At 34.5% G+C, this 144,179-nt stretch overlaps 4 protein-coding genes, 2 long non-coding RNA genes and 1 pseudogene across 9 annotated transcripts; 6 read left to right on the top strand and 1 right to left on the bottom strand.

Annotated features, from left to right (window-relative positions):
• Positions 1–17,614: 17,614 nt before the first annotated feature.
• On the top strand, positions 17,615–18,166 carry LOC150036368 (uncharacterized; annotated as a pseudogene).
• A 19,526-nt stretch (positions 18,167–37,692) lies between these two features.
• LOC120077487 (Peroxisomal membrane 22 kDa (Mpv17/PMP22) family protein) lies at positions 37,693–39,980 on the top strand. The gene is made up of 5 exons (XM_039031385.2): positions 37,693–38,122; positions 38,516–38,662; positions 38,777–38,909; positions 38,997–39,036; positions 39,512–39,980. Exons 1-5 carry the CDS (start codon positions 37,844–37,846, stop codon positions 39,597–39,599), a joined length of 687 nt encoding a protein of 228 aa, XP_038887313.1. The 5' UTR covers positions 37,693–37,843; the 3' UTR covers positions 39,600–39,980.
• A 1,102-nt stretch (positions 39,981–41,082) lies between these two features.
• On the top strand, positions 41,083–71,921 carry LOC120078189 (uncharacterized). 2 transcript variants are annotated; one of them, XR_016529689.1, is made up of 5 exons: positions 41,083–42,012; positions 59,248–59,661; positions 60,140–69,930; positions 70,082–70,149; positions 70,803–71,921. It is a non-coding gene; the product is annotated as an uncharacterized LOC120078189 (long non-coding RNA). The 2 variants fall into 2 exon arrangements; XR_016529690.1 differs by lacking the exons at positions 59,248–59,661; positions 60,140–69,930; positions 70,082–70,149; positions 70,803–71,921 and adding an exon at positions 43,540–44,449.
• On the bottom strand, positions 48,109–73,522 carry LOC150036367 (uncharacterized). The gene is made up of 3 exons (XR_016529688.1): positions 73,249–73,522; positions 48,454–48,629; positions 48,109–48,353 (listed from the first exon to the last, which is right to left on the bottom strand). It is a non-coding gene; the product is annotated as an uncharacterized LOC150036367 (long non-coding RNA).
• Positions 73,523–79,913: 6,391 nt separating this feature from the next.
• Positions 79,914–86,136, top strand: CPZ (Metallo-hydrolase/oxidoreductase superfamily protein). 2 transcript variants are annotated; one of them, XM_039032918.2, is made up of 9 exons: positions 79,914–80,472; positions 80,952–81,114; positions 81,212–81,282; positions 81,887–81,982; positions 82,072–82,185; positions 83,972–84,040; positions 84,289–84,363; positions 84,962–85,316; positions 85,411–86,136. In XM_039032918.2, the coding sequence occupies exons 1-8, from the start codon at positions 80,104–80,106 to the stop codon at positions 85,046–85,048; spliced, it is 1,044 nt and encodes a 347-aa protein (XP_038888846.1). In that variant the 5' UTR covers positions 79,914–80,103; the 3' UTR covers positions 85,049–85,316; positions 85,411–86,136. The 2 variants fall into 2 exon arrangements, with proteins under 2 accessions (XP_038888846.1, XP_090169939.1); XM_090313813.1 differs by lacking the exon at positions 85,411–86,136 and having other exon boundaries at positions 79,922–80,472; positions 80,921–81,114; positions 84,962–85,157.
• Positions 86,137–94,787: 8,651 nt separating this feature from the next.
• On the top strand, positions 94,788–98,505 carry IBR5 (indole-3-butyric acid response 5). Of its 2 annotated transcripts, XM_039032675.2 has the most exons (6): positions 94,788–95,449; positions 95,553–95,950; positions 96,786–96,885; positions 97,151–97,208; positions 97,380–97,486; positions 97,918–98,505. In XM_039032675.2, the coding sequence occupies exons 2-6, from the start codon at positions 95,714–95,716 to the stop codon at positions 98,232–98,234; spliced, it is 819 nt and encodes a 272-aa protein (XP_038888603.1). In that variant the 5' UTR covers positions 94,788–95,449; positions 95,553–95,713; the 3' UTR covers positions 98,235–98,505. The 2 variants fall into 2 exon arrangements, with proteins under 2 accessions (XP_038888603.1, XP_038888602.1); XM_039032674.2 differs by having other exon boundaries at positions 94,965–95,950.
• A 9,980-nt stretch (positions 98,506–108,485) lies between these two features.
• LOC120077634 (GDSL esterase/lipase At2g42990-like) lies at positions 108,486–112,210 on the top strand. Its single transcript, XM_039031583.2, has 3 exons — positions 108,486–109,005; positions 109,154–109,643; positions 111,944–112,210. The coding sequence occupies exons 1-3, from the start codon at positions 108,616–108,618 to the stop codon at positions 112,135–112,137; spliced, it is 1,074 nt and encodes a 357-aa protein (XP_038887511.1). The 5' UTR covers positions 108,486–108,615; the 3' UTR covers positions 112,138–112,210.
• Positions 112,211–144,179: the final 31,969 nt, after the last annotated feature.

Here is a 144,179-nt window from a genome sequence, read left to right as displayed (position 1 = left end):
AGGCACAACGAACCCAGCTAAAGCTGAAGTATGGCTGGATGTGATTGAAAAGTGCTTTAATGTTATGAGTTGTCCAGAAGACAGAAAGGTTGGGCTAGCCACGTTCCTACTACAAAAAGGAGTGGAGAAGTGGTGGAAAGTGATCTTCGCTACTCTTGCATTATTAGTCGCTGATAAACTGATTGGCGAGAATTACGCTAGTTGGAAGAATATCCTTAACACAATTCTTATCATCAATGACTTAAGGTTCGTCCTTATGGAGAAGTGTCCTCTATTCCACCTCCCAACGACGCTCGAAACATTCGAGACGCGTATGAGCACTGGACACGAACGAACGAAAAGGTCCGAGCGTACATCTTGACCAGCCTTAATGACGTTTTGGCCAAGAAGCATGAGCCTATGATCACTACATGTGAGATCACGGAGCCCCTGAGGGGAATGTTCAGATGGCCGTCCGTGTAGCTCAGTCATGACGCTCTTAGTACATCTTCAACTCACGGATTAAGGAGGGAACATCTCTTCGAGAACATGTTCTGAACATGATGGTTCACTTCAACGTGGCTGAGATGAACTAGTTGAGCATCGATGAGGCCAGCAAAGTTAGCATTATTCTGGAGTCATTACCAAAAAGCTTCCATCATTTTGTAAACAATGTTGTTTTGAATAGGGTTGATTACAACCTTATAACTCTACTCAATGAGTTGCAAACTTTCCAATATTTGCTGAAAAGTAAGGAGAAGAAGGTTGGGGAGGTAAATGTGGCCTCATTTTCCAAGAAGTTCCACAAAGGTTCGACCTCTGAAACTAAGTCTGCACCTTCTTCTTCCGGCACCAGCAAGTGGAAGAAGAAGAAGGGTCATAAGGGGAAGGTGCCTGCTAACCCAACACTTGCTACTCCACGAGGTAGGCAACTAGTGCAGGTTGACAAGAAAAGCGTTTCCACTGCAATCAGGATAGGCATTGGAAGCGGAACTACCCACGTGATTTGGCTGAGAAGAAGAAGGCCAAACAAGGTAAATACGATTTACTAGTTTTGGAAACTTATTTAGTGGAGAATGATGATTCTGCCTGGATTATTGACTTTATTGATGATTCTGCCTGGATTATTGACTCTAGGGCCACTAACCATGTTTGTTCTTCATTTTAGAAAATTAGTTCCTAGCGGCAACTTGGTGTTGGTGAGATGACGATGCGAGTTGGAACCGGGGACGTCGTCTTAGCTGTGGCAATGGGAGGTCTTCGGTTGACTTTACATAATAGGTTTATCATTTTGAATGATGTTTATGTAGTTCCCGAGTTAAAGATGAACTTAATTTTTGTAAAGTCTTTGCTTGAATGTAATTATACACTTAATTTTTCAGTTAATAAAGTGTTTATTTTGAAAAATGGTGTTGATATATGTTCGGCTCAACTGGAAAAAAATTTGTATATGCTAAGACCGTTAGCAAAAAATTTCCTCTATAACATAGAGATATTTAAAACTGCCGTAACTCAAAATAAACAACTTAAAATTTCTCCTAAAGAAAATACCCAACTTTGGCTCCTACATTTATGGCACATTAATCTCAATAGGATTGAGAGATTGGTGAAGAATGGACTTCTAACTGAGTTAGAAGAAAATCTTTACCTATGTGCGAGTCCTACCTTGAAGGAAAAATGACTAAAAGACCTTTTTACTGGAAATCGTTATAGGGCCAGAGAGCCTCTAGAACTAGTGCATTCAAACTTTTGTGATCCGATGAATGTATAAGTTAGAGGAGGCTATGAATACTTCATCATTTTTGTTGATGATTATTCAAGGTATGGATATGTTTATTTAATGCAACATAAGTCTGAGTCATTTGAAAAGTTCAAAGAGTTCAAGGGTGAAGTTGAAAATGCATTAAGTAAAACGATTAAAACACTTCGATCTGATCGAGATGGAGAGTTTTTGGATTCTGAGTTCCAGAACTATTTGATAGAACACGAAATAGTTTTTCAACTCTCAGCACCTGGTACACATCAGTAGAATGGTATATCAAATAGGAGAAATCGAACCCTGTTAGACATAGTTCGATCGTTGATGAGTTACGCTTTCTTACCTGACTTGTTTTGGAGTTTTGCAATAGAGACTGCAGCTTACATCCTCAACTGTGTTCCCTCTAAGAGTATTGCCAGAACAACTTTGGAGTTGTGGAATGGTCGGAGAGCTAGTTTATGTTATTTCCCCATCTGGGGTTGCCCAACATATGTGCTTGAGGCTAATCCTAAGAAATTGGAACTGCATTTGAGGTTGTGCCTACTTGTAGGCTACCTCAAATGGACATGAGGGAGTTATTTTTATGATCCTAAGGAAAATAAAGTGTTTGTATCGATAAACACTACTTTTCTTAAGCAGGATCATATAAGGAGTACAGACCTAGAAGCAAAATCATGTTGAATGAGCTTTTCAAAGAAGCTATTGAATCTTTAACAAGAGTTGTTGAAGAGCCTACTATCTCAACAAGAGTTGTTGATGTAGGTTCATCTAGTAGGTTAAATCCACCTCAAGTGTTGATGGAACCTCGATGTAGTGAGAGGGTTACGAACCCACCTGTTCACTATATGGGTTTAGCTAAAATCCTAGCTATGGTAGCTGATAGCGAAGTTGAGGATCTGTTGTCTTATAAGAAGGCAATGAAGGATGTTGACCGAGATGAATGGGTCAAAGCCATGGATCTCGAAATGGAGTCTATACACTTCAATTCAGTTTGGGATCTTGAAGATCAACCTGATGGAGTTAAATCTATAGGTTGTAAATGGATCTACAAGAGGAAACGAGGTGCTGATGGGAAGGTGCAAACCCTCAAGGCTAGAGTTGTGGCAAAGGGTTAAACCCAAGTAGAGGGAGTCGACTATGAGGAGACTTTCTCGCCTATTGCCATGTTGAAGTCTCTCCCCATCCTCAAGTCCATTGCCTCATATTATTACTATGAGATATGACAAATGGATGTCAAGACTGCTTTTCTAAATGACAATCTTGAGGAGACCATTTATATGGAGCAACTCAAAGGATTCATAGCCCAAGTCAAGAGCAAAAGGTTTGCAAGCTGAATCGGTCCATTTATAGACTGAAACAGGTATCTCGATCTTAGAACATAAGGTTTAATACTGTGATCAAATCTTACGGCTTTGACCAAAACGTTGATGAGCCTTGTGTCTACAAAAAAATCATTAACAATTCAGTAGTTTTCCTAGTGTTTCCATGAGCAGCGGAAGGATCTTTCCAAATATCATTCGTATATGAACTTTACAATTACAATCACAAACGAAAACATGCGATTATGCATACAATAGAAATTACAGCATGCTTTACTACAGATCAAAGGAAGAATCAACAAACCTCTATAGACTCATCTTCTAGTTCTTTGACCACAAACGCTTGATCATAGCAACACAGTAACACACGAACGTTCGTCCAACACAACCGCTATACTGCACGAACACCACACACTCGAACTAAGCGATCGCTAAGGTCACAAACACCCCAAACACCATGAACGACCTTCATAGAACATCGACAGTGTCGAAGTGAGTATGACACCACTAAGAAGGTTACCTTGGTATTTTCGGTGTGAGAATCCAGAGGGTGGGCTCTTTGTGTACTTGGTTTGAGGCAGAAAACTGGAGGAATCAAAATCGTGTAAATGATTGAGCAAGTGGGAGATGGAACAACCTATTGTATACATCAATGCCCAATCGTTTAGGAAAAGCTATGTGATCGTTAACTCATCGCTTAGTTGAGTGTCTATCGTGTAAGAAAACTCCACGATCAGTTAGCTAACTCTAAGCTATCGCATAGTAAATCTTATTTACTTGACAACTTCCCGTGAGTAATTTTTGAGAATGGAAAACTAAAAATCAACATTACTCAACATTACTAAAATTAGGAAAACATTTTTCCTATTTATCTCACGGTTACCATGAAACTACCAATAACCTCCCATTCAATTGGTTATTAGAGAAAAAGAGATAACTATCCAATAATTAATATTATTATAAATATAAATGATAACTAACTTACCATAATATATTTATGATCTATAGTTGTAATATTTTATCTCATGAAACATACAAACCATAACTCTTTTCTTTTCCATGGAATTTAATGTAAATCTCATCTACATTAATCCTCCATTTGATGTATCTCATACATCATACTGATCATATCATATATAATCGAATTACCTCTTGTTAATTTGAACATTTCAAATCAGCACCAAGAACTGATCCTCAGCTTGATTCCATTGAGCTACTAAGGGGACCTTATGGACCTGTAGCTCGAAACTCCAACGATACGTGAATAACTGACTAAACTATTTAGTCACGGGATCCACCATCCGTTAACTGCCAGGTAGTCTATTAAAGACCAACAACAGAACTCTTCTTACTACAGATATATTATGTGTCCATCTTAACCGATCAACAATGCGTAAACCCTTCAAAGATTGCTCGTAAGTATAACTTGGCAAATAACCGTTATGCTCCTGTAGTTACATCTAACTCCTTATGTACCACCGAATCCTCTAATGAACATAAGTCATAATCCTACTATAACTGAATCCTCTCTTCCAAAGAGAAGCTGTGGCCACTATGTTCAAGCCTCGGAATCAGCCCTCAAGAGAGCAATCTATCTATTTACCCCCTGCTTCGGAGAAGGAGTGAATTCCATGTTATGTAAGTGAGTTTCCAGCTTCCAGATTAGACAAATCCCCAAAAAGGTAGGCATGTTGAGTTGGCAATCTGGTCACTTTCACCCATACTAATCAAAGAACCGCCCTCAAAGACAGGACTTCCCAAAACACTCAGGATTGAGGTCGTGTTAGCTATGGTCGTTTAGGTGAGATGTAAGTCTCCAGTATCAACGACGCTATATATAGAGTGTAGTCATCTCATGGTCTGGTTTTATACAAACTATTTGTATAGGACACCCTCGCTGCATGTCTCCACATGAATGATAAGGATCTATCATCTGTAGTAGTTTACAACACTTGCAAACCTCTACAAAGCGGACCGTATCCATAGTGTCACTAGGATCAGGTATCCCACCTTAATCCTTATACTACAAACCTATCTAGGTTATCACTTAAGGCATGATCTACTTGTATATCTCATATACATGCTTAAGTTTACATAAGATAACCATAGAGCTTTATTTATTGGATATGAGTAAATATCATAATGAAATAACAGTTATTTTATTCATAAAACAATGTGTATAATTACAAACAACGAGACTCCGGGAGAATTAGGACACCAATCCCAACAATATATAGACGATATCCTACTCAATGGGAATGATGTAGGCTTACTGACTTCAGTTAAGAACTAGCTAGAGACCCAATTCCAAATGAAAGATTTAGAAAAGGCTCAGTTTGTTCTTGGGATTCAAATCTTTCGGGATCGAAAGAACATAATGCTAGCACTGTCTCAGGCATTGTACATTGACAAGATGTTGATCAAGTACTTGATGCAAAACTCCAAAAGGGGTCTTTTGCCTTTCAGGCACGAAGTTACATTGTCTAAGTAATAATGACCTAAGACACCTTAAGAGGTTGAGGAAATGGGACGGGTCCCCTATGGATCTGCTATAGTGAATTTGATGTATGTGATGTTATGTACTAGACCTGACATTTGCTACGCCATGGGGATAGCCGGTAGATATCAGTCTACTCAAGGACATGGTCACTGAATAACCATAAAAAACATCCTCAAGTATCTTTGGAGAACGAGGGACTACATGCTTGTGTATGGTTCTAAGTATTTGATCCTTATAGGATACACAAACTCTAATTTTCAAACTGATAAAGATTCTCAGATATCCACTTCAGGATCAGTGTTCACTCTTAACAGAGGGGTTGTAGTTTGGCGAAGTACCAAGCAGGGGTGCATCGCGGACTACACCATGGAGGTCGAGTATGTAGTGGCTTGTGAAGCTGCTAAGGAGGCCTTTTGTCTCGAAAATTCCTGACTGATCTGGAAGTTATTCCAGACATGTCTAGGCCCATCACCCTTTATTGTGATAATAGTGATGTTGTGGTGAATTTCCATGAGTCTCGAAGTCATAAGCGCGGCAAGCACATTGAGTGAAAATACCATCTCATCCGAGAGATTGTGCATCGAGGGGACATGATTGTCACGAAGATAGCTTTGGAGCATAAGGTTGCTTATCCGTTTATGAAGGCCCTCACGGCTACATTGTTTGAGGGTCACCTGCAGAGTATGGGTCTATGGGACAAAACACGGCTGGACTAGGGCAAGTGGGAGATCTTGTACTGGGCGTGTTTGTGCCCTAGTTTATTATTTTATGTACTTGTAATTTGATTATCTTGTACACCCCTTTAGCTTTAGGACAAGTGGGAGATTGTTGGGGTTCATGCCCTAAATCTCGTAGAGTTTTATAGTTTGTAAACATTTGTATGAACAAACATTTTTTTATTTATAATATATGATATTTTATTTCACATTGTCTATGAAATATTTGATATTTTAGTTGCATTAAACACAAATCAATAAACTAAGATCTATGGTTATCGTTGTAACTTAAACATGTATGTGGAGACATATAAGTATGGATCGTATTTTAAGTGATAACCTAAATGGTTTGTAATATATGGATAAGGTTGGATACTTTATCCTAGTGACACTACAAGTATGGCCCGCTTTGTAGGTGTTACAAATATTGTAAAGTGCTACAAATGATCTGATCCTGATTATTCATGTACTAGACATGCGAGTGAGGATATTCTATACAAAAGAGTTTGTATAAGACCGGACTACGAAATGTTTAGTCTCGTTATATAACACCGTTCATAATTGAGACTTTCATTTCACTAGGATAACCATAGGTAACATGACCTTAATCCTGAGTGAGTAGTGAACTCCTGCCTATGAGGGCGGTCCTTTGATTTGCATGGATGAGAGTGGCCAGATCGCCGACTCAACAAGCCTACCATTTTGGGGATTTGTCTGATTGGGGAGCTGAGAACTCAGGTACACAAGATGAAATTCACTCATTCCCCAAAGTGGGGGTAAATAGATAAATTGTTCCCTTAAGGACTGATTCCGGGTCTTGAACAATGTGGCGTCACACCCTCTCTTGGTCCGAGAGGGGTTTAGAAATAGTGGGACTATGATCTATTGTTCATTAGAGGAATCAGTGGTACTTAAGGAGTTAGATGTAACTACAAGGGAAAAACGGTAAATTGGCCCAACTGTACTTGTGAGCGATTTATGAAGGGTCATCATACTATTGATTGGTTATATCCAATAGACACAGAAATATATCTGTAATTTGAAGAGTGCAAGTGTCGGTCTATAATAGAGTGCCCGACAGTTAACGGATTGTGGATAATGTGATTAAAGAGTTTAGTAAGTTATTCACGTATCGTTGGAGCTTCAAGCTACAGGTCCATAAGGTCCCATTGGTAGCTCAATGGATTCAAATTGAGAATCAGTTTTTGGGTTAATCTGAAATGTCCAAATTAATAAGAAGGAATTTGGTTATATATGATATAATTAAATTAATTAAATTATATATGATATAATTGATATAATGTATTTGATACATTATTGTTTGATTGGAGGAACTAATATTTGAATATGATTCAAATATAAATTCTATGAATAAGATTCATAGTTATTAAATTTAATATAAATATGATTTATATTAAATGCCATAAAATAAAGAAAAAGAACTATGGTTTATATATTGTATATCATGCAATATTAAAACTATAGGTTATAAATATAATATGATAAGTTAGTTATCATATTTATTTATATTTATTAATTATTTGATAATTAAAAAAATTCTCAATAACCACCCTTAGTGGTAGTTGCACGGTTTTATGGCAATTTTAGGATAAAATAAAATTTGATTTCAAACTTTCTCACATCTCACATTACTAGCAATCAAGTTACTACACGATAGCATCGAGAGACTATACGATAGATTTCTTATTTACACAATTGAGTATCTAGTCTATGCGATAGACTTAATCTTCTACACGATATTGTTCTCGTTTACTCGATCGTTCTCCTCATCCACACTAAACCTTCCCTCAAACCAAAATTAGCAAAAGCCCACTACTCCTGGATTCTCACACCGAGAATACCAAGGTAATCTTGTGGTTGTGTCCAGTTTGTTCGAGGATCGTGTTTCTACTTCTTGCTGTTCGAGGGAGATCGTCTTGCTCACTGCATTCGTGTTGTTCGAGAGTTGGTGATTGATCAAGGGATAACTTGAAGAATGGTTCTTCAAAGGTATTATCTCTTTATGCTTTGTATTTAATTCAAAGCATGTTGTAATTTAGTTTATAATGCATAATCTATTCTGTATGACTGTAAATGCATGAGTTCTTTTACAATAGATTTTGGACGATCTGCTTCCGCTCATAGGTCCTCTGTATTTAGAGTTCCTTCAAACGGATGGCGAATAATTTAATTAAAGGAGTTTAATTAATTATTCACGTACCATTGGAGCTTCAAGCTACAGGTATATGAGGTCCATCGGTAGCTCAACGGAAATTAATGAAAATCAATTTATGGATTAATTTGAATTGTACAAATTGATTGAGGGATTTAATTATATGTGATATAATTAATTTAATCTAATTATATATGATATAATTACTATAATGTATTTGATACATTATAATATAAAGTTTATTTGAGAGGAAATAAATATTTGAGTATGATTTAAATATTAATTATGTGAATTGAATTTATATAATTAAATTTGATATAAATGGGATTTATATTAAATTTTGTTGTTGAGAGAATTAAACTATAGGTTATATTGTATTAGATATAATATTAAATGATAGCTTATATGTTATATGAATATAGTTTAACATATATTATATGATAAAGTTTTTTTTTATTTTATTTTTTAAAATAATTTTAGAGAGGGAGTTATAACTCCCTCCCCATTTTTCTCTCTACAACATAATAGTGGGAGGGATTGAACGATTTTTTCATCTTCTTCCTCTTTGTGTTTTACAAAAGGGTTCTGTAATTTTTACAATCTCTCCCAACTACTCAAATCTTCTCCTCCTCTCTACTCTCTCAAATTCTCTCATCCAAAATAGCCAAAGCCTACATCTCTACAGTGGTAACATCACGATGGTGTTCCCTTTTGGTTCGAGAGTTTTACAATTGACAATTGATCTTTACAAGTAAGAGTTTTCTAAACCCATTTTTATTCTTCTGTAATTTTTCTTTAGCATGTTTTTTTTAATTAAATGTATAATTTTTTCTGTTTGCTTGCTGTAAAATTATTGTGCTGTAAATTTGAGTTCTTGGGTCTGATCTCGTTTCCGCTCAAGGATCTTTATGGTTCCTTTATTTGGATGATTTTTAGCTTGGAGAAAGTTACTATATGAGTGATATTTCGCGTTGATAACAAGGGATAATATGCTTTGGGGCTTAGTTAATAGATTCCAAGCTTGTATGGCTAATTTTACTAATTATTAAGAAAACCCTCTCTGCTTTTTTAATCGTATGTCCTATTCTTCTTTTTTGTTTAATATATGTCCTCTTCTTTAATGATGACATAATATAATAATAATTTTTTATATGCTTTTATAGTTTTTTTTTTATTCCATACACATAGTCTTCCTCACATATTGAAGATGTGGAAAAGAAGACATTGCTTTTAAGATTCAAGAAATTTGTTAAAGCTTCAAGAAATTTAGAGATCGATAAAGTGATAAAGAAGATAATGATTGATTATTTTATGTTTTTGTAGTTTTTTTCACTTTTTAATTTTTGTAAATGCACACCAATGAGTCGATTTATAATAATTTATTATTTTTACATGCTTTTATACTTTATTATTTCTCTGTTTAAATTTGTTGAAAATATACACAACAATTCATCTATATATAATTTTGAAATAAATATAATAGAAATAAGAGTTTTAAGTATAATTCTTTAATTCAACTTATACATATACATTTTATTTTCAACGTTATGAAACACGTGCAACACACATAATTTCGGTTAGTACTAATTAAATGAATAATAATTCTTCAAATATAAACCATAATATTCCATCCTATTTTTCAAACCACCTATGTAGGGAATGGGCTAACCACACAACTGCTCCAAATCCTTCATCAATTTGTGGTTGCCCTCAACATCAACTTTTCGCTCCAACTCCTTCAAAGCTTTTGGAGCAGCTTTTCTTAGTTCTTCAGTACTCGTAGTCGTAGTCAGAGTCGGAGTTGGAGCTTTCTTCTTCCACAAGAAATCCTTTCGGGCAGCTTCTCTCCATTCTTCCATCGTTGTCGGAGTATACTTTTGAATATACTCTTCAACATATCATTATTTTTAAACTCAATCGCTAACGACGAAATAGTTTTCATTGCTGATAACCATGTTTTCTTCGTCGGCGTCGGTTTTCCTTCTTCGATTTCTTTATCATTGCCTTATTTGCCACATGCTTCATTCTCTTAATAATAGTTCTTAAAAATTCCAATAAAAAGGAGAATGTGATTAAAAGTGAAGAGTTGGGTTTTCGGTTTTCCTAAGAAATTTTGAAAATCTTGTAATTTGATTTCCGTGTGAAGCTTAGACTGTAATCATCTGTCTACGTTTTGATAAAGTAAAAAAAGAAAAAGTATATATAAGTTCTCTTGAGAGATTTGGAGTTGCCACCACTCATTTTTGGGGTGTGATTGGACATCCTTTTAAAATAAAAGCGGTCAACAAAACCATCGGAAGTTGGATGGATGTACGGAAGATGTTAGGACCCCTACAACATCCGCGAGAAACATTTACCACATTTTATTTTAAAATTATCCTATTATTCTTTGGTCTTTAAAAAGAAAATATTTTTGAGTTTTTTTCTTTTGAATGTCCCGATGATATAAATTCAACTTCATAGCAATATATGAACTAATAATTACGAGTGGCTTGAGGTTATTAGAAAAATCTTGGAACATATGTTGAATTTCAAGATAACTTCCTAACTCAAGAAAACTCGAAAATCAATGTTTTCTAATATTTTGTCATCAAAATTTTTGTAAGAAATTTGATGTATTTCTTGGATTATTAACCAAAAAGAGAACATTACTAAATTTCCTAAACCAAACGTTTGTTAAAATAAATCAATCGTGGAGAGTTTCATGTATTTCTAGAACCTTAATGAAGTCCAAAAAGAGAACAGTACTCTTAACTCCAAATTTAGAAATTCATTTAGATACAAACTTTCTAGTTTAAAACTTAAAACATAAATTTGAGTTAAGAAAAAAGAAGAGTTCTTATTTCAAAAATTCATTTTCAAAAAAGTAGGCAACTTCGGTGGTTGTCTCCATGTTAGGAGTAAATTGGAAAAAGGGAAAACCAAAATGCAGCCGGAAGATGAAGAATCTCCTCCAACAAATTGCATGGGAGTGCCTCCTCCACTACATTTGTGACATGTGGCCACTAATATTTATTCTTTTGATTATTTAATTCATTATGTAAATATTGAAATCCACTTCTAAAGTTGTAATACCGCTGTATAAAAGGGCTGCTTAGCCATTGGTTAATATACAAGAAAATAAAACCTATTCAGCAAAAGCTTTTCAGAAAAGGCAAAAGGCTGTTCATCTTCTTTCTCGTTTTTGTCTTCTTACTTGGTATCAGAGCTATTTATGGCCATTGCATTGTTCACCGTGACCCCAGTCTCTCCTTCCTTTAGTTCTCCTCCATTAAATCAGTTATTGAATCAGGTCACTACCTCCTATGGAGAAATTTGGCGTTGCGTATTTTGCGAAGCTATCGACTGAGGGGTCATCTCACCGGCGAAGATCCGTGTCCATCCAAGTTCGCCATGACAGTTGATCAACCGACAACAACCATTCCGGTTAGAGATGAAGCCGGTCTTGGAGGACAGTACTTAGGCATTGCCTCTTTAACTCCTCATCAAGGATTAGCCACAGCATCCAGTACATCCTCTGTCCTTTAGAAAAATCCACTTTATTAATCATGGACCGCAGTTGATCAACTGTTGTTGGGATGGCTGTATAACTCTATGACTGCAAAAGTAGCTATGCAAGTGATGGGATATGAAAATTCCAAAGACCACACCTGCTATTCATGAGTTATTTGGTCTGCAGTCAAGAGCGGAGGAAGGTTGCCTTCGTTAAGTGTTTCAACAGACTCGCAAAGGGTCAATGAAGATGTCTAAATACATAAGAGTGATGAAAACTCACTCAGACAATCTTGGACTCGCTGGAAGTTCAGTACCCACACGAGCATTGGTGTCACAAGTTCTATTGGGACTTGATGAGGAATTCAACCTGGTTGTTGCAACCATCCAAGGACGCCCTAAGATTTCCTGGACAGATATGCAAACTGAACTGTTGGCCTTTGAAAAGAGGTTAGATTATCAAAACACTCAGAAAAATACTGTGTCGTTTAACAACTCTCCTTCCGTTAACATTGCAAGTAATTTGAGCCAAAGAAACTGAAATGCCAATGGTCAACGTGGGAATAATGCACAAAATGGTAGACAAACAAACAACAACAATCAAAGGGTTGGGGGTGGACGAAACCAAGGCAGAGGATGTTGGAACAACAGTGGTTACAATCGACCTACCTGCCAAGTCTGCAATAGGTATGGCCACATTGCTTATATTTGCCTCCACAGGTATGACAGAGAGTTTGTAACTCCTACAAATCAGAACAAAGGTGGAAATCAAGCCTCGCAAAACACTAGAAACAAGAATACCTCATATGCATTCACTGCATCTCAGAACACACCAGCAACTCCTCAAATGGTTGCTGATCCAAATTAGTATATAACAGTGGGACTACCAACCATGTCACTAGTAACTACAAGAATATGATTCAGTCCACTGACTATAGAGGTAAGGAAAAAGTTATAGTTGGGAATGGAAATAGGTTGAATATATCTCATATTGGTAAAACTAGTTTAAAAATGAAAAATGGACAGCTTATCTTAGAAAATGTTTTGTGTGCCTAAAATAGCCAAGAATTTAGTTAGTGTTTCCAAACTAGCTAAAGACAATGATGTGTTTTTGGAATTTCATGTTGATAAATGTATTGTAAAGGACTTGCGTTCGGGCAAAGTGGTGCTGAAGGGGGATCTTGAAGATGGACTCTATAGGCTAAATACAAAGGAAATAGTTACTGGTAGTGCTTCAATTGTTGATGAGAGATTGAAGTTGGCTAATAACAATAACATAGTAGTATGTTCAGCCTACTATTTACCTACTGTTTTTACTAATAGAAAGGTGTCCAAGGATGTTTGGCACAAAAGACTTGGACATCCATCTTCTATAGCCCTAGACTTGTTAGTCCAAAAATGTAATCTACCAGTAATCTTGAATGCAAATATTGAATTTTGTGAATCTTGCAAGTTTGGTAAATCACATGCTCTTCCCTTCTCTATTTCTGATTCTCGAGCTATGGCACCATTTGAACTAATTCACTCTGGCTTATAGGACCCAACACCGGTATTATCCAATAATGGTTTTCGTTATTATGTTAATTTTGTTGATGACTTCGGTCATTTTCTGTGGATATATCCTCTTAGACAAAAAAAAGTGATGTAATAAAAGCATTTAATCATTTTCACAACACAATTAAAACTCAGTTTGGAGCCAATATTCAGTATTTACAATCTGATAATGGTGGGAAGTCTAAACCTGTTCAGCAACTATGTGACAAGTTAGGGATTAAAGTGAGACTTTCGTGTCCTTCCACATCGGAACAAAATGGAAGAGCAGAACGAAAACATCGACAAGTGGTTGAAATGGGACTGACCTTACTAGCTCAAGTAGGAATGCCTATTAAGTATTGGTGGGAGGCCTTCTAATAGCTTGTAGAAATACAAGTTATTTATACATCCTTATCTAGATATTGCAGCAAAAAAAGAATAGATATGCGCCAATTGTATGAAAATTAGCTTAGAAATATAATAATTTTGAATTATCACAATTAACACCCACTAACATCATTAAGATGGAAGAAGAGGCTATTTCTACTCTGTTTTGCAGGAAACCAAGTCACCGCTTATGATTAAGGCTCAAGAAAAACTGACCAACGTATCTCTGACACATTGCACCCATTAATCAACAATGAAAAGACGATTAACGCAATGACGGTACAATGCAACAGTCGATCTAGAGCTGACTTTCAACCGCATGCGGTAATAAAAACAACACCGCATGCGAACACCCGATCGAAAGATGCAGTTGAGCAACGTAAATGCGGAGGATTGTGCCACGTGTACGTCTAACGGTTTTACAGATTTGACGGTCTGATTGCATAACAGAAAGAATAATATCTCTCTATCTTCGGAATTTCCATAACAACAAGTGAGGACCACAAGGCCGAAGTCAAATATCTTCACCTATAAATACCCCATAGAATTCACAAAAAAGGATGTTACTAGGGCTAATTGTTGCTATTATATTGAGAAAAAGGCTGAGCTGAGTGTTAAATTGAATAAATCTGGGAAGAATAAGAGACAAGGTCGAGAGGTGATTCTTAGTGTTAATCTGCCAGATCCCCGCTGCGAAGCTCTATACTCAGATCTCAGCTACTGGTTGAGCAAGCCTGAGAGGGAAGCTCATCCTTCCACGCGATCAATCCATTCCGACAAGCAAATCTCCATCCAAATCGGTGCCGAGTCGTTGGTGCTTGTTTGTATTTGTTTCTATCTCTTTTCATCATTATATCTCATCTTTTTTATCTCTTCATTCACACACCATGTATCAGACGCTAAATAGATATATTGAATGTCTCGATCGTTTTCATTACCACTTCTCTGTCTATTTCCATTCCTTCGTTTATCGTTTTCTTTATGAAGTGTTCTTAATCCCCGGGTAGTCAATATGAATTAAATGAGTACTTAATTTGTGTTAGAGAGATAATTGCGTTTAGCTAAGGAATGCTAGACGGCATCTTCACCTATGAGAGTAGAAGTGAAGATGTCATTCTGATCTATCGAGAGAAGGTCAGAAGAATGTGTTAACTATAGCGAGTAGTACTTCCAGGAATGGAAGTAACCTTGCGTTCATACGTTCTTCTCTGTTTCACCACAGACATGTGGGAACGCGGCTGATCACTGAAAGGTGTACGCTAAGGGAAAAACGGAATCGTACTTATAATTTTAGCGTAATTAAGGAACTTGCGATGTTTATATTAGTTATCTTTCTCCTCCTACTTCATACATAAGACTTGCCATCGCATCACATGATCTGTGTATAATCTTCACAGCCAGCCTTGCCCTCAGTATTTTATATCATGCCACCTATATCTTGTGCCATCTTAGCTTAGGTTATTGCATTTTATTTTATTATAACATTTTTACTGCTTTCCTTTACTTCATCGCAACTTTATATACTTGTACACAAATACTTTTATTAAATTGAAAAACATGGTCGCATGTATCATAAACATAACGCAATAACCTCAAACAGTCCCTGTGTTCAACCTCTGATCACACCGAGAAACTTTCGGTAGAATTATACTTGGTTTCAATGCAAGGAAACTTGTGACAACGCACAGCATACTACAAGAGCATCCATTAATAACGCATATCTAGAAGTGGTAATGCATGAATTGAGTCCATTAATGCATGTATCATTAATAAGGAACTAATTTTACCATTACAAGTTTATGGCGTCGTTGCCGGGGACTGGTTAACAGTTTATTGTTTGAGTGTGTTTGTGGTATTTTGCAGGACAGATCTCTTTATATTGACTGTTCAACGTGGAGAGCAGTCTGACGGCTTATGAATGCGGGAGTGATCTGGTAATTCTAAGTGGACCTAGAGATTAAGTGTATTATTCATGCAAGAGTTCATCAGGGCCAAATTAATTGGTGAAGAAGCATGGTTGATGAGAATGTGGCACCTGCAGGAGACTAAAAGGAAAATTTACTAGTGCAAGATCCAGTTTTTCTTGCTGTTGACCATAACATCCCTATGAGGGAATATGCGGCACTAGATTTTTATAACTTCTCACCAGGAATTTCAAGACCCATGGTTGAGGGGAATATAAGCTTTGGGATAAAACCTATCATGATGAAAGTGATTCAGAATGTGGGTAAATTGGGAGGATTACAAGGAGAAGACCTACACGCTCATTTGACGAATTTTGTAGACATATGCAGCACATTCTCCATGCCTGGTGTAATTCAAGAAGGGCTTAAATTATATTTGTTCCCGTACACATTGCGGGATGAGACAAAGAGGTGGGCTTAAGCATTAAAGCCAGTTGAGATTAATGGTTGGGAGCAGTTGGTTGATAGGTTCATGAATAGATTCTTTCCTCCAGCATTCAACGCAAGGAGACGGAGGGATGTTTTGAATTTTGAACAAAAGGATTATGAAACCTTGAGTACCGCCTGGGTACGATTCTGACAGTTAATGAAAAGCTGTCCGCATATCGGGATTCCTAATAGTATTTTGATGGAAACCTTTTATAATGGCTTAGACTAATCAACACAAGCAGTTGTCGATGCCTCTGCAAAAGGAGGATTGATGAACAAGTCATATACGGAGGCAAAGAACATATTGGATCGCATCTCGCGGCATTTTGATGAGTGGATTGATACTGGGCTTGAGGTAACAGGTCTGGAGCAAGAAAGAGTAGAAAGTACCGATGTGTCAACCGATACAATGAGTGCATTAGTCGATCAGATGACCACAATGACCTCAATTCTCCAGACAATGACTAACCAATAGAGAACTCTCTCTCAAGAATCAGTGCAAGTTAATGCGTTGACGCACGTGGCCCCAATGAATTGCGTCCAATGCGGAGATGGACATTCAGTAGAGTTCTGCCCATGGAATCAACAACCCGTGTATGCCGTCTACGATGAATCATTTGGCAACATCTACAACCCTGGTTGGTGGGATCACCCAACTATGGGTTGGGACGGGAATCACAATCAGGAGAGCCATAGTTTCTATCAGTATAGTTATCAAGGGGATCGAGGCAACCCTCCGGTCTTCATTAATCCGGACTACAGCCCAAGTAATGCCCAAGGTATACCACCCTATGACCAACCGTTCCTATATGATACCTCTTGCACCACCCGTCTCTGGAGACATCATTAAAACATTATATTGAAAAGAGCGAGGCAATGAGACAATCGCAAGCTGACACCCTTAAAGAATTAAAAGAACGGATAGATCAGCTTACGAGGAAATTAAAGAAGAAAGCGCCTGGTACGAAGCATAGCAGTTCAAAAGCACAGGGTGACATTGAGGAATGGCAAAACAACAACCCCTATGTCATCAGTACCAAATGCAACAACAACACCAATCGATTTGACTGTTGATGATGACTAGTCAGTTAATATTGGAAAAAGTACCAGTTCAGAAGTAAGTTCATCTACAAAAGATGAAGCTCCTCAAGACATGAATGCTAAATTAACGCAACCTCCAGGTAATGAAGCGCAACAAGCACTGGACCACAGCAAGCAGCCAAGTGAACAGGAAATACGGTGGGATCTTCCACCTTTCCCATCCAGGCTGAAGTAGAAAGATGATAGCAAGCAATTCTAGAGGTTTCTAGACGTTCTCCGGTAGCTACACATTAACATTCCCTTGATAGAAGCACTAGAGCAAATGCCGAGTTATGTAAAATTTCTCAAGGATATTCTTGCAAATAAAAGGAAGATTAGGGAAAATGAAACAGTTGCGTTAACAAATGAGTGTAGTGCGCTGTTCCAAAATAATCTCCCCACTAAAATGAAGGATCCTGGGAGTTTCACATTACCCTGCATGATAGGAGGGAAGATGGTCGAGAACGCGCTGTGTGATTTAGGGGCAAGCATAAATCTAATGCCCCTGTCAATTTTTAAGAAGCTGGATATCGGCAATGCAAGACCAACCACTATCACAATACAGTTGGCCGATAGATCGATAAAGCTTCCTGAAGGCAAGATAGAGGATGTTCTTGTGCAAGTGGACAAGTTTATCTTCCCGACAGACTTTGTCATATTGGATTACGAAGCGGATAGAGAAATCCCTATCATTTTGGGTCGCCCATTCCTCGCGACAGGGCGAGCACTGATCGATATGTAAAAAGGAGAATTGACCATCAGGGTCGACGATCAGGAAGTAAAATTCAACATATTCAATGCGTTGAAATACCCAAGTGATGTGGAAAATTGCTAATACATTGAGGAACTGCGAGAAGAGCCTTGGCATGAACCCCTGAAGGAGCTGAAGGAAGAAGAATTGGAAATCGGCGCAATGTTGGAGAAAGATTGCGCCGCAATTCATATTGAATCAAATTTGAACTGATCAAGTTATTTGAACAGACATCACAACGCATTAAGCCATCTCTGGAAGAACCACCTGTGCTAGAGTTAAAGTTGTTGCCCGTGCACCTTAAGTATGCCTACTGAAGAAGTAACAATACATTACCGGTTATCATTTTCGCATTGCTAAGTAAGGAAAAAGAAGATGCGCTCATACAGATCCTAAAGAGTAACGCAAAGGCATTAGGATGGACCTTGGCAGACATTCGAGGAATCAGTCCTTCATATTGTATGCACAAGATTCGTCTGGAAGAAAGAAAGACTGGATCAGTAGAAAGGCAACGCCGCTTGAACCCTGCCATGAGGGAGGTCGTGAAGAAGGAAATAGTGAAATGGCTGGACGCAGGTGTCATCTACCCGATATCTGATAGCAGCTGGGTAAGCCCAGTGTAGTGTGTTGGATGACAGTCATCACTAATGACAAGAATGAATTAATTCCCACAAGAACGACTATGGGGTGGAGAATTTGTATGGATTATCGCAAGCTGAATTTGGCCACTAAAAAGGACCATTTCCCACTCTCGTTTATTGATAAGATGTTAGACAGAATTGCGGGGAATGAATCCTTCTGTATTCTTGACAGCTATTCAGGGTACAACCAGATAGCAATTGCGCCAGAGGATCAAGACAAGACAACCTTCACGTGCCCATTTGGTACGTTTGCATTCCGACGCATGCCATTTGGACTCTACAATGCGTTAGGCACTTTTCAACGATGCATGATGGCAATATTCTTAGATTACTTGGAGGATTCAATCGAGGTATTCATGATTGATTTCTCAGTTTTCGGCAATAATTATGACTCCTGTCTATCTAACCTTGAAAAAGTCTTGAAGAGATGCGTGGCAACAAATCTTGTTTTGAACTGGGAAAAATGCCACTTTATGGTGGAAGAAGGAATAGTTTTGGGTCACAAAATCTCTAAGGCCGAATTGGAAGTTGATCAGGCAAAGATTGACGCAATTTCCAAGTTACCCCCACCAGTGAACGTAAAAACACTTAGGAGCTTTCTGGGACACACTGGGTTTTATAGAAGATTTATTCGCAACTTCTCCCAGATCGCAAGGCCCCTAAGTGCACTACTAGAGGCTGACCGGGAATACAATTTTGATGATGCATACACCAAAGCATTCAACACATTGAAAGATGCACTCATCTCCACACCTATTTTGATTGCGCCAGATTGGATGCACCCATTTGCGTTGATGTGCGATGCTAGCAGATATGCTGTAGGTGCAGTTTTGAGTCAGCGCAAGGACAAGGTATTGCATCCTATTTATTATGCAAGTAAAACATTGAATGATGCGCAGGAGAACTACACAACCACAGAGAAGGAAATGCTCGCAGTGTTATTTTCACTGGAGAAGTTTCGACAATACTTAATCGGAACAAACGTTGTGGTGTATACGGATCACTCTGCGATCAAGTACTTGATGACAAAGAAGGATGCAAAACCAAGGCTTATACGGTGGGTGTTGCTGCTGCAAGAGTTTGACCTAGAGATCAAAGACCGGAAGGGCACTGAAAACCAAGTCGCGGATCATTTATCAAGATTGGAGAATTGCAAGGTTCAAAGGACAGAAAAAGATATTGAGGAAAGATTCCCCGATGAGCTACTGATGGCAGTAGACATTAATGTTCCCTGGTATGTGGACATAGTAAACTTCATCGTTTGCGATCAAATACCAGATAACTATACTTACCAACAGAAGAAAAAGCTAAGACATGATACCAAATTTTATTTTTGGGACGATCCATTCCTATATCGACTCGGACCTGGTCATATATTACGTCGATGCGTTCCTGAACGCGAAGTCAAGCACATTTTAGAGCTTTGTCATGAGTCCCCAAATGGAGGACATTTTGGGGGGCAGCGGACCACAGCAAAGGTCCTACAGTGTGGCTACTTCTAGCCAACATTTTTTAAGGATGCCCTCACCCATGTTGTGCAATATGACAGATGTCAGATAACGGGGAATATGTCTAAAAGAAATGAAATGCCACTAACGTCAATCTTAGAGATTGAATTATTTGATGTTTGGGGAATTGACTTCATGGGCCCGTTTCCCCATCAGAAGGTCATCACTATATTCTGGTCACGGTTGACTATGTATCAAAATGGGTTGAGGCCATCGCATACGCCAAGAATGATGTGGCCACAGTGGCAAAGTTTCTGAAGAAGAACATTTTTGCTCAATATAGGACGCCACGGGCCTTTATCAGCAATGAGGGTTCCCACTTTATCAACCGCATAATTTCCAACCTGTTGACTAAATTCAAAGTCAGCCATCGAGTTGCGATTGCATATCACCCACAGACTAATGGGCAGGCAAAAATTTCTAACAGAGAGATCAAAACGATCTTGGAGAAGGTAGTCAGTAATTCCAGGAAGGATTGGTCACCCAAGCTTGATAAAGTATTGTGGGCATACAGGACTGCCTATAAGACACCAATTGGCATGTCCTCATATGCCCTGGTCTTTGGAAAAGCTTGTCATCTGCCGCTCGAGTTGGAACATAAGGCAATATGGGAATGTAAAAAGCTGAAGTTTGATTTAGCAAGTGTGGGGAAAGTCTGGAAGCTACATTTGAATCAACATGTTAAATGGCGACGGGACGCCTACGAAAATGCCAAGATCTATAAGGAGAAAACCAATAAATGGCATGACAACCGCATAAACGACCGGACATTCACTAAATATCAACATGTATTATTATTTAACGCTCGTTTGCGGTTGTTCCCAGGAAAATTAAAGTCCTGCTGGTCTGGGCCATTCCGAATCAAGACAATCTTTCCTCACGGCGCAGTAGAACTAACAACTTTAGATGGAAACAGCGCGTTTAAAGTCAATGGTCAACGCATTAAGCCTTACTATGGAGGCGATTGAACAACGCATGGACACCATTGACTTGGGCAAGCAGGATTAAACCGCTTGCGGGGGAAGCGATTGTGGTAATTCTGAAACATCTGACAATCAGCATCCCTATCTATGTTTACATGCTTTCTCTCCAGTTTTCTTTTATCGCCTTCTAAATTCCCCTAGTTACTGCTCATTGGAATTAGTCTTTAATTCTTTCTGCGTTTCCTTTCAATATACTTTCATATGCATTTCTGTTCCTTAGATTTAATAGCGCCATTCATAAATTTTTGTGAATGATTGGATGAATCATTAAACACCGCAAAGTCCTTTTCGACTTGTGTTTTAGATGAATTGAAAAGAACAAGAAATACTGATATGAAATGCGATGATGGGTACATTATGAGTTAACAAGAGACACCTTGCATCCATTACACCCAAATACATTGCGTTGAGGGGTGTGTTGCGTGTGTATGTATCCTTTGCCCTTCTTTAGCTAAATGCACTATGTTGAGGTATCCTCCAAAAATGTGTTAGTTAAGGGGTGTGTTGTGGGGGTGCATGCGTTGTAGCCCATCCTCAACAAAAATTTATTTGCGTTATTAGGAACACGATGTTAATTTTTAGCGTGCACCTATCTGAATCAAATTTAAAAAGTTAATGAAATTCTTTGATTTTTGTACTGGCACAAAATTTTGTATTGCATTAATTTGTAATTATTTGTATACTTTGTTAATATTCAATACAATGAGTACATATTCACTCACTTTTTGACTGTGCCTTTCTTCTTATCATCCTTTGTCAATATTTGCAATGTTTTGAATCTTTTACTTTTCTGTTCTTCATTGCGTTGCTATGATGTAATATATGTTTATACTTAGAAACATTTTCCATACTTTGTAAATTCTGACTAACACTTAGTTAATTCTTAGTTTAGCAGTATTTTTCCTCTTTATTTTTCAAAGTTCTGCTCAAACCTTCTCTTTGGAATTTTTCTTCTAAGTGTTTGTCTAGTCTATCTAAACAACGAAATGAGGACCTTGCTCATCTTTAAATTTGGGGGTGGGGAAGGTCTGAGCAGATAAGATCAAGAATATGCAGTATTTAAGAAAATGCATTCATTCTCTGTTTTTTTTAAAAAAAAAAAAAACTTTTTATGCAAAACTCCAATGTCAACGCAAAGGAAAAAATGTTCCCAACCTGATAAGAGTCTAGTTGTGAAAGGAGCCTACTCGTAGTTGGTTGTTCGTATGACACCCGTAGGAGCAAACCAAAACGAAGGTGGGTTTCCAAGATCAACGCAGTATAAAAGAAAAAGAAGGGAAAAAAATGCAAGAGACAACTCCTCTAAATATCATGAGTTAAAGTTGAGATTGGCACACAACCGTAGTTGGATGTTGGCATGACACCCATGGGGACAGGCCAAAACAAAAAGTGTAACCATGACCGACTGTCTCTGACGCAAAAGTTTTGACCACTGTATGTAGATATATCAAGTGTTTTGACAAGAAGAGATAAACATTCTAGTTTGAAAAAAAAAAAAACTAGAAAAGCAACTTTGAGCAGAATTTTATTATATAGAAGAATAAAGTAGGGCTTGTTAAGAATTAGCAAGGATAGGAAGAAATTGCGATGTCAAGGAATGTGCCTAAGTGTAACATTTGAAGCAACCAATTAACGCAGAAATATAGGATAGGAATTGAGCTTTATTGCCTTAGTAGAAGATATGCTTGAGGACAAGTATATATCTAAATTTGGGGGTGTGATAACTTGTAGAAATACAAGTTATTTATACTGCCTTATCTAGATATTGCGGCCAAAAGAGAATAGATATGCACCAATTGTATGAAAATTAGCTTAGAAATACAATAATTCTGAATTATCACAATTAACACCCACTAACATCATTAAGATGGAAGAAGAGAAGATTTCTACTCTGTTTTGCAGGAAACCAAGTCACCGCTTGCAATTAAGGCTCAAGACAAACTGACCAACGCATCTATGACACATTGCGCCCATCAATCAACAATGAAAAGATGATTAATGCAATGACGGTGCAATGCGACAGTCGATCCAGGGCTAACTTTCAACCGCATGCGGTAATAAAAACAACACCGCACGCGAACACCCGATCGAAAGATGCAGCTGAGCAACGCAAATGCGGAGGATTGTGCCACGTGTACGCCTAACGGTTGTGCAGATTTGACGGTCTGATTGCATAACAAAAGGAATAATATCCCTTTATCTTTGGAATTTCCATAATAACAAGTGGGGACCACAAGGCCGGAGTCAAAGATCTTCACCTATAAATACCCCATAGAATTCACAGAAAAGGATGTTACTTGATATGGGGCTAATTGCTGCTATTATATTGAGAAAAAGGCTGAGTTAAGTGTTAAACCGAAGAAATCCGGGAAGAAGAAGAGACAAGGCCGAAAGGTGAGTCTCAGTGTTAATCTGCTAGATCCCCGCCGCGAAGCTCTATACTCAGATCCCAGCTACCGGTTGAGCAAGCCTGAGAGGGAAGCTCATCCTTCCACACGATCCACCTATTCCGGCAAGCAAATCTCCATCCAAATCGGTGTCGAGTCGTTGGCGCTTGTTTGTATTTGTTTCTCTCTCTTTTCATCATTATATCTTATCTTCTTTATCTCTTCATTCACACATCATGTATCAGTCGCTAAATAAATATATTGAATGTCTCGATCGTTTTCATTACCACTTCTCTGTCTATTTCCGTTCCTCCGTTTATCATTTTCTTCATGAAGTTTTCTTAATCCCCGAGTAGTCATTATGAATTAAACGAGTACTTAATCTATGTTAGAGAGATAATTGCGTTTAGCTAAGGCATGCTAGATGGCATCTTCACCTGTGAGAATAGAAGTGAAGATGTCATTCTGATCTATCGAGAAAAGGTCAGAAGAATGCATTAACTACAACGAGTAGTACTTCCAGGAATGGAAGTAACATTACGTTCATTACGTTCGTCTCTGTTTCACCACAGACATGTGGGAACGCGGCTAATCACTGAAAGTTGTATGCTAAGGGAAAAATGGAACCGTACTGATAACTTTAGCGCAATTAAGGAACTTGCGATGTTTATATTAGTTATCTTCCTCCTCCTACTTCATACATAAGACTTGCCATCGCATCACATGATCTGTGTATAATCTTCACAGCCAGCCTTGCCCTCAGTATTTTATATCATGCCACCTATATCTTGTGCCATCTTAGCTTAGGTTATTGCATTTTATTTTATTATAACATTTTTACTGCTTTCCTTTACTTCATCGCAACTTTATATACTTGTACACAAATACTTTTATTAAATTGAAAAACATGGCCGCATGTATCATAAACATAACACAATAACCTCAAACAGTCCCTGTGTTCGACCTCGGATCACACCGAGAAACTTGTGGTGGAATTATACTTGGTTCCAACGCAAGGAAACTTGTGACAACGCACAGCATACTACAAGAGCATCCATTAATAACGCATATCTAGAAGTGGTAATGCATGAATTGAGTCCATTAACGCATGTTTCATTAATAAGGAACTAATTTTACCGTTACACCTTCATTACAGCAACTACCTTGATCAACAATCTACCATCAAAAGCAATGAAAATAACATCCCATTTGAAGCTCTTTTCAACAGGAAAGTAGACATCTCACTAATAAAAATATTTGGTTGTGCTTGCTTTCCATATTTAAGATTTTACAATACTCACAAGCTAAATTTTTGGTCTACTAAATGTGTTTTTATTGGTTTCAATCTAGCTTACAAGGGATTCAAATGGCTCAACCCAAATGGGCATATATATATTTCCAAACATGTGCAGTTCAATGAAACTGAATTCCCCTTTAAAGATGAGTTTCCAAAGTTCAATGACTCAACACTCTCTAGAGAAATGTCAGCCCAAGAAATTTCACCTAACCATCAAATTCCTTCCCATCATCCCACGCAGATACCTGAATATGTCCCTCTATATCATCCACTACCCGCGACTGTCCAAAGCCCATCCTCAACCACTCCCCACCAAGTCCAAGCAGTCCACCCCCACACATCATCTGAATCAATCGACATCTCCCTAAACTCCCCTGCCTACTCATCAAACTCACCCATTTCCCCACCTCGTGATCCCTACTCTCCTTGCTCCTTTAGTACATCTGAGCATCGTCAAACATCAGCATAGTCTCCTCACAATAATTCCTTCCCTACTCCACCAACGGCACGACCACCTCAACTTCCCTCTTATCCCATGATTACTCAAGCAAAGGTTGGCATCTTCAAACCAAAACTCTTCACATCTAAAACCACAATTGACTGGTCCCTTACTGAACCAACTCGCCTCACTGATGCACTAGCCCTCCGATTTGGAGGCAAGTAATGGATGCTGAAATTTCAACCCTATAGAGAAATAATACATGGACACTAGTTCTTAAACAACAATCCATGAATATAATAGGCTGTAAGTGGCTCTATCATATCAAAAGGAATTGAATTGTTGAAAGACACAGAGCCCAGTTGGTAGCTAAAGGCTTTCATCAGACATCTGAAGTTGATTTTTCTAAGACATTCAGTCCGGTAGTAAAGCCTTCTACAATTTGTATTGTACTTTCCTTAGTCGTGTCTCAAAAATGGTCTTTGTGACAACTCGACTTCAACAATGCCTTTCTTAATGGAGTCCTTGATGAGGATGTTTATATGTCCCAGCCTCTTGGCTATGTATGTTTGCAAGCTCCACAAAGCCATCTATGGCCTTAAACAAGCACCACAAGCATGGAACACCACGCTAAAGGCAACTTTACTTGATTGAGGCTTCCAAAATAGTAAGTCTAACTCATCCCTCTTTATCTATCGCAAAGGTGATGTTATCATATTGATGCTCGTTTATGTGGATGATGTCATACTTACTAGAAACAACACCTCTATGATGAGTTGACTAGTAATTAAACTAGACAGCACCTTTTCACTAAAAGACATGGGAGTTCTGAGTTACTTTTTGGGCATTCAAGTCAATCACCTACCCTTTGGTTTTCTGCTAACCCAAACAAAGTGCATTGAAGATATTTAATCCAAACTCAACATGGAGGATCTCAAGCCAATGGTGTCTCCGTGTACTCTCGGCAAAAATTACTCATTAAATAGTGGTAAAGTGTTAGAAGATCCCTTCATTTACCAAAGCACAATTGGAGCTCTTCAATATCTCACTCACACCCCACTAGACATTGCCTATATAGTCAATCACGTAAGTCAATTCCTGAAGCAACCAACTGATGAGCACTGGAGTGTTGTCAAAAGAGTACTTTGTTATCTCTCAGGTACTAAGCACTTTGGTCTACTTATGCAACCAAGTGATGGGTTGTCTATTACTGCATATTCAGATGTTGATTGGGCCTCCAACATAGATGATCGTCGTTCCATTGCAGCATACTATATTTTCGTGGGAAATTCACTTGTATCGTGGTCTTCAAAAAAGCAAAGTGTTATAGCTCGCTCAAGTATAAAATCTGAATATCAAGCCTTAGCTTATGCAACGGCTGAGATCATATGGATACGACAACTTCTGTCTAAGTTGGGCCTTCCACAAACTACCACTCCGGCCCTCTGGTGTGACAATATAAGTGTCGAAACCCTTACCTCCAATCCTATCTTTCATGCTCGGACAAAGAACATAAAAATTGATGTGCATTTTGTTCGTGATCAAGTGATAAATGGTCACCTATCAGTTCGATACATACACTCTATTGACCAAGTTGCCAACTGCCTAACCAAGCCACTCACTCACTCTCACTTTCACTTGCTACGATCCAAACTTGGGGTCATTGAACTCCCATCTCGTTTGAGGGGGGAAGTAAGGAGTAAATTGGAAAAAGGAAAAACCAAAATGCAGCCTGAAGGTGAAGAATCTCCTCCAACAAATTGCAATAGACCGTTGGGAGTGCCTCCACTACATTTGTGACATGTGACCACTAATATTTATTCTTTTGATTATTTAATTCATTATGTAAATATTGAAATCCCCTCCTCGGGTTGTAATACTGCTGTATAAAAAGGCTGCTTAGCCATTGGTTAATATACAAGAAAATAAAACCTATTCAGCAGAAGTTTTTCAGAAAAGGTAAAAGGCTTTTCATCTTCTTTCTCGTTTTTGTCTTCTTACTCTCCAGGCTCAGTGGTCGTCGCTGCTTCGTTGGAGCTATTGTCGTGGTTAATGGCAAAATGGGGTTGTGTATATGGGGTTGATCTTGCCGGAATAGAATGGTTGGCGCTGAAAGTTGTAAATCTTCCATTCATCGGTGGATATTTGTTGGTCGGAACTTTTACTTTGACAATTAAACTTCCTCCAAGCTTTTTCTAATTCTCACTTCACCTCGTATGTTGGTAGCATTTTCCCTTTTCATTCTTCTATCCAGTTTCCTCCCCGTTCGCTTCTACCTTCGACTGCTCTTTTTATAGGAGAAAATCACTTGGTTAAGAAGTTACAAAGAGTGGTCTAAAACTAGGGGACGATGCTGAGATTGTGGGTGAAAGTGTAGAGTGTGTGAGAAAAATAGGCTGAGGAAAAAAATAGAGTTCGTTGGAAAAAAAAAAAAAAAGGAATATATATATATATAGATTTTTCTTTTTCTTTTTCTTTTTTTTTCCCTCCACTATCCCCTCATTAATTAGTAAAACAATAAATACTAAAATTATGAGAATGATAAAATAAAATTTGTTTAAATAAAATTGAGCTGGAGTAAATACAGTTTCTACAATTTTAATTAATTAAGTTATTTCACTATTTTTCAATATCACTTCCACTTCTGAATTTCTTATTTTGTTATCTATTTTTTATTAACATTTTCAAACACCAAGCCAAAATTTGAAAATTAAAAATAAATATATTTTTAAAACTTTATTTTATTTTTTAAATTTGACTAATAATTCAAACTTTTTTACTTTAAGAAAGATGTAAACCATAGTAATAAATTGCAAGAAAATATGCTTAATTTTCAAAAACGAAAAATAAAAAGTGAAATAGTTATCAAATAGACCCTCAACTTTACAATTTTGGGTGAATTTTATATCAAATTTATACTAAATATGTCTTACTATTCAATGGACACACATTATAATTTTCTGTGGTGTTCAAATGACTTAACAACTCGAACAATCAAAACTACTTAACCCAAATTGTAAGGGTTGAGTTGAGTTGGGTTAGTTTTAATTTTGAGTTGAGTTGATTGAATTTTTTTATGTTTTTTGGAGTTGAGTTGGATTTTGGTTACATTTTTAAAATTTTGGATTGACCAAACTCAACCCAAATTTCTAATACTATATACATATATATTATAACTTAGAAATATTATAACTCATATATATTTTTATGGTGTTTATTTGAAGTCTGTAATAAATATTAGGATTTTGATATTTAATATTTGAGTTTTATGAAATTTTAATTATTAATATATGTTATAATTTAAGTATTTTAAGTTGATAAAAAATGTAATAAAAAAGAAAAGAAAAAAAAAAACCTGACAACTCAACCCAACCAACCTTTAATTTGTGTTGGATTGGAGACCCTATTCGAGTAGCCAACACCCGATCAACCTGAATTTTTGGATTAGTCCAAAAAATCTCCCTAATCCAACCCATGTACATTCCCAAATAAGCTTAGCTTAACAATAATTAGTACGATATTCCTTCTATGCATGTAGTTGTATTAATAATAATAATTATTATTATTTTTCAACAATTTTTAGAATGAATTTATTTGAGAATATACAAGTTGTGTATTCTTTTTATTTCATCGGATTTAATCCAATGCAATTCAAAAAAAAAAAAAAAAGTTGTATATTAATTAAAATCCAAGTTTGAAAAGTGACTTGGTAAGAGTTTAAAATTTAGTTTGAAAAAGGAAAGAGTGAGAGGAATAATATGATCATATAGTTATGCCACATAACAAGTTAGGTAGTATAAAATATGAACAAAGTTCAAATATCTAATCTCAATCAATTACCATAAATTAATTATTAAGCAAGTTTTTTTTTATAAAAAAAATACCAACGTTAACAAAAAAAATGATTGGAGTTTTTTTTTTTTTTTTTTTGCTTTTAAAGGAAAAAAAGATAAAAAGTTAAATGCTTGAATCAAAGTAAAACAATAAAAAAAAAAAAAAGAAGTAAGAAATAACAATAGAAAAGAGATTAAAAAAACCGTCATAATAATATTCAAACTTTTTTTTTGGAAGAGGTATTGTAATTAAAGTGCAGATAGAAATCGAACTACAAACCACGAGATTGATAGTATGAACATTATGCTAGTTAAACTATACTCTTATTAGCAATAATATTCAAACTTAACAACTCTAAACTTGATAAATTTATTTGAGAATATACACTTTGTGTATTCTGTTTATTCATCTATTTTTGTAAACAATTTATTTATCGATTTAATCTATTGCAATTCAAAAATAAAATTTATAATTATTTTTATCTTAATTAAATTCCAAATTCGAAAATAACTTGATGAGATTTTAAAATTCCGTTTGAAAAAGGAAAGGAGAGAGAGGAATAATACAACCATCTACTCAATAACAATCAGAAACATCCTTACATACAATACACGTGTTAATGATTGAACCTAAGTTTTTATCATGCCTTTTAAACAATAAATATATATATATATATATATAAAAGGTAAATATCAATTTATATCCCTAGATTTTGGGGATTGTATCAATTTTGAAATCCTAAACTAAGAATTTTATCAATTTAAACCTTAAACTTTGAGGTTGTATCAATTTAAACCGTGAACTTTGGGATTTATATCAATTTGAACCTCAAACTAATAATTATATCAATTTAAACCATGAAAATAAGTGTATCCAAATAAAATATAATAGAGGGTTGAAGTTAATACAATTATGAAAGTTCGGGATTTAAATTATACCCTTATACAAGTTCCAGATTTAAATTGATACACTTATAAAAATTTAGGGTTTAAATTGATACAATTATTAATTTGGGGTTTAACTTGATACAATCTCCAAAGTTCAGTATTTAAATGGACACAATTGTTAATTTAGGGTTTAAATTAATACAATACAAAAATTCAGGATATAAATTGACATTTGCCCAAAATTTTTCTTCCTTTTTAACGAAATAGGATTAGAAAGATGGCGCCAATTTAAATGTTGGTGAAATATTATAGCATTGGCTTTTTGGCTCTTGACTTCAAATTAATTAATTAATTAATATTTTAGTGATAAAAAACCTAAATTAGTTTATTAAAAATTTGGGTGTTTTGAAGTGTCTGTTGCTTAGAGCTCGAAACAACGATTACATCGCAATTTGAATTGCCTAAATCGGAGCTCAAACAAAAAAGATATAGGTGAAACAAGCTTAACAAAAAAAAACCCCGAGCGGATGATGTGACATATTTTTTATCAAAGTGGACCAATTAAAAGGTGCCATTTGGAGCATGGGAAGAATGACACATGGCGGGCTTTTAATTTTTGGATTAATTTTAAAATAAAAATGAAGTTAAAAAGAAATCAAATTAATATTATTTTATGTTTGTGTCTAATGGCCAATTTTTAACACATGGTGGACATTAGCTTTTTATTGGTTTTTAAAAGAAATTATTTTAAAATATATAAATTATAATATTATATTTTTTTTTTTGTATGTGTCTAATGGTTAGTTAAGTTTAAATCTCCACTATTCAATTTTCTTTTACCAATATTTAATCGCCCAAATTGAATGTGATTTTCACCAACTTCTCTCTTTTTAAACACTTTATTTTCTCCAAATTTCAATAACAATTTTACATTTCCTCCAAACTCAAAGCCACCAATGTTATTCTCCCTCTAAGCTTCAATTTTCTTCTTTTCATCTAATTTTTTAGAGAGATATCTTATTGTGAGGATTAATTTGTTGTGAGTTAAAAATTGTAAATCCACTATTGTAGAGAGTTTGTCAAATGTGCTCTTTATTTTTACTAACACTTTATAATGGTTGTTCTTGATTCCGGAAAAAGAGTCATTGTAACGGTTTGATCCTCAACCATGGAAAGGATCAGGTTTGTTCTTATGCCCAAAAAAAGAACGTTGTAACCGTTCAACTCTAAGCCGTGTAAAGAGTCAAAAGACTTCTAGTGAAGTACTCAAGAGGAGTTTGGAAAGTAGATGTAAGCCGGTTATGCCAAACCATTATAAAATTCCTGGAGTTAATTTCTCTATTCCTCTCCTACTTTAGTTTTGCTATTAATTTGTTGTTATATTTCATTGCATGAAATTAATTGCAATATTTATTCCTTAAATTAATTGCTTAATGTTTATTTAGGCTGGTTGAATTGATCTCTCATACCAATCTTTTTATTGAAATCAAATTGAGTGAAGTGTTAGTTTTAATTATTTTGCTATTTTTGGCTGAATTTATTGTTTAATTTATTTGTTAGCGAAAATTTTGTTAATTTATTTAATTGAACCCACATTAATAGAAAGTTTTAAATTAGTTTGATTAAACCATATTCATCCCCTCTAAGGTTATCATACGATCCTACAATTGGTATCATAGTTTGTTTGTAACAAAAATATTTTTCATAAATCATTTCAGTTTGATACCCATTGCTTGAGTTTTTCACTCTTACACTTGGTATCAGAGCGGGTAGCTCTTTTATGTAAATTATTTTTCAAGTATTATTTTGTTACATAAAGCATCTTATTAATATTTTGAGAAACTATTTGAAAATTAACTTAATTGCTAGAGCTATGACAACCTTAGATCATTGTGTTGATAGACCTCCATTCTTTGATGATAATAGAAATTATGATGTTTGGAGAAATGGAATGAAAACTTTTATGTTTACTATGGATTTTAACATTGTATATATTTGTAAACATGATTTGTCAAAATTGCAATTGAATAATGAGTTGCTTACTTTTAATTCCAAAGCTATAAATATCATATATTGTGCATTAGATAGAAAAATATGTGATACAATTTTGTATTTTGATTATGCATATGACATTTGGAACTTCCTTGATAATATGTACAGTGTACAAAATTCTCCTTGAACTACAAATGATTTATTTCATGTGAAGGAGAATTATAATTTTCAAAGTCAATAAAATATCTGAGAAGTGAAAAAGGAAAAATGTGATGGAGCTCTCTTGTGCTTAACGACTCATTCCGATGGTCAAAGTGATAAATATGAGGTAGTTTAAAAACCTCCAACGTATGATGAATTATATGATGCTTTTGAAGATATGCAACACGATTTAGATCAAATTGGCTTTAAATATTTGAAATTCTCAAAGAAGCATAAGATATTGATTATTGAGAATAAAAATTTGATTGTTAAAAATGAAAGCTTGAAAAATGGAGCTAATAATGTATTGCATAATAAGATTTATTGTGATGAGAAAAATGATTTGAATGATAAAATCAAGTTTCTTGAGAAAGAGAATGATGAGCACAAATTTTTGTCATGTGGTTGGAAAATTGAAGTGAATAATTTGAAACATAAAATTGAGGAAATTGAATCTTTCTCTTCGAAATTAAATAATGAAATTGCTAGTTTGAAGGAATAGAATTAATGAGTTGGAAACTAGTAATACTTCTCTAGAAAATGATATTTTTTCTCTTGTTGATAAAATTAAATTTATTGAATATGATGTTGATGAGAAAAACAATCTTTTGCAAATGCTTAAGAGAAAGAATTGCTAACTATTAAAGAGCTTGAACTTGCAAAATAGTCTATTAAGAAATTGACTATTGTTATACAAAATTTGGATAAGATTATTGACTTAGGTAAACTGTGTAATGACAAAAAGGGAGTTGAATGAACATTGTGCATCTAGTTCTAAAAAGCCCAAGATATTTTACCTAATGTGCCTAAATTTGTTAAATTTAAATTTGTGCCAAAATAAGAGAAAGTTAAACCTATTCACGAAAAATCAAAATGTATTCATAATGTGAAATTTGTGAATAAACATGAAAAACTAAACCTATATTTGAAAAATCAAAATTTATGCCTAAACATGTTCATGAAAAATCTAAATGCATGTATAATGATAAATTTGGTTCCAATCATAGAAATGTTAGAAACATAACGTGAAATCAAACTTTGTGTCTAAATGCGAAAAATACTAGAAATATGCATGTGAAATCAAACTTTGTGCCTACATGTCATTATTGTGGAGTTAAAAAGTCATATTAGACAAATTGTTTCAAATTGAAAAATGCTCCTAAAAAGAATTTCTTTAAGAAAAAAATTGTGAAAAATCAATTAGTTAAAAAGAAATTCTTACCTAATGTTATTTATTATTCATGTCTCAAAGTTGGACATAAATTTTATACTTGTTATTTGCCAAAAATGAATCCTAATAATGTTGGAACTAATCCTAAATGGGTCCCAAAATCTTTGCTTACTAACAATGAATGGCCCAAGAAATGGGTACCAAAATCTTTTGGTTGAGCTTTCTTTGTAGGTATGATTCAAGAAACAATTGTTGCTTAAACTTTAAATGAAGATTTAATTTAAATTGGAGCATCTAGTATGACTTGCTTGAATCCAAGAAAGGAAATAACTTATTTTCGTAACTCTTAATTTTTAAATTATTGAGATAATTATTCTTTCGGTATCTAAATGGAAATTATATCTCTAGAATGGTTTTGAAAGATTAGAATTTGACCGCTTGTGAATTAATATTTGACATTTATCTATCGACTAACATTTATTTATTTTCTAACATGACTTTGCTATTACTTGGTATCATTGCTTGTTTTTCAACAATTGAGGCTTATTTTCTAAAATTTGATATTTTGGTATCTCAATTGCTTTAATTTTACGTGAATGATTTTATCTTCTTGATTTTTGTTGATTTCTTATTAAAAGGAGAATCCTTGATTTTAGGGGAGTTATACACATTTATATCTTTTATATATGAATTTCATGTATGAATGAAATTGATTCTCATATTACTTTATTGTTGTGTGACTCTCTTATTCTTATTGACGTTTATCCTTTTAGAGAGAGTTATTGTATTTCCAGTAAAGTTATGTTTTGAAAATTTATTTGATATTTCTACCCTCAAATTGAATTATATGCTAATGTCTTTTTGTTCCTTATTAAGGAAGAGTGTCCTATTGATTTCAAAAGGGGGAGAAATTTGTGAAATTAGTCTTGAATAGAATTAGCCTAAACTTGGTTTATTCTTTATGATGCCTCTAAAATTTACAATGTTGTTGCTTGTTATATTTCTTTTAGAAGGGTTGTAGACAGGAGAAGAAATGCAAATTATGTGTTCATGTTTTATAGAAAACTTTCATGTTATTGTTTTTTTCTTATTTCCAAAAGGAGGAGAGGTAATAAGAAAAATGAAAGTATGTTGTTATTGAATATTTCTTTGTGTTCAAGTGAATTGAAATTATATGTTTGTTAATTATACATCAAGAACATATTTCATATCATACACCTATTTGAATTTCATTTTTCTTTACTTGTTTGTCATCCTAAAAAAGGGAGATGGTTGGTTTTTTGGTCCTTAACCTCAAATTAATTAATTAATTAATATTTTGATGATAATAAACCTGAATTAGTTTATTAACAATTTAAGTGTTTTGAATTATATGTTGCTTAGAGCTCGAAACAATGATTCCATCCCAATTTGAATAGTTTAAATCGGAGCTCAAACGAAGGAGATATAGGTGAAATAAGCTTAATGAAAAAAATCTCCACGTGACATATTTTTTTCATCAAAGTAGACCAATTGAAAGGTGCCACATGGAGCATATGAGGAATGATACATGGTGAACTCTTGATTTTTTTATTGCTTTTAAAATGAAAATGAATTTAAAAAGAATTTGAATTAATATTATTTTATGTTTGTCCCTCTGTTAGAGGTGTTCCAGAAATGTCTGCGATCGAGTAAATATAATGGTTATAATTGAAGACATAGTGGACATTTGCTTTTTATTGGTTTTTGAAAGAAATTATTTTAAAAGATATATATTATTATATTATTATTTGTATGTGTCTAACTATTAGTTGAGTTTAAATCTCCACTATTCAATTTTTTTTTTTACCAACATCCGATGACCAAAATTAAATCTAATTTTCACCAAATTCCCGCTCTTTTTAAATACTTCATCTTCTCCAAATTTCAAAAATAATTTTACACTTCCTCCATAACTCAAAACCACCATTGTTATTCTCTCTCTAAGCTTCAATTTCCTTCTTTTCAAAAATAATTTTACAAATTTTATAGTAGTTTGATACAACTGGCCAAAAATTTTATAGTGGTTTGATACTTGAGAGAAAAATCTTATGAATTGTGAGGATTAATTTGTTATGAGCTAAAATTTGTAAATCCGCTCGTGTAGAGAGTTTGTCAAGTGTGCTCTTTATTTTTACAAACATTTTGTAAGGGCTGCTCTTGATCTCGAAGAAAGAGTCATTGTAACGGTTTGATCCTCAACCGTAGAAAGGATCAGGTTTGTTTTTGCGCCTGAAAAAAGAACTTAGTGGTTCTACTCTAAGTCATGGAAAGAGTCAAAGACTTAAAATATCCAAGAGGAGCTTGAGAAGTGGACGTAGGCCAGTCGTATCAAACCACTATAAAATTTTTAGCCAGTTGTATCAAACCACTATAAAATTTTCGGTGTTAGTCTATTCCTCTCCTACTTTAATTTTGTAATTAATTTTTTGTTATATTTCATTGCATGAAATTGCGATATTTGTTCCTTAAATTAATTGCTTAATGTTTATTTAGGTTATTGAATTGATCTTTATATATCTCATACCAATCTTTTTATTAAAATCAAATTGGGTGCTTAAAAGTGTTAGTTTTAATTACTTGCTCTTTTGAGTTGAATTTATTTGCATGAATTTATTGTTTAAATAATTTATTAGCAAAAAGTTTGTTAAATTGTTTAATTGGACCCACATTAGTAGAAAGTTTTAAATTAGTTTTATTAAACTCAATTCACCTTTTTCTAGAGTTGTCATACCGATTCTAGAGAGCCTTGCTTGGTGAACATGCTGAAGATTATAATCCAATCTACAAATGGATATGAATGTTTAAAAATTCCTTAATTTCTTTAGGAAAGCCGAAAAATTACCCCTCTATATATATTTCAATCACAGAGTTCAATGTCCATTTCCATTCTTTTCTTTGAGTTTTGAAGAATTATTATTGAGAGAATGACGGAGCCTGTGCCAGTAAAGAAGGTGAATGGTTCTCAACTACCATCTAACCACCGAAGGTGAATTCAATGATTGAAAAATTGAAGAAGGAAAAACCAACGTCGGCAACGAAATCTATTCTATCATCAGCGATTGAGTTTGAAAATAATGATCGAGTGAGTATGTTGAAGGGTAGATTTGCGGGTACCATCTTGAATGCACATCAACAACTTTCTCTAACTAAAAGACTAAGAAGAGGATAACCTACATTGTGGAGAAACTTCTGAGATTAGAGGTCACCCAGAAACTTCTGAGATTAGAGGTCACCCAAAAGGCTTTGCGGAGGAACAAGAAACCTCAGACTCAAACTCCGACTACGATTGCAACTACAAGTATCAAATAACTGAGAAAAGCTGCTTGAAAAGCTTTGGAGGAGTTGAAGCTGAGTGTTGATGTTGACGACAGTCACAAATCAATGAAGGATTTTGGAGTGACTGTGTGGTTGGCCCATTCCCTCTATTGGTGGTTTCAAGAATAGGATGGAATATTACGGTTTATATTTAAAGAATTATTAGTCATTTAAGTACTATTGGTTAGTTTTTAGATTTTGGGTTGTGTATGATATTATTAGATTGGTACATATTTTTTCAAGTTTAAAAAATCTAATAATATGGAATGAGGATAGGATGATGAATGCACTAAGATTGTGCCAACCTAATCGAGAATTCGAGTGCATCTACTTTTTTTTTTTTTTTTTTTTGTCACAAATCATAATAATTTCTATTTACTCTGTCCAACTCATTCTCAAAGCCTCTATTTTACTATGTACACACATATTTCATTATTGGTTAGTAACTTAAGTCACCTCATTCCCGACTATTGTAGGTAGATTTGTACTAGATGAAATAATCGACTTAATGACAAAACTCAAGCCAAAAAAATCACACCCCACGACCCAATTAAGCATAGAAAGATATGAGTTTGGGTCAAGGCCCAAATTACTAATTCAGCTATATTGAAAAATATTTTTAGTAGTTTTTCCATTTAAAACAATTTTTCTAAGAAAAACTGCTTTGATTATTTCCAAGAACCAATTCTAAGAGTAACAATTAAATTTGATAGTCAATTAGATCAATCAAGATATGTTAACTTATTTAAAAATCATAAATGTTTATTTATTAATTTAAATTAATTTAGTAATTTTTTTATTTTTATAATAGTTTAGAAAGATATATCGAAATTAATATTATAGGAATATTTTCGTAAAATTAAGATTTCAATATTTTCACGACATTTTCATGAGTATTGTTCCGAATATTGGCCTTGGCCTGTAGAATTAGAAGGGTACACACTTTAATCGATGAAAGCTGCGCTCAGTACACAAAAAACACATGTATTGCCGCTGCAGAAGAAAGCAGCCACAGCCACGCGCTTTATCTGTGGCGGTTAAATAATTTGCTTATAATCACATTTTTGCCTCTTTCTCTTTCCGGCATGGACGTATTGGGCGGAGGCAATGGCGGCCTCTGGGGCTGGAACTTCCTCCTCCCGGATTCCAAAACTTCTCGAAACAAGAGGAGAAGATTCGACCCCAAATGCTCTAATTCCTTGCAGGCAACTGGTGGATCTGGTTTCCGTTTACCTCTAAAGCAGTACTTGACGGCCGGCTGTCTCACTCTCTCCGGCGATACCATTGCTCAGTTCATTAGCCGATGGCGTGAAGGAATCGCTTTGAATTCCACTTCTCTTTCTGATTCTGATTCTGCCCACAAGGTGCCTTCCGTCTCTTTGATTCTGGAATTCAATTAATTGTTTTTTTTCAGTAATTTTGAAATTCGAATTGTTCTATATTCGGAGACTCAGGGCATGGCTGTTTCTTTGTTCGTATTTCATATAGTTTTCTGGGCCATCACTGTCAATTTTACCTGTTTGAACTTGAACGGGCCAATTCTCTTGGACTGAACTGTAGAAGTAGAACCGTTGCTATAAAATGTGTTTATTTTTCATTCTATCTACAGTAGATAATTTTATTAGGGCATTGCTCTGTGCATGCTGCTTCTTCCGCTTTTGGCCTAAAATGCGTCTGTTTAAAAGTTAAAACCCCATTGATGCATTGCTGATGTGATCTTTAACTAATACTTTTTTGGATCAAAACTCTTTTTTCAGATGAACATATTTTCAGAACATGATTGGATTCGGTCTTTGCGAATGGCTTCTTATGGATTTCTACTTTATGGTCCGGGATCTTTTGCATGGTACGGCTATCTTGATCACGTTTTGCCTAAGAAATCGGTGGAGAACCTTATTCTTAAGGTACAACTAGTTGTGAGTTTGGTGTTAATAATTCTTAGCTCTTACCGGCCGAAGTTGAGCATCAATCATATATGACAGTTCTATGAACCTTTTTCTTAATTGATTTTTCTTCAGGTTATCTTGAACCAAATTGTTCTTGGTCCAGCCGTTATTGGTGTTGTATTTGCATGGAACAGTCTCTGGCTAGGAAAAATCTCCCAGCTTCCTGATATGTATCGGAAGGATGCTCTTCCTACATTGTCATATGGTAAATATTAAATAACGTCTTTGACCACGGCCTTTCCTTGCCTCAAGGACACAAGTGTAATGAAATTACTTTTTGATATCTTTGCAGGGGTTAGGTTCTGGATTCCTGTCAGCATATTGAATTTTTGGTAATTGTTCATATTTAGTTACCCCCCTTGTGGGTTCCTTCCAATTACTCAATCTACCTTTTTTCTTTAAAATAAAAATGGCCAACCTTTCATGAGGTTGAATGAAAGAACAATTGAAGAACATTTGAAGCCGCTTAAGTTGTATTTGGGAACAGGACCTTTTTGTCAATTACAGTCCTGAATTTTGTTGATATAGTTAACCTGTAGTTAATGAGTCAAAACACTTGTAACACAATATCATCTTTTACTCCACGATGTTTCTATATCTTTGAACCACAAAATTTTGTATCTGATCTCTTTCCGACGGGACCGATGAACCTGGTATATGTTTTATCCTCATGAAGAGTAGAAACTTAAGGATTTGAGAGTTTCTCCGTTTATAAGTCTGGCAACTGCATATTTGTGTTCTGAATTAGGGACTAGTGACTAAGGACTTTATCCTGAATTTGACTGAACCATTTGTGGCATCTTACAGGGTTGTGCCTCTCCAAGGCCGGGTGGCATTCATGTCCGTGGCCTCTATATTTTGGAACTTCTATTTGTCTTCAACCATGAGTAAGTGATTTCAGTCTTGAAAATTTCTTAAGATCCATGTGCAAGACTGCACTTGGGAGATTTTAGAATAAGTTGAGCCGTTTATCATCTGTAGTTCTATTTATGTACTGAATTCTCAGTATATAGAGAATAGCTTCGGTAGATCAGAAACAGATTTGATGGCAATTTCTATCATTTGCAACTGCTTTTGCATTTACTGGATTGTGCTTCAGATCTACTCAAAATAATTTTGTTTTCTAAGTGTAAACGTAATTGCTTTGCTCTTGCTGAAGAGCATTGCTTTTTTCCCTCCCTTCTGTACCCCCTTCTTCCACCCCTTACATTGTAGCCATCCTCATTATCTATAGTGGTTGGATATTAGTTTGATGTAATATTATTTTGTTTGTGAAGTTCTGTGTTAGTTCTCCAATTGGATGGCATTTTCTATCTATCAGCTTCAAAACTAAGGTTTTGCCTTAGAACTAACATCTGACATCTTAACAGAGTTAAAAGATCAACCACTGACATCCTACCAAAGTTTTTGTTGTTTCATATTAGAACTGATTTATGTTTTACATACTGGCCAACATTTTTGTCTTGTATTTGTATTGTTCTTGCCGTCATTAGATTTTTGTCATAGTATACATTCAAAGTGGTGGGAAGGAAGCGACAAGAAAACTGATGCCAATTAATTAATTCAATGGAACTAATGCAATATGCATTACTTTTCCCAGAGAAAACCTTCTTGTATATGGAATGGTTTTTTATTTTTTTTATTCTTTATTTTTCCTTCTCTTTTAATATGAAGAATGATCGAGGGAGACCATTAGTTAGAGAGCACAATCATTTGAATAGAGAGAATGCTGATGACATGATAAAGTATGAGAAACATAAGTTATTTAATATGAGTTTAATCTCAGCACAGCTCAATTGCAAAACCCGTAATTAAGGAAAAATGTTTTTTTTTCTTTTTTTGTGTGGGCACGCGCAAAGGAATAAAGGAAGCATGAATAAAACATGGATAATTAAGGGAAGATGTTAGAAGTTGAAATACTTATGTCTCATTTGGTAATGGTTTGCTTTTTTAATTTTAAAAACTATGCGTATTTTTTCCTAAAAAAATGTTATAGAAAAATTTTAATAACAAGAACAATTTTTTATAAGTATTTTTTTTAAGATTTCAAAACTTGATTGAGTTTTTGAAAAAAGGGGTAGAAAGGAAGTAACAAAGCATGTAGAATGAGTGTTAGCTTCATTTTAAAAAATTGAAATCAAATGTTTTCCAAATAAGGAAGAACATTTTGTTAGGCAGAAAAAAAGGGTTATTTAGTAGATTCATTAGCAGTTTAAGTTGAGTTGGTTTAAGGTTAAATTAATATTTCTTTTTTGACATAAACAAAAACACCAAACTTAAGAGAGAATAGCAGAATTTAAAGAAGGTTTGGGAAGCCCATTTGCAAGCCCATCGACCGTCACCTGTAATTTTTCCCTCTCATATGTTGCACAAAGATCCTGCTGTAATTTTTCCCTCGGAGGATCTTCCATCCAAATCTCAGAATGTTGTTGAAGTAGGATTTAGCTCATTGGTTGTCGTCGACGGTGGACAAAAGAGCAATTACGGAAAAGATGAAATTGAGCAAGAATTTCACCTAGAATCATTTCAACTTCTGATCCCTCGTTCTTTCTTTTATCTTCCATCCAAATCTTAGAATGTTGTTGAAGCAGGATTTAGCTCATTTGATTGCCGCTGACAATGGGCAAAAGAGCAACTACGGAAAATATGAGATTGAGCAAGAATTTCCCCAATAATCATCCCTACTTCTGATCCCTCGTTCTTTCTTTTATCTTCCATCCAAATCTTAGAATATTGTTGAAGTAGGACTTGGCTTATTTGATTGCCGTCGACAGTGGGCAAAAGAGCAACTATGGAAAAGATGAGATTGAGCAAGAATTTCACCTATAATCATCCCAACTTCTGATTCCTCGTTCTTTCTTTATCTTCATCCAAATCTTAGAATGTTGTTGAAGTAGGACTTAGGTCATTTGATTGTCATCGACAGTGAGCAAAAGAGCAACTACGGAAAAGATGAGATTGAGCAAAAATTTCACCTATAATCATCCCTACGTCTAATCCCTCGTTCTTTCTTTTATCTTCCATCCAAATCTTATAGTGTTGTTGAAACAAGACTTAGCTCATTTGATTGTCATCGACAGTGGGCAAAAGAGCAACTATGAAAAAGATGAGATTGAGCAAGAATTTCACCTATAATCATCCTTACTTCTGATTCCTCGTTCTTTCTTTTGCAAAGTAGACAAGCAATACACAAGGAGTGAGTTTCAACAGCCAACGGAAGAAAACCATCTTGTTCTGCAACAATCAAGCCTTCATGAATCGCCAGAGCCTCCAAGAAATCAACATTTGACAAGAAATTACAGAAATTGGTAAATTTGAGCATAATTTCACCTTTTTAATTCTTGAAAATAGCTGAAAATGCACATTCTCTGCTTTGAAAATTAGTTGCAACATCCATATTCATTTTAATTGTTCCAAATTTTGGGGGAATCCATCTCTGAGCTCTAGGAACAGATGAAACTACTGTATCGCTCCTTTGACAATTAAGAGTTCGAAAATGACTAATATAATCAAGAACCCACCCCCAACTGTCATCGAAATTACCCACCCCAGAATCTGTGCGATACATCACCTCTTTTTTTTAATTTTCTTACTCCATAATCGCCAACACATAACAATAAAACTCTTCATCTCTTCAGCCGGCAAAGTGGTAGAAAACTAGAATAGTAAATCATCAAAGTGCCTCATCTCCTTGGGCCAAGAATACAACAGAAAGGCGTTCTTTGCCAATGTTGTTTAACTTCTTTACTGAACCATAAAGCATGAAATCCCGTCCACATCGCAGACGAGTCTCAGAAACTGGCACCCCTCTCTCAGTAAGCTTAGAAGTTGTAGGCAAGAGATTGTGAAACGCTTGCCAACAAAAAATCTTAATTTTGTTAGGGATATTGCAATCCTAGAGAAACTTTCACCATTCCTTAGATTGTTGATTACCTGAATCCTCAACCTCTCCCACTTCACTACTAGCGAGATACTACTTCGAACTGAATAGCAACCATTCTTCTCATAATGCCATATAGTTTTATCAGGAGTTCTTGTCCTCAGAAGGGGAATGCTCGAATTCAGCATCATCAAGATGACAAAACTCATTGATCCGATCAACATCCCAACCAACATTGTCTTTCATCAAATCTACAACATAAGTTACTCCATCATGCTTCAAAGGCCAAATCAGTTGATAAGAAGAAGGTCCAGGAATCCATTTATCACCCACAATCTTAATCTCACGGCCATCTCCAATTCTCCATCTCACACCCTTTTGAAATAATTCCTTCCCCCACATCAAACTCTTCCAAACAAAGGATGCATTGGATCACACTGTCGCCTCCAATAAATTGGATTGTGAAAAATATTTTCCTTTTAAAACCAATGCAAGAAGAGTTTGGGTTGTCAATCATTCTCCAACATTGCTTTGCAAGAAGAGCTTGATTAAACATTTCAAGATCACGAAAAACAAGTCCTCCTCTAAACTTTGACACACACAACTTTCCCCAACGAGGCCAATGAATTTTCTTTTAGCCATTCACACATTCCACCAAAATCAAGCCATTAAACGATTACAATCAGCCACAAGCGTTATGACCTTACTTGAACAGGATCTGTTCTATAGGTTGTACATCTATATCCTTGAGTTCTAAGAAGACAATCAGCCACAAGCGTTTTAAGAAGCTTAAAACAACCCATTACATATGTCGGAATAGCTTGTGCCACTGCTTTGATAATAACTTCTTGCTCTCCTAAAGAAAGAAATCGATCCTTCCATTTATGAAGGACCTGTCAGATCTGATCTTTAATGGAAGCAAAAGTCTTACACTTTCCTCTATCCAATTTCACAGGTAAACCCAAATATTTGACATGATGTTCCACCTCACTAACCTACAAAAGGTGAAGAATATATTCTCTCACCTGAGAAGAAGTATTAGGGCTGAAGCTGAGTGCTGACTTAGTACAATTGATTTCTTGTCCTGTGATGACCGAATAGCAAAAGAGAGTTGAAGCTATGTGCTCAGCCCCTTTAGATGCATGAAAAAAGAGTTGATTTTCATCTGCAAAAAAATAAATGCGACATAGAAGGACTTCGAGGAGATATTTTCAACCCACAAATATTTTTATGATGTTCCAAACAAAATAACATCCGAGACAAATCTTCTGCATGAAGAAGGAACAAAAAAGGAGAAAGAGGATCGCTCCGATGCTAACCACGTGAAGGCTTCACCTCACCCTTTCTGATTCCACTAATAATAAAAGTGAAAGAAACGGTTGAGACACAACGCATAATAAGATCAACAAACCCATGATTGAAGCCAATAGCTGTATGAAACCCCTCGAGAAAGAACCATTCATCTCTATCATATGCCTTCCTCATATCCAACTTTAAAGCTGTCCATCTGTTGGAATGCCTTGAATTTATTTGTTGGCGCTTCAAACAACCAAGTGTGAGGGTCTCGCTGACCGGTCAACGAGCCAGGATCCAAGGGTCGATGCCTTGGTGGGTGCCCCCGAAACCTATTCAGAATTCCTATTTAGAATATTTATTTTTTTGTAGTTATTTACGATTATGACCTTAGGGTTTAGAGTAGTGCGCTATATAAACTCTCTAACTTTAGAGGCACTGTTTGTGTATTCAGAAAACATTCTCTCTAATAATACTGTTCTCCCTTTACCCCCGTAGACGTAGCTAACACATTGTTAGTAAACCACGTATATCTGTATGTCAATTCTTTTACGTTCTTTTATATTCTTTAATTCCTTGCTTCCCACTCTTTTTCAGTTTGATTAAATGCAAACACTCAAAACCCATTATAGCATTATTAGTAAAATCCTGCTTAGCACAAACACATTTTGATTTGGGCTAATAATTGATTGAATCACTTTTTTCAACCCGTTAGCAATAGCTTTGGAGATAAAACTTATAAATCACATTGCATAGGCTAATAGGACGAAAATCAGAAACCCTTTTGGGAATTGGAGCATTTAGGGATAAGGACGATAATAGTTTTTTTTTAAATTTCATTAAGTGATGCACCCTCATTTAGTACCCCCAAAGAAAACCTATTAACATCCTTACCAATAATCTGCCAAGATCTTGTTAGGCCTAAGCCACAATTTTATTTATCAACAACGGGGGAAGTATGCAAAAGTTTCCCACTCTCTCCAAAGTTCTCAATAGAGACCAAATACAAGAAAATATTGTGAAAAGATAATTCCCTCCCACCTTTCATTCTCTATTTATAACAAACATTCCCCCCTCTAACCAACAATATTCTCGGGCCCACATTCTAACTAACTACCTCCCACATTTCCCTTTTTCTTACACCTACGTGTATATACTTTATCCCTAGAGGTCTATCATAATCCACTCGTCAAAGAGCTACCTTGTCCTCAAGTGGAAATCCAGGAATTGAGATTGAATGAAGTCAACTAATTCCCATGTTGCATCTTCGGGCAAACTATTAGCCCAGTGAATCAAAACCTCCCGTTTACTCTCCTCAGTCAGAGACTATTGCAAGCCCAAGACTGCCTCTAGTATAATGGTGATGGATAGGTCGGGAGTCAATGCTGATGGTATCGAAAACACGGTAAGTTGGACCCCGCTGCCTTTTTCAGCACGGATACATGAAAAACGGGGTGAATTCCAGCATTTGGAGGTAATGCTAATTAGTAGGCCACCGATTCGGTCCGCACAATAATCTGGAATGGGCCTACAAAATGTGGAGCCAACTTCAGGTGTGTGTGCTTACTGATGGATGAATTGCAGTATGGTCGAAGCTTAAGATAAATCCAATCGTTTACTTCAAATTGCACGTCCCGTCACTTGTTGTTTCCTGATTTACATCCTCTATTGTGCTTTCAGAAGAGCTTGTTTACTTCAAATTGCACGTCCCATCGCTTGTTATTTCTTGATTTACATCCTCTGTTGTGCTTTCAGAAAAGTTTCTTCTAACTTTTGAAACATAACATCCCTTTCATGTAGTAGACGATCAATTTCGTGTACCATGCTAGATCCCTTTTCATATGGCAGTAAGGGTGGAGGGAGGCAGCCGTAGACCACTTCAAAAGGAGTAGTTTGTGTTGAGGAATGATGAGTCGTATTGTAACTAAATTATGCCCATGGTAACCATTTAACCCACTGATTTAGAATCCCCATCGTAAAGCTACGCAAGTATGTTTCAATACTTTGGTTTACTACCTCCGTTTGAACATCCATTTGGGATTGATAAGCGGTACTCCTTCATAATTGTGTTCCTAAAGAACACATAAGTTCCTCCAAAATAATCTTGTGAATATTTTATCGCAATCCGACAAAATACTTAATGGATAACCATGTAAGTGTACAATTTCCTGCAAAAAACAGCAGCAACAGAAATAGCATTAAAGGGATGTTTCAGCGAATTAAAATGAGCATACTTGGAGAGGCGATCCACCACCACTAAAATCATGTCAAAGCCTTCGGATTTTGGTAGGCTCTCTATGAAATCCATACTTATATCCTCCCAAATTTGGTCAGGAATAGGAAGAGCTTGAAGCAAACCCCCTGGTGATAGAGTCAAGTATTTTGCTTGTTGACAAACAGCACAATCGGCAACAAATGCTCGCATGCACACCTTCATTCCGATCCAATACACTTCACGGGACAGTCGTTGATATGTTTTTAACGCTCCTTGATGGCCTCCCACTGGGCTATTATGGAATTCAGCCAATAATAACGGGACTATTGGGGAGTCTGCCGGCAGAACCAATGGACCACAGTATTGTCAACAATTCCCCATTAATAGCATAACCCTCTGGTGCAAGTTGCTCATTAATTAAAGCTTGTATAATACCATTCAAAATCTCATCTCCCCGAACTTAGTTCACAAACACCGAAGTGTTAATTCCACCCACCACGCTTAAAAAGCCAAATTCCAACACTGGTGGTAGTCTACTTAAAGCATCAGCAGCAGAATTTTCCATTCCCTTCTTGTACTCAATACTAAAATCATAACCCATTAGTTTTGTAATCCACGGTTGATATTCCCCTGCAATTACCCGCTATTCCAACAAAAACTTGAGACTATGTTGATCAGTTCGAACGATAAAACGTCGACCCAATAAATAAGCTCCCCATTCCTAAATAGCAAATACTATTGCTATAATTCTTGTTCGTACACTGCCTTATAACGGTGGGTTGGAGGCAAGGCCCGACTGAAGAATGTGAGTGGTTGCCTATTTTGCATCAACACCGAACCTCTCCTACTCCGGATGCATCTGTTCCAACCTCAAATGGTTGGGGAAAATCGAGTATACCCAACACCGAAGCTGATACCATTATTGATTTCAGCCCTTGAAAGGTTTCCTCCGCCTCCGTATTCCATGTAAAGCCCCCTTTCTTCGGCAGTTGTGTCAATGGTAGGGCAATGGATCCATAATTAGCAATGAACTTTCGAGAGTAGCCAATAAGGCCCATAAATTTGTGCAACTCCTTTACCTTTAGGATCGTAAAAGTAACCACCTTTCATTCCTTTAAGGCAATCTAAAAAAAGACACAATTTTGAATGAGGTTCTAATTTCTTAGGATTTTCCTCAAGCACGTATGTTGGACAACCCCAGATCTGAATGGCATAAACTACCTCTATGACCATTCTATAACTCCAAAGGTGTTCCAGTAACATTTTTGGATGGAACACAGTTCAAAATGTAGGCTATAATTTGTATTGCATAACCCCAAAATAAGTCCGATAAGAAAGCATAACTCATCATAGACCGAACCATGCCCAACAGGGTTCGATTTCTCATTTCTGATACACCATTTTATTGAGGTGTACCAGGTGCTGAGAGTTGGGATACATTTCCATGTTCTACCAAATAGTCCTGGAATTTTAGATCCATATACTCTACACCTTGGTTAGATCGAAATATCTTTATTGTTTTATTTAATACATTTTCAACTTCAGCTTTGTACTCCTTGAACTTTACAAGGACTTTAGACTTATGTTGCATTAAATAAACATACCTATATGTAGAATAATCATTCGTGAAAGTGATGAAATATTCAAACTCTTCTCTTGTCTTAACATTCATCATATCACAGAGGTCTGAATGTACAAGCTCTAAGGGCTCTTTGGCTTTGTGACCTTTTCTAGTAAAATACTTTTTTTTGTCATTTTGCCTTCAAGGCACGACTCACATACAGGTAAAGAATCTTCTTCTAACTCGCTTTGAAGTCCATTCTTAACCAGTCTCTCAATCCTATCGAGATTTATGTGTCTTAATCTTAGGTGCCAAAGATGGACATTTTCATTAGAAGAAATTTTTTGTCTTTTATTCTAAGTTACCACAGTTTTAAACTGTTCAGTATTTAGGAGGGTCTTTGTTGCTAACAGTCTTAACACATATAAATTATCTTCCAACTTAGCAAAACAAAGTTCTATACCATTCTTAAAAATAGACGCTTTATTTAAAGAAAATTGTACATAATAAATTTGATCGATTAAACACTTTACCGAAATTAAGTTCATTTTCAAGTTGGGAACTACAAATACATTTTCAAGTAAAATATAATTTTTCTGTAAAGTCGGAGTCCTCTCATTGCCCTCGCAGAGATGACATGTCCAGTTCTTACATGCATTGTCATCTCAACAGGTGCTAGCTGCCACCAGGAATCAATTCCCTGAAATGAAGAACAAACGTGGTTAGTGGCGTTCAAATTATCCAGACCAAATCATCATTCTCCACTAAACAAGTCTTCAATACAAGTAAATCACATTTACCTTACTTTGTCTTCTTCTTTTCTGTCAAGTATTTAGGACAATTCCTTCTCTAATGTCCCTCTTGGTTGCAATGGAAACAAATTCCTTTTACGGTCTTGGTCTTTTTGGCCTTTTGGGCAGCAGCTGGTGGGTTAGCCTTCCACTTTCCACCTTTCTTCTTCTTCCATATTTTGGTGCTAGAAAAGGAAGACACAAACTTAGTTTCAAAGGTCGAACCTCTATAGAACTTCTTTGAGGACGAGGTAACATTTGCTTCACTCTTCTGTTCCTTGACTTTCATCAAGGATTGGAAAGTTTGTAGCTCATTGAGCAAGGTGGTCAGGTTATAGTCAATCATATTCATGACAACATTGCTAAGGAATGTAGGAAACTTTTAGGTGAAGTTTCCAGGATGAAGCTAACCTCAGATCAATGATTTGAGCGATACGTCCCAAGTTGTTTTTTTCAAGCATGGAAACTTCAGGACCAGAAGTCATAGGATTTATTCTTATAATAAAATGAAATATGTCGAAATTTTTTTGTTTAGAAAAATATATAGTTTCAATCTACTCTACTCTTTCAGATCAAGACAAAGATTAATACAATAATTGTACCTACATTAATTCACACACCTTAAGATTTAATTAGGAATTGATTATACATTTTTTTTTCCCAGGGTGAAAAGATAGAATGGGTGTGGGGTAATAATTCCATATTGATCCGAACCAATCCATATGCTCCCATTTTTAATAAGATTCCGGCTAGAAGCATACAAATACTATAATGTGCCTCTCCGTGGGTAACTGGTAACCATGTATATAAGGGTATAATCGATGATTTGACAGAAAAAGCAATAAGAAATCCGATATAGAATAGTATTTCCAGTGCCATAGGATACGATTGATTAGCTGATGTTTCAAAATTTAAAGTTGGTTCATTAGAACCATATAAACCGATACCTAGAGCTAAGGTCCAAAATATGGAAGAAACCGGTGTTTTCACGACTTTATCACCCAGTTAATTCTGTTCCACTTAATCTCTATTTCATGGCCACATATTTTTTCGGCTAAGGAATGGGAAACCTTTCTCTTGATCAGAGATTTCTCTATGAACAATATGAATCGGAGTTTGAAGAAGGGAAAAGAGAAGTAGTCCTCGACCCGCAACAGATAGAGAAGGATTTATTCAATCACATAGTTTGGGCTCCTAGAATATGGCGCCCTTGGGGCTTTCTATTTGATTGTATCGAAAGGCCTAATGAATTGGGATTTTCCTATTGGGCTAGGTAATTTCGAGACAAGCGGATCATTTATGATGAAGAGGATGAGCTTCAAGAGAATGATTCGAAGTTCTTGCAGAGTGGAACCGTGCAGTACCAGACACGAGATAGATCTTCCAAAGAACAAGGCTTTTTTCGAATAAGCCCTCATTTGGGATCCTGCAGATCTACTCTTTTTCCTATTCAAAGATCAGCCTTTTGTCTCTGTGTTTTCACATCGAGAATTCTTTGCAGATGAAGAGATGTCAAAGGGGCATGGCACTTTGAATTCGATATGAGAATTTTTTTCTTGTTTTTTTTCCTAAACCATTAGGTTATGTATCGAAAGAGTAGTATGAGATAAAAAGCATTTTTGATTTAAGCACAATCCAGAAAACACAAAATTTGCTCTGACCACACCTTCGTAACTTCAAATACCCGGATTCGTTATAGTCCGTCCTGTGATACTCCAACCACTGACCTCATCAATGATAAACTCGTTCATCTTAGTCACTTTAAAGTGGATCATCATGTTTAGAACGTGTTATCGAATAGAGACCCCCTCTGGCATGCGGGCATTGAAGATGAATTTGAGCACATAGTGCCTGAGTTGAGTGGATGCTTGTCTAAATATTCCCTGCAGGGACTCCATGATCTTACAGGCAGTGAGCATGGGCTCATGCTTCTTGGCCAAGACCTTGGAGAGGTTTGCCAAGATGTAAGCTTAGACTTTTTCATTTTTCCATACCCAACGTTCGTATGCCTCCTGAACATTTCAAGTGGCATTTGAAGCGGGGACTTGAGGACACTCCTCGACAAGGACAAATCTTAGGTCATCAATGATCAGAACTGTATTAATTGTGTTTCTTCAGGTGATGTAATTATGCTGGTTAATTTTTCGACGACAAGCATGTTAAGAGTTGCGAAAGTCATATTTGTAAAGTTTGCCGAAACATGCAATTTATTTACATTAGTATCTCATGCATTACCCATTTAGGAAAAACCAATCAAATTTAGCAAAATAATTTAATGCACCCTATGTGACATCTATTTTGCAATGATGTTTTAGTGAGGCAGGGTAAAAGCCACCGTAGGATAAACAGGTACCCTTTCACTGAGATAAGACAATCTCAACCAATAATTACAATAGACTTTCTTCTCATAATTATTAGTAACCATTGTTCGGTCCAAAAATTGTTAACTAGTTTAACACTTTCTCATAAGTGTAATCCTTTATTTGAAATTCTAGAATTTCGCCCCAATGAGTCAACCATAAGGAAAAACCAACTGGGGCAAAAACTAAAGCAACCCTATCCATTTCTGGAGTTTGAGTAAAGATTCATGCAAATGTCATTCGTAGGGGAACATAAACAAAGGTGTCTTATGGCCAAACATGAAAATTTACTACAAACTAATGACAGAGACTGTGAGATGTGTTGACACACGTCTCACTCCTACTTACTATAAACACTCTCTCCACACCTTGGTATTGACCTATACAAACACCACTCGTAGGGGGACACAAGCAAAAGTGCCTCGAGGCCGAGTATAGGTATCACGGTGTGCACTTTGAGGGAGAAACATGATAGGAACAGTAAAGTATCATATACACATTTTCTTCCCACGGAGTGTTTTACATAGGGTTAATTTAACTTAAAAAAATACGACTACTTATTTTATTAAGTGTTTGTTTAAATTTGCCCAATAATAACATTTACTTTTGATAGTTAAACAACTTTGATTATTGTTTATTAAACATTTTAATAAATTTTAATCAACAATTGCATGCTTGTAGCAAATCTACCTATTTCACCTTCCAGGTCAGTTCCCAGGTAGGGATGTTCTATTGATTAGTATGGGTGAGAGTGACCAGATTGCCAACTCAACATGCCTACCTTTTTGACTTGTCTGATCTGGGAGCTGGGAACTCAATCCACAATATGGAATTCACTCCTTTTCCGAAGCAGGGATAAGTAGAGAGATTGCTCCCTTAAGGGCTGATTCCGGGGCTTGAACATAGTGGCCACAGCTTCTCTTTGGAAGAGAAGACTAAGTCATAGTATGACTATGATTTATGTTCATTAGAGGGATCAATGGTACTTAAGGAGACAGATGTAACTACAGGAGCATAACGGTTATTGGCCCAGCTATACTTACGAGCGATCTGTGAAGGGTTGTCGTATTGCTCATTGGTTAAGATGGACACATAATATATATGTAGTGAGGATAGTTCAGCTATCGGTCTTTAGTTGAGTGCCTGACAGTTAACGGATGGTGGATCCCGTGACTAAAGAGTTTAGTCAGTTATTCACGTACCGTTGGAGCTTTGGATCTACAGGTCCATGAGGTCCCCTTGGTAGCTTGGTTTCATGTTGAAGGATCAAGTTCTTGGTGTTGATTTGAAATGTTCAAATTGACAAGAGGTATTTTGATTATATGTGATATAATCGGTATGATGTATGAGATACATCTAGTAGAGGATTGATGTAAATGAGATTTACATTAGGTACCATAGAATAGAAAAAGAACTATGGTTTATATGTTTCATGAGATGAAATATTAAAACTATATGTTATAAATATAATATGATAAGTTGGTTATCATTTATATTTATAATAATATTAATTATTAGATAATCAATATTTTTTTTATTAAAATAACTAAAGTAGTGGGTGGTTATTGATCATAGTAACCATGAGTTTAAAAGGAAATCAGTTTCCTATTTTGAAAAAGAGGTTTTTACAAAGTTTGAAAAGTTTTTGAGTTTTCTCTCCGGCGAAAAGAAACTCACGGAAGTCGTCAAGTAAATACAGATTTACTAAACGACGGCTGGGCTAGGTAAATGATCGTGTAGGTGCTAGCTAAACGGTCGTACAGTGTCTACTAAACGATCGCATAGCTTTGCTAGACGATTGCTGACCCATGCTAAACGGCCGTATAGAACGACCAAGCTAAAAGATAGAGCTAAATGATTGCATAGCTTTAGTTAGATGATCACATAGCTTTATCTAAACGATTGGGCATCGACCTATACGATAGGTCTCCGACTTCTCCCACTTGCCCAGTCGTGTACACGATCTATATTTCCTCCATTCGTCTACCTCACACCAAGTCATAACAGAGCCCACCCTCTGAATTCTCACACCGAGAATACCAAGGTCGCCTTGTTGGTGGTGTCAGACTCAACTCGACACCGTCGAGGTTTTTCGGAGGCCGTTCGGGATGCTGCGGAGGCCGTTCGCTGTTGCAGAGGACATTGTAACTGAGGAGATCGTTAAGGACGAGCGCGAAGTGTTCGTGCTATGTTCATGCGGTGTTGCGATCATGTAGATCGGGCGCTTGTGGTTACTGTGATCGATCAGAGTCGCGCATCGGAGTGTGGAGACGTTTTTGTATATGTGCGTAGAGTTCTCTTTATGCATTTGTTGTTCATGCTATAATTTCTCTGTATATTTGCATAACCACTTGTATTGAAGTCGACTGTAAATGTATTATTGATTCATGATTGTAATTTGGAATAGTCTTGCTTCCGCTACTCACGGAAATTGGGATTCTGATTTCCCTCAATTGGTATCAGAGTCAGGTTCTCTGATATTCCAAATTACAGATCGGAATCGAATAATTTTTACAGTCGCGGTAGGTTTCTGCATTTGTAGTTAACCGTTTTCTGCATTTGTGGATATATTTGATGAATGTTTCAGGCTTAAATTGCCTTTTTGTTAAAACTTTCGTTATTACAAAGTGTTAATTGTAAGGGCTCCTGCGTTTTTGGGCGAAATTAACTTTGCAATCTAGTTTACAATTCGAAAAGTTCGAGTTTGTCGAGTCGTTTGTGATGAAGCTTTGGCGCATGGCGATGCTGTTCTCAACGAAGAAGAAGATCAAGCGTTGATCGGATCTTGTAGCCTCAAGTAAACGATCATTATGATTTAACTAAGCGATCGTTTAGATTTTTCGTTCTAGATGATCATGTAGTATTTTCTAAACGATCGTTTAGCTAATGTTAAGCGATGGGGTAAATCGTTTACTATATTGCATATCGTTAGTTGTGCGATCTATGCGATCGCGCAGGCGCTGGAGGTAGACGATCGTAGTGGGAGGATGCGATGCTCGCCATTTAGTAGAAGGCGCGCGCTAGACGATCGTGTAGTTAGCAAGCTTCATTGCTTAGTTACTACCTATGTGATCGCACGTATGCGATACGGAGACGCTAGCTAAGCGATCGCTTAGGTGATGGTGTTTCACGGCATCGTAGTCGCTTAGACGATCACAGAAGGCGGGCGTCGTGCGGAGCGCGCTAAGCGACCGTGTACTTCAGGCTTCATCGCTTAGTAAATGTACACGGTCGTGTTGTAATGGCTAAACGATCGTTTGGATTTTTCTAGACGATCGTATAGTAATGCTAAACGATCGTTTAACTTTGGGAGTGCTGGTAAGCGATAGAACGAAGGGTTTGTTTTATCGTGTAGACGATCGCGGGGTGTTTTGTACACGATGGATGGTTGAAGAAGTGATGCTTTGCCGAGCGGTTCAAGGCCCGGTTCGCCTGTTTGAACCGGAGACTCCTTGTCTTTGTAATAGTTGCTTTCCTTTTTGTGTTTTAAGGAAATTTAACCTAGTTCATCAACTTTTATTGCTTATACATGTGATGTATGGTTCTTATATGTCAAAGTGTTTGTCATATAGTTAAAAACCCACCTTAGGTTGTGCAATTACTCATGCATCATGTATTATAAATGTTATAATATTGCATGAAGAAATTACTTGAAAGCATGCACATGCATCATGAAATATAAGAGTTATATTTTGCATGCATTGAGCATTATCATGCATCATCCTTTTATTATAAATGTTATAGTCTAAGGGTGAATGGAAGCATGTCTTGCTTGTTTCATTGCGGTTTTGTATTAGTGTTATATAAAAGAAGTAGCAATGAATGATGCATTGAGCATGACATTTAGGTAGTTTATAAGCGTTATGAATGTCTTGCATGTGTTAGCTTCGCGTTGTGGTTGTTTCTGTTTATAAGTGTTATAAAGAAATTAGACCTAAAATCAATAATTTAGAGTTGCATGCGAACTTGGGGTGAACTCAAGTTTTTTAAAAGGGTTTTAAAATTGGATTGAGATAGACCTAAGTTCAAGTGGTTCTAAAAAGTTTAGTAACCTAGATTAATTTTTTAAAATCGATTTAATAGGATTAAATTGGTTGGAATAAAAGATTAAATTTGTTGTAAACCTACCTATAAGGGACCTTTTGTCTAAAGTGGGTTCTGGCTAGGTTGGGGTTCTTAAGTTGATGGAAACGTAACTGATAACGGGTAGAAATGCACATTATTACAGTGCTAAGTTATTAAACAATGAAGGTTTGTGTTGATAAAATATGCTAGATTACATCCAAAAAGCAATAAGTTTATAACATTGCGGTCGTATGCGTCCATCGCATAGAAACAGTTAACTTTTGTATTTTTATGTAGAATATGCGTTGATGCAAGGCGGAAAGCGCGATCACAAGAAATCAACGGACGAGCGCAGTGTTACTGCAAGACTTTGCGGTGATTTATACTCGCAAACATCTGCTCAAGAGGGATTGTCGCATAGAGCCGGTGCAACTTGGTGGGTGATAACTTGTTCTACAAGTTATTTATACTGCTTTATTTAGATATTACGGCCAAAAGAAAGGAAAGTTGTGTCAATTGTATGGAAATTAGCTAAGAAATGCGAGAATTATAAATTGTCGTCAATGCACCCACTGACACCATTGCGATGGTAGAAAAGAATATTTCAAGTCTGTTTTACAGGAAATCGGATTAAGTTGACAAGCCGCTAACGATAATAAGTACACTCAGCTTTTCAGTGACAAATATTTGGCATATCAGTCAGAGAATTAAAGTCATCCCATCTGTGCAATCATAAGAGAGAAGCCGCCTTTCACCCTGAAGCTCTATAAATATCGAAGGCAACCTTTAGCAAAGGGGTTCAGCTAGTTCAACAAGTTTGAATACTTAGAGAATTTTCCCTTAGAATAACCTTGTTCTTAGTTTTTCTTTTATTTTAAGGTAGAGCAAGAAAAGGGAAGAGACGTCGAAAGATCGTTCAGGGCAACTCAAGAGAGAACCCGGAGGTGTGGAAAAGCAGAGAGCGGGCCGACTCTCGTGAGAGCGAGACTATCTTTTGATCAGAGTAGAAAAGATAGTGTAAAAGCCTTGGGAAGCAAGAGATTGGTACCAGACTCTTTATTCTCATTTTGCATTGTTATTTTGTATTTCAACTCTGTATCTATACAATAGAATTTCTTTATCTACATCTGTTCACTCTCTTCAAAGCACACATGAGTAGCTAAACTTATTGAATGGGTTGAGAAGAACTAAACTAACATGACTTAGGATCTTCATCGCATGCAATTATCTTGTTTTATGTTGTGCCCAACACCCCTTTAGAGCTACTCGAGAGAGAGTCTAAAGAAAAAATCTAAGACTTGAGAGAGTTAGGTTAGAATCTAGACTCGAAAGAGCAAGATTAGATCTGCATAAGCAAGAGATAGGGACTTAGAGATAAGCTCTGTTTGTCAACCTGCATCGCATGTACCTTAGAGATAGGTATGATATTATGTGGTTGCCTTATTTGTGTGTGTGTCATTTTGTCATCGCATAAATAAGAATAGAGGCTTATGTGTAGGTCCTATAGACTCATCGCATATATCGCATGCATTCTAGTATTAGCAGTCATAGCATTTCCATCGAGAGATGGTTTGCTATTGTATGTGTGTTGCATGATCGCATAACATGAACGCATCTTAGGAAGTGTTAGCCGAACCCCTTCTCAACCCGTTCACCGCATACTCATCGAATCTTCCGTATTATCAACTCTTTTCGAAACTCCGCCGCATTCATTTATTTTATTACCTCAAACCACACCACCAAACAATTATTTGAGTTACCGGTTACCGCAAAGTCTTTTGAAAAATTATCACCGCATACCGTTTTCCCAAGTCTCTGAGTTCGACCCTGGACTTACTAGAAAACTCAATGGAGTTTATACTTAGATTCTGCTGAGGAAGCTTGTTGCTCAACGCATTTCCATTACGGCATTTCATTCCATAATTTCACCTTATAAAATAACGCATCAAGTTTTTGGTGTCGTTGCCAGAGACTTCGGCAAATCAGTGTGCTAACAGTATTTTTTATGATTTCTTTGTAGCTCTCAATCTCTGGTGAATTACGACCCAGAGATTGAGAGGACATTCAGACGGAGACTAAGAAACAGTCGCTAACCACAACAACCAGATAAAGACGATATGGCGGAGCAGCCTAGAAACCGAGCACCAAACGAAAACAACGTCATGGCGAATCCAATTCTACTGGTAAACGATCGTAATAGGCCCATTAGGAACTATGCATCACCAAACTTCTACGATTTCTCTCCAGGAATCATGAGGCCTGCCCTCGATGGAAGCCGATTCGAAATGAAACCAGTGATGCTGCAGATAATCCAGACTGCAGGACAGTTTGGAGGAAGGTATGCCAAGGATCCACACGCCCATCTCCGTAGCTTTATAGAAATCTACAACACTTTTGTGTTCCTGAACATCTCTGTCGAAGAAGTTCGACTAACTTTGTTTCCATTTTCTCTGTGTGATCAGGCACGAAAATGGGCGTATTCCCTCGAGCCGAGAGAGATCACTTCCTGGGAACAGGTCGTAGAGAAGTTTATGAAGAAATATTTCCCACCTACTGAGAATGCTAGACGAAGGAAACTAATAACCAATTTTGAACAAGACATGAACGAATCGCTCAGCGATGCCTGGGTGAGGTTTAAGAGGCTGGTCAGGGACTGTCCACACAACGGATTGCCAGACTGCCTGCAAATGGAAATCTTTTATCACGGTTTAAATCCCGCTTCGCAGACCGCTGCCAATACGGCAGCCGCTGGTGGTTTGCTAGACAAAATATATGATGAGGCTAAGAACATCCTAGATCACATCTCTAAAAATCACGAGGACTGAAGGGAGAGCGATCAGAGATTGAGAATAAAGGATAACGACGCAAGCAATGGTGCTATTGCTTCACTTCAGAGTCAGATGATTGCAATGATGAACCTAATTCAAGGAATCACAATCAACAGCCCAACGCCACATAGTGGGCAAGTAAATGCAATTAATCAAACCACCGCAAGGTGTGCGACTTGCAGTGAAGGACATGCAATGGAAGAATGCCCGCAGAATCCACAGTCTATTTACTTCATGAAAAATAATTCCTACTCTGATACATACAACCCCGGGTGGAGAAACCACCCAAATTTCGCGTGGAAAACTCAACAACAAAGCTTTCAACCTGTGGCGCAAAAAGGAGGGCCACCCAGATTTTTTTCGCGAAATGACGGTCAGATGAGCAATCATGCCAGTAGTTCGCAACCATCGCAATCTTCGTCCTTAAAGAGCTTGTTGAAGTAGTACATTGAGAAGAACGAATTAGTGCTTCAGAATCAAGCAACATCCATTCAAAATCTCGAAATTAAACTAGGACAAATTGTAGGCGAGCTGAAAAATAGACCGCAAGGAGTGTTGCCGAGCTCAACTAAGTTTCCTCGCAATACTGGGGGTATCGGGAAGGAATAATACTTAGCAGTCTCCTTGCTAAGCAACAAAATGACTACGAAAGTAGGGGAGGAGCCCATCGCGACCAACTTGAATGCAGTGACAACCGAGGACCCGTTGACTTATAACTCGGAAAAGCCTGAGAAGATGAACCCTGAAGTTGCGTCCACCCTCAAGCCTCTAGATCATGAGACAGAAGAAGTCCAACCACCAGCATCCCTGCAAGGATTGAAAGAAAAACAAAATGATGAAGAAAAGATTGCAACAGTGGCAATAACGCAAAATGCTATGATCCCACCAAAAATGTGCGACCCAGGAATCTTCACGATACCGTGCTCCATTGGAGGGGTCTACAGTGGCCAAGCACTATGTGATCTTGGGGCGAACATAAACATAATGCCGCTATCAATCTTCAAAGGATTAAGTATTGGCACACTCACGCCCACGACAGAGACTCTCCTACTTGCGGACAGATCCCGAATACATCCTGAATGAGAGCTGAAAAATGCCGCAATCTCAATTGATAAATTCATCTTGCTGGCATACTTCCTCGTTTTGGATTATTAAGCGGACGAAGATGCGCCCATCATATTGGGACGACCATTCCTTTCGACTAGTCGCGCTCAAATTGACGTGCGCAAGGGGGAGACTGTAATTAACATTCATGGGGAAAAGCTCCGGATTAAGGCATTCAAGATCCCAGAGGACAAAAAAAAGAAGAAAAAGTCGTTGTGGATGTGAAAAGCCCAGCTTGGAATAAGCAGTCCCTGAATTAATATATGACTCAACCTCATCAGGGATGCAATCCTTTTTAATATCATTTTTCCTGCATCAATACTTCATGAACTTTCATCATCTTATCGCATTTCTACTTCTGTTACCTCTAAAAAAAAGGGCAAGAAAAATTTTGTAATTTTTTTTATCATTTGACCCTCTCGATGTTTTCTTTACAAACGATTAAGGTACACAATTGCGGTGGCGCTGTACGAAGATGAAACTATTTTATTTCATCACCACAATCCAAAAGAAGATCGCCGCAAAACAGGATGCATCAACAAACAATGCGGGCAACAACGCAAATTTGGGGGTTGTATTCTTCCTTGACTTTATTCCAAATTCTGCACTATCGCATCACATTTTAATTTTGAAAGTTTTATCACCGCATCCTCTTTGATTACACAATCATTTAACATTGATAAATTTAGTAAGTCACTGCATGCTGTCTCTTGGCCAATTATGATTTCAATGATGAAACACATGCTTCTATTTTTTCGTATACACTAGTCTGAGAAAGAGTGCCTTGCTCGTAGTTGGATGTCCGCATGACACAGGTGGGGAAGGCCAAAATGAAGGCGAGGCACTTAGATCAACGCAAGGTAAAAAAAAAAAATAATGTAAAAAATATGCAAAGATAAAAATCATTTGATACTCCGGTGAAAAAGTTTTTTTTTTTTAAAATAAATCATGCGATGTCCTAGAATCTAATAAAGTTCTTTTGAAGGTTAAACTTGCGGTTCCTAGTTCTTAGAAACATTTTCAGAAGAGACTTAAAAAAATACAAAGAAATTATGGTGTATAGGATTTGAATGGAGTATCCTTGAGAAATCTAGGAAAAGTGATTGTGGTCGACTTTCTAAAGGAAATTTTTAGCTTATGCTTAAGGACAAACATTATTTAAATTTGGGGGTGTGATAACGGGCAGAAATGCACGTTATTACAGTGCTAAGTTATTAAACAATGAAGGTTTGCAGTGATAAAATATGCTAGATTGTGTCCAAAAAGCATTAAGTTTATAACATAGCGGTCGCATGCGTCTATCGTATAGAAACAGTTAACTTTTGTATTTTTATGCAGAATATGCGTTGACGCAAGGCGGAAAGCGCGATCACAAGAAATCAACGGACGAGCATAGCGTTACCGCAAGGCTTTGCGGTGATTTATGCTCGCAAACATCTGCTCAAGAGGGATTGCCGCATAGAGCCGGCGCAACTTGGTAGGCGCATATGGGTGAAAGGCATAATTAATCACGATGGAACAGAAAGCTGATGATGGTCAAATCCGAATTAAGTTGACAAGCCGCTAACGATAACAAATACACTCAGCTTTTTGGTGACAAATATTCGGCGCATCAATCAGAGAATCAAAGCCATCCCATCTGTGCTTTCATAAGAGAGAAGTCGCCTTTCATCCCGAAGCTCTATAAATATCGAAGGCAACCTTCAGAAAAGGGGTTCAGCTAGTTCAACAAGTTCGAACACTTAGAGAATTTTCCCTTAGAATAGCCTTGTTTTTAGTTTTCTTTTATTTTAAGGTGGAGCGAGAGAAGGGAAGAGACGCCGGAAGATTGCTCAGGGCAACTCGAGATAGAACCCGGAGACGTGAAAAAGCAGAGAGCGGGCCAACTCTCGCGAGAGCAAAACTATCTTTTGATCAGAGTAGAAAAGACAGTGTAAAAGCCTTAGGAAGCAAGAGATTGCTACCAGGCTCTTTATTCTCATCTTGCATTATTATTTTGTATTTCAACTCTATATCTATACAATGGAATTTCTTTATCTACAACTGTTCACTCTCTTGAAAGCACGCATGTGTAGCTAAACTTATCGAATGGGTTGAGAAGAACTAAGCTAACATGACCTAGGATCTTCATCGCATGCGATTATCTTGTTTTATACTGTGCTCAATACCCCTTTAGGGCTACTCAGAGAGAGTCTAAAGAAAGAACCTAAAACTTGAGAGAGCTAGGTTAGAATCTAGACTCGAGAGAGCAAGATTAGATCTGCATAAGCAAGAGATAGAGACTTAGAGATAAGCTCTGTTTGTCAACCTGCATCGCATGTACCCTAGAGATAGGTATGATATTATGTGGTTGCCTTATTTGTGTGTGTGTCATTTTGTCATCGCATAAATAAGAATAGAGGCTTATGTGTAGGTCTTATAGACTCATTGCATATATCGCATGCGTTTTAGTATTAGAAGTCATAGCATTTGCGTCGAGAGATGGTTTGCTATTGTATGTGTGTTGCATGATCGCATAACATGAACGCATCCTAGGAAGTGTTAACCGAACCCTTTCTCAACTCGTTCACTGCATACTCATCGCATCTTCCGTATTATTAACTCTTTTTGAAACTCTGCAGCATTCGTTTATTTTATTACCGCAAATAACACCACCAAACAATTATTTGAGTTACCGGTTACCGCAAAGTCTTTTAGAAAATTATCATCGCATACCGTTTTCCCAAGTCTCTGAGTTCGACCATGGACTTACTAGGAAACTCAGTGGAGTTTATACTTGGATTCCGCTGAGAAAGCTTGTTGCTCAACGCATTTTCATCACCGCATTTCATTCCATAATTTCACCTCATAAAATAACACATCAGTAACACCCCTACTTGGAAACCTACCTGGAAAGGTGAATTAGATAGATTTTCAACAAGTATGCGATGTTTTTGTCAAAGACTCCATTAAAGAGTTTAATGGATGATGATAAAAAATTGTTCAACTATCCAAAGTAAAAGTTACTCTTGGGAAAACCTAAAAGTCACCTAACTAAAATCCCTAGCCGTGTTTTTTTAAGTAAACAAAACCCTAGGTTATAAAATACTAGTGGGAAAAGGAGGCGTATCAGATATGTCTATGATTCCATTCACGTTTCTCCCTGTATGTTCACATCGTGAGATTCATGCTTAGCCTCGAGATTCCCCAGGATGCATTCCCCTTCGGATGGTGTTTGCATGAGTCAATATCAAGATGGACGGAGAGAGTATTTATAGTAAGTGGGTGAATGGTGTGTGCTAACACGTCCTATGGTCTCTGTCATTGGTTCACACCGTGAGATCATTTTGTACGCCCTCGTGTCACCTTCGATGCGGTCCCCTTCGGATGGGTTTTGTGTAGTTGGTCAATATCAAGGTGAACTCCAGAAATGGATAGGGTTGCTTTAGGTTTTATCCTAATCGGATTTTTTCCTTTTGGGATGAACCTCTAGGGCTTAAAATGGCGGGTTACACTTACGGGAGATTATTAAGTAAGTTAATGATCTCTTGGCCAAATCAATGATGGCTTGTCGTTATAAGGACAAGAGTTGTTCTGGTATTAATAACTAGTTGAGAACTTCTCAATTCAGAGGAGGGATAACTGACCTCCTTTCGGTGGCTTTTGTTCTAAACCTTTGAAGCATCATTGCGAAACTAGATGTCACACGGGGTTCATGTTAGTTTTCCTAAAACCTTATTGGATGTTGTTTTGTTTTACAACGGGTATTTGCTTAAAACCTAAGGTAGGTCAATGTGTTTTTCTTTTCTACAACTCGTTAGTATTTCCGTTTAAAACTTTTAAAAATGACTGATTTATTACAGTGGAAAGAATCGTGTGAAACAAATTTCGTGGCAAACGACCTCTATCACACTACTCTCCAAAAAAGGAGATAAGACAGTAAATTTGATTTATTGATCTTAGAGACATGTCTGGTAGAGAATGATGATTTTGCCTAGATCTTAGATTCAGGTGCTACCAATCATGTCAGTTCCTCTTACTAAGGATTTAGTTCCTGGCAAACGTTGCCACAGGGAGAGATGACTCTTCGAGTCGATAATGGTGAGGTTGTTTCAGCTGTTGTTGTAGGCAGGTTGAAATTATTTGTTGACAAGAAACGTTATCTGTTACTGGATAATGTTTTTGTAGTTCCTCATATTAAGAGGAACTTAATCTCGGTTTCTTGTCTCATTGAACAAGGTTATACCGTCTTCTTTTCTGAGAATAAAGTGTTTATTTTCAAGAATGGAATGGAGATTGGTTATGGTTTAATGAAAAATAACTTATATGTACTAAGGCCGTTAGTCATAAAAGCCTTGTTTAATACTGAAATGTTCAGTACGGCAACAACAACTAAAAGACCAAACGTTTCTCCAAAGGAAAATACCCATCTTTGGCATCTAAGGTTAGGTCACATCAACCTCAATAGGATTGAGAAGTTGGTGAAAAGTGGACTTCTAAAGAGTTTAGAAGAAAACTCCTTGCCAGTATGTGAATCATGCCTCGAAGGCAAGATGACCAAACGACCTTTTACTGGAAAAGGTTACAGAGCCAAGGAAGCCTTAGAGTTTGTACATTCAGACCTATATGGTCTGATGAATTTTAGAGTTCGAGGTGGGTATGAATATTTCATCTCTTTCATAGATGATTATTCAAGGTTTGGGTATCTCTTCCTAAGGCAACGTAAGTCTGAAGCTCTTAATAAGTTCAAGGAGTATAAGGCTGAAGTTGAAAACTTGTTTGGTAAGAAGATAAAAACACTACGATCTGATCGTGGTGGATAATATATGGACCTCCAATTCCAGAACTATATGATAGAACATAGGATTACGTCCCAACTCTTGGCCCCAGGTACACTCAGCAGAATGGTGTATCAAAAAGGAGAAACAGGACCTTGTTGGACATGGTTCGGTCTATGATGAGTTATGCTCATCTTCCAGACTCGTTTTGGGGTTATGTAGCACAAACTACATGTTATATCCTGAACAACATTTCCTCAAAAAGTGTTTCTGAAACACCTATTGAGTTATGGAGGGGCCGGCCCTATTTCAGAATTTGGGGTTGTCCAACACATGTGTTGGTGACTAATCCAAAGAAGTTGGAACCGCGTTCGAAGGTTTGCCTCTTTGTAGGCTACCCCAAGGAAACAAGAGGATGATACTTCTATGATCCAAGTGAGAACAAAGTGTTTGTTTCCACTAATGTTATCTTCTTGGAAGAAGATCACATGAGGGATCATAAGCCACGAAGTAAGCTCGTTTTACGTAAGATCTCAAGTGAGACTGAGACTGCTGAGGGTTTATCAAGAGTTGTTTAACAGGCCGACAGATCAACAAGAGTTGTTGAGGTCGAAACGTCTAGTCAACCAGCTAAAGAGTTGAGACTGTCTCGACGTAGTGGGAGGGTTATAAACCCACCGGATCGCTACATGGGTTTGACTGAAGCTCAAAATGTCATTACGAATGATGGGGTCGATGATCCGTTGTCTTTTAAGAAAACAATGGAGGATATTGACAAATATAATTGGGTTAAGGCCATGAACCAGGAAATAGAGTCTATGTACTTTAATAACGTCTGGGAGCTTGTTGATCCACCTGATAGGGTAAGACTTATTGGGTGTAAGTGGATCTATAAGCGAAAGAAAGGTGTAGATGGAAAAGTGCAAACCTTTAAGGCTAGGCTCGTGGCAAAGGGTTATACCCAGGTTGAGGGAGTTGACTATGAGGAAACTTTCTCACCTATTGCCATGCTTAAGTCTATCCGTATTCTCCTGTCCATAGCTACATTTTATGATTATGAAATATGGCAAATGGATGTAAAGACTGCCTTTCTGAATGGTAATCTTGAGGAGACCATCTATATGACTCAACCAGAAGGGTTCGTAGTTTCAGATCAAGAGCAAAGAGTTTACAAGCTTAATAGGTTCATTTATGGGCTGAAACAAGCATCTCGATCTTGGAACATCAAATTTGACACTACTGTCAAGTCGTTTGGCTTTGACCAGAACGTTGATGAGCCTTGTGTTTACAAGAAGATCATCAACAGCTCAGTAGCTTTCCTGGTACTGTATGTGGATGATATCCTACTCATTGGGAATGATGTAGGATATCTGACTGACATTAAGAGTTGGCTAGCTACTGATAACTTGTAGAAATACAAGTTATTTATACTGTTTTATTTAGATATTGCGGCCAAAAGAAAGAAAAGTTGCGTCAATAGTATGGAAATTGGCTAAGAAATGCGAGAATTATAAATTGTCATCAATACACCCACTGATGCCATTGCGATGGTAGAAAAGAATGTTTCAAGTCTGTTTTGCAGGAAATCAAGTCACTGCATGCATTCATGGCTCAAAGATGAACTGAACAATGCATCTACGTTGCATTGTGCCCATCAATCAATAATGAAGAGATGATCAACGTAATGACGGCGCATGCGACAATCGATTAAGAGCTTTGTGATCAACGCAACTTCAACCGTATGCGGTAATAAAAAAACAACATCGCATGCGGGCAAATGATCGAAGATGTAAAGAGCAACGCAATTGCGGAGGATTTAGACGCGTGTACACCTGTCAGTTGTGCATTTCTGACGGGATTGATTGCGTAACAGAAGAAATATTTACTCCACCATTTCAGGAACTGCCTTAACAATAAAGTGGGGACCACAATGCAAAGAGTCAAAGCTTTGCCTATAAATAGCTTCTACAATTCCATTGAAAAATATACTTGATACGGGAGAATTGATGCTTGTATATACTCAATACAAGGAGACTTGAATACTGATATGAGAGAGAGACTGGTCTGAGTGCCTGATCAGAGTAGATCCGGGATAATCAAGAGAGACAAGGCCGAGAGATGAGTCTCCGGGCAAAGAATCCTTTCAATCCCCGCCGTTGAAGCTCTATACGAAGGTCACTTCTACCAGACGAGCAAGCCTGAGAGGGAAACTCTTCTCTTCATCCATTCCACACGCCGGAAAGCAAAACCTCCATCCAGATATGTGTCAAGACATTGACACTCCTCTGTATTTGTTTCTATCTCGTTTTCATCACTTGTACTCATCTTTTTTACTCTATCATTCACACCATGTATCAGACGCTTAATCTTAGTATTAATTGTTATGATCATTTCCATCATCATCTCTCTGCCTATTGCCATTCATCCATGATTCACTTTCTCCATGGTGTTTTCTTAATTCCCTGGGTAATTAATAAGAATTAAGCAAGTAAATTAATCTGTGTTAAGGAAATAATTTTGTCTAGCTAAAGCATGCTAGACGGCATCTTCACCTGTGAGAGCAGAAGTGAAGATGCCATTCCGCCTATCGAGAGAAAGTTGGAAGAATGTGTTAACTAAAGCAAGAAGTACTTCCAGAGATGGAAGCAACCTTGCGTTCATCACGTTCATCCCTGTTTCACCATAGAGATATGGGAACGCGGCCGATCACCGAGAGGTGTACGCCAAGGGAAAGCGGAACCTTAGTTTCATCTTTAACACAGTTAACAAACTTGCGATATTTTTACTAATTATTCTTTCTATTTCTGATTCATACATAAAGACTTGCCATCGTATACCACGATCCTTTGTATAACTTCACAGTCAGTCTCGAACTCAGTATCATGTATCATGAATCTTGTATCTTATATCATAATAGTTTAGGACTTTACTTTTATCGCACTTTTATTTTATCAACACAATTTATGTTTATCGCAATTTAAATTCATGTACAAACCAAATATTTTATTAATTGTAAAACCAGTCGTATATATCACGAAAGTAACACATTAACGAAAACAATCCTTGTGTTCGATCTCAGATTACTCTAAGAAACTTGCGTTAGAATTGTACTTGGTTTCAGCGCATGGAAACTTGTGACAACACATTAGTCCATAGCATTCTACAAGCATATAGTTGACAGCGCATATATTTAGAAGTAGTAATGCATAACACAGCGTCAACACTCCATTTCCATCTTTACGACATCAAGTTTATGGCAACATGAGCTTATTGTTCAATCATCCATATTCATATTTGTTTGCATGTTGTAAGTAATATGACACGTTTCCAACGTTACAACTGCCCAGTTCCAAATGAAAGATTTTGGTGAGGCACAGTATGTTCTAGGGATCCAGATCATTTGGGATCGCAAGAACAAACGGTTAGCCCTGTCTCAGGCATCGTACATTGATCAAATGTTGATCAGGTACAGGATGCAAGATTCCAAGAGGGGTTTGTTACCTTTCAGGCATGGAATCGTTCTGTCTAAGGATCAATGTCCTAAGACACCTCAAGAGGTTGAGGAGATGAGACGGATTCCCTATGCTTCTGCTGTAGGAAGCTTGATGTATGCAATGTTGTGTACCAGACCCAACATTTGCTATGCAGTAGGGATTGTCAGTCGGTATCAGTCCAATCCAGGATTTGATCACTGGACCGCGGTCAAGACGATCCTCAAGTATCTTCGGAGAACGAAAGACTACATGCTTGTGTATGGAGATAAGGATCTAATCCTTACAGGATACACGAACTCTGATTTTCAGACCGATTGATATTAAAGTAAATTGACATCGGGGTCAGTGTTTACTCTGAATGGAAAGGCTGTAGTTTGGCGAAGCATCACGCAAGGATGCATCGCGGACTCCACTATGGAAGCCGAGTACGTAGCGGCTTGTGAAGCAGCTAAAGAGGCTGTTTGGCTGAGGAAGTTTCTTACAGATTTGGAAGTTGTTCCAAATATGGATTTGCCTATCACTCTTTATTGTGATAACAGTGGGGCTGTGGCAAATTCGAAGGAGCCTCGAAGTCATCGTTGAGGTAAGCACATAGAACGAAAATATCACCTGATCAGGGACATTGTGCATTGCGATGATGTGATAGTCGAGCAGATCACATTGGAGCACAACGTTGCTGATTCCTTTACAAAGGCCCTCACGGCTAAAGTGTTCACGGTCACCTGGAGAGTCTGGGTCTGCGGGACATGTGGCATCTTGTCTAGGGCAAGTAGGAGATGATACTGGGGTATGCCCTAGTTTATTATATATTGTACATTTTATATTATATTGTACATTAGTCTCTGGAGTCATTAGGACAAGTGGAAGATTGTTGGGATTGGTGTCCTAATTCTCCCGGAGTCTTGTTGTTTTGTAAAGATACACATTGTTCAATAAATAAAATAAGTGTTATTTAATTCTGAAATTTACTCATATCCAATAAACAAAGCTCATTGGTTATCTTATGTGAACTTAAGCATGTATATGTGATATACAAGTGGATCATGCCTTAAGTGATAACCTAAATCGATCTGTAGTATAAGGATTAAGGTGGGATACCTGATCCTTGTGACACTACGGATACGACCCGCTTTGTAGAGGTTTGCAAATGTTGTAAACTACTACAGATGGTTGATCCTAATCATTTATGTGGAGACGTGGAGCAGGGCGACCTATACAAAGAGTTTGTATAAGATCTGGACCACGAGATGACTAGACTCTATATATAACGTCGTTGATACTAGAGACTTACTTCTCACCTAAACGATCATAGGTGACACAAACTCAATCTTGAGTGTTTTGTGAATTCCTGCCTTTGAGGGCAATCCTTTGATTAGTATGGATGAGAGTGGTCAGATTGTCAACTCAACATGCCTACCTTTTTGGGAACTTTTCTGATCTAGAAGGTGGGAACTCAATCCACAATATGAAATTCACTTCTTTCCCGAAGCAGGGATAAGTAGAAAGATTGCTCCCTTAGGGGTTGATTCCGGGGCTTGAACATAGTGGCCACAACTTCTCTTTGGAAGAGAAGACTAAGTCATAGTAGGACTATGATTTATGTTCATTAGAGGGATCCATGGTACTTAAGGAGACAGATGTAACTACAGGGGCATAACGGTTATTGGCCCAGCTATACTTACGAGCGATCTGTGAAGGGTTGTCGCGCTGCTCATTGGTTAAGATGGACACATAGTATATCTATAGTGAGGATAGTTCAGCTGTCGGTCTTTAGTGGAGTGCCTAGTAGTTAACTGATGGTGGATCCCGTGACTAAAGAGTTTAGTTAGTTATTCACGTACCGTTGGAGCTTCAGATCTACAGGTCCATGAGGTCCCCTTGGTAGCTTAGATTCATGTTGAAGGATCAAGTTTTTGGTATTGATTTGAAAGGTTCAAATTGACAAGAGGTATTTTGATTAAATGTGATATAATCGGTATGATGTATGAGATACATCTAGTGGAGGATTGATGTAAATGAGATTTACATTAGGTACCATTGAATAGAAAAAGAACTATGGTTTATATGTTTCATGAGATGAAATATTAAAACTATAGGTTATAAATATAGTATGATAAGTTGGTTATCATTTATATTTATAATAATATTAATTATTAGATAATTAATATTTTTTCTTTTAAAATAACCAAAGTAGTGGGTGTTTATTGATCATGGTAACCGTGAGTTTAAAAGGAAATCGGTTTCCTATTTTGAAAAAGAGGTTTTTACAAAGTTTGAAAATTTTTTGAATTTTCTCTCCGGCGAAAAGAAACTCACGAAAGTCATCAAGTAAATACAGATTTACTAAATGACGGCTGGGCTAGGTAAACGATCATGCAGGTGCTAGCTAAACGATCGTGCAGTGTCTACTAAACGATCGTATAGCTTTGGTAGATGATTGCTGGCCCAAGCTAAACGATCGTGTAGAATCGATCGAGCTAAACGATCGCATAGCTTTATCTAAACGATTGGGCATCGACCTATACGATAGGTCTCTGACTTCCCCCACTTGTCCAGTCGTGTACACGATCTGTATTTCCTTCATTCGTCTACCTCACACCAAGTCTGAACAGAGCCCACCCTCTGGATTCTCACACTGAGAATACTAAGGTCGCCTTATTGGTGGTGTCAGACTCAACTCGACACCGTCGAGGTTTTTCGGAGGTCGTTCGTGGTGTTGCGGAGGCCGTTCGCTGTTGCGGAGGAGATCATGATCGAGAAGATCGTTGAGGACGAATGCGAAATGTTCGTGCGGTGTTGCGGTCATGTAGATCGGGTGCTCGTGGTTACTGTGATCGATCAGAGTCGCGCATCAGAACATGAAGACGTTTCTGTATATGTGCGTAGTGTTCTCTTTATGCATTTTTTGTTCATGTTGTAATTTCTCTGTATATTTGCATAACCACTTATATTGATGTCGACTGTAAATGTATTGTTGATTCATGATTGTAATTTGGAATAGTCTTTCTTCTGTTGCTCACGAAAATTAGGATTCCGATTTCCTTCAACAACTCACTCAAGATTTAGGTTATGTCACCTATGGTCATCCTGGTGAAATGTAAGTCTCTACTATTAATAGTGTTATATAATGAAACTATTCATTTCGTGGTCCAGTCTTATACAAACCATTTTCATATAGAACACTCCTACTCACATGTCTTTACATGAATGATCAGGATCAGATAATTTCTAGATTTCTACAACAATTGTAACATCTATAAAGTGGGTTGTGTTCGTAGTGTCACCAAGATAAGGTACCCAACCTTATCCATCTACTACAGACCATTTAAGTTATCACTTAAACATGATCCACTTATATGTCTCCACATACATGTTTAAGCTACAGAAGATAACCTTCAATGTTTATTTATTGGTTTTAGGGGTTAATGCTACTAAATGTCAAATAAAATACCTCAGATTTTAATAAATAAATGAACTATTTGTACAATACAATTACAAACTACAGGACTCACGAGATTTAGGGCATAAACCCCAACAACGATGTGATCTTGAATCGTTCATGTAGAGACATGCAAGTAGGGACATCCTATGCAAAATATGTTTGCATGAGACCGGACCATGAGATAGCCACTTTTCTTTATAATATTGTTTACTGTTAAGATTGACTGTTTCATTTCGATGACTTAAGGTAACTTGATCTTAATTCTAAACTAACTATGAACTCCTATTTTTTTGGAATTATTCTTTAAGCTGCATGGGTGAGAGTGACTTAACATCGTCGCTCAATAAGTCACCAAATCCCACCATCCCGTTCTATGGCCAGAGAATAGTCGAGAAGACCCTCGTGGTGGTTCACAGTTGATTCATTGAGAAGATTGGAACATAATTGGTGGTCAATTTGGAGCTACAAAGGTTGTAACTCAAACCCTAATTTCAAAGTTATTTGCACGCATGTTTTATCGTTAAAATTAATGAAATTTAGAGTACTTAAGATCTAAATTGTTTCCACATGCATATACATGGTGGACATTCTATACGCGCGTGTCGCTGCCATCGTCCGTCCGATCGGTCGAGTGTGACGAGGCGCGTGTGTGTGATTATTGTTTATTACAAATAATTATTATTTTAATTTATTTTATTTTTACTTTAAATAAAAGAAAAGGTCCTTCAGTCGTTCCAGTGTTTCATGGTCCGTGGAACTTCTTGCGTCTCACGTGCGGTCCTCGTGCATGTTCCATGGTTGTGCACACTTCTCTTCCGTTAGTTTCACGCCGCAGTTTGTCCTCGAGGCCTATAAATGGTGCGAGTTTTTCATCAGTTTTTCACAATAGTTTTTCATAGAATCCTTCTTCTCTCTCGATTTCTCTTCTTGCTTCACGTTTTTAGTTTTCCGAGCATATCAGTTCTGAAGGGTGTGAGTTTTTTTCGATCGATTATCGTGCAACTTCGATCGAGATTTTTTTTCTAGGTTGTTTTATCCTAGGGACAACGTGGAAATTCTGTAGAACTGCTTGTACATTTGGGTAGAGTCGTGAAACATCTTAAAGAGAGCGAGATTCACGACTCAACCTGCAACGAGTTTCTTTTTTGCAGGTTCTATTTTTTCCTAACGACCGTCATTCGTGATCTTTCGTTGCTATCATCTTCTATCCATCGGAGGATAGCCTTTCAAACACTCTGGTTTTTGTTTTACGGTTTTACATAAAACATTGTGCATTTGATAAATTTCTTCACAGAGCCAGGTTTAGAATTCAGTGGTAATGTTTTTCATCACAGAATTTGTAAGTTTTTGTTTGTGTTCGGCAGCCTGAGTATTCTGTTCTTCAACTTTGTTTTTCACTGTTTGATCTATGGTTTGAAATATTTTTTGATTGGCTGATTTGTACGATTGGTCGGACTGATTTGTACTATTGGTTTGGCTGATTTGTATCTTGGTTGGGTTATTTTGTATCTGTTATGGGCTGATGCTGATTTGAATTTTTGTTAGACAGAATTGTTAATTCTGTTTGGGTTGATCTGAAATTTTTCGTTGGACTGGTTTGTGACCGTTGTCGGAGCTGATCTAAAATTTATATTTTTTGGTTGGTCTATATTTTTCTGTTTGTTGTTAAATCCCAGTTGCAAAATTCGAATTAGATAAATTTGATGGTAAGCCTTTGGAAAAATAATCTTAAGGCTTTTTTGGTACAGCAGAAAGTGAGTAAAATTTTAGAAAACCAGAAACAAGGCCTGCAAATTTAACCAAAGAAAAACTAGTTGAGATGGAAGAAACAACTTATAGCACAATGATCCTTTATTTAACTGATAATGTGCTTTGATAGGTTAATGATATTGAAGATCCAAAAGAATTATTGACTAAGTTGGAATTACTTTATTTAAGTAAATCTTTTCTAAACAAGATTTATTTGAAAGAGAGGTTCTTTGGATTTAGGATGCAATCATCAAAATCCTTAGAAGAAAACTTAGATGAGTTCGACAAGATATGTATATATCTATCAAATACAGGGGTAAAACTAGATAATGAAGATTAGGCTGTTATTCTCCTAAATTCATTACCTGAAAGCTACAAAGAAATTAAGGTTGCAATAAAGTATGGCAGACATTCATTGACTTTAGAAATTGTCTTAAATGCTTTGAGATCTAAAGAATTTGAAATTGAAAATGAAAAAAAAAAGGGAAAAAAAGAAAAAGAAAAAGATGCTGAAGCTTTAGCGGTTAGAGAAGATCTGAATCTAAAGGAAAAACACTAAACGTATATCTAAATCTAAGGGTAAAGAGAAGAGAAAATGTTATTATTGCCATAAGGAAGGGCACTTGATTAAAATTGCTTCAAATTAAAGAACAAGAAAAGGGAAGATGAGAAAAATGAAGAACAAACTGCTGCAAATGTGCATGAATGGTATCGGTATGATTCGGTAGGAGTGTTAACTATGTCTGGGAATGCAATTAGGAATGAGTGAGTACTTGATTCTAGATGTTTCTACCATATGAAACCTCATAGACATTACTTTCGAGATTTTGAGAAACTTGAAGGTGCGTGAAAGAAACCAGTGACGGTTCTACAACAGAAGCTGGGATCGATCCTAATTTTTTCGATTCACAGAATTCCGGTTACATAACAGAACAGAGATATTATGCATTAAAGATCTAAATTTTACAGCATGCTTAGAAGGAGAGAAAAGGGAAGAAGATATACATAGCCTTGTAGCCACACTTCTTCATGTATTCTCTCTTGATCACGATCACGATCCTCTTTGATCTCCAATTGAAAGACACTACTACAAACGGAACCTTTTTTATTCTTTGGAGTCGAGAATTGGCAGGTTGTGGGCTCTACCCTAGATTTAGAAAAGGGAGGAAGAGAGATTGAGAGAGAGGAGGAGAAGAATTTCTTCTCTGTAATTTTCTGTAGAGAGAATTGTTCTCTCATAAATTTTAGGAAGAAGATGAATGGTCAACTGACTCACACACCCCATCTGTATTAAACTTGAGAGAAATTAGAATTAAATTAAAAATAAATAATAAATTAAATCAAATTAAATAATATATATATATATATATATAATACAATATATGTTATATCAAATATAACACATAACCTATAGTTTTATATTGTATCAAATACAACATAACTTATAATTTTATTTTCTCTCAACAATGCATGACATTTAATATAAATCACATTTATACTAAATTTAATTATATGAATCTCATCCATATAATTAATATTTGAATCACACCCAAATATTTAATTCCTCTAAACTATTTATGATATTTAACATAAATCATATTTATATTAAATTTAATTATATGAATCTCATTCACATAATTAGTATTTGAATCATATTCAAATTCCTTTCAAAATATTTTATACTATAATGTATCACATATATAATTAATTTAATTAATTGTATCATATATAATAATTTTCACAATTTATTTCAAATTAAATCCCTATTGAGCTATAGAGGGACCTTATGGACCTGTAGATATATTTTTGTGTCCATTGGATATAACCAATTAACAGTGCAATGAGCCTTAACAAATTGCTCGTAAGTAAAGTTGGGCCAAAATTATCGTTTTGCCCCTATAGTTACATCTAACCCTTAAGTACCACTGATTCCTCTAAGTCATGGTTCATCTATGGCCAAGTCCCTCTCAGGCCAAGAAAGGGTGACCACATTTTTCAAGCCTCGGAATCAGCATTTAAGGGAGAAATTTATCTACTTGCCCCGACATCAGAGGATGAGTGAATTCTGTCTTGTGTAACTGTGTTCCCAGCTCCCCAATCAAACGAGTCCCCAAAATGGTAGGGATATTGAGTTAGCAATCTGGCCACTCTCACCCATACAAATCAAAGGACCGCCTTTATGAGCAGGAGTTTACAACTCACTCAGGATTTAGATTTAGGTCATCCTAGTGAAATATAAGTCTCTATTATTAACGACGTTATATAATAAGACTAACCATTTCATGGTCTACTCTTATATGAACTTTTTGTATAGAATACCCCTCTCACATATCTCCACATGAATAATCAAGATCAGATCATTTGTAGCACTTTACAACATTTGTAACATTTACAAAGTGGGTTGTGTCTATAGTGTCATCAGAATAAGGTACCCAGTCTTATCCATCTACTTCAGACCATTTAGGTTATTATTTAAACAATTCATTTGTATGTCTCTACCTACTTGTTTAAATTACATAAGATAACCTAGGATCTTTAGTTTATTAGATTGAGTGTATGCTCATAAAACAACAATTATTTTATTAATAACAATTTGTTTATACAATGTTTACAAACTACGAGAATACAAGAGATTTAGGATATTAATCCCAATAGTGGAAAGGTTTTGTTAGACAATAATCAATATTGTCTTGTAAAAGGTAAAGAATCTGTCAGGTTGAAACTCTATGATGGAATGGAGAAGTTCCTATCTAATGTACGATATATTCCTCATTTAAAGAAAAAATTGATTTCTCTTGGATAGCTTGATAAAGAAAGTTTTAATGGCAAGTTGGAGGGAGATGTACTTAAGATTTATAAAGGTTTGCTTATAGAAATGAAAGGTACACTTAGAAACGACTTGTATATTTTGAATGGAACCTCAGCAGAAACTCATTGTGCAAATGTTCTTTTAGTACAAGGTGATAAAGAAACTATCCTTTGGCTTGAGTGAATTATATAAACAAGGGATTTTTTTTTTTTTTTTTTTTTTTTTTTTTTTTTTAAACTCAAGCTTTAAGAATTACCTTTATGTGAGCATTGTACTCTTGAAAAATCTACGAGGATGAAATTTTTAAAAAGCATAGAGTTATCCAAAGGGATACTAGATTATGTCCACTTGGACTTGTTGGGACCAACAAAGGTTACTACCATTGGAGGAGCAAAATACTTTATGAGTATTGTGGATGATTTCTCAAGGAGGTTGTGGGTGTTTACTTTGAAGAACAAGGATAATGCATTTGAAACCTTTAGATATTGTAAAATTCTAGTTAAAAATCAAACTAGGAGAAAAATTAAGGTTTTGAGAACTTATAACAGTCTAGAGTATGTGAATGCCAGTTTCATAAATTTGTGTAAAGAATCTGGCATTAAGCATCATCACACAGTTCTTTACACACCACAAAAGAACGGTCTTGCATAACATTTTAATATGATTCTGCTTGAGAGGGTGAGATGTATGCTTGCAAATGCAAAGCTTCCTAAAATGTTTTGGGGCGAAGCTATTTCAACAACAACATATCTCATAAATAGGAGTCCTTCAGTTGCTTTGGATATGAAAGCTCCTCAAGAAGTTTGGTCAGGAATGCCTCCAAATCTCAATTATTTGAAGGTGTTTGGTTATGCAGCATGTGCACATATTAGATAAGACCCGTTAGAGCCACATGAAAGAAATGTATCTTCCTTGGTTATCGTCTGATGTAAAAGGTGATAAACTATGGCTTCTAGAACCAGGTGAGGGACGATGTATTATCAGTAGAAATGTAAAATTTGATGAATTAGATATGTCTTGGGAGTTGTCAGGTGGTGTGAGTTTTAAGAAATCTATTGACAATGTGTTTTCAAACTCTTTTGAGATTGAGTTGGAAAACACACACATTGTTGGATCTTCAAGAGAGCGATCTGTTTCCAATCATGAAGCTATATAGGGATTGATGATCAATTGTTTGGCGAACAATCTATTGAACAACCTAAGTCTGTGAGTACTGAAAATGATCAATCAAAATCTAGTTTGACTAATTACCAGTTAGTCAGAGATAGACAGGGAAGAGTTGTTAGACCACCAGTGAGATATGATGAAGCAAGTTGTGTAATAGAATAGGAGAAGGAATCGACTCATGCCTTAAATTGTGATGAAATCTCGTTAAATCATGAACCTTCCAATTTTTATGAAGCAGTACAGTCTGAAGACAGTGATAAATGGTTAGTGGCTACGAACGAAGAAATGGTCTCATTGATGAAAAATGAGGCTTGGGTACTGACAGAAAAACCATCAGATCATAAACTTGTAGATTGCAAATGATTGTATAAAGTAAAACTTCGTATTAGTAGTGAAAATAAACCTAGTTTTAAAGCTAGGGTGGTTGGAAGGGGTTTTACTCAAGAATATGAAGTTGATTATAATGAGGTTTATTCTCCTATTATAAGACATTTTTCAATATTTGTGTTTTGTTGTCTTTAGTTGCTCATTTTAATCTTGAGTTGGAGGAAATGGATGTGACAAGTGCATTTTTGCACTATATGTCTCAACCACTTGGTTTCACTGAAAAAAGGAACATAAAATTTAGTTTGTAGATTGAAAAAGTCAATTTATGGACTTAAACGATCTCCAAGACAATGGTATAAAAGGTTAGACACTTTTACTGTTAAATGTGAATTTAGTAGAAGTAAATATTATAGTTGTGTTTATGTTAAACATGTTTCAAAAGATGTATATGTGTTTTTGTTGTTATATGTGGATGATATGCTTTTGGCTTCTCATGTATATTATGAAACTGTTGAATTGAAGGCTGAGTTATGCAGAGAATTTGATATGAAAAACTTAAGTCCAACTAGAAAAATTCTAGTTAAGGAAATTGTTAGGGACAGAGTGGTTAACAAACTCATAATTACATAGTAGGGTCATCTTGACAGTGTGTTAAGAGGTTTAATCTTGATGTTGCAAAGCTAGTGACTGTTCCATTAGCCTTTCATTTAAAATTGTCAAAGATTCAATCTTCAAAGATAGTTACAGAACTTTCAGTTATGGCAAAGGTACATTACTCTAATGCTGTTGGATGTTTGATGTATGGAATGACATGTACTCGACCTGATTTGTCTTATGCTATGAGTGTTATTAGCTGTTTTATGAGTTGTCCAGATAAAAGCTATTGGGAAGCTATAAAATAGGTAATCAAGTATGTTAAAGGTATTAAGAACTATGGTTTAACGTATACAACTGGTGATTCTGATGTTCCACGTTTAGAAGGTTTTGCTAATGCTGACTTTGCTTCAGATTTAAATAAGAGAAGATCTACAAGTGGTTTTGTGTTTAAAGTGTTTGGCAATACAATTAGTTGAAGATCATCTCTCCTCCATGGTGGCTTTATCTACTATAAAGTTAGAATATATTGCTTTATGTGAATCTGTTAAAGAAGCAATTTGGTTGAAAGGGTTAATATCTTATATGTTGGGAGAGATAGTAGAACCTACTATTCATTGTGATAGTTAGAGTGATCTTGCACTTTCGAAAAATCCTTTAACCATGGTCGAACCAATCATGTTAATGTGAAGTTTCATTTCTTGAAAGATGAAGTAAATAAGGAGACAATGAAGCTTGAAAAGATTGCATATGAAAATAATCTTGTACAAAGTCTTTATCAGACATAAAATTTAAACTTTTCTGTGACCTATTTAAAGTAGGTGTTGGCTAACGTTGCTTGTTTGTGATTGAAGTGCAAGATGAGTTTAAGATTGCATTGGCTTCGTTATATGGAGATATACTTGATTCAAGAGGGTGATTTGTTGACTTTGTGTTTTTTGACTCAAGCATATTCTCACAGGATTTTTGTATGTTGAAGTTGTGAATTGGTTTCATACGTTTTTAAGCTGAAATCTATGTTGTGCCTATTATTGATAAAAGCCCAAAAAATTTGTACAACTTTAAACTCTCCATATTGTAGCCCACACATTGAAATTTGTGCATCATATATTTCTTTTGAGAGTGCTGCTGAGTTTGTTGTTCTCATCTTCTTCTACCTTTTGAGTTGTATTTTATTTTTGAAGTTCGAGATTGAAGTTAATACAAGATTATTCATCTTGCACAGTAGATCTAGACTTTATTGATCGAACCACTATAAATTTTTGTGTTCTTCTCTCTACTCTTTTCTACTTTGATTTAGTTTATGAAATGATATACATATGTGTATAACGGCGGTTTTTGGTATACTATTTTACATATAAACAGTGTGCATTTGATGAAAATTTTGACAACAATTTCCTGCAATTTTACATGCATACATATGTGAGTGTGATGGTGCAACTCATGCTAGTAATTTTAAGCATAAAGTATGCTAAATTAAGAGATATAAAGAATGAAATTGCAAGAATTACATTATTAATCATTGTTTCAAATTTTTATACCAATTTATTTTTTCAAGAGTTAAAAGAAGGAAAACAGTTGAGAACAACTAAACAAGCTGATGAGATGAGTGCAACGTTGTATATATTAACTTGAGCAAGTGTTATTGAAAATGTTCTATATCAATTGTTTTTTTTAATGTTATATATATAAAACAAATAATTAATTGTAATAAAATGCGGACGTGATTTTCACTATATTGAATAGAATTAAAAATATCTAAATAACTAACGATCAAATTTAAAATCATCTAAATTATTTTTTTATGAATAATCTTTTCTACAATAGTCTTATCGAAAACTCATGGACATGTTTGGTCTAGAGAATTAGTTATGAAACTAACTAAGATTTATTAGCTCCTTACAATGTATACAGATAACTAAACAATTTCATAACTAAATAACTTCTCAAACTGTCTTATATAATTATTTAAAATTGGTTGAACATTTGATACATTTTATAGGTTAAAAAATACCGTTGAACTTTTCTATTTGTTTCGTCAACATTGGTATACTTTATAAAATGGACATAATACTTCCAACCTTTTCCAAAAATTTTAAAAATATCCTTGAAGTATTTTTAAATGAAAATTGGGATGTGAACGTTTGTAAAATGAAAATATAGATGATGATCATTTGACGTCGATCGCTGCCAATATGATATTATAAAATTCTAATAATAATTTTGAAATGATTATAAAAGTTAATATTGAACATCCATCATTGTTACAATTTAGCCTTATATTACCTTGTCATTGAGAGAGAAGATAGAAGGAAAAATTTGGGCCAATGACCTAATATCTAGGTTCATAATGCCAAATGACCCAATGTTTTAAAAAACTGTCAATTGACCTTTTGTTGACGTTATCACGGTATGAGATTATAAGAATTGCCCCTAATAACTATCTCGCTCTCGCTACTTGGATCTCGCTCTCGCAGTCGGTCTATCTTCCCTCGTGATGTGATTGTTTGTCACTGTACAATTGATTTGACAATTTTCACGAGAAATTTAGGTCAATGACGTAATATCTAGGCCCATCTATAATGCCAAATGACTCGATTTTTTAACAAACTGTCAATTGACTTTCTGCTGATATTATCACGGTATGAGATTACAAAAATTGTCTTGATAACTGTACTGTCGATCTATCTTCCATCGTGATGTGATTATTTATTACTATACAATTTGATTTAACAATTTCCACGAAATTTATATACAACTTAAAATCGTGCCCAAATTTCCCGGATACAAGTTTCGCGCTTTAACCCATCATCCCAGCCAGCTGCAGACACATATCCACTTTCTTTGCTCTTCCGTTTTCGTTTCCTCTGGGAGACCAATTAAACCTCCCTTAAACCCCGTTTCTTCCTCCAAGGCCCTCGTCGTTCACAATCTTATGCAATTCCCTTCTAGCCCATTAGAAGATGCAAATTTCTATGGCCGTTTCGCCTCTCAAAGCTCCTCAAATTTTTCCATTTCATCAACCCATTTTACGGACACCGAAACCGCAAGGAATTACTCTCCAAAGTCATGTGAATCCTGTAAATTCCTTCAGAGATTCGGGTCTTTTATCTACAATCGGCGTCGAAGAGGAGTACCGGAGAGCACGGTCACAGGTCAATCGAAAAGGGGTCGATTTAGAAGGGTATTCAATCGAGGGAATTTCAGTTGGTGGGCAAGAAACTTGTGTAATCATTCCGGAATTCAAGTGTGCATTTGATATTGGGAGGTGTCCATCTCGAGCCATTCAGCAAAACTTTGTATTCATCACTCACGCCCATCTCGATCACATTGTAAGCTTCCTTAGCTGAACTACCGAATCTTATCCACTTCTATTATCATTGATGTAACTTCATTAAACGTTTTTTAAGTTACTATTCACTATGCATTAATCACTACGCAGTTAAGTATGTGCTGTTTATAATCTCTAAATTAAGCTGACGAGGGAATTAAGAATTAGATTTCTTCAAGAATTGTGAACCCTTTCTTTATCCAATGACCAAATCTATCTTTACAGATACTTTTTAGGTTGGGGTTTTAGCATTATCAGCTAATTAGTAAAAATTAATGACATACCTACTAACTAGGAATAGATAGCTAAGATAAAAATTGAGAAGGGACTGCTGTAGTGGTTACAGATTAAACTTCTTAAATTCATTGGATTACTGAATTAGCTTATGATAGTCGTTTCTTTTTTCTTTTCTTAAAGTTAAGTGACTAATCAGCACCAATTTATGTTAGTGATGGTGGTCTTCAACTTGTTCTGGTTCAGGGTGGGCTACCAATGTATGTAGCTAGTCGTGGTTTATATAGTTTAAGTCCTCCCACAGTATTTGTGCCTGCTTGTATTAAAGAAGATGTGGAAAAACTACTTGAGATTCACAGGACTATGGGCCAGGTGGAGTTGGACGTTGACCTGGTTGCTCTAGATGTAGGTAGGTTCCTTATTTTAGCTTAGTTGTTCCTTATTTTGACTGAAGTGTGCATCTTCGTTCGTCTCTAGTGAAAATAATGATGTGTAATTGAATCCAGGAGAAACATATGAAATGCGTAATAACCTCGTCTGCAGAGCATTCAAAACTCAGCATGTGATACCAAGCCAGGTATGATCTCCCTGTCTCTCTTTCTTCTTATACTAGAGGGGAAAGTGTTTCTTTGGAATACTCTAACATTTAAGGATATTTCTCCTATTTACATATTACGCCATATTGTCTATTTTATACATGTAGATTGGGACTTCAAAGATTCTAGAGTACTTGAGAGTTGAGATCTATTCAACTTTTCATTTACAGGAAAGGAAAATTCATAGGGTTCTTGTAGCGAAAAGGTTCTTCATGTATGGGAATCAATTATTAATGGTGGAGTGGTTTGAGAAATCTTATTTCTATAGTTGATTGTGATTGTGATTACCTTCTTTAGGAAGAATACTTGGGTAGCAAATCCTAGTGCATGCATATTTTTGGCTTTAGAATTGTAGCAAGGACCCTGTTTGCATTACCATATTCTTTTGACTCAAGGTAGCTGTATTTTTGTTGAGGCCAGTATGTGAGTAATGATCGATGACCAACTTTTAGAATTTTATATTTTATCTGGTTACAGTAATTAGCTGGGTTCATGTTTGATAATGAAAGCTTTTTATTTTTTGAGGTTCAAGTATCTCTCATCTAATTGTATAAGTATAACATGTGACTAATTAATTTTATGCAGGGTTATGTCATTTATTCGGTTAGAAAAAAATTGAAGAAGCAATACATGCATCTTAAGGGGAAACAGATTGAGAAGCTAAAGAAATCTGGAGTTGAGGCATGTTATGCACCAATAGTTGGTACTTGGTATCATTATTTAATCTATCTACATTTGGCACTGGTTTGATTTTGTAATTTTTGTTTTAGATTACAGACACCATAATGTCTCCGGAGGTGGCCTTCACAGGTGATACAACGACAGATTTTATGCTTGATCCCCATAATGCCGATGCATTGAGGGCGAAAATTCTTATAACTGAGGTATAGGCTGTGGACTCTGGTTCAGCTTGTTTACAATTCTAAATTATCATCAATACTCCGTAATAATTTCCAATAAGAAAATGACTTGTTCCAGCAATTTCCATGTGTGTAAAATGTTTGCTCTGGTTCTATCATTTTTTTTTTCTTTTTTCAAAATATGTTTGGGGGTTCTCATCATGATCTGACTATTTGTTAGAACAACATGATAGTAACCCAATAGTAAGGAGATCGTGATTGTATTAAAAACTTGAAGAACAAGAAACTTTTATAAAATTATCTTAAGTAATTTAAGGAACCTTGACCTTGATGCACACCGCTCTCAAAGCAAACCTTAGCCCAAAATAAGCACAAAATTACCTAACTTCCCTTGCCACCTTCTTTCTCTTTATGCAACTAATGGTCCCTATGTACACAATATCATCCCTCAATGATGATAACACCTGTTGCTGTTATAAGTCTTACTGTTAAATATACTTTGTTCTCAAGGACGGTTTAATCCATAGGCTAAATAATTCTTCTTTTTCCTTTATCCTTTATCCTTTGTCCTTTGTCCACAGAGGAGGAAGATTTGAACAGTCTACTTTTGTTGATTCCCACGTTTGCAGGGAAGCTCTTCTCTTTGCTGTACTATTAGACACTCAGACCTGCCCAACTGTGCTAATCAACCCCTCTGCTGCTGAAAATAATCCTCATTTTGCCTCCAAAAAAAAAAATCTTGGAAACGTGCACAGAATTTGTGTTTAGGCGCTTGGTTCTCAAAAATTTTGCAACAACTTTGCTGTTGGTTTCCAACCTTCCTCTTGACAAATACATACTTGCTGTTAGCATCTGTGTTGCGTTTCAACTGTTTCTATCCATTTTGACCCCTATCCTTCCTTCAGCATTATGAGTGAGAACTGGTGTTCCACTTCCTTCAATTGACTTCATCCCAAAGTAATTAGTTGGCTGATTTGTCTTGCAATACTAGTCCTCAAACATTTTTGTTTGTTAGATATAGATAGGGAAAACCCGTCCATCCGTTTTACTAACTCTAGGAGAAAATTACATGGTCTGAGCTATAGGCTAACTATGTGATGTTTGAATTTGCAATGAGTCAAAAGAATGCACTGGCCATGTGTGTGAAATGGGACGCCTTTTTGTAATCATTAGTATTAAAGATGGAAAGGGAAGGAAGGAAAATTAGCTAGTTACTTAGTTTGGTGTAAGGAGGGTTACGGGCCTTCAAAAGTATATGAACTATTCTTTCCTCAATCAATATAATAGGCATATCACAACGTGTCTATATCATTGTTCTACCTTTTCGAAGTATCACATTGAATTTTCCTATTCCTAGCTCATAGTTAGAAGGACTTTGATATTTTTCATTGATTCTCCAGTAGTTTGGATAACGTTAAATTCGACCATATCATGCTTCAATGTACTCCTCCATGACCAAGTTTTTTCTGTAATCAGTTTGGCAGAAAAGAACCGCAAATTGTACTGGGAAGTATCAGAACAAGAAAACTTCAAATAGCATGGTCAATGACTGACAGAAAATCTTGACCTCCCCCCCTCCCCCACCACAAAAAAGAAAAGAAGATAATAATAATAATAATAAATAAATAAATAAATAAATAACAATGACTATTAGTGCTATCACAATTATTAATGGGCTTCAAATGCTCACGTAGGATATTTCACGTCCAAAAAGAAAAAGAAGGCAAGGGCACTAACGTAGGTGTTGTTTTCTTGCTTTGGACTGCTTTGAAAAAAAAAATTATCCTACTAATAAATCCTTTTTAAACAGGCAACTTTTCTGGATGAAGCAGTTAGCATAGAACATGCACGACAACATGGTCATACTCACATATTTGAGGTATTTGAAGCATTGGTTGTCACCTTTTATGTGATGAATTGTCCTTTTTGTTGGTTACATTATTGACCATTTATTGTCCTTTATGAAATTTGTTTTCATTTTTATGATGAGGAATATAAATCCTTCCCAATTCTTGTTCTAATGTCTGTTCAATGGATCGTCTTTTAAGTTTTGTTCTTGTATCTTCATCCTTTGGTCGAATGATCATTAGAGATACAATTATTGACTATGATTTTGCAAAATTGCAGATCATTGAAAATGCACAGTGGATTCGAAATAAGGCTATTCTTCTTACTCATTTTTCATCCCGATACCATATAGAGGTGAAATTTATTTTAATGAAGTTCATTTTGTGCTGCATTCATGATGATAAGTCTCTAATGTGTATTAGTTCACACCACAAGGATTCTTGTATGCACTCTCTGTTAGGCATGCCCACGCTCGCTCTCAAAACGAAACATAATTGAGCTTCTATTAGGTCTTTGGAGAACCACACCCCAAAAGCTAGCTATTGGGGTGGGAGAGCCAAGCCACTTAAATAACATATTGGTCATCTCATTCTAACCAATGTGGGACCTAGGCATCCATACTACATTGGTTCCTAACAACTTCTACCATTTAAGCTTGCAATAAGTCATAGTTGGAACCTAAGAGCACAAACGCAGGCATACGATATGGATACGACAAGACACGGACATGGTGACCTGTCTTTTTCTGAAAAAAGTAGGACACGACACGCAGGGGACCCATTAATTTTTATTTGTGTGTAGTTTGACATATTATCAGATTTTAGTACTTTTAGAAGTAGATTCAAGATAATCCAATATTACTTTTAATCTTTGATCTGGCCATCTGGGTCCTAATAGTAATATTGTCATATGTCAGCAAATCACAGACGAGTAAATGCTTTTTGAATTGCAGGACATCCGTAAAGCAGTATCAAAGCTGCAGTCAAAGGTAACGGCGAAAGTGGTTCCTCTCACTGAAGGTTTCAAGTCGGTGTATTAGTGTAGGATATGGATCGATGGTTACAAAGTGTAATTATTTAGCATCAAATCAGAGAAATTGGAACATAGGTAGCTATTTCTCTGTAAATTTATTCATGTTTTCTTTGGCATTAGGCCCTTAGCAACAACTTTACAACCTCATTAATAACCATAGTGACACATGTTTGAAGCTATAATTCATATAGAGGTGCATGCTGGAACCAAAAAAGTCCACAATTCGGCTCAGTCGATTTAAGCTATACATTTTGGTTAGCTTGATTGCATATAAGGTAAGGCACAAATTTTATTTGACCGATTGGATCTGAAGAGACTTTGTCCATTTCTGAAAGTTCAGTTTTGGTCGGTTTTGTTGGTTATGATCAGGTTTTTATCATGCAGCAGTACTTGCGACTTTCGGCATCAGTTTTTTCTTAAATGACAGGTCAGGTTTAACCAAAAGACCCACTTGATAGTTCATAATAGAATAGTCATGACCATTGCCTTCCCCTGGACCTCTGTGTTCTCTCTCTAGTTGAACTATTACTATCAGCAAAATGAATTATCCAGTTAGGAGGTGAAAGCCAGAGATGGGATCAAATAAAAGAAAGAGACAGTTTAAGGACTAAAACAAAGACCAGACGAGGCAGTTGAAGTTTTTGCCTTGGTACACTGATATAGTTAGCCTGGACCTCTCTTCCTTTATTTTCCCTATAACCTTAAAGCACCTCCAAACCACAACACATGCAAATTAATGCACCTTCAAGACAAACAAGTACACACAGTCCCACTCTCTAGTCTCCATCCTCATCTAAATTAAGATATCTTTCTTTGCTGTCGGGTCCTTGGGTGAAGGAATAAATTGCTCGGGACAATCGTGCATGAACCTTTTGCTCTGTTCGTTGCTCATCGTACCGGAGATGAAGAGAAAGTTCTGGTTTTGACCTATTTAGTCTTAACGTTTAGCTAGCTTACATCATTCTAGTTTAGTACAGTACCTATTGCATATCATAGGAGGGATTTGGAAACATCACTGTCACAAGAATGAGTGGTGTATTTTCTTGTTTTTATGAGTTCGCATTATTTTGATCAATAGCATTTGGTTTGAATCGATGATTTTAATGCTCTAACATATTATAGATATCGAGACTTATTTAGGAATTAGGATTGGTAAAATGGTAAGAAAACAAACTATTGAAAATAAAGGATAAAGAGTAGGAGAAGAAAGAAGAACACGATTTACGTGGAAAATCCTAACACAGGGAAAAAAAACCACAATAGAAAAGTTTTATTAATTTTTGTCATACAAACACCACTCAAGCCTAAGAAATAAATAGATCTGACAGACACCTAAAAATAATAGGTACACGTAAGAAGACTAAAATGCCCCTAGGGCAAATACTTCTTATTTCAACACTCTCCTTCAAGTTTGGGCATAAATATCAATCAGACCCAACTTGCTAATACAAGTGTCGAAGCTCTGTCTCAGTAGCCCTTTGGTAAGAATGTCAACAACCTGTTGACTCGAAAGTAGGTAGGGAATACAAATCCTACCATTGTCCAGTTTCTTTTTAATAAAATGTCTGTCAATCTCTACATGTTTGGTTCTATCATGTTGCACGGATTGTTTGTAATAAAGATAGTTGCCTTATTGTCACAATCAAGTTTCATGGGACCCTGATTGTCCTGGTGAAGGTCAGACAAGACTTTCTTCAACCATATCTCTTCGCATATTCCCAGACTCATAGCCTTGTATTTTGCCTCAGCGCTACTCCGAGCTACCACACCCTGTTTCTTACTCTGCCAGGTAACAAGATTCCCCCCACACAAAGGTACAATATCCTGAGGTCGATTTTCTATCTGTAACGGATCCTGCCTAATCTGAGTTAGTATAAGTTTCAATGCATCTATTGTCATGTTTTGTGAACATTAATCCCTTTCCAGGAGTCAACTTCAAATATGTCGGAATCCGAGTAATAGCCCTTATATGTTCCTTGTATGGAGTCTGCATGAATTGACTGACCATGCTAATAGCATAGGATATGTCTGGTCTAGTATGAGATAAGTAGATCAATTTTCCTACGAGACGTTGGTACCTCTCTTTACTCACAGGAACTCCTTCAACAGAATCTCCTAGTTTAGTATTGACTTCAACAGGAGTATCAACAGGTTTACTTCCCATCATCCCTATTTCCTTCAACAAGTCTAGAGTGTATTTTCGTTGAGACACGGATATTCCGTGCTTCGACCTTGCTACCTCCATACCAAGAAAATACCTCAAACTGCCAAGGTCCTTGATCTCGAATTCACTTGCCATTCTCTGCTTTAATCTATCAATTTCTGCAATATCGTCTCCTAACAAAACTATATCATCAACATATACAATTAAAACAACAATTTTTCCAGATTCGGATCTCTTTGTGAACAGAGGATGATCAGAATGTCCCTGAACGAACCCCTGGGACTTAACAAAGGTAGTGAATCTGTCAAACCACGCTCTCAGAGATTGTTTTAAGTTGTATAAGGACCTTTTGAGTTTACAGACCCTATTGCCAAATCTTGCTTCAAACCCAGGAGGTGGGCTCATATACACCTCTTCTTCTAACTCATCATTCAGGAAAGCGTTCTTTGCATCAAGTTGATGGAGGAGCCAGTCTCTGTTAATAGCAACTGAGAGAAGGACTCGAATAGTGTTCAACTTTGCTACTGGAGAGAAAGTTTCCGAGTAATCAATCCCATATGTCTGGGTGAACCCTTTAGCAACCAGCCTGGCCTTGTACCTATCGAGAATCCCATCAAATTTATACTTGACAGTGAACACCCATTTGCACCCAACTGTCTTGTGGTCCTTGTGAAGAGTAATAAGTTCCCATGTCTTATTTGTTTCGAGAGATTTCATTTTTTCCATGACAGCAACTCTCCAATCAGGAACTTCCATGACAACATGCACACTGGTCGGTATCATCATAGTATCCAAACTAGTGTTAAAGGCTTTAAACCCATGTGACAAGTTACCTTAAGACAGAAAGTTATGCATGGGGTATTTGGTACATGATCTAGTCCCTTTTCGTAGGGCAATTTGTATATCAAGGGAGGCATCATAATCTCCTGTTCTTCCAGATTCCTCAACAGTACAGGGATGGTGATCATACTTGCTCATTTGTGCCAAGACCTCATTCTCCTGAGTTCCTTCTAGTGCCTCATTACAACTTGTAGGTTTGTCCTCATCTGGCATTCTTCTGTTAATTTCACCATTTGTCGTTATATCACCTTCAACACACTCATTCTCATTTCCAGAAGTATCATTCGAAACAGGGAATGCTTGAACCTGATCAAGTTTCGGTTCCGACACTTGGGCAGCTCTCGGTGCATCAACAGGGACCACTATTTCCTTTCTAAGATGGTATGTTATCTAGGGTACTTGCTTCGTAGGAAGGACCAGGTCAGGCATAGGAAGGACAGGATCTGTATCAAAAGTAGGAAGGACTGGGTCAGACACAGGAGTGACGGGGTTTGTAGGAGTAGGAGGGACTGGGTCAGGCACAAGAGGGATGGGGTTTGCATCAAGAGTAGGTTCGAAGTTTATAGGGATAGAGTAGGAAGATGAGTTAAGCTCTTCACTAGAGTTCCCCTGAAGAGGACTAACGGGAAAAAAAGGTTGATTCTCAAGGAACGTAACATCCATAGTGACAAAATACTTCCTTGAGGATGGATCGAAACACTTATAGCCCCGTTGGTGAAATGGATACCCCACAAAGACACACTTCAAAGCACGATGGACGAACTTTGTTTAGTGAGGGCCATGGCTATGAACAAAGGCAGTGCACCTGAACACACGAAGAGTGACATCGGGGAAGAGATGCGTAGACATAAAAAATTCTTTAAAGCACTCGAGGGGTGTTTGGAACTTAAGAACCCGGGATGGCATAAGATTGATAAAGTGAGCTGAAATAAGAATGACATCTCCCCAAAGATACGAGGGAAGAGATGCCGGAAGCATAAGCGACTGAGTGACTTCTATAAGGTGACGATTTTTGTGTTTGGCTACTCCGTTTTATTGAAGTGTATAGCACACGAGTTTTGATGGACAACCCCTTTTGAATTCAAGAACTCACGAAGAGTGTTATTAAAAAATTTCGCCCATTATCACTCCGAAGGATAACAATCTTAGTATTGAACTGGGTCTTGACTGTAGTGTAGAACTGTTGGAAAATAGAGGGAACTTCGGACTTATCGACAAGTAGAAATATCCATGTGAGACGGGTGTGGTCGTCAATGAAGGTGAAAAACCACCACTTGCCGGATAAGGTAGTAATGTTCGATGGACCCCAAACGTCACTATGAACCAAATTGAAAGGTCGGGATGGTTTATAAGGTTGAGAGGGAAAGGGCACCCTAGGCTGTTTAGCACGTATACAAACATCACAAGACAAAGAAGAAATATCCACATTAGAAAATAAATGGGGAAACAAATGTTTCATATATTGAAAGTTCGGACGACCGAGGCAAAAATGCCATAACAGATGGTCTTTTTCAGAAATTGTAAATGATGATAATAGACTAGTCCTAGAAAGGCTACTAGAGGTAGTATCTTCAGAGATGAAATAGAGGCCCTTATTATGTCGGGCGGTGCCAATCGTCATCCCCGAGCTCAAGTCCTGAAATGAAACATCGTCAGGTGAAAAGATAACTCTGCAGTTCAAATCCCTGGTTATTTTACTTATAGACAACAAATTATAAGAAACTTTGGGTACGTGCAGGACAGTTTGTAAAACCAACCCTGGAAAAGGAGACAGATGACCTTTTCCAACAACTGGAGCGAAGGACTCATCTGCAATTCGAATCCTCTCATTTTTAGCACACGGAGAGTACGAGAGGAACCGATCAGATGAGCCAGTAAGATGATTAGTCGCTCCTGAATCTAGTATCCAAGTATCTTGTCCCTCAATAAAGAGACCAAGAGATTGAGTGGTACCTGATTGAGCAACTGTACTGATTCCAGTTGTACCTGGGTCATTCAGTTTGGCCACTTGAGATGGAAAGGCATCATCAATAGTTTCACTCACGAGGGCTTGACCAGATTTTGAATTGTCATTTGAAGATTGGCGTCTGCCATTCGGGGGCCGACCATGTAATTTCCAGCACTGGTCCTTCGTGTGCTGTAATTTCTTACAATGCTCACAAACCGGGGGCGATTTTCCACTCTGCTTGTCATTCTTCGATCCGGATGATTTTACCCCAAATGCCGCAGAGTCCACAGCTGTAATCACATAACCGTTCATAGCACTTGTCCTGTCTTCCTCCAATCGAACTTCATAACAGACCTCCAAAAGTGACGGTATCGACTTTTGCCCTAGTATCCGACTCAGAATCGTGTCAAATTTTGAGTATAATCCTGCAAGGAAGTCATAAACCCGATCAACATCTTCTATCTTTGAGTATTGAATTCCATCATGCGAGCAATTCCAAACAACTTCCCGACACAAATCCATCTCCTGCCATAATAAAGACATCTTCTTGAAGTATGAAGTCACATCCATGGTCCCTTATCTATATTTATGGACCTATTTACGCAGGGTGTATAGTTATGATGCGTTTTGTATTTTTGAATATAACCTTTGGACTACATCCCAAATGTCTCGTGTCGGTTTTCCAATATAAGATTCCATACTGTTTTATCAACACTGATCATAATAACGAATCTTCTCCCTTTCAGACACATTCTTGGGGATCCCCAGGGTTCAGTCTCGGTATTTCACCAGTCAAATATCCGAACTTATGACGTCCTTCGAGGATCATTCAAACAGATTGGGACCAGAAAAAATAATTTTGGCCATTTAGCTTTTCCCCTGCAGGATTTCCCATAGTTCCAGATAAAATATTTGCAGTAGGTAAACTAGGAAACACAGTTACCGAATTTTCCGCATACAATTGTAAACTAGAGGAATCCTGGCCGTTCAACTTTGCCCCGATGTCTGCCATCCATTGTTGGAGACTTGCCAATTCTTGTTGAAGTTCCCCATGGAGTGTAGGAACCGGGTATGTCTGCCCATAAATGACTGAAGCAGAATTTTCCCTTACTGGGTCACTTATCCGGATTTGAGGTTTGATTGGATACCCATGATGAGATTGCATCATGGCCGAAGCTGCCATTCCAGATCTAATCGGCACTGGGTATGGTCCGAATCGTTCGTTGCTACTGCCAGACGAGGCTGCTGGGATCGGTGCTGGTATTGGTGCTGGGATCGACGCTAGGTGCTGCCAGACGGAGCCGCTACTTCCAGACGGGGCCGTTGGGATCGACAAGGCTGTCGGACAACGCTGTTGGGCACTGTCCAGACCGTCGATAGACCTTCGTGAGGTTGGGTTGGACGGCGAACGGCTGGGTTTGGTTGCTCGGCACTATCTGGGCAAAACGTCGTCGATGGCAGGTTCTATGGAATTCTCATCCATTTGATTGGGTTGGTCCTCAATAGTTGCCCATGTAGCTCGAGATTTAGAACCGAACGGAGATATCGATCAACAGTCGCTTGAATTGCCACGAGGCTGGTTGCTTCTGTCACGATCCCATCACCAATTGCCGCGAGGCTGGTTGCTTCTGTCACGATCCCATCACCTACCAAGGTTGAAGATTGAATTTCTTCCATCGGAGCTAGGGTTTCATCACCATGCTCTAATACCATATTGAAAATAAAGGATAAAGAGTAGAAGAAGAAAGGAGAACACGATTTACGTAAAAAACCCTAGTACAAGGAGAAAAAATCACGATAGAAAAGTTTTATTAATTTTTGTCATACAAACACCATCCAAGCCTAAAAAATAAATAGATCTGATAGACACCTAAAAATAGTAGGAATGCGTAAAAAGACTAAAACGTCATTGAGAAAAATACTTCTTATTTCAACACAAACTTTAACGCATGGTGAGATCCCGCTCGTAAAGTCGAAGAACTTGAATGAAAGCCAGGTTGAGCACATAAAAAATCTGAAGGCAATAGCTTCGGCTTTATTTACAGTTTGATTGATGTAAAAGCTTCCTAAACCCCTCTTTGATGGAGATCACTTTTGCTTTTATTGGCTTTATGTTGTAAAGAAAACTGTTAAAACTATTCCAGGAGTGTTTCTTAAGTAGTAAAAAGGGGTCAATCAATTATATGTTATAGTGCATGTTGGGAAGTTATTTTGAAATTGTTAAAATTACTTTTGTCATATACAATACCACATAAAAATATGTTTTTAATCACTGAAATATGATTTAGTATTTAATTTTACATTTCTAAATATAATTTTCAAATCATCAAAATTGGTTTTGAATGATTAATAACATGTTTTAGAGTGATTTTTAAAAGAGCAACGGCTACATCTAACCATCATGCTCCCTTCCTCTTTATCCTACAAATAAAAAAAAATTAAAAATATATAATTTAAAAAAAATGTCACGTGGTATATTTTAATTGGATAACAGTCGAATCGTACAAAAGATACAAGTGAGTATGACCGTTTCATAATTGCTCTCAAACATGTCTATAATTTTATCCCCCAATTTTACATAAATGAACAGCCAAGCCAAGTAAGAACAATGACCCAACGCGTAGAAATTACGTTTGAAAAAAAAAAACACAAAACAAAAAAGGAAAAAACAAAGAAATTCTCTGCTACTGGACATGTGGGGCCCAGTGACGTGGAACAACATGATTGGTTACTTATTACTCATAAAGTTGGATAAGCCTCACAGCTATCTTAAGAAAAAGAAACGATTTTTTTGGGGGGTAATTACACAAATCTCAGGTTCTGTTTGATTGTAACTTCCAATATTTGGCAAAATATTATTTCATCCCTTATATTTTAAAATTGACATTTTAATCCCTAAAATTCAGAAACGATGTATATCAACATTTCAATTCAGCAAAGGCTACTAAAAAATATTATATTTTTACCTCTTATTTTAAAATTATCACATCATTCGAGTTTGCTCAACATATAATTCACTATATCAATACTTTGTTAGGTCAACTAATAGTGAAATGAGTCTAGAGATAATCTAAAACTATTTTTCAAACTTTAGAGATTAAAAATATTTATTTTGAAATTCCATAGTTATCTTACATTTAGAATAATAGTTGCCAATGGTATTGGTAAATATAGTTGCAATATGAAATAATTTTTTAGTACAATATGAAATAAATTGGTCTTTCATAAATTTTAACTTAATTTTTTTTTTTTAAAAAAAGTAGGTTATAATATTTATTAAATAAATACTAAATTGTTGTGATTTAAATGTAATGACTAAATAGCCATACTGCTAAAATTTGCATATAATTTACCATTTTGTAAGGAATTATTAAGATGTCTTTCAACTTAAATTTATATTTTGTAAACTCTATATTATTGGCTAAATGTGAGAGAATTAGTTGCAATAGAGGTACTATATTCTAAAATTGGTTATTAGACTAGTTATATGAAAAATTAAAATATAAATTTTGGAATTTTGGTTATGTGAGAAATATATTGTTAAATAACTGCTAAAATGAGTTTAGACTTACAGAATAAAACTTGGGCCAACCAACTGCATAAATAGTCAAATTAAAATGTGCATTTTGAAATATGACCATCAGACTTTTTGTTTGGATAAATGGCCAAATAATTTTTTCAAAATTTTTAATACGATTTATCAAATGTCAAAAGTACCTCTAACACCAATATTCAACACAAAATATGTAGAATCATAACGAATAAAAAATTATATAATAAAAATAAAATAATCAACTAAATTAAGAAATCAATATTTTAATGAACCAACATTTGGAAAAGAAAATCCGAAAAACATCTCCTAAAATAAAGCAAAAAATAGTTATTGAAAATCTAAAATTTGTCTAAAAAAAAGTATATACATCTCATTTTGTATGAAAAAAAAAGGATATATTTGGAGAATTAGGACCTAATTTACAAAGTATCCACTAAGCAACAAAAAAGAAAAGAAAAAAAAGAACAAACCCTAATAATCTATTTTCCATAATTATAAAGAGGTATTTGTGTTTTGATCCTCTCCTCCTAGTGTTTTATATTCCTAAGTTCTTTACTTTATATAAATGAAATCACCTAACACTTAAAACATTAGAGTAAGTAATTCTAAAATCTTATTCGACTAATATGATAGCTAGAATTTTTCCTTCTATCTTTGTCACATCAATATCTTATACTAAAACTAGCTAAACATTTTAAATATTTGTTAGACCGAGTCATGTAAATACCTTGTAACAATTAAATATAAAACAACTCAACTCTATGTATTCTTTACTCATTCAGACTATGCCCCACAAATACCTTAGAGTAAATAACTAAATTCTCCATACAAATATATTGTTTTGAATCCAGTTGATTAATCTTTTGCTAAATTTAGCAATATGTTATACTAAAAAGAGCTAACGACTAATCATTATCGTCATATAAATACCATATACTAAAAAAATAACCAAACTCTTTGTCAAGCTCATAAATATATAACTCAAACATAAATATTAATTTTGGTAAGGCATCTTATGCAAATATGATGTACTAAAAACAAGCTAAAACCTTTTTTATACTCAAAAAAGACAAAACAAATAGAAATTTTCATAATAAAATTCAAAGTTGTATTTTAAGAGGAATGTCCAAAGGAAAAGTAAATAGGGAGATGGGCCTTTCACATCAACATTTTTTTTTTTTATCATAAATCATACTGTTAACAAAATGGCTATTTTTCTAATTGAATGTCCTATTTTGTCCATCTATGCAATTTCTCATCAAACTTTTACTGTCAACCTGAATTCGACTCTCTCACCCCACATGTTGTTAAATATATATAAAACTAATATCTGTTTCTACTAATTTTATGAAAAAGTAAGATATAAAATTTGGTTTTGTGATTTTCAATATATATTTATATTTATATATTGGTCATGTGAGAAATATATTGAATATATAACTGATATCTGTTTCTACTAATTTTTCTGAAGTGGGAATCAGTATTCAAAAGGTAGTTAAGATTATCTTGGTAAATCAATCTTCAGAATTATAAATTATATTTCAGATCAACATTAATGAAATCAGTTGAAATCTTTTGAATAATGTTATGAAGGTTATAAATCTTATGAAGCAGTGAAAAATTACAAGAGGAAAATAAAAAAAAAATTAAAAAAAAAGTTTGCTTTTTTTGCTTTTTTTTTTTTTTAAATTTTTGTATGAAGTTTATCACATGTCCAACCCAACGCATCTGGGGAATCTTGAAGAAAACCCTGCGTTTTGTGATGTCATCCGTCTGTATCTGGCGATTCAATATATAGTAGCTGTTGATCCCTTTGCGTTTTCGTTGTCAGAAGCAGAACTCACCACACCCAAATTCAAAAACTCTTCCTCACGCAATCAATCTAATTCAAAGAAGCTTCGTGGTAACGCCTTTCTGTATCTGCTGCCTGCAGAAGTGCTTTTTGTTTGTTTTTCCCCTCTCATAACAACCCATCTTTTGAAACCCCTAATTTTGTCTCTATCTAGGTGGGAATTCATATGGATTTTGGCTTAATTCCCCTTCTTGTTTAGTCCGATTCTGATTCTATTCTAATTTGGGGGCTTTTTGTTTCATCGTCCGTGGTGCTTTCTTGGTGATTTAGAAAGTTTTTCTCATCTGGGTCACAGCTCAATCGCGGTTTTAGGCTATGAGGAAGAGGGAAAGAGAGAACCCTTGTGGGGTTTGTGGCCATTACCACAAATATGAAGAAGGGGAAGTTTGTGGGATTTGTGGTCATCGGGTTCCAGCTACATCGGAGAAAACTTCGTTGCAAGTTAGTGCGTTTCCTTCTGAGATCTTGCCGGAGTTTCTTTATTTGGGAAGTTATGATAACGCTTCACGCTCTGAACTTTTGAAGACTCAAGGAATCTCCCGCGTTCTTAACGTACGTTTCAGTTCTTCATTCTCTGTGTCATTAGATTTTATTCCCCTCCTTTTTGGATCAAGTACATAGAATTGATTGAAACTTTAGGTTGCTACTGGTTTTTGCCTTTTCTTTTTCTAGGTGATGGATTTAAGCCTTTTAGATTGTTCTGTTATCTGAATGTTTTATAACTATTCTATTTCAATTCTGATATGCATCAGCGACAATCATCTTGTAGTTGCTTGTTATGGTCTTGTCCAATTGGATCTCAATGGGGCAGTTGACCATTGAAATTAAAATTTTTGTAGGACTGTTGTCTGCAAAGTTGGGTTCTGGTTCATTTTTATTCTTCTCTGTTTCAGCCTCATGGTGTAGATTATCTAGTTCGGTATGGATTTTGTGGGGATGGAATAGTTCCTGTCGGAAATTGTTTGATGGGCACAACTTTTTTGGACTGGGGTGGTGATAGTTTGCATTGGATAAAGTTTAACGGTGCGATGGATGACTTACTTTTATGTATATATGTTGAAATATAGGATTGCTCACCTTCGGTACACCTTGAATCAAATGGAGGGGGTGAGTTATTTTGCTGATCGATTATGCATTATCTATACCGAATGCAATGATGTCAAGTTGTCGGCTTCCATGGATATAAAACAAGTTTGATCAGGCTGATGATTATACTAAAAAGAAGTTTCATTGTAGAATACATATCACGGTTATCTCTTTTGGATGTCATAGAAGTCGTGGTTGTTACTTATACCGACTGTTATATGTTATCACTTGCCTCTGAAATATATTAGGTGCTCTGAAAATACCCGTCTGACATTTGGTTTTCTCCTCTCTATGTTTGCAGACTGTGCCTGCTTGTCAAAATCTCTACAAGAACTCCTTCACTTATCACTGCCTCCAATATGATAAGACTTTACCTTTCGATGATGCTGTTGAATTTCTAGGTGCCCTTTATTTATATTCTCCAAAATGTTGTATCTGCTAATTCATTTGTTAGGTTAGTCCATGTGTTGCACCGTTCTTCATTCAAACATGACTTAAAAAAAGCCCGATGCAGAATAGTCTTCCGATGGCTGTCTTGTAGGCTATTACTTTAATCCAGTATTAGATTACACTGAACAAATGACTTGGTTATGAACATGTCATTAGCTTTCTATCATTCACTTATTCCAGAAGTCTAACTTGCCCGGTGTTGCTTATGATTTACAGAGTTATGTGAAAGAGACAAAGCTCGGGTTCTGGTGCACTGCATGTCAGGAAAAAATAGGTTTGAACTATTCACATTTGTTATCCTCTTCCCTATTCGTAGATAAAGCTGGAACTCTGCAATTTATATGTGCCTATGTCGACGTGGGATCAAAGAACAAAAATGGTCATATGAAAGAAGTTTAGTTCTGCATAACTATCCTCTCTAATAGGTTACACTTATGTATTACAGGTCTCCAGCTATTGTTATAGCATTCTTGATGAAATGTAAAGGTTGGAGACTTGCTCAGAGTTATCAGTGGGTGAAAGAGCGGAGACCATCCGTAGACTTAACTGAATGTATGTATATCACACATTATACTGAAGTTCCTTTTTCTGATTTTTGAATAAGAAAATATCTGTCATTCAGTTCTCCCTAAATCTCCGAATTATTTGGTCTAATGTGCGTTTCTTGGTTCACGAGCTGCCATAAGGCATGTCTTTACACCTACTAGTAACCGTAAATTGCTCATTTGTTATTTATTTATTATTTTTTTTAACCAAATAGTATAACCATTTCTTAAGTTTTATTCATCACATGGGCCTGCACTGTATCTGCTTGCTCTTTAATGAAGCTCTATGCAATATCCATGTTTTGGTCATATAACCTGTTTGTTCTGATTGTTTTCCATTTCATTCAGCTTCGATCTCCAACGTTTTCTATTCTTTCTTTGGAATGTTTTCATCCGCAAATAGTAGTCTTGATTAACATTTTTGGTCTGTGAAAATAGCTATCTATCAGCAGCTGCAAGAGTATGAGCAGAAGGTTTTTGGATTATCTGAAAACGCCCTCCCAACCCTGCCAATCTTCCCTCCTGTTGGTCCGCCTTCTTTTAGCTTTGGCTTCCCAAAGACTGGCGACCCAGTTCCTACAACTCCATTCAACAGCATTGGTGCAACATCGATCTTTTCCCGCCTGCCCATAGACGTACCTTCCCACGAGTTTACATTCGGTGCTGGCCAAACTCAAAACAGTTTCTCCGCTAGTCCTTTTGGTGCTAATCCACGGAACTCAACCAGCAACAACATCCAAATGGACAATGCTTAAAAACTCTCAAGTCAGCCATCTTAATAGTTTCTTCAAGATCCATCCATAGTTTTTTTTTTCTTTCAACTGCAAACAAGTTTGTCAGTTGTGATGAGTCTTGCTGAATTTGAGGGGTGAAGAAAGTGGCAAACTTTGGGTTTGTATGATTAATGGGTGTGGTTTTACATTACTCTTTGGGTTTGTACCTCAAATGCAGTGAGATATTGTTGACTCATCACTAATCTTATACAATGTCATAAATATCAGCAGCCCTCTCTACTCTTTCTCTCTCTCTCTTAAGTCTTACCCTTTTAGATTAGTGTTCTGTGGTTGTCTTTGTGCTATGATGGGTTTGTTTCAGTGTTATTTTTTTGACTCAGAACTGTTAGAATTTGCTTTATCAGAATGTCCAAACAAGAGCTTCTTTTTTGCAACTTGAAGTTCAGTTCTGTTCTCTGTTATCCTTTTCTGAGAATGTTCTGCCTATTACTGCTACTACTACTTTCATTTTCCCTTCACGTGTCATCTTTTTCCTCTAAAGCTTTTGCACGCTTCTCTTATCTTGTTTGGTCATGTTTGGACTCTTAATTTCTTGGTTTAAATATTACTTTGGTTCTATATTTTTGACTTTGGTTCATTTTGAGTTCAATACTTTTAACTTTGGTTCATTTCTCTCAAAATGTCCATCATTTTTATACTTTTAAAAAGTAATCATTTTTGTCTTTTCATTTTTTATGGACCAAAATAGATATTTTTGAAAGTTTAAGAACTAAATCAAACAAAAGTTGAAAGCAAAGAATTAAAATGAACATTTTGAAAGTATAAGAATTAAATAAACCAAATTTAAGAGTATAATTGCAACAATGAATATTTCCACCCCATTTTACCGGCAAACTTAATTTCTGTTACCTTGTGGTAACTATTTCGTTTTTTTGTTTTTGGTTTTTGAAAATTAATTTTCTTTCCTCCACATTTCTTATAATAATTTACATCTTTTTTAAGTTTAATGGTTGAATTCTTAGCCAAATTTCAAAAATAAAAACAATTTAAAGTTATCAAAATTTGATTTGGTTTTTTATGGAGATGGAAGTAGTATCCGACTTCATTTTAAAAAACAAAAACAAAAATTAAAATAGTTACAAAATGGACTTAAAATTTCCATTTTTATCACAAGTTTTTAAAATTTCTACTGAAAAAAAGGAACCTTTTCTCTCTTTATTAGCATGGTGAAATGATTTTTGGTGCAATCTTTTATCTCATTTTGCTTTTGGCAATGATTTTTTTCTTTTCATGAAGGTGTACTTGTGTGGTAATTTCATTTTCTTTTTCAAATTTAATTTAAACAAATGGCTATGGTTGACTAGTTTAAAAGCTATATATGTTGTTACCCCTTCTTTTTATAAGCAAAATCTTATTTATGTTCTTTAAATGTTGAATTAGTTAGACTTTGTTTAAAACATAACAAATTAGACGAAAATGTCCAGAAGAAAATGTTCATTTAAAAAAGTACTTGATGCCTTTGTCCTAATTTTGTATTTCGGTTTAAATACTATTTTGGTTGTGTTTCATCCATCTTTCTTCTTATACTCTCAAAATGTTGTCGTGGTTTCTATTCATTCAAATTTGATTCATTTTAATTCATATACTTCCAAATTATAAATTTTGACATGTTTCCAAAATTTTAACTTATTTTATAACCCATAGAAATTATTTAATACAAACTCATTGGTACATGATAAGAAATTTAGTGAATGTAAATGTCATACCAATTTTTTTTTTTTTTTATCAAAAAACCATGAGATAAAATTGAAATTAAATAGGTTAAAATAATAACTTAAATAAAAGATTAAAATAATATTTAATCCTAGTAATTATCTTTCAAATGAAAAAATAAAGGGGGAATAGAAACAAATTTGTTGCTTTAGACCATGAAGAAAGAAATAGAAAATATTAATGTAAGTTGGGATCAAATTATTGTGATATGACCTCTTATTTTGTGTATAAGATTAATATGAAATGACAATAAATTCATATTCCATATGAAATGTTTTTTGAAAACGACTGCAACAATGATGTAGTTGTCAATTCCTATAATGTTTTGAGAAATTTTCATGTTGAATTTATTAAAAGATCAATTGAATGAACCATCCTAACCACAAATAAATCACATCATAAGATTGAAATAACAATTTGTGAATCAATGGAAGGTATTCATAGATCACTGAATAATGTTTTTGTTAAGCGTATATCTTCAACTAAACTGTTGAGGTTCCAATGTTTATTTACCAGCTAAAAAGATTATTATAGTTTAATGAAATTTCTTAAATTTTTTAAAATTGTTAAAAGGATGTACTCATAAATCATTTGTATGTTTTGAATTTTTTTCCTCTTAAATCAACTATAAGTTTCAATGATTTTAATATCAATATCAAAATTTTAATTTTACTAAATATATCAATAAAATATCGATAACAACAAATATAATATTTATGTAAGAAAAAAAGATTATTTATCATATAATAATTAAGTTGTTTTACTCCTATCGTGTTCCGTCTCTAGAGGTTGGAGTTCAATCCTCCGCAAATTTATGTTTTACTCTCAAACTTAGTTAATGGATATTATTATTATTATTATTTCTATTCATATTGGACTCATATCATTCTTTATATTTTACGAGCATTCATCAAAGATATTAGATATTGGAGATATGAATGTTGAACCCTTGATTTACAGATACATAAGTTCATTATTACGTAAACGATCAAATTAAACTTAATTAGCTCTCATCATTTGCAACGACTACAAAAGAGTTATACATCTGCCCCAAAAAAAATGTTTCATCCATGTTGACGAAAAATGTCAAAGTATCAATTTTACAAAACTGTTTAATAAAATGAATAGAAAAGATTACGGGAAAGACTAGAGAAATAAAAAATAAAAAAATATATATTGTAATTAATAAATAAATATTTTATACTTTATAAACTATATAAAATATCTATTATTTATATTATATTTACATTAGTTTGATCCGGCAGTTTATTCCATATTTATGATTTTTTTACCATACGAAAATATCAACACGTCACAAGAAGAGAGGGAAGAAAAGAGAGATTTTTTTTTTTTTTTTTTCCTTTTTAAAGATATATTGTAATGTTTGTAAATGATGATTTAATGAGGTTGAAAGAGTAGATATCATTCATTATCATCATGTAATTAATCACAAGTTCCAACCTTTCAACTAATAATAAAACCATACATAGGATAAATTTTTATGAAAAATATTAAAGGAAGCCAAAATAAACAAATCACATGATTATGGAAATAATTAATAAAGATCAAAAAGTAGAGAGTAAATTAAGAATGGAAAAAAGGAAAATCAATGCCCCAAAACGACGATTCTATCAGAAATCTGTTCTTCAGGTGAAATGGTCTCAAGTTCTAAACCCACAGCCCGTTCTTCAGCGGCCTCCGTGGACTCTGACGTGGACAGCGCCATCGAAAGCTTCCCTACTACTTTATACGTGTCATCAAAGTCGTCCTCGTCATCGTTCTCGTTGTAGTTGGCGGAGGCGATGCGGCCGATGTGCTGGCAGTGGTCCCCCCTGTCGGAGTATCCACCTGGGCAGAACGGCTCCACCGCGTGCCCCACCGCGTGGATGCCGAAGTGGTCGGAATCCGCGTCCGCGACATCGCAAATCAAGATGGCAATGATGACGCAAACAAATGACAACCCTTTCGAAATTCCCATTTTAGCCTTATTAATATGACTAGTTTTTTTTTTTTCTTTTTCTTTTTTTTTAAAACAAAATTAATTTTATCTTATATATGTGTTAAGATGGGGATTTCAAATGGGAGATGAAATTTGAGTTGGAGATTTATAAGGATTTTTTTTTCCTTTTTCTAATTTCTATTATTTGATTGATTTACTATTATGGGGGCATTTTGGTTTGTGGTTTATTATTATTTTTGGAGTGGAGAGCTGGTCTTGAGGCTTAAAAATCGAGTTTTGCACTTTCATTTTAAGGCAGCGTTTGTTTATTATTTATTTATATATTTTTTAAATTATTGGAAATGGTTGGTAAATTTTTTTTTTTTTTTAAATTATTGGAAATTATTTTTTAAAAATCATTTAAAGTTATATTTAGTTTGGCTTATTAATATATTCTCTAATCTCTAATTACATCTTATTAAAATTCAAAGATTGCAATATACACATTTGTTATTAGGTATATAATTGTTCCAATCAATTAATCAAACTTTATGAATTGCTACATTGAAAATGTAGAAATAATTTTTTTTCCTTAGTCGTGATGGCAGTTCATCCTTGAAATGAAAATCAAGATTTTTTTATCGTTAATATTATAATGTTCAATTTTATAAAATTAAATAGGTAGATAACATACTCCATAATTTAAGAAAACATATTTTGAGTAGTGGGTTTGGGCCTTATGTGATATTTAAGGGTATAATTATAACAATGATGGTAAAAAAAAGTAATAAAATTGCACCTAATTCCATGTAGCCTTTTTTATACAAAGTTGGAAAAAGAATATATAAAAAAAACCAAAAATTATTATTGGATGTAGTTTGAGTTACACAACAGATGAATGTTAATTTATTAGTACATATTACAACTGTCCACCTCCTTATTTGAAAAAAAAATGTTGATTTTCTACGTATATATTGTTAATCATTACTTAAATTATATATTAAAAATGCAAAATACGATATTTTGTGGCTCCTTCAATGACGTCAGCGGTAACTTTTGTATTTTTTTCCTGTAAAAACCACATTACAAAGAAAAGTAAGGAAAATTAAGAAAAAAGCAAAACCATAACTAAGCTTAAAAAGGTATATTCCCATACTAAATTTTGGATGTATTGTTTTAAGGTTAGAATTCCATAAATTCTGAAAAACTTTATTTTAGTTTTGAACTTTAGAAAACAATATATACACACATATACTAATCGAAACTATCCTTATTATTTCTATCAATATTTACACATTTTTATGGATTCGATATTAGGTGAATCAACCTTTCTATTTTATCATAAAAAATCTATGAAACATAAAAAATAAACAACATAATATCACTATGTTAATATAATTTAAATGACAAATATTTTCACTTATTTTTTAAAAAATAAAATATTAATTTAATAATTTAATAATTTCTTTGAATTTTTTAAAAATAAATTTTCCAAAAGTATCTATTAGCATTTTATCATGATACTTTTATCGACATTTTTTTTTGTAAAATTGAGACTTAAATAATTTTCTGTATCGACGTTGACATTTTAAATATTGCTTTAAATTATCACATACATTATCCCACTAAACTCAAAATGATAAGGAGAAAAGAAGAAGAAGAAGAAGACGACGACTAAATTTTTTCTTTTAAAGTTGAAAGTAAACATTTTAAAATGAAAAATTATTTCAAATAGTAAAATTGAGAAAATATTTACAAGATATAACAAAATTTTAGAACTACAAATAATAAACGCTGATAGACACGGATAAATTTTATCAATATCTATCAATATCATTGATAGACACGGATAGAAGTCTATCAGTGTCTATTAGCATCTGTCTTTTGAGATTTACATTAATTGTATTGTTACTCCACAATGAATAAATTAATTAAGATTTAAACATATAACATTTTCAAGGACATTTTCAATCTAGCGAATCAAAATCACCCTAAATTGATATATATTATTCACGATTTCAACAAAGTTTAATTTTTGTAACACAAGTTGTTATTTCAAATCCCACCTAGAGCTTTTTTTTCCATTTTTATTTTATTTTTACCTTTTGAAGAATCTGTTTTTTTTTTCATTACATTTCTTTATTTTTATTTTTTCTTTATTAATTTTCTTATTTACAAAAAATAATTCTCCAATATTTATATTTTATTTTAATTCTGAATTTTGATTTATATATTATTTTAATTTTCAATATTTATATTATTTGTTATATTTAAAATTTCAACTTCCGGACATTTTTTTGTTATTTTTTATATTTTATTTATTAATTTTTCTATTTACAAAAATAATATACTATATTTATATCTTATTTTAATTTTGAATTTTAAAATTTTCCAGTATTTAGATTTAATATATTATTTTAATTTTCAATATGTATATTAAATATAAAATCAATATGTATATTATTATTATTTTTTTTTTTTATATTTCAACTTTTGGGCATTAAGTTTTACTCTGTGTTTATATATTATTTTTAATTCTAATATTTTGAGCATATCTAAAACTGTATAGAATTTTACAATATATAAATTTTGTTGACTAAGACATTCATTTAGTTTAACTCTAATATTTTATAACCATGTCATTTACATAATAATAATACAGATAAGTTGGATTTGACTTGACATTATTTAAGACAAATGACTCAAGTTAGAAATGACAGTGTCTATCAGATTTGGGCAACATATAAAGGATATGATATAATTTTGTTATTATATTTAGTTGTCATCGAGACTTACTTGTATTAGATGACATAAATTTTTAATAATATATTTTTCGATGTTTAATGTATCACATCTTCTTTATTTATATTATATTGTTACAAAAAAAATAAATAAAAAATAAAAAACAAGAAACAAAAAATAGTTATGCAAAGAAATAATTATCAAATAAATTTCTATTTCTATTTTTTTAAAAAAAAATAAAATAGATAGGAATAGTTATCAAAAGTAATTATGTTTCTTATTAGTTATCAAAAGTAATTATGTTTCTTATTCTAAAAAAAAGAAGAAACGAAAAACAAGAAACAATGAATGAAAAATAGAAACTAGGAAACGAGAACGTTATCAATCAACCCAAAATTAATTGTTAAAAAAATCTCAATCCAAAGTGAAATCTTTCCCTTTGGAATAAATACTAATCCTTAAACATTATGATCATGATTTGAATTGAATAGAATGAATTGATATGTACTTGCAGTAAATGTGATTTCATCTAACTGTAAATTTAAATAGTAAGAATCCACCCTCATTTTCAACAGATTATAATGGTTAACTGCCTAAGTTTGAAAAATTAATAAAATTAGGTTTCGTTCAGCTTTCCTTCAACTTAAGTTTGAAAAATTAGGTTAGAATGTTTGATAAATAAATACATAAATAACTTATTTTAGATAATAATAATTAAAATAGACTTATAACTAACTTTTTAAATGGTTTTTTCATAATTTATGATTTTAAATAATTATTTAGTATGATAAATTTTGTTTGTCATAGAATATTAAGGAAAATAACTTTATTAAAAAAAATATCAACATGGTATATTTTTAAAAAAGATTGATACATTTAACTCATGAAAAATAGAAAAATAGACCTGATTATGTGAGAAATAGATAAATATATAAAATAAATATTTTTTTTAGAGTATAAAATTGAAAACTAAATATTAATTAAAATTTTTATCTAATTTTAGGAGAATCTAAAAGCTAATAGAAAGTTTTAAAGTAGACGTGAAATTAATGTTTTTTTTAAGTGATTTTAATAAATTTAATTTAAATCTTTTTACGAAATGCGAAAAACGGTTAAGAATTTTCCAAATGGTTTTTGACAAAGCTAAAGTATAAGAACTAGCCGTGTTTAGATTTAGCTTTCTTAAAAATCTATTACTTTCTTAACCATTTAAATAAATATATTATAAAAATATCATTCTATATTAATATATTATGTCACATCTATTTTCAAATTTTAATTGATTATTTTTTTGATAATAATTATTTTTTCTTAGACTTTTATCGAATAATCTTAAAATAATCGAAATTAATTGAAATTCAAATCATCTAAAACTTTTTTAAAAAATTATTATAACAAAATTTAAATTATATCACTATGATAATAACTGAAATAATAAGCTACTTTAACTCATATAAATAAATTATACTCATTTCGTATTAATTTATACATCGTAACTAATTTTACAACGGTTAATAATTAATTTAAAAGTGACGATAATTTCAATTTCAAACGGAATATAAAGTTGCTCAATTAACCCAAAAAATCCGTACTGAAAGTCAATGCCAAAAACCTAACTATGTTGCCAATTTATTAGGTCACGCTACAAATAATAAATACAACCAAACATTATTTTAATACCCAACTCCAACATAAATATTAACCATTATTTTTTTCATCAGAAATAAAATTTCTAAAATATGCATTCCTAGCTTAGCTGGCTGATCTCCTTTAATTCTGAACCGCAACATTGCTCGTATATTATATGTGTGTGAATGTATTATGTATGAATGTATTAAATTATACAATTCTATATAGTAATTTGCTTGGTAAAAGATACTTTAAGACTTGAAATTTTACTCAAGTAACAATTTTATCTTTCAACTATATTATAGCTTACTCCATATTTGGAGTTTCAAATATAATAATGTTATTTACATAAGTATTTATAATCTACAATTAATAATAGTAAATATTATTTCAAACCTCTCTTTATTAAAATATTGATTATTTACTGCCTAGATTAAAATAGCATGCACGCCAAACACATACTATTTATAACTCATACTAGAATAGTTTGTATCTCAAACACGCCCCCAAACGCCTCCTTAAGATTTGGAGTATGTGCTTATTTTAGTTTGCGAAGTTTTAAAAGCAACAATTTAATTTACCATTAGTTAAACTAACTGTCAAAGTATCTCAAAGACATTTAGACTCATTATAAATATTAAAAGTGTTATTTTTTGAACTTCAAAAATTACATACAACCATAAATAATTTTATAGACCAAAAGAGTATTTTGCAAATAATATATTGGATATTGGCATCAATTACCTTAGGACAACAAAATAGGTCAATCTTGTACAATGTAATTTATTTTTCTTTTTCATGACCAAATGAATATATATATCCTTCTCTCTCTTCCCATTTTTCATTTTTGGAAGTGAAATAAAATATTTCGCGAGAAATTAGATTGCTTACCAAATTTAGTAGCCAAAATATTTGTTGGGAAAATGACTGATTTTTTCATCCTTTTCTTAAAGATTATTTTCCTTTGTAGTGTTAATAATATCTATGATTATATATATATATATATACCTGCTATTCCAACAAACATCACCAAATATAAGGACCAAACACTTTATGTGCATTCATATCTTTCTTAAATTTCTTTAGGACCCTTCATATATTTAGAGTAGGTTTTTTTTTTTATTTTTTATAACCACGTGAATGTAATAATTGACTTTGTTTTTTTTAATAATAATAAATGATTTATGCAAATTTTGTGTACTGACCATTTCGGTTCAATTTGATATATCTTGGTGGATTAGACAACCACTTATTATCTCAAAAAGTTGATGGTTCAAATTTTAGATGACAAGTGATTTTATTATTTTTCCAACTCAATTAAATAAAAACATTTGTGTATAGGATGCAAACAAAAATTAATGAATTATATGCAAACAAAACATTGTTCAAGTAAAAGAGGTTCTCCATGTAATAAAAAACCCAAAATTTGACTACTAACATTAAGCATACACATTTCTACTTCTAAAAGATTAAAAGCTTCAAATTTCTTTATTCTATTAATATTTAGTCCATCAACTTCAAACTTTGAATCTAATCCATCTTAAAATTTATATAACTTTCAAATTCCTCTAATTTATAAGTAATTTTCGATATATGCTACACTTTTTAAAAAAGACAACTTTACCAAACATAAAATCAAAATTTTCTTACCTTATTGGAAGAAGACTATCTAAAGTCTTCCCATGACTCGAGGTTTTTTTCTTTTGTTTTTTGAGGGAGAGTACAGTGAATGAACTTTGAGTTTGTGTGCTTCTCTCAAGTTTAGCCTACACGAAAAAATTTCTAGAATTTTACAATTTATATATTGAATTGACTATCAAAGAACATTCAAGTAGAATTGACCCATCCTATCTAGTGGACTATTGTTCGAATCTCAAGTCAAGAAAAATTTGCCTAACTTATTTAAAAAAATTTGATATAAGTCAATTCGTGTCTAATTCCATTCTTATAGTTAAAATAAATTAATCTAAATATTTTTAGGATCGCGTTTGAACACATAAACAATTTCTAATTCCAATTTGTTAGAGTTTTTATATAACAATTCCGGCCACCACAACTGAAAAACCCTCCACATGGCTTAATTACCTAAAAACCCACTAAACTATATAATATATTATTGGCATTTTTGCATGTAGATTTGTTGGACCAGCAACCACACCATCAAAATCCTCATTAAATTTTCCCACCAAACCACACCTCTCTCTCTCTAAATTTATATCAAAATTTAACCCTCCAATTCATCTTTATCACTCTCAATATATATCTTCCATTTTCTTTCCCAAAGAACAGTTTTTTTTTCCTCCCATAATATTAATAATAATGGGGGGTTTCTTGTTCTATGTTAACCAATTATTATTATTGTTCATGTTTATAATAATTTTGAGATTGGGATTCAAAGTTGAAGTTGAAGCTAAAATTCCAGCCATCATTGTGTTTGGAGATTCATCTGTCGATTCAGGTAATAACAATGTGATTAAAACATTGTTGAAAAGTAATTTTAGGCCTTATGGACGTGATTTCCTCGCCGGACAACCCACCGGAAGATTCTCTAACGGCAAAGTTCCGCCGGATTTTATTTCTGAAGCTTTTGGTTTGAAACCAACCATTCCGGCTTACTTAGATCCAGCTTTTACTATTGCCGATTTCGCCACCGGAGTTTGCTTCGCCTCCGCCGGTACTGGCTTCGATAACGCCACCTCCGACGTCCTAGTAAGCCTTCTCAATTAACGATGTGACTTTAATTGTATCCATGTTTCATCTTTAACCAGCTTCATATCAAATATTTAAAACTTTGTTTGAAAATTGTGTTTATTTTCTCGTAATTCTTTTATAATAATGTTCATCTTTTTTCTTTCAGAATGTGATACCACTATGGAAGGAAGTGGAGCTTTACAAGGAGTATCAAATGAAACTAAGAGGGTATCTTGGGAATGAGAAAGCAAATGAAGTGATAAGAGAAGCATTATATTTAGTAAGTTTAGGAACAAACGATTTCTTAGAGAATTACTACACAATTCCTCGAAGGAGACTTCAATTTAGCATTCAACAATTTGAAGATTTCCTTTTGGAATTGGCAAGAAACTTCATCAAAGAAATTTACAGTGTTGGAGTTAGAAAAATTTCATTCACAGGACTCCCTCCAATGGGCTGTTTGCCACTTGAAAGAGCAACAAATGTTATGGCTAATTTTGATTGTGTTGACAAATACAATCTTGTGGCTTTGGAATTCAACAACAAATTGGAAGCTTTTGTTTGGGATTTGAATACACAGCTCCCTGGTCTTACTATGGTCTTCTCAAATCCTTATCCTATATTTTATCAAATCATCACCAACCCTTACTCATTTGGTAAGATATCTTATAACCCCTTTTTTTACTTTTTTTTTTTTTCCTTTTTAAATCTTTCGATAGTCTCGGGTGAATTTCAGCATCATATCATGAGATTTTTGTATGAATGTGACTCAATCCTAAAAAAACTAATGAAAACTAACCTTCTATTTATGTCTAGAACATTCCACCATTGTCTAGAATGCATTATCACGTTAGAGATGTCTCACCCATCACGAAAGGAATGGAGCCTAACGAGATTTTCATTTTTAATCACTGATTGGTCTGACTGTTGATTTAATGTCGCACTACTATTTTGGGATGGGAGGGACATCCTTGACGCAATAGTGCATTGTGACATCAATAGAAGGTTAATTTTCATTCGTTTTTTAAGTTTAGGTCATTATGCATTAATACGTACATAAATGAGTCATTTGTACAAAATTCTCTCATATCATCATCTCTATCATATAAACATTTTATTGGATTTAACAATTGATAACGTTAATATTAATTTCAATCGTAAGCAACACATGGACATGTTGCTTTTTGAGAGTGTAGGATTGTTATTGTAGGTCAAATGTCATTAATTATTACAATATATGTTTTTTTTAGAAAATCTTATATAAGTATTGCTCAAGTTAAAAACATTTAAGGTATGTTTGAAATATATTTTCAAGTGTTTAATTTAAAAAATAAGTCATTTTGAAATAAGTGAAATGTTTTGGCAACCACTCAAAATAACTTTTTAAATTTATTTTAATCATTTTTTTTATCAAAAATTTATAAATAAAAATGATTTTTTTGAAAAACACTTTTTTTTTTCAAATCAATCCAAACATGTCCTTAATTTTAAATTTTTGATGTGATTTCTTGAGGTATAATTGTTGATTTATGTGAAAATAATCTTAAAACTTTAAACGAGTGAACAAAAAGTAAGATGTACCTAGTTGGTACTCATTCGAGAAAGAATGTACCTATCTATTATGCAACCTTGTACCTAAAAAATTGCCACGTTGTTATTTTTATTTTTTTTTAAAAAATAATAATAATAATAATTATTTTTTTTGTATAAAAATAGGGAGAGTATGGAAATTAGGTGTAGATTAGATTAGACTACACCTAATCATTGCTGTTAGTTTGAGTACCTATTAATTTTTCTCCTTTTTTTTTTTTTAATTTTTAACTACATTGGTATAGATCTCACCCATTGATTGTTTTTATTTTTAAAATTTTAGAGACTATTCTAATTATGGTTTAAATAAACACTATTAAATATAAACTTTTATGAAAGTAATAATTTAAGGATGTGTTTAATTTAACTTTTAAAGTATTTAATTTTGAAAAAAAAATTGAGATATTTGATAACCACTCAATATAGTATTTAATAAAACATATTTTAAATCATTTTTATAAAAAAAAATTAATAAAAATATTTTTTTTGAATTTTTTTTTTCCCTAATCAATCCAAAGAGGCTTTAAGTCTTCAAACTTTAGTTTGTAAGGATTCAGTCTCTATAATTTCAGTTTTATAACAATCTAGACTTAATATTTTAAAAACATTTAAATCCCTACCATGAAATATATATATTATTAAAATTTATTGAAATTTCTTACCTATTACGTGGATCAATGAACTGATTAGGAATCAAACATCTTTACAAAACTACAGAGATTAAATCCTTAGATAATTAAGGATAATAAGCACCGACATGCAATTTTGACAGAACATTTTATGATACAAAAATGAAATTATTTCTTTTATAAAATTTAGTGACCAGAAATGATTTTTTAACTTTTATTGACCTCATCAATCTCTAGGAATCGATTGAGGGGAAGGAAAATATCTAAAGTTAGTTTGGTAGGAAAAGAGAAACCACCATTTATATATAACACACCACATTGCATTGAGCATAAAAAATTAGGTGACACTCATAAATAACTTCAACAGCTCTGGCAGCCAAATCTGTGGCATTTGGTAGCACAATCTTTAAGACACTGCCAATCCAACCTTCTTTCTCTTTACCATTTATGGAAAATTTATAATGCCTAGGCCACTACTCACTTTCTAGACTTGAGTAATATACACTATCAACTATATAATCTATCTATCAATAAATTTCTACTAATAATATGATCTATTATCGATAGATTTAAGAGATTAATTTAAATTTTTTTTTATATTTTACTATATTTGCTAATAACTTGAACTTGATTGCTATATTTGTAGTTGGTCTGTTATCCATAACGTCAAGTTACAAGTTTTTAGTCTGAACTTTTCCTTCCTATACTTCTATTTTATTTTATTTTTGAAATGGTAGGGTATGAGGTGGCTGGAAAGGCATGCTGTGGAACAGGGACATTTGAGATGAGTTATTTGTGCAATCAAGAAAATTCATTAACTTGTCCAGATGCAAGTAAATATGTGTTTTGGGATGCCTTTCATCCCACACAAAAGACCAACCAAATTATTGTCAACCATTTGCTTCCATCTCTTCTTTCCACTTTTAATTAATTTACTTCTTTTCATTTATAAACAAACAACATTAAAAATTTTCTATTTCAATAACATTATTTTTTATTGCTCATCATTTATTTTTATTTCTCCTCTTTTTCATTATCATCATCCATCTCTATGTATCATTATCATTCTTCTCATTCTTTATTAATAATTTATCTTAAAATTTTTGTCTAAGTTTTGTTGCTACAATCTATATATGATATTGACTTATATACATGACATCAATTAAAAAGGTTGTTTATTCTATAATCTATCTATTGTTACTGTTATATGTGTGTGGCTAAAGCTAATTTTGTGAATAGTTCCCTTTCATAATCTATAGTTTTGAGGTTCGCATTATTGTGTAATGATGGTTGAAAGTAAGGATCTGTGTGGGGCTATAAAATCCATCAGCTACTATGAATAATATTTAAGTTTAATCAATGAGTAATTCCTTAATATTTATCAATTTCAACGCTAAAGGTGTGTTTGGAATACATTTCAAGTGTTTAATTTGAAAAATAAGTCATCATGGAAGAAATTGGAGTGTTTGATACTCCTCAAAATAGTTTTTCAAGTGTATTTTAATCCGTTTTTATCAAAAGTATTTAAATAAAAATGAGTTTTTGAAATTTTTTTTTTCTCAAGTCAATCCAGATGAGCCCTAACTATTTGAATAAAACATCAACTATATCATATGATCATATATGTACTTTATATATTATATTTATTGATATAAGTGGTAGCAATTTGGAAGCAAATATTTTGAATTATTAATTTTTTAAAATTACTTGGTCCATTCTGTGCAGCACCTATTCTTGTGCACCCTACTCAAGTGCTTAATTACAAATTGCCACGTATAAAACTTTTTTTTTAAAAAAAAAATTAATAGTTTTTTCCTTTTGTGATTGAATAGGATGCACAAGAAAATAGACGTAACTTGGGCTGTATCGAGAAAATTTTTAGAACTACAGAAATACCATATTCCCCTTGTTCGCACTATAAATTTATCTTTATAAATATTAATAGACTCTACATTAATATTAGTGGACCCTACTTTATTTTTAAAAGTATGTTGAAGTGGCACATAATAAATAAAATATTAAGCTTAATCCTAGGATAATCATAGATAACTTCAGCTTAATCCTGAGTGAGTTGTAAACTCCTTCCTATGAGGGCAATCATTCGATCTGTATGGGTGAGAGCGGCCAGATTCGCCAACTCAATATGCCTACCATTTCAGAAATTTGTCTGAATGGGGAGTTGAGAACACAGCTACATGAAATGGATTTCACTTCTTTCAGTCTTAAGGAAAGTAGATGATTTTTTCCCTTAATGACTGATTCCGGGTCTTGAACAATACGAAACCTCACTCTGTTACTAGCTAGAGAGGGTTCTAGTTTATATTTGGACTATAACTAATTGTTCACTGAGGGATCAATGGTACTTAAGGGTTAGATGTAATTACAAGGATAAAATGGTAATTTGATCTACGAGTGATTTGTGAAGGGTTAACTCACTGTTGATATAACTAATTGTTCACTGAGGGATCAATGGTACTTAAGGAGTTAGATGTAACTACAAGGATAAAATGATAATTTGACCTACGAGTGATTTGTGAAGGGTTAACTCACTGTTGATTAGTTATATTAATTAAATAGTTTTATTAATGAATATCGTATCAATAGAGTTTCTATTCTGTAAGTTCATAAGGTCTCTTTACTAGCTCATTAAGATAAAATAAGGAATAAATAGTTTTAGAATAATTATTCAAGGGAAACTTTATATTAATGTGATTAATATAAAGTATAATATATATTGATACATTATAATACATAGTTAATTTTGAATGTGATTTTTAATTAATACTATGCATAAGAGAGATAAATATTTTAATGAGATTCAAATTGATATAATGTATATTGATACATTATAATATATAGTTAATTATAAATATGATTTATAATTAATACTACATAATAAATGAGAGTAATATATTTGAATAAGATTCAAATATTGACTATATGTTAAAATTAAAATGAATAAGGTTCATATTAAAATTATATGTTATAAGAGAGAATTGCATTTTAATATGATTAAAATGCATATTATGTAGTTAATTAACTAAAGGTTAGTAGATTGACTATATAATATTACATATATTATAATATTAGTAACTTCTCTAGCGAGTTATTTGGTTGGTCTTTTTCACGTGGGAGTTAATTAGCTCTTCCCTCTCCATCTGTAAATAAGATACGTATTGAAAATACAGAATGAAGATGATAAGAACGTGAAAAAAAATCACTATGGAAAATTGATCTCTCTAAAAAGTTCTCTATGTCATTCCTTCATCTTCCAAAATTCAAATTAGATCCTACAATTCCTTGCCAGAGAATAGCAAGGAAGTCTAAGTGGTGGTGTCTTGATCTTTGGGGAAGAAAGTTTGGTGTTCGTGTTGTACTGTTCGAGGGAGGAAGACATTGTTCATGATTTCGGTGGAGGAGTCTTAGTGAAGAAGAGATTTCTACAAATGTAAGTCTACTTCTTCCCTTCCTCTTTAGAGCAGCATGCTTATAAGGTTTATATGTTTATCCCGCTTTTCGTTTTCAGTATGGTACTTCTCTGTATTTTGTTAATTTCGATATTGAAAACCAAATGCACGACGTTCACATGTTTCCACGAGGAATTCGATTCCTTCAAATGATATCAGAGCTAGGTTGTACATTAATTTTTTTATTTTGAAAGAAAATTAGAGAAAAATGTGGGTATGCTACACTATAAATGTTGGTTTGCAACGTTCCGACGTATGACACGCGTGTGCCTACGGTTTCCAGGTTGTATGTTCAAGGCTTCAAGGAAGTTTTACTGCAAGTTTTTTACTTGTATTTTAATTTTTTATGAAAATATTTGTTATTTTAATTAATTAGATTAATATAATAAGATTATATTGATTTAATTAATTTTTAGGGTGCCAAAATTCGGTCAATTTTGCTGTTTATTTAATTTTATATGTGATGTATGATTAAACTTATATGTTGCATATTGTATGCGATATAGTTTTTCCCACCTTAAGATAAACATTAATCATGCATCATCTTTAACATAAATTTTATATTGTATAGTTGAATGATGTTATAAACATGCACATGGATCATAATTAATACAAATGCTATATTATATGATAGCATGTATCATTAAGCATATCTATGCATCATACTTTAGCATAAATGTTATATATGTATGATGTATATGGTTTCACTTTTCAATAGTGATTAATATAAATGTTATATTATATGATAAAATGAATTTATATTGAGCATAACATTACTTAGTAAATATAAGAGTTATATTTAATTAATGTCATTAGATGTATGATTATAAATTTTAATATTTCATTATTTTATAATTGTTATAAGTTTAATGAATCAGATTAAAATCTGTAATCAATAGTTGCATACAAACATAAGTCTTAAATAATTTTAAATGGTTTAAAATTAATTCGCCTAGACTTATGTTAAAAATATTTCTAATATGATTAAAAATAGGTTAATCTTTTATTTTTTTAATACGATTAAATTAGAAATAATAAAAGATTAAATATTTAAAATAATTGTCTATAAGGGACTTTGAAGATTCTGTCTAAGGTTGGGGTATTTAAGTTGATAGAAACGGAATACCCCTATCTAGGAACCAACCTGGAAGGTGAATTAGACAAGCATGCAATACATGATTAAGATTATTAAAGTACTTAATGAACAAGAATCATATGTTGTTGAACTATCCAATATAAGAGTTATATTAGGCCAATTTAACAATGGACTTAGATAAATTGATTAGCCGAATTTACCTAAGTAATAAATCCTAGGTTTTAAAATACTTAGTGGGAGATAACGATATATATGATATGTCTAATTCTCTTACGTCCTGGGGTAACTCATGCATGAGATTCATGCTTGGCCTCGAGGCGCTTTGATGTGTCCCCCTATGGAGGGTGTTTGCATAGATCAATATCAAGGTTAATTAGAGAAAGTATTTATAGTAAGTAGGAAAGGGATGCGTGTTAACATATCTCGTGCTCTCCATCATTAGTTGACATTGTGAGATTCATGCTTAGCCTCGAAGCGTCTTGATGTGTCCCTCTACGATGGTATTTTCATGGGTTGATATCAAGGCTAACTCTTGACAAAGACAAAGTTATGATTTTTGTTACTCAATATTGTTATTCTCTACGACAGACTTGTTGAGGCAAAGATTATAATTTCTAAAATGATGGGTTACACTTACAAGAATTTATTAAGGTAATTAATAAAATTCTGACCAAATAAATGAAAATTAAATATTATAGAAATAAGAGTTATTCTGGTATAATATTTGGTGAGAATATCTCAATTTAGTGAATGAGTAACTGACTACCCTATGATGACTTTTATTCTAAATCATTGAAGTATCATTGCAAAATAAATGATCAGGGTTCATTATTGTTTTGTTAAAACATGATTAGATTTCTTTTTAATAGTTATACAAGTTTTCTAATATAAACGAATTTGTTTGGATTCAACAAATATGTCAAATTCAAATATTTCCTTATTAGCTTCCGATTTATTAACTACTAATCATTATACAACTTAGAAAAATTTAATTAATAAAGTTAGTAGTAAATGATTTAGAATTCGTCTGTATGAGGAATGTCCTCAAATCCCTTGTCCAAATATCGAACGAAATATTTGTAAAAGTTATGCAAAGTGGAAGAAGGCTAATCAACAAGCCTGAATCCATATCTTGGCAAGCATACCAAATTTCTTGACTAAGATGCTTGAGTCTATGCAGACTACTCATGAGATAATGAAGTCTTTGCATGAGGTGTTCAAGCTCAATCACAATGCAAGATTGGAAAAGGGGACATCTTTTCGAGAATTTTTTTTCAATATAATGGTCCATGTTTTTTTTTTCAAAAATGAATGGAGATTTCAAAGAAGAGTTCTTGACTGAAAGGAACTAGTCAAAAATAGATAAATCTGATCTACTTGTTTTGGAAACATGCTTAGTTGAGAATGATGATTCTGCCTCGATACTTGATTCAGTAACCACTAATCATGTTTGTTCTTCATTTCAAGAATTTGATTCCTAGAAACAGTTAGGAGCTGGAGAAATGACAATAAAAGTAAGAACTAGGGAGGTGAAGGAATCAAATTCCTCGTGGAAGCGCATAAACGCCGTTCAATTTGAAATTCCAATTGAAAAACAATGAAATGCAGAGAATCATAAATCATAAACCTAAGCATAATGAAAGTTGGAGAAATGACAATGAAAGTAAGGACTGGGAGGTGAAGGAATCGAATTCCTCATGGAATCGCGTAAATGTCGTACAATTTGAAATTTAATTTGAAAAACAATGAAATGCGGAGAATCAAATATATAGGATAAACACAAAAACCTACACATGCTTTCTACTGAGAATTTGAGGAAGAGAGAACTTACCCTCGAAAAAAAACCCCTTCACGCAAATCCTCTTGAAGTGTCACGAACACTAGAGCTCTAAAATCTTCAGCAGGGACACTCACCTCTCTAGAACAATGAAAAACCTTAAACTGGGACACCACCAAAACTGATCTTCCTCGTTATTCTCTGGGAACAAAGAACTGAATCTGTGGACTCTAAATGTTGGGTTTGATGCCCTAAATCTCGTAGGGTCCTATAGTTTGTAAACATTGTATGAACAAACTCTTATGTGATTATAATATATAATATTTTATTTACTTTGTCTATAAAATATGTGATATTTTAGTTGCATTAACCACAAACCAATAAACTAAATCCAAGATTGCCATTGTAACTTAAACATATATATGGAGACATACAGGTGGATCATGTTTAAGTGATAACCTAAATGGTCTGTAGTATATGGATAAGGCTAGATATCTTATTCTGGTGACACTACAAGTATGACCCGCTTTGTAAATGTTACAATTGTCGTAAAGTGCTATAAGTGATATGATCCTGATCATTTATGTATTAGACATGCGAGCGGGGATATTCTATACAAAGAAGTTTGTATAAGACCGGACCACAAAATGTTTAGTCTCATTATATAACACAGTTTATTATAGAGACTTTCATTTCACCATGTTGACCATAGATAACATGACCTGAATCCTAAGTGAGTTGTGAACTCCTGCCTATGAGGGCGGTCCTTTGATTTTTATGGGTGAGAGTGGCCAGATTGTCGACTCAACAAGCCTACCATTTTGGAGATTCGTCTGATTGGGAAGCTGGGAACACAGTTACACAAGATGGAATTTACTCCTTCTCTGAAGTAGGGTAAGTGGATAAATTGCTCCTCTAAAGGTTGATTTCGGGTCTTGAACAATGTGGCACCACACCCTCTCCTGGCCCGAGAGGGGTTTAATCATAGTAGGACTATGATCTATTGTTCATTAGAGAGATCAGTGGTACTTAAAGAGTCAGATATAACTATAAGGGCAAAATGGTAATTTGGCCTAGTTGTACTTATGAACAATTTGTGAAGGGTCATTGTACTGTTGATTGGCTACATCAAGTGGACACATAAATATATCTATAGTGCAAAGAATACGGCTGTTGGTCTTTAGTGGAGTACCCGACAATTAACTTATGATGGATAATGTAATTAAAGAGTTTAATTAACTATTCATGTACCGTTGGAGCTTCAAGCTACAGGTCCATAAGGTCCCCTTGGTAGCTCAAAAGGATTTAGTTGAGAATCAGTTTTTGGTTAATTTGAATTGTTCAAATTAATAAGAGATATTTAATTATATATTATAAATTGAATTGTTCAAATTAATATGATATAATTAAATTGTTTCAATTATATATGATATAATTATCATAATGTATTTGATATATTATAGTTTAATGGGAGGAAATAAATATTTGAATGAGATTCAAATATATTTTCTATGAATGTGATTTATAATTGTTAAATTTAATATAAATATAATTTATATTAAATACCATAAAATAAAGAAAATAAACTATAGCTTATATTGTATGTGATACAATATTAAAACTATAGGTTATATGTTATATTTGATATAACATATAATTTAATATAAATAAAATATGATAAGTTAGTTATCATATTTATTTATATTTTATTATTATTTGAATAATAACTTCCCTATCTTTTCTCTCCAATCACCTTAGTGGGTAGTTATAATTTTATAGTAAAAGGAATAAAAGAAAATTTTGTTTTTCTTCTTCTCGGTACGTTAAATGATTAAGAGTCTTTGCGGAAAAGTTATATAAGTTCTTGTAAGAGTTTTCTCAATCTTCTTCTTCCTCTACCCAAACTATCCCTCCTAACCAAAATAGTCGGAGCCCACCACTCCTGGGTTCTCACCCCGAGAATACCAAAGACTCTTTATGGTAGTGTCCGAGTTATTGTTCGAGGGTTCTTGAAGAAAGTCTTCAAGAAGTTGTTGAGTTCGTGATTGCTCGAAGGATACGTGAAGAAAAAGGTTCTTCAAAGGTAATGTATCTTGAACCTTTTTCTGTAAAAAGCATGCTGTAATTTATTTTGAATGCATATCTCTTGTATGTTTACTGTAAATTTAGTTTTCAATAATTAATGGAATTTGGACGATTCGCTTCCGCTTAAGGATCTCCTCAAACGAGTTTCTTCAATTGGTATCAAAGCCAGGTCGTTGGTTTCTGATTCCAAATTCCATTCTTTATTGAATTCGTTTACAGTAATGGTGGGTTTTATAATCTGCATTGCATTTATGTGATAAATATTTGTGGATGTGTTGTTGATGGATGTTTTGGCATAGAAATCTCTTTTTATGGCTTTCTGTTTATTTTTAAAAAGTTTTATTGTAAGGGCCTCTGCGTTTTTTGGTAATAAAATGTAATCGAGTCTGTAAATTTGTTAAGTTTTGAGTCGCTCGTAGAAGCTTCAAAGAAGAAGGGTTGCAGTACATTTCGATGGAGAAGACGAAATGGAGGTTGTTGCATCGTGTAGCTAGAGCTAAACGACCTGATAGCTTTTGTTATGCGATCGTGTAGAGTTTGCTACACGATCGTGTAGCATTTGCTAAACGATCACATAGCTAATGCTACATAATCGTATAGAGTTTGCTACATGATCGTGTTGCATTGGCTACATCATCACGTATGCGCGCTTGGTGGACGCTCAAGAGGTATTGGATACTCGATGCATCCTTGCGTGCTACACGATTGTGTAGACTATCATTCTCATCACATAGTCATTAGCTACATGATCGCATCATATATGATACTCGACGCATGGATGTTTATTACACGACCGCGTAGACTTTCATGTTCATCACATAGTCATAAGCTACACGATCACATATAAACGATCTTATATACTCGACGCCTCGCTGCTCGACGATTAGGCATTTGCTACACGATCAGTTGCAAGGGTTCTTTGTTGAGCAGTTCTAGGCGAGTAGTTCAAAACCCGGTTCACTTGCTCCGAACCGGTGGACTCATTTTTGTAATAGATTAGCCTTTTAATTTCCATTTTAGAGAGTTTCTATCTCGGTCCATCAACTTTTAATAAAAATATACATGTGATGTATGTTTTTATTATATGTCATAATGTATGTTATATAGTTTTAAAACCCACCATAGGTTATGCATTTATTTTTCATGCATCATTTTATTTTATAAGTGTTATAATATATTAGTATGCATGATTTAAATTACATAAAGCATGCTCATGCATCATATAATATAAGAGATAGTATATGTATGCATACATTATAGCATATCCATGCATCATTTATATTATAAGTGTTATAATATAAGGTTGAATGGTTATATGGAATGTATGCTATAGCATGGTTCATTACTTAATTATATAAATGTTATATATTAGTAATGAATGAACATTGCATGGAGCATACACTACCTTAGGTTAAATTATAAATGTTATAATTAACTTTGTATGTCTTTCTTATAATGATTGATTTTAATTGTTTTATTTACTTAAAATTATTATAATAAATGAAATTAGAATTAAAATCAATAATAAAGAGTTGCATGCAAACCTTAGGCTATAATCATTTTTTAAAATTATTTTAAAATATGATTGAGATAGACCTAAGATCGCATTTCTAATGAGATTAGAAATCTAAGTTTAATATTTTAAATCAGTTTAATAGGATTAAATTGATTCCTAATAAAAGATTAAATATGTAACAAATGTTTCTATAAGGGACCTTTTGTCTAAGGCTGGTTCTGGCTAGGCTGGGGTATTTAAATCGATGGAAACATTGCACCCCTACCTAGGAACCTACCTGGAAAGGTGAATTAGATAGTTTTGTATTAAAGAATTTAATGAGACTTGAATCAAAGTTGTTTAATCATCAAAGACAATAGTTGTTTTCGAGCAAATTAAACGATACTTAGATAAAATTAGTAGCTTTGATTTTCTTAAGTTAATTAACCCTAGGTAGAACACTCAATGGGAAGAAAATAGGGTGTATGATACTTCAATTTTACCTCTACACATTTCTCCCTAAAAGTTCACACCGTGAGATCTACTCTCGGCCTCGAGGCACCATGAGTGTCCCTTTACGAGTGGCATTTAGGTAGGTCAATACCAAGGTGAATGGAGAGAGTTTTTATAGTAAGCGAAAGCGGGATGTGTGACAACATATCCCTCGGTCTCTCTCATTCAGTTGGATAAAGTTTCATGCATAACCTTGTGGCATCATGGGTGTTCTTCTAAAGGATGGCAGTATTGCATGACGCTTTATTTGATCTCCAGAAATGGGTAGGATTACTTTAGTCTGTTGTTCCAATCGGCTTTTCCCTAAGGTTGGCTCATTGGGGCGGGACTCTAGAATCTAAAATGAGGAGTTACACTTACACATAATTGTTAAGGATGTTACCAAATTTTGGACCGAACATTGGTGACTATTAGTTATAGTTACAAGGAGTTGTTTCTGTCTAAATGTTTTAGTGAACAGGCACTAGATCACCTTATGGTGACTTTTGTCCTACCTCAATAAAGCATCATTGCAAAATAGATGTCACTTAGGGTACACTAGATTATTTTGCTAAAACATGATTGGTTTTTCTAAAAGTGGTTTAATGTAAGTAGACTAAATTAAGTTTGTTTTTTTTTCTAGCAATTTAAAATGGCTACAACGACTCTTAGTTTACTTATCGCCGACAAATTAACTGGCGAGAATTACGCTAGTTGGAAAAATACGATCAACACGATTTTAATCATCGATGACTTACATTTCGTTCTAATGGAGGAGTGTCCTCCCATTCCACCTCCTACTGCTTCTTGAAACGTTCGGAAAGCATACGAGCAGTGGACAAGAGCAAACGGAAAGGCCCGAGTATATATCTTAGAAACCCTTATCGAAGTCTTGGCCAAGAAGCATGAGTCCATGCTCACTGCCTGTGAGATCATGGAGTTCCTGGGGGGGAATGTTCGGACAACCATCCGCACAACTCAGGCACGACGCTCTTAAGTACATCTTCAATGCCCGTATGTAAGAGGGGGCATCTGTTCGAGAACACGTTCTCAACATGATGATCTACTTCAATGTGGTAGAGATGAACGAGTCAAGTATCAACGAGGCCAGCCAACTTAGCATCATATTGGAATCCTTACCAGAAAGTTTCCTATACTTTCGTAGTAATGCTATTCTAAATAGGATTGACTACAACTCGACTACTTTGCTCAACGAGCTACAGACTTTCCAATCCTTATTGAAAAGGATGAAGAAGAAGGGTGAATCAAATGTTGCTTCATCTTCTAAAAAATTTCATAAACGTTCGATCTCAAGAACTAAGTTTGTACGTTCTTCCTCTGACACCAAAAAGTGGAAGAAGAATAAGGGTGAAAAGGGGAAGGCTGCTGCTAACCCAGGAGTTACTGCACCAAGGGGTAGGCAACCTGTTAGGGTTTACAAGGGAAAATGTTTCTATCGCAGCCAAGATGGGCAATGGAAGAGGAACTGCCCTAGATATTTGGCAGAAAAGAAGAAGGCCAAAAAAGATAAATGTGATTTGCGTGTATTAAAACCTTGTTTAGCGGAGAATGATGATTCTGCCTAGATTATTGACTCTAGGGCCACTAACCATGTTTGTTCTTCATTTCAGGAAATTAGTTCCTGGCGGCAACTTGATGCTGGTAAGATGACGATGCAAGTTGGGAACTAAACATGTCGTCTCAATTGTGGCAGTATGAGGTCTCCGATTAACTTTACAGAACAAATTTCTCATTTTGAATGATGTATATGTTGTTCCTGATTTAAAAAGGAACTTAGTTTCTGTAAAGTGTCTTTTGGAACATTCTTATCAATTAAAATTTTCTTTTAATAAAGTATTTATTACAAAGAATGGTGTTGATATTGTAGGAAATCGGATCGAGATTTCCATGAGCAGCGGAAACAATCATGAATGAACAATACATTTACAGTCGACTTCAAAACAAGCGGTTATACAATTAATTCAGAAATTACAGCATGAATAACTCAAACGAACAAAGAGCAAACTCTACGCACATTTGAAGATGTGTCTCCACGCTCCGTTGTGCACGACCGCTCTAACAACAACAACCTCGAACGCTCGATCTACACGACCGCAACACAGCACGAACTCTTTGCACTCGTCCTCAACGATCCTCTCGGTCACGAACTCCTCAAAAACAACACGAACGGCCTCCAGAAAACCTCGACGGTGTCAAGTTAAGTATGACACCACCAACAAGACTACCTTGGTATTCTCGGTGTGAGAATCCAGAGGGTGGGCTCTGTTCGGACTTGGTATGAGACAAACGAAGGAGGAAACACCGATCGTGAGACGGGCAAGTGGGAGATGGCGGAGATCTATCGTATAGGTCGATGCTCAATCGTTTAGATAAAGCTAAGCGATTGTCTAGCAAAAGCTATGCGATCGTTTAGCTTATTGCTTAGCTCGTTCTTTCGCCTACAGATACTACATGATCCTTTACTTAGGGCAAACGATCGTTTAACAAAACTATGCGATCGTTTGGTAAATATTGTGCGATCGTTTAGCTCGCCACTACACAATCGTTTAGCTCGCCCTAGCCATCGTTTAGTAAATCCGTATTTACTTGACGACTTCGTGAGTTTCTTTTGCGCAAGAGAGAAATATCAAAAAAAAATTTACGAAAACTTTTCAACAATTTGTATTATCTTACTAAAATTAGGAAAACCATTTTCCTTTTAAACTCACGGTTACCATGAATCCAATAACCACCCACTCATTTGGTTATTAAAGAAAAGAATTAATTATCCAATAACTAATATGAGTAAATGCTAGAATTAAATAAAAATTATTTTATACATTAAACAATGTGTATCTTTAAAAAACAACGAGACTCCGGAAGAATTAGAACACTAATCCCAACAGATATATGTTCTGCTAATCTGGAAAATAATTTGCATGTGCTAAGGCCGTTAGCAACAAATGTCGTCCCTAACATAGAGATGTTTAAAATTATTATAACTCAAAATAAACGACTTAGAATTTCTCCTAAGGAAAATGCCCAACTTTGGCACCTAAGACTAGGACACATTAATTTCAATAGGATAGAGAGGTTGGATCATATTGTCTATAACACTTACAACTCATGTAACAGTTACATAGTGGGTCATATCCACAGTGTCACTAGGATAAGGTTGATATCCAATCTTATCCATATACAGTAGATCTTTTAGGTTACTACTTGAACATGATCCACCTGTATGTTTACCATATACCGTTCAAGTTACATTAAACAACCTTGGATCTTAGTTTATTGGATTGAATTAATACAATCTAAGTGTCAAATAAAATACTTATTATTTTATTGAATAAATAATTTATATTTACAAATAACAAACTACAAGATCCATGAGATTTATCACAGGAGGTTGTCTCAACTATTGCTATAGGGAGTGTAAAGTTATTTTTTTTAGCAAAAACTATCATTTGTTACTGGATAACATCTATCTAGTTCCTAAGATTAAGAGGAATCTTATCTCAAATTCTTACTTGGTTGAACATTTTTTTAATGTTTCATTTCTTAGTAATAAAGCGTTTATTTCAAGAAGTGGATTTGAGATATGTTCAGCTAGCTTAAAAAGTAACTTATATGTGCTAGGGTTATTAGCATATAAATCACTTCTTAATACTGAACTGTTCAAAACAACAACTTCACAGACTAAAAGATGAAGAGTTTCTCCTGAAAATGATACTTATCTTTGGAATCTACGTTTAGGTCACATTAATCCTAATAGGATTGAGAGATTGGTAAATAGTAGAATCCTAAGTGAGTTAGAAATTTATACTTTACCAGTATGCGAATCATGCCTTGAGTGCAAAATGACTAAAAGACCTTTTCCTAGAAAATGTTATAGGGCCAAAGAAACTCTGGAGCTTATACATTCGAACCTTTGTGATCCGATGAATGTTAAAGCCAAAGGAGGGTTTAAATATTTCATTTTTTTTTATAGATAACTATTTTAGGCATGGTTATATTTACCTAATGCAACATAAGTCTGAAGCTAGTATAAGACTGAAATTGAAAAATTTTTAAGTAGGAAGATAAAAACACTTCGATCAGATCAAGGTGGTGAGTATATGGATTTGAGATTTGAAAAGCACCTAAAAAATGCTTTAATTACTTTCAATTCCAGAATTATTATTGCTAGTTTTATATGGTTTGATGTGGTTTATTGAGTGATTTCAAGAAATTGAACATTAGGAGCAAATTGGGCAAAAATGATCAAAACTCGAGGCAAAAGTCCAAATACAAGTATCTAGGGGTTAACTATGAAATTAGGAGGGAAGCTAGAGACCATAATTGAAGAAAAAGAGGAAGAATTTATAAGGAAAAATCGGGGGGGGGGGGGGGGGGGGGGCGTTGAGCTTGCATTGCAACACTACCTTGCATCGCCGAAGACCCAAGAGTTGAGAACAGGACAGCATCGCAACGCTGTGCTGCAGCGTTGTGACACTTCAAATGGCAAACGCGCGACATCGCTTCAAGCGTCAGCGTTGCAATGCTGACTCACGGCGTCGACAAGTTCATATAAAAAGACAGCAGTACCGTCGGAGAAAAAATGAAGGGAAGAAAATTTGGAGTTTTTGAAGACTTCTTAGGAGAGAGTTCGACCTAGGGCAGTGAGCATTTGTCTGGAAAGTGATTCTGAGCAGGAGATCAAACCGAAATTCATTGGAAAAGGTCAAGAAGATCGTGATTGAGATCCGATTACGGTGAAGGGGAGAATATTTCTTTAATTTTTAATTCATTCTTTCTCCATGATGAATTCTCTTTGTCTAGGGATTATTATTATTGGTATATGTATAGCCTAGGAAGCATAAATACTACTAATTGTGTAAAGAATCGATATCAGATACAAATACGATATGGATACGTTCAGATATGTAGTAGATACGTGTCTGATACGTGATCTGAAGTATCTGATTTTTTTTATTTTTAATTTTCAGATATGCGTATCTACTTCCAGATACATGAAGGGGATACGTGGATCATTTTTTTTTTAAAAAAATTTAAGCCCAACCACTTAAAAGGCCCAACCCACAATCCGTTTTATTTTAGTACATGTTTAGGAGTGATTTTAAAATCATAAAAAATCACTTTTTTTTTCATTTTTAAAATCACTCGAAAACACACTTTTAATTACTCAAAATTAATTTAGTTTTCAATTTTATACTTTTAAATACAATTTTCACATCATCAAAATTGGTTTTGAAGGATTAAACATGTTTCACAGTGATTTTGAAAATAAAAAAAAGTGATTTCGACTATTTTAAAATCACTTGCAAACATAAAAGTCCACTTAAATTGAGTAATCCTAAACAAAATAAATTAAAAATGATAAAAACATAAAAAATTGAAAAAAAAATCCGAAACATAATTAAATATTCATTCTTCCCTCTCTCTCACTATTTAAATCATGATTCACACCGCTTCATCCTCAACTTCATTATTCAATCCTCATCTTCTACTTCTTTCCTGGCGTCTACTCTAGTTGCTCAACAATCACTCTACGTTACAAGTTTTTTTTTTTTTTTCAAGTTTTTACTCCCTTCTTAAATCTACTTTAATCTAACTTAAAATAAGTATTATAGCAATTAATTAGACATTATATGTGTATATATATATATAATATATATATATAACGTATCTTCAACGTATCTATATCTTAGTTTTTTTAGAAATTGATATATCGTCATATTGTATCATATTCGTATCATGCATCCTTTCTGTGTCTGTGCTTCTTAGTGTATAGCTCAACTCTAAATTCTAGGGTGTTATTGGATTTTTGGGTTTCTTGAATGGATTCTTGATATTATGATTGATTAATTCTTGATTAGGTTTCTAAATTATCTGTTCTTAATGCTTTTGGTTAACTGGCCATTAATCAATTGATCTAGGGCTAATTCTTCTGCTTGAGAAAAAAATTAATTTGCTAGATATAGTTATTTAGATTATTATTCAAGATTGTATGAGAATGATTCAAGAATAATAAGAGGTATAATTGAAGTTTTTTAATGCAACATTAGTTTAAGCAATAGGAAGAAATTCAAACTTGATAAACTAGGGTTAGAACTGATTGCGCTTGAAAAAAGGATTTCCTGAATTTAGAACTTCTAGCCTTAACCAATCTTTATTAGTTAATTGCGTGTAAATTTCCAAGTGTACACCTTTAATGAAACAATACCCTAGAACAAAATTCTCTTGATTGTTTCTTTCTTTTTATTAGTTGCACTTTAATTTAATTCATAAATCAATATTCTGGTTGCCTAATTAAAATCAATAAAGAACTACAATAGCTAAGCTTGGGAGAAATTATTCACACTAGTCTTTGAGGACGATACCTGATTTTAATTGGGATTTATTACTTCAATACGTACGCTTGCGTTTTGGCATCAAGATTCCAGGACTATTTGATAACACATGGAATCACATCCCAACTCGCAGCACCTGGTACACCGCAACAAAATGATGTATCATAATGGAAAAACATGACCTTGTTGGACATGGTTCGGTCAACGTCGAGGTATGCTCCATTGCGAGATTTTTTAGGGATATGCAGTAGAGACTGTAGTTTACATTTTAAATGTTGTTCCTTCTAAAAGTATTTCTAAAAATACCTTTTGAACCTTGGAAAGGTCATATAGTTAATTTATGACACTTCAGGATTTGGGGTTGTTCAACACATGTGTTAAGCACTAATCCAAAAGAGTTGGAAGCGCGAGAAACAAGAAGTGGTCTCTTCTATGATCCAATTGAGAATAAAGTATTTATATCGACAAATGCTACCTTCTTAGAGGAAGATCATATAAGAGATCATAAACCATGAAGCGAAGAAGTATTAAATGAATTTTCTAATGAATCTACTGAAGGGTCAACAAGAGTTTATGACATTGCTAGTACATCAACAAAAGTTGTTGATGAAGGCACATCGAGTTTGCAAAATTGTCTAAATTTTACATGGGATGTATGATTAAACTTATATGTTGCATATTGTATGCCATATAGTTTTTCCCACCTTAGGATAAACATTAATCATGCATCATATTTAATATAAATGTTATATTATATTGTTGTATGATGTTATAAGCATGCACATTTATATGATAGCATGTTTTATCAAGCATATTCATGCATCATACTATAGTATAATGTTATATATATGTATGATGGATATGGTTTCATTTTTTATTACTGATTAATATAACCGTTATATTATATGATGAAAATGAAATTGCATTGAGCACGACATTACTTAGTAAATATAAGTGCTATATTTGCTTAATGTCATTAGATGCATGATTATGGGTTTTAATATTTCATTATTTTATAATTGTTATAAACTTAATGAATTAGATTAAAATCTATAATCAAGAGTTGCATGCAAACATAGATCTTATTTTAAATGGTTTAAATTTAATTCACCTAAACTTATGTTAAAAATATTTCTAATATGATTAAAAATAGATTAATCTTTTATTTTCTCTTTAATAGGATTAAATTGAAAATAATAAAAGATTAAATTTATAAAATAATTGTCTATAAGGGACCTTTGTCTAAGAAAGGTTCTGTCTAAGGTTGCGATTGTTGGGATTGATGTCCTAAATCTCTTTGTTCTCATAGTTTGTAAACTTGTATAAACAAATTGTAATCAATAAAATAAAGTTCATTTTATTGCATTAACCCAATCTAATAAACTAAGATACAAGGTTATTTTATATAACTTAAACATGTATGTGGTTGATATACAAATAGTTTATGTTTAAGTAATAACCTATACGGTATGTGGTATATGAAAAAGGTTGGGAATCTTATCTTAGTGACACTACAGATACGACCCACAACTTATACATTGAAAGAAAATATCATTTGATTCAGGAGATTATGCAATGAGGTGATGTGATAGTCATGAAGATAGCTTCGGAGCACAACGTTGCTGATCCATTTAAGAAAGCTCTCACGACTAAAGTGTTCGAGGGTCATCTAGAAAGTCTAAGTCTACGCGATATGCGTCACATTGTCTAGGGCAAGCGGTTGGGTGTCTTATCCTGGTGACATTATGGATGCGGTCCACTTTGTAATTGTTACAATTGTTGTAAAGTGTTACAAACGATTTGATGGTAATCATTCATGTGAAGACATGTGAGTGGAGATATCCTATACAAAGAGTTTGTATAAGACCAGATCGCAAAATGATTAGTCTCTCTTTATAACAATGTTACTTGAAGAGATTAACATTTCAATATGATAACGATAGGTGACTCGACGTTAATCTTGACTGAGTTGTGGACTTCTAACTATGGGGGCAATCCTTTGATTAACTCTTATATTGGAACAGTGAGTTGTGGTTTGTAACACTGTTATATCCTATACAACAGTGTTACAAACGATTTGATCCTAGTCTTTCTTTACAGTATTAATTACAAATCATATTTATAATTAACTATATATTATATTGTATCAATATACATTATATCAATTTGAAACTCATCCAAATATTTATCTCTCTTATTAATGATAAAACATATAACTAATAATAATATATCAATATACATTATATTCATTCCCTTATACATAGTTTTAATTATAAATCACATTCATAATTGACTATATATTATAATGATAATATACATTATACTTCATATTAATTACATAAACTTTCATGGACCTACAGGTTAGAAACTCCAATGATACGAGATTAATTAATTAAACTCTTTAATTAATCAATCAATATTCATTAACTACAGGTCACTCCATTAAAGACCAACAGTTGCACTCTTCACTCTATAGATATATTTTTGTGTCCATGGATATAACCAATGAACAATGAGTTGACCTTTCTTGAATCACTCGTAACTACAACTTGGTCAAATTATCGTTTTACTTCTGTAGTTACATCTAACTCCTTAAGTACCATTGATCTCTCTAATGAACAATTAGTTATAGTCCAACTATAAACTTGACCACTCCCTAGCCAGTGAGAGGGTGAGGTGCCTCATTGTTCAAGACCCAGAATCAGCCTCTAAAAGAGCAATTTATCTACTTTGGCTTCAATTTCACTGACAACTGCACGCTTCCATAAAGGAATTTCATTCCTTCAATTGGCTCTAATTTTTTTCCAAGGAACTTTAATTTGACCCAGCTGTAGTTACAAGTGATTCGTGAAGGGTCAACTGACTGTTGATTGGTTATATCCATAGACACAAAATGTAGGTTTACCTAGTGGGAATTTGGCACTTAGTTTATTGCATTAAAGTTATTTAAAGCTGTAAGGGTCCTTTGTTTTGGCCATTTATTTTATGCTATCGAGTCTGTAAGTCTGTGTCGATCGTGATACAAGTGTTGCTAAGAAGATCGGTGGAAATTAGAGTAAAAACGAACTCAAAACGAAGTAGGAGCATGCATTCTGTGAGATATAGTAAAGAAAGAGCATGGCAACGCTGCCCTTTACGCTTAGTACAGAAGGCTTAGCATTGCGAAGCAATGGCATTGCAATGCTGCTAGAGCGTAACACTACGCTCAGGCTAAAATCTAGACCAACATTCCAACACTCGATAGGAGCATTGCAACGCTCCGACGTGTGATGCGCACATGCCAACAGTTTCTAGATCATGTGTTTGAGGCTTCACGACAGTTTTACTGCAATTTTTTACCTGTTTTTTCAATTTTATATTTTATATTTTAATTAATTAAATTAATATAATATTATTATATTAATTTAATTAATTTTTAGGGTACCAAAATTTGATCCAATTTTGCTGTTTAATTTAGTATGTGAATACCCATCACAAAAGCATCAGAGTCCTAATTTCGATTTTACAGAGCATACAATTATATAGAGGACGGAAATAAGGATTTTTACAATCTAATTAAGCATGCTATTAAAATAGAAATTGAAAAGGAAATAAGGGATGAAGAATACTCACCCTTGAAGACCAAACTTATTCACATTCCTCCCCAATTCACTTACAGTTTCTTCTCCCACAAACTCACAATTACAGCAACCCAAAACCGAACACCTTCACTAAAAAATCTTGTTATTCTCAAAGGGTAGAGAATCTCTTAAAGTATATGGGCTTTAAGTATTAATCTTTGAAAGGGAGGAAATGAATTGATTTTGCATGAGAGTAAAAATGGCAGAGGGAGTTCTTCCTTCATATTCTGTGTTCTACGTGGAAATGTAGGAAGAATAAAATCTCCAACCTTTCCATCCCACTCACATATATAAATGAGAGTAATGGGTGAGAGAGGAGTTATCAAATAACTCCCTCCCTCATAACTAATTAATTAAAAAGTAATTTGATTAATTCAATATATATAATAACCAACTTTTATATATATATATATATATATATATATATATATATATATATATATATATATATCATACGTTAAAACCATATGTTATATCTAATATAACATATGTAATATAATATAACCTATAGTTAATATTCTCTCCTTTAACCAATAAGATTTAATATGAATCACATTCATATTAATTTTAACCTATAGTGTTTATATGAATCACATTCATATAACTAATATTTGAATCATATTCAAATATTTATTTTTTCTCAAATAAAACTTTATATTATAATGTATCATATACATTATATTAATTATATCTCATATAATTAATTTCATATTAATTATATCTCATATAATTAATTTCATATTAATTATATCTCATATAATTAATTCTCTTTATTAATTTGAACAATTTAAATTAATCCAAAATTAATTCGATTATCATTAATCCCAATTGAGCTAACGAGGGGACCTTATGGACCTATAGATTGAAGCTTCAATGGTACTTGATTAATTAATTAAACTGTTTAATTAAATTAACCAACTTCCATAAACTGTCGATCACTCTACTAAAGACCGACAACTGCACTCTTCTCACTATAGATATATATCTGTACCCATTGGATATAACCAATTGATAGTGCATTGACCCTTAACAAATTGCTCGTAAGTATAATTGGACTAAATTATGATTTTGGCCCTATAGTTACATCTATCTCCGACAACTGCACTCTTCTCACTATAGATATATATCTGTACCCATTGGATATAACCAATTGATAGTGCATTGACCCTTAACAAATTGCTCGTAAGTATGATTGGACTAAATTATGATTTTGGCCCTATAGTTACATCTATCTCCGACAACTGCACTCTTCTCACTATAGATATATATATGTACCCATTGGATATAACCAATTGATAGTGCATTGACCCTTAACAAATTGCTCGTAAGTATAATTGGACTAAATTATGATTTTGGCCCTATAGTTACATCTATCTCCTTAAATACCATCCTCTAATGAACAATAAGTTATAGTCCAACTATAACCAAACCCCTCTCAAACCAAGAGAGAGTGTGGCGCCATATTGTTCAAGCCCCAGAATCAATCCTTAAAGAACCAATTAACTACAACAAATATGATTTACCATAGCATCCAACTATAATATTAATTGTTTCACGCTATAAGTAGGAGAGAAAAAGCGCATTGGGATAAAAAAAAAAAAAAACCCGATGCTAAATTGAAAAATAAGAGTCCTGAAAAAGCATGATTTCATCTTCCTCCCCAAAATTTTCAAATCCCTCTCTCTTCAAAATTGATTTCAGATCTCCCTCTCAAAATTTCAAATCTTTCCATATGTTTCTCTCAAAATTGATTCCAGATCTCCCTCCCAAAGTTTCACTTCCCACATGTTTCACCATCTCCCTACATGTGTAAGATGTTTCCCCATCTCAGAGTTTCAAATCCTCCATGTTGCCCTCTTCCTTCTAACTTCCTTCATATTCACCCACCACCGTAGCTTTATTCTTTGTACATAATGAAATAATCAGAAAATGGCTCCCTCTCCCTAGATAACTCTCTTTCGCGTCTCTCACTCTCTTTCTCTTGATACATTTGCCATCCGCCGACCAACGATCACCACATAGTCGAACAACCATCGTAGTGTTACCCATCGTTGTCGTCTTCAAGCATCTATCTAGTTACCATTGCGTCGTGCCTAAGTTCTTGGTATTTTCTTCTTTCATTTCTTATGTTATCTCTCTCTTGATCGATTCTCTCTTTTCAAACTTCAATCCCTCAATTTATCTCCTTCCTTTGCACATAGTCCGTTGATCACTCTCTCTTCTTCACCTCTTGGTCTTTCATTTCTTAGTTCGTCTCTATCTTGCTCTCCAAATACTCACATTGAAGACCACATGGAGTTTATACCCAGTGGAGGAAGTGGGGGAGTTAAAATCCTTCATTAACATGTTATCGATCTGGTCCGCCAAGTTTTCCCACTTTCTTCATTCCAAATCCATGATTATCACATCACTTCCAACTTTAAGTTTGCAACCAACTCCTATGAAAAACTTGTCGTCCTCCATCTTCATTTGGGTCATTATTTATGATTGATTCCAATTCTTGGTAGGCTATATTAGACTCAAATCTCGGAATGTAGAGAACCTAGTTTTGCTTCTTATTGTTTATGGCACTCTTCATTGTTAGGAGAATAATTTCCAAACAAAGTTGAATATTGAGGCCTTCACCTTCGATTCGAATGCCTTGTCCAACTTATTGGTCTTGTGGCTCATTTCATTGCGTTTCTTTCTTGGAGATTTAGTGGAGGAGCAGGAACCACTTCTTAGAGATTCGTGTCCAGATATGACTATGGAGTTCTCAATTTTCGAACATACTAATAGTACTCTTCAGTCTCAGCAGGATCTTCAAGCTCAGTAGTAAGGATTGATCACTCATGTTGTCTAGCTAACTGAGGCCATACAAAGACTGGAGAGCACACCAGAGCAGCCCATCGTTTGTACCTCGGAGGTCGAGTTCCTTACAGAGTGTTACTACTCTAGTGATGAGGAGGGCGTCACTCCATGCTTTCCAGTTTGTGAGGTTAAGGAGAATTTAGAGCCAAAATCTGATGAGATCCAGGTGATAGAGTTATAAGTCGAAAGATCTCGTCCTGTTCTAACTTCTAGTATTTCGTATATATTCGTGTTTTGTTACCCTATTTCTCTCGAGTCTGTTGAGTCTGATCTGTTTTGAAACTTTTGGGTCTTTTGAGTCTTTTGATTCTTTTTTCTTTTTGCCTTTCTTGCCATATTCTAAAATACCTAAATTCAACCTGTCAGGTTCTCTGTAGAAGATGAGAATCCTTATAGCCTTATCATACTATATTGACTCATCCAAGAAGGGACCAGAGAAATATGAGAATTTCTATATACCTTGATAGGAGACAGGTCACATCAAGCAATCGATGTTAAAAATTTTCCTTTTCTGGAGGGAGCCAGGTGATAAAATTTACTGCTTTCTAGTTTATCTTCTTGTTTTTCTTTTATAGGATCTTTCCCTCTACCCTAAAGAAGAAGAAGATTAATTTAATGCAACCCTCTTACCACCATCCCATGTGCAGAAACGTCATCAGGGGAGGTTTTCTATTTTCTTGACTATTTTATTTTATTGGGCTTAGATTAGAAATACATTGGGGACAATGGATTATTTTAAGTTAGGGGTGGGGTATGTGGTGATTGTTGAGGTCCTTGCTCGGACGATGTTTGTGTGCTTAATTTGCTTGCTTGCTCTCTTGCTTGGTTGGTTATGATGAATAGTTGATGATGCACCCTTTTTGTGATTAGGTTTGCATGAAACTATGTTTAAAGAGCATGATCATGATTTTTAGCCCGTTTTAAAATTTTTCTTATCTCTCATGCATCTTTAAGTCCTTTGTCCAACGAAATTAGGACTTACATGTTTAGAGTTGTATTATTGGGCTTATATTTTTCTTGTCACCCTGAAAGGCTTAGATGATATGTGTTAAGTGACTGAAAATTCAACCTAGTAACGCATGCCTAAGTTTTTGCCAAACTCTTGTTTTGTATTAATGCCAAGTGTAGAGTATGTGAAAAGAAAGTTCGTAAAGGCAGAGTGTGTTGTAAAGTAAAAGTAAGTTTGTATGTTATTTTTTAAGGGGATTACTCCTCTTTCTTGGGGTTATGATTAACTTGGGGCAGCTATGACACCCATAGTTTCCCTCTGAGCTAAAGTACCCCGAGGAATGAGTGAGCTTCGACACCTTGTTAGGAGACATTGCTTGTAGTTGGATGACTTACATGCCACCCGTGCGGTCAACCCAAAACAAAGGTGATGTGTCTATATAAGGTTTCCTCTTTTGTGTAAATAATAAAATAAAAGTTTGGTTTCCTTAAGTGTGTTATTACAAAGTTGAGTCTAGGAAGCTTGGCTCTTGAACTTTCGAGCCAGTGTAAGGGGAAAACGAATTGAGGGACTTATAAAACCGTTTCGGGTTTTGCAAGCTCAATTAGTAGGACTTTTGACTCACTCATGCATGAATAGTTTAGAATCATTTTAAAAATGTGCTTCATTGATTGATTGTAATCGGATTTCGTTTTTTTATTGAAAATCTCATCCTTATAGATTGTTGAGACTAGAGTAATGACCTTTGTGATAGAGCAAGCATAATTTTTTGTGTGAATGTATGATTCTACCTTGCTCGAGGACGATCAAGAATTAAGTTGGGAGTATTTGATAACACCGAAAATGTGCTATTTTTCTCTTCTTAATTCTAGGTCGTTACTATGTTTAATGTGTTTATTTGATGATTTTGTAGATATTGAGCTTCTTGGAGGTAGAATCAGTCATTACCAGCTATTCGGGGTTAATTTAGAGCAATTAGTAGCTACCTATTTTGGACAAAACAGGGTAGCGTTGCAACACTACGAATTGAAGACAGAAGCGTGCAACAAGGCAGAGTAGCGTTGTAACGCTAATCTGTGCAGTGTTACAATGTTATGACCCTGCTCTATATATAGTTTTCTTCGCTTTAGGTTAGATTAATTCACCCACCTTCGGCCTCCAGTCAAATTTTCCCTCTCTTCTCTCTTCCACTTTGTGGTTTGGATGTTTCTTTAGTAATTTCTCGAGTAGATGCCAGATTGTAGCTTCTCCATCTCCATGGGAATGTAAGATTTTAGTTTCTTAGTTTAGGGATTCGGAGGAACTCGATGTAATTTTGTGAGATTTCGATTTATTGATGTATACGAACTTTTCTATGGGTTTTAATCCGAATTTACATTTATGAATTGCATGATTTTAATTGTTGATTGACGCCCAATAATTTTGTTGTGTGATTCTAATGCTTTGTAATTAACTTATAATATGTGACATATAATTATAAGTTAACCCCAATGAAAGTAATAGGTTAGTTAGGTAAAAAGGATTGTTTCTATCAACATAGAGAAAAACCATATTGATTGTTTAATTAGACGTTGGAAGTTAAACACTCATCTTAGTGTAATCCCTAGAACTTATGTGATTTATCAATTTGTATAGAGTGGATTCGTTTCCTATGCATTTTGATTAATTAGATAATTAGGATCATTGATTGAGATTCCAATCAATTGGGCTAGGCATAAACAAGAAGTTTAAGTCATAAATTGGTTCAATGATCTAAATTATATTGGGTGGATCCATTCCTCTAAGCTAAGACATCTTGATTAATAGAGTTTCTATCTTTACTTTTCTTGTACATTATTTTATGTAATTTCATATATCAATCCACCCCCAATCATTTATCTCTTTTAACTGAAGACGACCCCAGACTTGTCGCTTGTACTACCAGTTAGTATAAGTAGTTAGTTAAGTGATTTATAAATATTGTTTATGTAGTGAGGTTTACGGGTGACGGTAAACTCGATCCTGCCAATTGGGTTTACACCTTTATCCAACAACTCAATCAATGCAAGATAACCCTTATGAGAGCATTATTTAATCTCCAATCTTATGTATAGAATGTCTATGTAGTAGCATATGTTTTGGTATTTCTTCTTTTAAGACTATGGTGACTAGGTTCTCTTCCACTTCCAGCTGAAAGCTAAGGAAAACGTATATCAACATGTGGAAAAGGAATCCAATATGGTTTGTTGGATAAGAGACATGCATCCAAGCAATCCTCACTCGTGGTTCAAGGGCATAAAATTTGGAGAATGAAAGAAATAATATAGGTAAAAATAACTTATATGGTGTTATTTTGATTGTAGTTTTTAGGTATATACCGCTTACATTTTTTCTTGATATAGTCTCAATTATGTAAAAGGTTTACTGTTTTATACTTTGTATTTCATAATGTTTGATGCTTTATAAAGATCGAGTAATGAGTATTAACAATTGAAAACCTCATTTTTTTATATCATCTTCTTAACTGATTGAACTGATACAAGTGATAAGAAATACAGAGTTCCTTTAATTTTGCAACTAAAATTTATTTTCATTTCATTTACTCATATGACTTATTATGCTATATGAAATTTCACTTTTAGGAGAGTTTTGTTCATGCGCCTAAATGTCATAAACTTCTATGTTTCATCCAGATTCTGTAACATGTAAATATGATTATGGATAAAAATATTTGATTATAGTTTTTCCTATGGGGGTTAATAATTTGAAAGAATGTTTTCCATATTTTTTCACTCACTAGTTTTATGTTATTTGTTGTAGTATATGTGTTTTGTGGCTATCCTGCAGTTAAAAGGTAACCACTTCTAAGTTGTTTTGAATTACTTTTTGATCTTGAAGCACGTTTAGGTGCCTCTAGAGTATGTTAGAATTACTTTTTGGTCTTAAAGCACGTTTAGGTGCCTCTAGAGTATGTTCATAGTTTCAGAGGGTGCTTATGCGCCTTAGCTAACTGTAAACTTTTTTTTAGGTGGTTTTGTGAATCAGTTATATTTAAGTACTAGGACCATTCCAAAGGCTATTTTGTTGCTCCATAATCAACAAAGAAGTTGAAAACTATATGATGTTTGAATTATAAATCTTATAAAATCAAATGCATCAATGAATATGATATGGATGCGTATATCCTTGAGTCAAGAAAGTTAATGTAACAATTCTCAGAGTTCGAGGTTTTGCAATTTACTACTCAAGTAATTTTTTAAAGGTAATATGTTGGAATTTATTACCCAAGTAATTCTTTATAAATCCTTATATTTTTTATTTGGCACTCTTTTAATCGATGTTGAAAGATAGGTGCATCTAATTGCTGATTGAATTTGTAGGTATGAAATTTGTTGGAAAAACAAAGTATGCTCTTGTTTGGTGCTGCTAGGCGGTGAGAAGCTTGGAATTACATTTCCTCTGTGTTCATTACTTTTGGCTTTTGTTTCAGCTTTCAGTAAATTTTGTAGTAAAGATAATGGATTCTAAAAGAAAATAATTATTTTTCCTTTTCATCTCTCTCGCGGTGAAGCTCGATAAAGAAGAAGAAATAAACAAAGTGGAGGGATTTTGAATGAAAAATGGAATAAGCTCCCAAGTGAAAGAAAACTCTCCATAGCTAAAGATACACCATACACGTAGGTTCTGTGAGTTTAAGTAATTACCTCTTAATTTTTTTCTCAATTTTGACATGCAACACTTGAACCAAATATGAAACTAGAGAAATGCTTTTTGCTGAGGGATTTCCTAAAAGAAATAAGAAAAATAGACGAATTTGTTCTCTTTTCCTTCTATACCATGTTAATGGAATTTTCTGTTCAAAACTTTGGATTGGTATGCTATGTTTTTGTGCTATAGAATCTGATTCTTTGTGGGACTTCATTAGGATTTTGGTGATTTTCTTGACTTCCTTCATACTGGTGGCTTTTAGTGCATAAATCAAGTTCACTTGCATGATGTGGATGATTTTTGTTGGCTATTAACCAAATGGCAAAGCATTAGGAAGCAACCAAGAATTGGTTTGGTACAAATTTTAAAACTAGTGTTATGCTCTTTGTTGTACTATATATGATTTATTTTTTGATCTTGAAAGGCACTTAGACACCATTAGTGTAGTTGAATACTATGATTATATTGTCAAAATAATTTGGATAAGTGAGCATTGTTAATTTTATTATGTGCTATGAGCTATAGAGAGGATTTTGTTATAAGTCTACTAAACTAATGATTGCTTATTTATTTATTTATTTTTATGCAAACACATTTGATTAATGAGTTTGAGACAAATTTGATAGAAAATATACATTCTTTTTGCAGAAACCGATTAAAAGACGACAAGTTCGACTACATGATGTGAATATTATATAGTATAACTCAAAGAAAGTAAAGAAGTTATCTTGTTTTTTTTATTTACTGTCAAGTAATTCAGAGTGTTGTTAGTGATTAAAGAGTTACACTATGAGTGATTTTTATATGTTTATACTCTTACTTTGATGTAAATGCACTTGCATTAAAAATTTATATAATTGGAATTGATTTTACTAATATTTGAGACAACTTGTCTTAAAAAATGTTATACAAATTATATTTGACTTTCATAGTAGTACAAATGCAAACAAAAAAATTGCTATTAAAAGCTACTTACTAATACAGTAGCAGATACTACAATGAAATTTAATATGTATGTTTTTATAGCCCATTTTTTCTTCCTATAAAAACTGTTATAAATGTCATTCATAGCATTTTTGTAATGCTATGAAAAGTTTTTGTAACAATAAATTTATGCAATAAAAAATGAAATTTTTATAGTTTATTTTATCACATTGAAAAAATACTATGAAAAGTTGGAGACTTTCAATAACATCGACTATGACAACATGTCTAAAAATGCTATGACATATTATTTACAGCATTTTCTCATTGCTATACAAAACACTATTAAAAAGTAACCATAGCGTTTTTGTGAATGCTATGAAAAGTTTCTAAAGAATATAAGCTCATACATCAGCATCAAGAAGCTATTTTCACATTTCTTTAATCGTTACAGTTAGTTATTGTAACTACTTATATCAGAAATAGTATTTAAACTCATCATTTACAAATTTTTAGATACAATAGCAACAATTACAAAACTTCAAGAAAACTTGAGCAATCTGTAAAGAAAAATGGTCTGTGACTTAGCTTCATAATAAAACTATCTCCTTCCCGTGGACATGGGCTTTCACAGCCGAACCACGTACATCGCAGTATTTTTCCTTCTTCTCTTCTCATCGTCTACAAGATCGTCCATCGTTTACCTTTTTCTCTTCGTATCGTCTAATAGAACAGAACGATCGAGCAATAGTCTACACGATTGCGCGAACGTTCATCTTCTTAAAAGCAATCGTCTATCTTCCCTCAAGCAATCGTCTACACGACTGCACGATCGTACATCTTTCTTCGAGCAATCGTTTACACGATTGCATGATCGTCTACATCCCTTCTTCTGCCTTCTTCTACCCGACTGCAAGCTTTCTCATCATTTACTCATAAACAATCGCACAGATCAAAGAAAACTCATTAGGGTTAAAAGAAAGAAAGAATACAGAAAGGCAGTAGATCGAGAGAATCTGAATGATAGAGAGAGAAAGAAATTTCATTCTTGCATCCATCAGAAACAAAGTCATTTCATTTTTCCATCAGACAAAATTTCAGTGGGATCATCCACGTGCTAGCCATCAACTGGAAAATCATGGTCAATTCTCAACCTAGTCTCTACCAACCAAGATTATTGAGGCAAAGAATCAAGGCTTCAAGAATTGGATCAAGGTAAAAGGGCCTCTTTATTTTTCATCATTTGGGCTAAAATATTTTCTCTTTTGTAGAAGCAGGCCCATCGAAGAAGAAGCAGGCCTAATAGTTTCATAACATTGAAATCATGCTATCGAAAATGAACTTTTGGTAGCACTTTTTATAGCGTTGAAAAAACGCTATGAAAAGTCTATGACTTTCAATAACATTGCCTACGACAACATTTCAAGAAACGCTATAAAAATTCTACGATAGCGTTTTTTCAAAGCTATCATATGTGATATTTGTTGAAGTAATTTCTCTACTTATCCTAATAGTAAGAAATGAGTGAATTCCTTCTTGTATAGTTGCATTCCCAACTTCTCAATCAGATGAATCCCTAAAACGGTAAACATATTGAGTCAGTGAAACAAGCCACTCTCACCCATACAGATCAAAGGACCGCCTTCACAGGCAGGAGTTCACAACTCACTCAAAATCTAGGTCAAGTCACCTATGGTCATCCTGGTGAAATGTAAGCCTTTTCTACCAAAAGTGTTATAGAGAGACAATTCGTTTCGTGGTCCAGTCTTATATAAACTCTTTGTATAGAATACCTCCACTTACATGTCTCCACGTGAATGATCAAGGTCAGATCATTTGTAGCACTTTACAATAATTATAACAACTACAAAGCAGGTCGTATTCGTAATGTCACAAGGATAAGGTACCCAGCCGTATTCATCTACTACAGACGATTTAAGTTATCACTTAAACATGATCCACTTGTATTTCTCCACATACATATGTAAGTTATAGAAGATCACCCTGAATCTTAGTTTATTTGTTTTTATGGGTTAATGCAACTATCTGTTAAATAAAATACTTTTTATTTTATTAGATAAATAAATTGTTTGTACAATACAATTACAAATACAAGACCACGAGATTTAGGGCATCAACCCAACAAATTTTACATGTGATGTATGATTAAAATTATATGTTATATACTATATGTCATATAGTTCTAAAATCCCACCTTAGGATAAATAATTATGAATCATATTTAATATAAATTTTATATTATATAGTTGCATGATGTTATAAGCATGTACATGGATCATAATTAATATAAATGATATATTATATGATAGCAAGTATCATTAAGTATATCTATGTATCATACTTTAGCATAAATGTTATACATGTATGATGGATATGGTTTCATTTTTCATTAGTGATTAATATAAATGTTATATTATATGATAAAATGAAGTTGCGTTGAGCATGTCATTACTTAGTAAATATAAGAGTTATATTTAATTAATGTCATTGGATGCATGATTATAGGTAAGTTTAATGAATTAGATTAAAATCTATAATCAAGAGTTGCATGCAAACATAAGGCTTAATTAATTTTAAATGGTTCTAAGGCTTAATTCACCTAGACTTATGTTAAAATATTTCTAATATGATAAGAAGTAGGTTAATCTTTTATTTTCTTTTTAATGGGATTAAATTGGAAATAATAAAAGATTAAATTTATAAAATAATTTTCTATAAGAGACCTTTATCTAAGAAATGTTCTATCTAAGGCTAGGATATTTAAGCTGGCAGAAACAAAATGCCCCTACCTAGGAACCGACCTAGAAAGTGAATTAGACAAATATTTTATAAGCAAGCAATGCATGATTCAATTTATTAAAGTGTTTAATGAACAATAATCATATATTGTTAATCTATCTAATATAAGAGTTATATTTGGCCAATTTAACAATGGACTTAGATAAATTATTAGCCAGGTTAACCTAAGTAAAGAATCCTAGGTTTAAAATACTTGGTGGGAGGAAAATTGATATATATGATATGTCAATTTCTTTTCACGTTCTCCCTAAAAGTTCACTGTGAGATCTATGCTCGGCCTCTGGCACCGTTTGCTTGTGTCCCCCTTTGAAAGGTGTTTGCCAATACAAAGGTGTATGGAGAAGGTGTTTATAGTAAGTGGAAGATGGACATGTGTCAACACATCTCGCGGTCTCCTTCATTAGTTTGTTGTGAAGTTTCATGCTTGGTTTTGTGGCACCATTTGTTTATGTCCCCCTTCTGAAAGTGTTTGCATGAAATTGATCACAAATTCCAAAAATGGATAGGATTTCTTTAGTTTTTGCCCCAATCGATTTTTCCTTTTAGTTGGCTCATTGGGGTGAAACTCTAACATATTCATACCTAACGATTTTCCACAAAGTGGTGACGAAAGGTAGGGTCTAAAATGAAGGATTACACTTACAAGAAATTGTCAAACAAGTTAATAATTTCTTGACCAAAAAATGATTAATAATTATTATAGGAATAAGAGTTATTCTAGTGTAATGATTGGTTGAGAGTGTCTAAAATCAGTGAAGAGATAACTGATCACTCTTTGGTGGCTTTTATTCTAACTCACTAAAGCGTCATTGTAAAATTAGATTTTACATAGGGTACATTAAATTTTTGCTAAAATTGAGTAGTTTGAAATTATTTTTTGCACATAACTAATATAAATAATTTGTATAGTTTCAGCAAACTTCATTATGACTATCGAACCATCAATCTTCTTTGTGTTGATAAACTAATTGGTGATAACTACACTAGTTAGAAAAACACAATCAACATTGTAATCATCATCGATGACTTAAGATTTGTCCTACTTGAAAAATGTCCTTAAGTTCCCATTCAAGATGCACCTTGAAATGTTCGTGATGCTTATGAGAAGTAGGTAAAGGAAAATTAAAAAGTCAAAGCGTATATTCTTGCCAGCTTAACTGAAGTCTTAGCAAAGAACATGAATCCATGGTCACTACATGTGAGATTCTGGAGTCATTGTGAAAGTGTTTAGAAAACCATCCTCACAAATCAAGCACAATGCTCTAAAGTTCATCTTCGACGCCTGGATGCAAGAGGGGACATCGGTGTGAGAACAATTTCTAAAAATGATAGCTCACTTTAATGTGACTAAAATGAAC

Source organism: Benincasa hispida, chromosome 5, assembly GCF_027475165.1.
Source record: "Benincasa hispida cultivar pf3 chromosome 5, pf3_genome.v1.1, whole genome shotgun sequence".
NCBI lineage: Eukaryota > Viridiplantae > Streptophyta > Magnoliopsida > Cucurbitales > Cucurbitaceae > Benincasa > Benincasa hispida.
This window is presented reverse-complemented; position numbering and strand designations above follow the sequence as displayed.

What these genes read in the sequence shown, in the direction of transcription:
- LOC120077487 (XM_039031385.2), top strand. Translation starts at nt 37,844, where the DNA reads ATGGACGTATTGGGCGGAGGCAATGGCGGCCTCTGGGGCTGGAACTTC. An exon ending in ATTCTGATTCTGCCCACAAG is followed by an intron (nt 38,123 to 38,515) that starts GTGCCTTCCGTC and finishes CTCTTTTTTCAG; the next exon opens with ATGAACATATTTTCAGAACA. An exon ending in TGGAGAACCTTATTCTTAAG is followed by an intron (nt 38,663 to 38,776) that starts GTACAACTAGTT and finishes ATTTTTCTTCAG; the next exon opens with GTTATCTTGAACCAAATTGT.
- CPZ (XM_039032918.2), top strand. Translation starts at nt 80,104, where the DNA reads ATGCAAATTTCTATGGCCGTTTCGCCTCTCAAAGCTCCTCAAATTTTT. An exon ending in CCTGGTTGCTCTAGATGTAG is followed by an intron (nt 81,115 to 81,211) that starts GTAGGTTCCTTA and finishes AATTGAATCCAG; the next exon opens with GAGAAACATATGAAATGCGT. An exon ending in GTCATACTCACATATTTGAG is followed by an intron (nt 84,041 to 84,288) that starts GTATTTGAAGCA and finishes GCAAAATTGCAG; the next exon opens with ATCATTGAAAATGCACAGTG.
- IBR5 (XM_039032675.2), top strand. Translation starts at nt 95,714, where the DNA reads ATGAGGAAGAGGGAAAGAGAGAACCCTTGTGGGGTTTGTGGCCATTAC. An exon ending in GAATCTCCCGCGTTCTTAAC is followed by an intron (nt 95,951 to 96,785) that starts GTACGTTTCAGT and finishes CTATGTTTGCAG; the next exon opens with ACTGTGCCTGCTTGTCAAAA. An exon ending in TGCATGTCAGGAAAAAATAG is followed by an intron (nt 97,209 to 97,379) that starts GTTTGAACTATT and finishes TATGTATTACAG; the next exon opens with GTCTCCAGCTATTGTTATAG.
- LOC120077634 (XM_039031583.2), top strand. Translation starts at nt 108,616, where the DNA reads ATGGGGGGTTTCTTGTTCTATGTTAACCAATTATTATTATTGTTCATG. An exon ending in ACGCCACCTCCGACGTCCTA is followed by an intron (nt 109,006 to 109,153) that starts GTAAGCCTTCTC and finishes TTTTTCTTTCAG; the next exon opens with AATGTGATACCACTATGGAA. An exon ending in CACCAACCCTTACTCATTTG is followed by an intron (nt 109,644 to 111,943) that starts GTAAGATATCTT and finishes TTGAAATGGTAG; the next exon opens with GGTATGAGGTGGCTGGAAAG.